This window comes from Oncorhynchus kisutch, linkage group LG6 (genome assembly GCF_002021735.2).
Source record: "Oncorhynchus kisutch isolate 150728-3 linkage group LG6, Okis_V2, whole genome shotgun sequence".
Lineage (NCBI taxonomy): Eukaryota > Metazoa > Chordata > Actinopteri > Salmoniformes > Salmonidae > Oncorhynchus > Oncorhynchus kisutch.
This window is the reverse complement of record NC_034179.2, coordinates 51,487,904-51,606,832: the sequence shown is the minus strand read 5'-3', so window position 1 is coordinate 51,606,832 and position 118,929 is coordinate 51,487,904. Positions and strand designations below refer to the sequence as shown.

The window sequence follows — 118,929 nt, the reverse complement described above, 5'->3', positions numbered from 1 at the left end:
GGATACCAAAATTCTTAGATTAACTCAAATGATCTGGTGTAACAATCTGTAGCTAATAGAACAGGTGGTCCGCAGATGATTGAAGAGGTGGTCATGATGCAATTGCCATTCCAAAGAAACATACAGTCAGTTCAGGGAAAACTTGTAAAGCTGTGGGAGGAGTGTTGTCATGATCAAACTGCCATTCAGCTACTCACGAGTCTTCTGCTTGAAATCCAGCATAATGTCTAATCCCTCGAGATGGATACAGTTCACGGGATACAGATACTGCTACAATGACACATGCAGGAATAGAATCCACTCCAGGAAGAAGCCCAGGCATCACACGGTATTGTCAAACAAAAGTATACTATATTGTACAGTTTGGTCAACAGTTGAACCTTGCCAGCCTAACATCAACATTAGAGTAGACTAGTTGAACATGCATACATGTGCACAGGCACAGAGATTACATTTACAACAATATCTAGCGTAATATATATAAATGTGGCATAATCCTAAACTTTTGCACAGTGACCAGACCGTACAAATGAGCCTAGGTAGGTAGGCACAGTACATGTTTTCTAACAAGTTACAACTGCAAGGGGTGGCCTATAACAAGTTAGCAGGCGCCAGGTTAACTAGTTAGCTAACTCCAGTCAGGTGCTAACGTTTGCTGGTTAACCTAACTTTAGGTGGCTGGTTGTAATGTTGTAGCTTGCTGTTTAATAGCTAACCATATCTATGACTAAAAACAAAAGAGGTTTTATTTTTTGGCATAGATATTGCTATCGGTAGTTGATTAGATAGCTAATTTAGTTAGCTACCTAGCTAGTTACCTAGCTAGCTAAGTTAGCAAAACAGAAAAATCATTAGATTTTCCCCCACTGCAACACAGTAGAATTTTAGCCAGTAATACACAATATGAGTTTCAGTAGATAAACTAAAGCCAACTAGGTGGTTTGCAGGAAAAATAACTTACTTAGCTAGGCACCATATTTGTCATCTGCCCTTTTGGTGCTGGCATCGGCTGTAGCTGAGCTTCTAATGTTGGCTAAATCCAACTCTTGTTTAGAATCCTCTTCGCTATATTCCAGTTGAAACATGTATTGTTGAATGTGTCCAAGTAAACTCAGCATAAAAATAAATGTCCTCTCACTGTCAACTGCGTTTATTTTCAGCAAACTTAACATGTGTAAATATTTGTATGAAAATAACAACATTCAACAACTGAGTCATAAACTGAACAAGTTCCACAGACATGTGACTAACAGAAATGTAATAATGTGTTCCTGAACAAAGGGGGGAGGGGGTCAAAATCAAAGTAACAGTCAGTATCTGGTGTGGCCACCAGCTGCATTAAGTACTGCAGTGCATCTCCTCCTCATGGACTGCACCAGATTTGCCCGTTCTTGCTGTGAGATGTTACCCCACTCTTCCACCAAGGCACCTGTAAGTTCCCAGACATTTCTGGGGGGGAATGGCCCTAGCTCTCACCCTCCGATCCAACAGGTCCCAGACGCGATCAATGGGATTGAGATCCGTGCTCTTCGCTGGCCATGGCAGAACACTGACATTCCTATCTTGTAGGAAATCACGCAAAGAACGAGTAGTATGGCTGGTAGCATTGTCATGTTGGAGGGTCATGTCAGGATGAGCCTGCAGGAAGGGTACCACATGAGGGAGGAGGATGTCTTCCCTGTAACGCACAGCGTTGAGATTGCCTGCAATGACAACAAGCTCAGTCCGATGATGCTGTGACACACCGCCCAGACCATGACGGACCCTCCACCTCCAAATCGATCCCACTCCAGAGTACAGGCCTCGGTGTAACGCTCATTGCTTCGACGATAAATGTGAATCCGACCATCACCCCTGGTGAGACAAAACCACGACTCGTCAGTGAAGAGCACTTTTTGCCAGTCCTATCTGGTCCAGCGATTGTGGGTTTGTGACCATATGCGACGTTGTTGCCGGTGATGTCTGGTGAGGACCTGCCTTACAACAGGCCTACAAGCCCTCAGTCCAGCCTCTCTCAGCCTATTGCGGACAGTCTGACCACTGATGGAGGGATTGTGCATTCCTGGTGTAACTCGGGCAGTTGTCGTTGCCATCTTGTACCTGTCCCACATGTGTGATGTTCGGATGTACTGATCCTATACAGGTGTTGTTACACATGGTCTGCCACTGTGAGAACGATCAGTACAGACATTGCAATTTATTGCCCTGGCCACATCTGCAGTCCTCATGCCTCCTTGAAGCATGCCTAAGGCACGTTCACGCAGATGACCAGGGACCCTGGGTATCTTTCTTTTGGTGTTTTCAGAGTCAGTAGAAAGGCTTCTTAAGTGTCCTAAGATTTCATAACTGTAACCTTAATTGCCTACCGTCTGTAAACTGTTTGTGTCTTAACGACCGTTCCACAGGTGCACGTTCAATAATTGTTTATGGTTTATTTAACAAGCATGGGAAACAGTGTTTAAACCCTTTACAATGAAGATCTGTGAAGTTATTTGGTTTTTACGAATTATCTTTGAAAGACAGGGTCCTGAAAAAGGTTTGTTTCTTTTTTTGCTGAGTTTAGCTAATAGATGCTCCATCGTTTAATTTGTGTTGATGAGAGGAATCACTTGAAGCCATTGCATCTGGTCAGTTTTGTTTAGTTTTGCCCAAGGGATTGTTGTTAGTGTCCACCTTCTTTTCAAAAAAGCCCACATTGGGGGAGGGGCGGGGGCCAGAGCAGGTAACACCGAACATTACAATTGGTTGTCTTTCAGAGAATGGAAAAACTATGTCTGCTTGTATATTTAGCAATCAATCCGCCGATAGGAACATCGTTGAAAGACTTCCAATGGCTCTATCGAACAAGGACAACCATATCTACACCCACAAAAATGTATAGTGCGATCAGTATAACATGGAGCCTTCGCAAAATGCCACAAAGCAGGACTACATTTTTATTTATTTATCTCAGACCTCCCATCTACACACCAAAGACGTCATAGGGTGTATCATTCAGCGAGCAAAGTCCTGACCTGCCTTCCTCCTGGGCAATTATGTGTGAAACACATCTCACTGTCCTTTTTTGTACAATATATGTATTGGCATTTATTTTTTATTTTTTTTACAATTTAACAAACAGCAAAATATGACACAGATAATGCCCCGTTATTCCTTCCACCTACACAAAACACAATGCTACATGTGGGCACATTGTCCAAAACCCTTCCCTCCCCAACATAGGAACACCCCCCTCCCTCCGCTCTACCGGTATTAGCTTCTCTGACTAACAAAAAAAACTAAAAACAGAATTACCTTCACATTCCATGCTAGAAAATAAATTATTCAACACAAAAACAAATAATAATAATAATACATTAATGAGGAAAGTAGTAATGAGGCAGCTAAGGTAACGTCTCCAGAAACTGCTGAAAGTCCACCCATATAATAGCTGTGCATTTATTGGCTGCAATGACTGCCAATTTAATGAATCTGGTTTTGCTACAAATATTAACTGGTAAGAACACAATCATCTCTGAGAAGAATAAGGGAAGGGTCTAGTGGTACCGTCATATTAGTGACCTGTGATAAGATCTGAATAATGTCTTTCCAATAATTGCCTCGTTCGGGGCAGGACAAAAACATATGCATAAGTGTTCCCACCCCCGTTTTACACCTTGGGCAAAATGTTGAATATTTAGAATAGATCTTATACAGTCTCTCTGGTATAAAGTAGACCCTACGCAAAATATTGAATTGCATCAACTTGTGCCTTGTGTTAAATGAAAGACACTGAGCATCTAAAAATAGCTTTCCCCATTTCTCATCCTTAACAATGAGACCAAGGTCATCATGCCACTTCATGCATGATTTCAGAGGTTCATCGTTCCCCAACAGAGCTTGAAGACCAGAGTACATGTAGGAAATGAAACCTTTTACCCCTTTCCTTTCCAGCCACAGTTGATCAGTTATAGGTTTACTCATGGGCTGAATCCTACCTCCCTGCTGAGTGGCAATATAATGCCTAACCTGTAGGTACTTGAAGAAATGAGTTTGAGGTAACTGAAAATGAGATGCCAGTTGTTGAAAGGATAGTAGTTCAACTTCTCTATAGAGATTACCAAATGTTTGAATTCCTTTGTTGAACCAAGAAAATGCAAAACCATCTCTCAGTGCTTTGGGTAAGATTGGGTTATTAGAGAAAGGTGTTTGTTCATATATAGATCTAAGCCCTTCTGTTTGTTTACAGACTTCAATCCATAGATTTAAAGTGATTTTAATGAAAGGCTTGTTTATGAGACCTAGCAAAGCTTTAGGTGGGCTAATATAAGGTATAGGCAGGTAGCCTAGTGGTTAGAGTGTTGGACTAGTAACCAAAAGGTTGCAAGATCAAATCCCTGAGCTGACAAGGTCAATTTCTGTCCTTCTGCCCCTGAATAAGGCAGTTAACCCACTGTTCCTAGGCCATCAATGAAAATGATATTTTTTTCTTAACTGACTTGCCTAGTTAAATAAAGGTCAAATAAATGTAGCAGGGGTCAGATACTCCTCCTCTATCTGTCTCCAAGAGGGTGAACTTGTTGTTGTATCTTGCCTTACCCACACAGCCTTTAACTGAGATGCCCAGTTTTACAACTGGAAGTCAGTTAGAGTAAGTCCTCATTCTGAGTATGGTTTGCATAAAGTTGTGAGTTTCACTCTGGGGGGTTTCCCTTTCCACAGAAATGAAGAAACCTTCCTATTAAGTTGTTTGAAAAATACTTTGGGAATAGAAAAGGGCAAGGTTTGAAAAAGGTACAAGAATTTTGATGATATATTAATCTTTACACAATTGACCCGCCCAATAAGAGAAATTGGTCAATCCTGCTATCTATCCAATTCTTCCCCAACCTTTTTGAGAAGTGTAGTTCAGGTTGTTCTTCCCCAACCTTTTTGAGGAGTATAGTTCAGGTTGATATGTCTTAATCATTTCAGAAGGAATTTGCAATCCAAGATATGTCATTTTCTGTGGTTTCCAAGAAAACGGCTGGTCTAAGATCAGGTTCTGCATAGCTGCCCTGTTAAAAGGCATAATTATACTCTTCGATAGGTTTATTTTATATCCTGAAAAGGTCCCATATTCTTTCAGGATGTCAACTAATGCACGGAGTGACATTTCTGGTTTAGTGAGGTAAAGCAAAACATCATCGGATAGCGAGACCAGATGTTCACTCCCACCAATACGAACACTATGGATGGATGGATGGGATCATAAAGCTTCTGTCAGTGGCTCTACAGCCAATGAAAAAAGGAGAGGACTAGAGGGACAAACCTGTCTTGTGCCACTGTCTTGTGCCACAAGGTCCAATATTCATCCTCTGTAAAACTTCAAACAGGTAGTTCCATTCTATGCGGTCAAAAGCTTTTTCCGCATCTGATGAAGCCGCCACTACAGATTCTTGGTCATTCTCTACATAATGCATAATATTAAATCATCTTCTGATATTATCAGGAGATGAGCGGTTTCTTACAAAGCCTGTTTGGTCCATATCAACTAAGTCCGGAAGAACCTTATCCAGTCTAAGAGCTATGAGTTTCACAAGAATGTTATATGAAGTGTTCAATAGAGATATTGGTCTATACGACCCACAAAGCAGAGGATCTTTCCCAGGTTTGAACAAAACTGTGATCAGTGGCTGTTCAAGTGTGTCTTGGAACTTTTCTGTCTCTATGGCATAATTAAACATACTGCAAAGAGGCTCAATTAGTTTGGGTAAAAAGGATCAATAGAATTCAATAGGGAATCCGTTTAACCCTGGTGATTTTCCCCCAGCAGTGTTTGAAAATGGATTCTCTAATTTCCTCTGATGTAATCTATTTTTCCAAGTGCTCTCTATCCTCATCAGTTAAAGTTTGTAAATTGAGTTTGTTCAAAAACTCATGCATTGTGGCTGGGGCATCCCCTTCAGACTTGTATAATGTTTCATAAAACTCCCTAAAGACTCGATTAATTTCCTCAGGACTGTGAAGACCTGTGTTATTGGGTATCTTAATAGAGCTAATCACTCTACTAACATCCTCTCGTCTAATCTGGCAAGCAAGCAACTTTCCTGCTTTATCTCCATGTTCATAGTAGTTTTGTTTTGTTCTCCTGAGAGCATTTTCTACTTTATGGGTCGTCAGGGTGTTGCATTCCAATCGCTTTGAGTCTAATTTTTGTAGTTGAGTTGTCAAATGTTACACTATGTTCATTTTCCAGATCTCTGATTTCATTATCCAACGAATCTACTTGAGCCTTATACATCTTACGAGCACTCGAACTAAAGGATATGATTTGCCCCCCCCCCCCCTCCATAAGTCCACAAGTCCAAAAATGTTTCATTTCTGCTTTTAACATGTTAGCTGCCTGTGTGAGGTTGATACTATTAGTTCAAATCCCCTGCCATTATTATCTCTGATGATGGGCATGTTAGCTTCAAAAAGATGTCTTGGTAAAATTTAGAATCATCATGGTTAGGCCCATACACATTCACAATGGTAATGGGCTCAGTGTTAATGAAACCTTGAATGATCACAAACCTACCCCCTTTGTCTTTAATCTGAGATTGTATCTGAAAGGGGTAATGCTTATTAATGGGTATGGCCACCCCTTTTGCCCGAGAGGTGTTAGATGAATAGTACAGTTGACCCACCCACTCTCTCTTCAGTTTATCATGCTCAGAGTCAGTCAGGTGTGTCTCCTGAAGAAGAGCTATATCAACCTTATGCTGCTTAAGATAATTCAGAATGTGCTTGACTGGGCATTTAGTACCCCTCATGTTAAGTGTCATAATGTACAGTTATTAGGTGCCGACATCTTTGAAGAAAATAAGAAATAGGGAAAAGGAAAGAAACAAAATTGCGTTGAGTGTATACAACTTGTAAAAAATGAAATGATAAAAGTAACAAGTAGTAAACATCTTGCGAGCTAATACCCTGACTCTACCACAAACCCACCCAACCCCCTCCCCAACTGAGGGAGTTAAAGAACCCATACCCTTAGATGCTAGTCTTTAAGCTAGATGTACCTGCTATGCATAGCATCGCTCAAATTAGGTTCATTCTAAATTATATGTATATGGAATTAGAAGTACATTGACTGTTCCTTGTAGCATGAAAATATTATTAGTCAAGTAACAAAATACAATTTGATTACAACAATAATGACCGGGAAACCTTTAAGTCTCAAATTTGAGCGTCTTTGAAAATGTTCGTAATCTAATTTCTCCTCGAGTTTAGAGATGGCGTCTTCCAACTTCTTGTATTTTTGGTCCACTTCCTCGCGGACGGCCAGGATGGCAGCCTGGTGGTCAGCATGGTCTTTTTCTAACTTTGTCACTCGTCCATTTGGGACTTTCTGGTCTTCGTGGAATTTATCGACCAGTACATCAATTTTGCTTAGGTATTGAGAAAGTATTTCTTGGATTTTTGTTATACCCTTGTCCATCTCCATTCTGAACCATGCTGGTGCTCCTTCCGAGCTTGCATCACCCGAGGCCGAAGAAGGGCTGTCAGAGAGGGGCATTTTTCCATGCCTCGTCTGAGGCTTTGATGTATTGGGAATCTTCTGCTTCGGCGATACAATAGATGTTTTAACTTCCAACTCACTATTAATGAACAAGTAAACTGTGTCAAAATGCCTTCAAATTGTTCAAAGGTTTGAGGATGCTACGCAGATGGGTCTTGTTAGAGCTTCGCCATTGCATGAAGTCTAACCTTAAACATTTTGAGTTCATGACTAAACTTAACCTTACACACTTTGAAATTTGATGTTCAACTTCTAATTATGATATGAGACTGTAAGAGTTAGTTGGAACAAACAGTTGACCTGTGCATCACTAGAGTCACTTTTAACTTTAGCACTACGATTTCCTGAAATCAGCTACTTTCCTTAAATCTATCTATAGTACTTAAACCACGAATTCCCTGTAAAATATTCACATCAAGCACTTCCTTTTGGTTTGTAGCCTGTATAATGTATAATCTGTAGTGCTCCTGAACACCTGTTTCTGTACTGTGACTTGTCAAAGATAATGTTGTTTGGTCTTTAGGAGTCCATTTTGTGTCTGGCAGTTTGAAAGGACTTGTTCGAGATGAATTGTCTGGTTACTGTCCTTCCTTTAGAGCTTTCCCCTACACTGTCACAGTCAAACTAAAATATGTATGTCATTTGTTTGTTGCTTTACATACAATACTTGATAAAAGTTCACACCATATTTTAAAGACCCACTGCAGTCAAAAACGTGATTTCCCTGTGTTTTATAGTTTATTGGGTACACCCAGTTTATTAGGTACACTCAACTAGTACTTGGTCCGACCCCCTTTGCCTCCAGAACAGCCTGAATTTTTCAGGGCATGGAAACGTTGCTCAATTGGTATCAAGGGACCTAACGTGTGCCAGGAAAACATTCCCCACAGCATTACATCATGGCCACCAGACTGTATCGTTGACACCAGGCAGGATGGGGCTATGAACTTATGCTGCTTACACCAAATCCTGACTCTGCCATCAGCATAACGCAACAGGAACCGACATTCATCGGACCAGGCAATGTTTTTCCACTCCTCGATTGTCCAGTGTTGGTGATTATGTGCCCACTGGAGCTGCTTCTTCTTCTGTGACAAGTACCAACGAGTTGTACATTCCGAGATGCCTTTCTGCCCACCACTGTTGTACTGCACCATTATTTGTGTGTTTGTGGCCCGCTTGCACGATTCTTGACATTCTCCTTTGACCTCTCATCAACAAGCTGTTTTTGCCCACAGGACTGCCGCTGACTGGATGTTTTTTGTTTGATGCACCATTCTCGGTAAACCCTAGACACTGTTGTGTGTGAAAAGCCCAGGTTCTGAGATACTGGAACCAGCGCACCTGGCACTAATGATCATATCACATTTAAAGTCGCTTATGTCACTCGTTTTGCCCATTCTAACGTCCAATCAAACAGTAACTGAATGCCTCGATGCCTGTCTGTCTACTTTACATAGCAAGCCATGGCCACGTGACTCACTCTCTGTAGGAGCGAAACATTTTTGTGAACGGGGGGGTGCACCTAATAATCTGTGTATTTCCACATTATGAGGTTGGAATAATACTGTAAAATTGTGAAGATTATGATAATGTTTTATTTTTTTTACTGCTGCTCTTTAATTACTTGTTACTTTTATCTCTTATTCTTATCCGTATTTTTTTAAACTGCACTGTTGGTTAGGGGCTCATAAGTAAGCATTTCACTGTAAGGTCTACACGTGTTGGATTCGGCACATGTGACTAATACAATTTGATTTGATTTAGTATAAGAGCTGTTTGAATAGACCGCCTGAAATTTCACCATGTTTTGGTGGGATGGAATTTTAGCCTGCCTGGTGACATCACATCATTAGTTAATAGACCAATAAGAAAGAGAGTTCCAAAATTCTCTGCATATAACAGCAAGTTTCCTGTTTTCACCTCCCCACTCAGACCACTCCCAGACAGTACTAGAAAAGTTATTGCTTGAGAAATTGCTTTTGGCTAACAAATTATTTTAGTTCATTTTAATTTAAAACAATCCCAGTAAGGTACTTAACTGTTACCCAGAAATGGTTTGATATTGATATAAAAACAGCTGCATTGGGCCTTTAAGCTATGCCTTATTAATTTTTAACCACTGATTGTTAATGCTTATTATGAGATTTAGAAAGTTTACTGTACTTAATCCCACTGCCTGCTAATTGGTGTAATTGTAAAATGCTTTGTTGGTTTACAGTAATGTTACTTAGGCCTACTCCTAATTTTCCATTTGGTGCAGTTTATCATGTATTTGTAATGTCAAGTTCACTGGATTAAACAAGTGTTACCTAACAAGCTTTGTGTACACGTAATGGAAGCTAAATCAGCATACATACTGTGTCTGTTTGTTTATGAAAACTACTGTTTGACCTACCTCTAAAATTGACCTGATTAGCAAAGATAATAATGACATAATTTCCTCTCCTGTCCTCACCCCTCTATCTGAGTTGTCAGTGGACATTATAAAAGTCCCAATCCAATGAATGACCTACTGTGGTGTTTGTTAATCAAATGATTAACCACAGCTCTTTGACCACCAGCTGCTACACAATTTGTTTGGATTACTCATCCAAGATGGCCACCCTTGACGAGCGAGGCTGAGAGCTGGCATCAGTGGCACTCAGTTGTATGGTTTTGAGGGAAAAACAAAGCAGCGAGAATCCAACACCGGGGGTGGTATATGTATGCGTGCGTGCATGTGTGCGTGTGTTAGCCAGAACCTGCATCATAGCCAAGTCTTGTCTCGTCTATATGGTTCTCCCTCCATCACTAACAAGGGTTTATTTGAAACATCCACAAGCGGGAGGTAATGAGAAGGCTTGGTGTCATTAAACATTTATATGGTGACCCGGGAGAGATGCAGCTGAAGCCAAGACAGAGGTTATCAGAGCACAAGGGTTCAAATGAACTCTTTAGTATCCTATTAAAGTAGTGTATCTTACTATGCATGTATAACTAGTTTGTGTATAACTAGTGTGTGTGCGTGTGTAGTGTTTACAGTGATGCCTGATCCTCGGGTTAAAACAAACACATTGACGCATTACCTTGCTCTTACTTCCATTTGATTAAATCAAACGTTAATGTGCATGCTCAGAGATCCACTCACACCTGTTTATTGTTCCGGGAACCTTAACTAAGCGCCACGTTAAACATTCAACTGGAACACCTGGTGTGTGTATGGGTGACTGAAAAACACAACTGTTTGATTATCCATAATCCATAATGTTTCACATTTGTGGTTTTTTTCTCAAAAATGATTGCTTATGGGTACCTTCACGTGTGTGTAAAATATATATATATATATATATATATATATATATATATATATTCTTTAGCTGGAATGGAATGTTATGCTGTATATTTGACAGGTACAGTGTAGTATTCAGCCCCTTGACTTTTTCCAAATTTTGTAACGTTACAACTTTATTCAAAAATTTGATTGAAATATTTTTTAACCTCATCAATCTACACATAATTGCCCATAATGACAAAGTAAAAACAGTTTTTTAGAATTTTTTTTAGAAAATGTATTTAAATAAAAAAACGGAAATACTACATTTACATGAGTATTCAGACCCTTTACTCAGTACTTTGTTGAAGCACCTATGGCAGCGATTACAGCCTTGAGTCTTCTTAGATAAGACGCTACAAGCTTGGCACACCTGTATTTGGGGAGTTTCTCTCATTCTTCTCTGCAGATGCTCTCAAGCTCTGTCAGGTTGGATGGGAAGTGTCGCTGCACAGCTATTTTCAGGTATCTCCAGAGATGTTAAATCGGGATCTAGTCCAAACTCTAGTTGGTCCACTAAAGGACATTCAGAGACTTTTCCCGAAACCACTCCTGTGTTATCTTGGCTGTGTGCTTAGGGTCATTGTTCTGTTGGAAGGTGAAATTTCGTCCTAGTCTGAGGTCCTGAGCGCTCTGGAGCAGGTTTTCATCAAGGATCTCTCTGTACTTTGCTCCGTTCAGCTTTCCCTCGATTTTGACTAGTCTCTCAGTCATTGCTGCTGAAAAACATTGCCACCACATGATGCTGCCACCACCATGCTTCACCGTAGGGATGGTACCATGTTTCCTGCAGACGTGACGCTTGGCATTCAACCTTCATCACTCCAGTGAATCTTGTTTATCATCGCCTGAGAGTCTTTAGGTGCCTTTTGGCAAACTCCAAGTGGGCTGTCATGTGCCTTTTACTGAGGAGTGGCTTCCGCCTGGCCACTCTACAATAGATGCCTGATTGGTAGAGTGCTGCAGAGATGGTTGTACTTCTGGAATGTTCTCCCATCTCCACAGAGGAACTCTAAAGCTCTGTCAGAGTGACCATCAGGTTCTTGGTCACCTTCCTGACCAAGGCCCTTCTCCCCTGATTGCTCAGTTTGGCTGGGCAGCCAGCTCTAGGAAGAGTCTTGGTGGTTCCAGACATTTTCCAAATAAGAATGATGGAGGCCAATGTGTTTTTGGAGACCTTCAATGTTGTAGATGTCACGTTTTGACCTTAGTTCTGTTATTATATCTTTGTTTTAGTATGGTCAGGGCGTGAGTTGGGTGTGTTGTCTTTGTTCGTTTTTCTATAATTTGGGATTTCTGTGTTCGGCCTAGTATGGTTTTCAATCAGAGGCAGCTGTCAATCGTTGTCCCTGATTGAGAATCATACTTAGGTAGCCTGGGTTTCACTTTTGAGTTGTGGGTGTTTATTTTCTGGGTTTGTGCCACACGGGACTGGTTTGTTTGTTTCACGTTGTTTGTTTTTGTATTTTGTAGTGTTCAGTTTTTCTTATTAAAGCATTGACACTTACCACGCTGCAAATTGGTCCGATCTATCTTACTCCTCATCAGAGGAAGACGACGAACATTACAGTAGAAATGTTTTGGTACCATTCCCCACATCTAGGCCTCACCACAATACTGTCTCGGAGCTCTACGACAATTCCTTCGACCTCATGGCTTGGTTTTTGCGCTGACATGCACTGTCAACTGAGGGACCTTATATAGACAGGTATGTGCCATGCCAAATCATGTCTAATCAATTAAATTTACCACAGGTGGACTCCAATCAAGTTGTAGAAACATCTCAAGGATGATCAATGAAAACAGAATGCACCTGAGCTCAATCTTAAATCTCATAGCAAAGGGTCTGAACACTTATATAAATGAAGTATTTCTATATATAAATTAGCAACATTTTCTAAAAACCTGTTTTGGCTTTGTCATTATGGGGTATTGTGTTTAGATTGATGAGGGATAAAAATGATTTAATACTTTTTAGAACAAGGCTGTAACATAACAAAATGTGGAAAAGTTAAGGGGTCTGAATACTTTCCCGAATGCACTGTCTCACCTAGCTGTCTTAAGATAAATGCACTTACTGTAAGTCACTCTGGATAAGATCATCTGCTAAATGACTAAAATGTAAAATGTAAATATTTTACAAACAGTTTTCATATTATTGTAAAAAAATATATATATAATATTGATGTCTTAAATCATGTCCTTTATTATTTAGTTGAAATGATGTGGAAACAACATTGATTTAACCAGTGTGTTCCCAGTGGGAAGTGATAGGTTTGAAGCAAATACATGTCTGTCATTGATCAACCCCATGCCATGATTAGATAGTGAAAAAACACACACATCTTTCATAATGTCTTTAAACGATAAAAGCTAATTTACCAATATTTCTGAAAACTGATATATAGCATTTTGGAATGAAACTCTTCAAATACAGTGATGGATTGCAAAGTAAATTGACCATCGGCAGGCAGGGAAAAGCTGCAAATAGTTCATTTTCATCTTTACCATCATCACATTCCTATTCATTGTCACTATCACCATAACTCACTCTCCTGATGAGTCGTGGCTGATGGGCACATTGTATAGACCTACTCTATAAACTGAGGTTAACTAGACATAATTTGGCTCTGTGCTTGTCTAACCATTACATCTGCTTCTAATGTTCCACTCAGCATTTTCTAACCACATGAATTAAACTGCATCATTTCCATAAATGTTTTAATTTCCCTATGGGACCTTTAGACAGTGAATTTGCAGTGCCACCATTGTTCTCACTGTCTGTAGTACTGTCTCATACTGTACCACGAAGCATCCGCAACGCTGGCGACATACATCTCTCAAATAAGCTGAGACACAAAGACAAACCTTCGATTTTTTTTACTTTACCGAAAATGTTACCTATTGTACATCTGCAGGCCATAGACAAATCCTTAAACTGGGGGGTGTTGAGACATTTCAACTGTGTTTAAAAGGAAGAATGGGCATAATTTACATATATTGTTTAGAAACAGAAAGGCTGTTGACCAATAGTTTGTGCAACACTTGCATTGACACAGATTCTCCAGACACTGGCATTGCGATAGAGCTGAACAGCTCCAGGTTGCAACACAAATGACTCATCTCGGTCTCTTACAAGTGTACTATGGCTCCTTAGTATGTAGGACACTTCAAATATCACTGGTTGGATAGGCTCACATTGACAATCGCAATCCTTTTAATCAGTGTGTATACCTTTCAAACCCATTGAATCATATTTGATTGAGACAAGAGACAGAACAGCAAAATGCTGCCAACGGTTGTGATCACAGACTAGCTCACGCACGCAAGCATGCACACACGTACGTACACACACAGGCACACACACACCATTCAAAATGTTATCATTAGACATCAGTTACATCAGTCAGGCTACTCTGAGGCAGGTATAGATATGTTTCCCTCTGACTCACTCTGACTCAATAGTATTCACCAGTATACACTGAGACACATCTTCACTTCCCATGTCTGTTTTGTTCTGAGACAGGGCTAGCCTAGCCATGCTGGAATGTCTATGAGGTCATAGACTCACACACAGAAATCATACTCTGTGAGTCACTGTATAATTGCCTGAGGAAATGAGGGAAGAGACAAGAGGATCCCATAATAAATTGACATGGTGTGTTTTTGAATGTATCCACATTGTAATTTTTTAAAATCAATCTCAGCTGCTGACATGATCATTTTTAAGTTCTATCTATTGTTCAGTTGCTTTATCTGGATAGGTTATAGTCCACAATGGATTTTCTCTCCGTGGTCTGAGTAATGGTGATGGTGGTGTTTTGAACAAATAATGCTGTCCCACAATCACACACACACCTAACTGGACCCTGGGAACTGTTTTATAGTAGCCATCCCAAACATTTACTTTTCTTTAGTTAAAAAAATACAGTAGGTACTTCTAGACTAGAGTGTCTGTCATCCTCAACCCATAAAGAGTGGACTTGTTTCCATAGAGCCGCGTTTCCTGGCTACACAACCACATCACTCCGGTCAACTGACGTTTCTTTGTAACGATCGATGGAGCAGCGGAATTAAATTCAGGGTGAGTCGTCAGGCAAGCGTTTCGTTGCACTCACGTCCCTCCCATTCAGTCAACTCTGTACGAGGCGGGCAGTCAAGCGTCTTCATAGCGCAAATCCCCATCACACGTCAGAGACGACATCATTATTTAAGGTTGAATCAAGTAGGGAAGAAAGTTTTGCGACAGACAGTGTTGCCAAGCAGCTCCTAGGTAGTGGACCTAGTTATTTCGACCAGTTTATCGCCCAGTTCTTACGGATATTATTTTTATAGATCAGCAATGCCCCACACCGTGACATTGAATGGACCCTCACCTTGGGGTTTTCGACTGGTCGGTGGAAGGGACTTCAGTACACCGTTAACTATTTCGAGGGTATGTAAATGTATTCCCATGTATTTATTCTCATGTCGAAATAGGATTCCTTTACCCTCATAATGCGTTTGGGCTAATTTCTTTCATCTAGCCTAATTTGGCACCACCGCATAGGGTACTAGGGGGTAACTAGCCCCACCTAAGAACAATGTCTAATTGCTGACACAAAAAAAAGCAACGTTTGGAAAAGAAATTGGTATGTGGTTAGGCAAATAAACTATAAAGGGAAATAAATGGCTACAGTTTACACTTTCTTTGTTTTTTTCATGAAATGTTGTTTTAGAAAAGGGGCATTTAAAAAAAAAAAGAATTTCTAAGTAAAACTGATTAAATTGATTTTAACACACTTGTGTGAAACCCTATGCCATAATCTTCTACCGGGGTAAATCATTGGAATGGAATATAAATAATACCATTAAATGACATTGGAATATAACATTTAATAACAATAACTTAACTCAGTGTTACATTGATGTGGCAACTCTCTTGTGCTCTGCTTATTGCACGATTGTAATTTGTACCTGTAGGTCACAAGTAAAGCTATCCCTAGTAAAATTGGAGCACAACTCATGAGCCCACATCCTGCACTGCTCACACCTTATCCAGTCCCCACTTGTGACTGAAAACAGGGGGAGAGATGCCAATTGAAAAGCTCTCTCTTAAAAATGTAGGTAGCTATCTAGCTATATGACATAAAATACTTTGTAAAATAGCTAAAAGGCTATAAAGTTGCATTAACTGTAAAGTTATCCATCACTAATGGAAACATTTACAACTGAAATTAAGTTGTGTTATCTTTTGTAATGTATTTTACCTCAGACGATCTGGAAATAAGATTGCTAGCTAGTACTCCTAGCATATTATGCTAACTAGCTAGCTGGCTAGCATTTACTGCTAGTGAAGTTGCTAGCTAGCAAGTTAGCATAAACTAGCGCTAACTGGGCTAGTCATTTTCTAAATGACAGTTATAAACAGGGGCTAGTTGGTGTGTGTGTGTGTGTGTGTCTTAAAGCTTTGCTTCTTGTATATTAAAAACAAGTTATAAATCTAACCTCATTGGAATATACAGTGCCTTGCGAAAGTATTCGGCCCCCTTGAACTTTGCGACCTTTTGCCACATTTCAGGCTTCAAACATAAAGATATAAAACTGTATTTTTTTGTGAAGAATCAACAACAAGTGGGACACAATCATGAAGTGGAACGACATTTATTGGATATTTCAAACTTTTTTAACAAATCAAAAACTGAAAAATTGGGCGTGCAAAATTATTCAGCCCCTTTACTTTCAGTGCAGCAAACTCTCTCCAGAAGTTCAGTGAGGATCTCTGAATGATCCAATGTTGACCTAAATGACTAATGATGATAAATACAATCCACCTGTGTGTAATCAAGTCTCCGTATAAATGCACCTGCACTGTGATAGTCTCAGAGGTCCGTTAAAAGCGCAGAGAGCATCATGAAGAACAAGGAACACACCAGGCAGGTCCGAGATACTGTTGTGAAGAAGTTTAAAGCCGGATTTGGATACAAAAAGATTTCCCAAGCTTTAAACATCCCAAGGAGCACTGTGCAAGCGATAATATTGAAATGGAAGGAGTATCAGACCACTGCAAATCTACCAAGACCTGGCCGTCCCTCTAAACTTTCAGCTCATACAAGGAGAAGACTGATCAGAGATGCAGCCAAGAGGCCCATGATCACTCTGGATGAACTGCAGAGATGGGAGCTGAGGTGGGAGACTCTGTCCATAGGACAACAATCAGTCGTATATTGCACAAATCTGGCCTTTATGGAAGAGTGGCAAGAAGAATGCCATTTCTTAAAGATATCCATAAAAAGTGTTGTTTAAAGTTTGCCACAAGCCACCTGGGAGACACACCAAACATGTGAAAGAAGGTGCTCTGGTCAGATGAAACCAAAATTGAACTTTTTGGCAACAATGCAAAACGTTATGTTTGGCATAAAAGCAACACAGCTCATCACCCTGAACACACCATCCCCACTGTCAAACATGGTGGTGGCAGCATCATGGTTTGGGCCTGCTTTTCTTCAGCAGGGACAGGGAAGATGGTTAAAATTGATGGGAAGATGGATGGAGCCAAATACAGGACCATTCTGGAAGAAAACCTGATGGAGTCTGCAAAAGACCTGAGACTGGGACGGAGATTTGTCTTCCAACAAGACAATGATCCAAAACATAAAGCAAAATCTACAATGGAATGGTACAAAAATAAACATATCCAGGTGTTAGAATGGCCAAGTCAAAGTCCAGACCTGAATCCAATCAAGAATCTGTGGAAAGAACTGAAAACTGCTGTTCACAAATGGTCTCCATCCAACCTCACTGAGCTCGAGCTGTTTTGCAAGGAGGAATGGGAAAAAATGTCAGTCTCTCGATGTGCAAAACTGATAGAGACATACCCCAAGTGACTTACAGCTGTAATCGCAGTAAAAGGTGGCGCTACAAAGTATTAACTTAAGGGGGCTGAATAATTTTGCACGCCCAATTTTTCAGTTTTTGATTTGTTAAAAAAGTTTGAAATATCCAATAAATGTCGTTCCACTTCATGATTGTGTCCCACTTGTTGTTGATTCTTCACAAAAAAATACAGTTTTATATCTTTATGTTTGAAGCCTGAAATGTGGCAAAAGGTCGCAAAGTTCAAGGGGGCCGAATACTTTCGCAAGGCACTGTATCTAGTGAACAATGGATAAGCAACAATGGGCGTTACGGATCGAAGCAGTCACTACAGGTGTGATCAAGCCTTACATCAAAGTTTCCTGAAGCTGAATAGAAAGTGCTATGCCGTGACCAGTTATTCAGAAGAAAATCCTCTGTGACTGTCTAATTTAAATAAGTACACTAACCAGTGTGGACCCAAAACAAACACATTCTACACATTTACAAACTATCTATTTCAAGTGTTATTACAACCACGGTGTTCTTTTGTTACTGAAGCTTATACATCTAATAATCTGACAATGATCCACATCATATGGGTAGACACATAATGTAAGTGCAGCAAAACACAACTATCCTTTTTGTAGGATGCAAACCAGTAATATGAATCACAGTTGGTCCATCCTGTTCTGATCTAATGAGATGGATGTAGGATTTTCTACGGCCTTGAATCGAGGTGAAAGTAATACATTTTCCAGATTGACTGACCTTCATACCTTAACATAATGATGGACTGTAATTTCTCTTTGCTTATTTGAGCTGTTCTTGCCATAATATGGACTTGGTATTTTACCAAACAGGGCTATTTTTTCTTTCTTTATTTCACCTTTATTTAACTAGGTAGGCCAGTTGAGAACAAGTTCTTGTTTACAACTGCGACCTGGCCAAGATAAAGCAAAGCAGTGCGACACAAACAACAACACAGAGTTACACATGGAATAAAAAAAAACATACACTCAATTAAACAATAGAAAAAGTCTGTATACAGGGTGTGCAAATCAGGTAAGATAAGGGAGGTAAGGCAATAAATAGGCCATAGTGGCAAAATAATTACAATTTAGCAATTAAACACTGGAGTGATAGATGTGCAGAAGATGAATGTGCAAGTAGAGATACTGGGGAGCAAAAATAAATAAATGATTAACAGTATGGGGATGAGGTAGTTGGTTGGGCTATTTACAGATGAGCTATGTACAGGTGCAGTGATCTGTGAGCTGCTCTGACAGCTGGTGCTAAAAGCTAGTAAGGGAGGTAAGTGTTTTTGCAGTTAGTTCCAGTCATTGGTAGCAGAGAACTGCGGTGATCTGTGAACTGCTCTGACAGCTGATGCTTAAATTTAGTGAGGGAAATATGAGTCTCCCGCTTCAGTGATTTTTGCAATTCGTTCCAGTCATTGGCAGCAGAGAACTGGAAGAAAAAGTGGCCAAATGAAGAATTGGCTTTGAGGGTGACCAGTGACATATACCTGCTGGAGAGCGTTCTTACGGGTGGGTGCTGCTATGTTGACCAGTGAGCTGAGATAAGGTGGGGCTTTACCTAGCAAAGACTTATAGATGACCTGGAGCTAGTGGGTTTGGCGACGAATATGAAGCGAGGGCCAGACAACGAGAGCATACAGGTCGCAGTGGTGGGTAGTATATGGGGCTTTGGTGACAAAACGGATGGCACTGTGATGGACTGCATCTAATTTGCTGAGTAGAGTGTTGGAGGCTATTTTGTAAATGACATCACCGAAGTCAAGGATTGGTAGGATAGACAGTTTTACGAGGGTATGTTTGGCAGCATGAGTGAAGGATGCATTGTTGAAAAATAGGAAGCCGATTCTAGATTTAAGTTTGGATTGGAGATGCTTAATGTGAGTCTGGAAGGAGAGTTTACAGTCTAACCAGACACCTAGGTATTTATAGTTGTCCACATTTTCTAAGTCAGAACCATCCAGTGGAGCGATGCTAGGCGGGCGGGCAGGTGCAGGCAGCGATCGTTGAAGAGCATGCATTTAGTTTTACTTGCATTTAAAAGCAATTGGAGGCCACAGAAGGAGAGTTGTATGGCATTGAAGCTCATTTGGAAGTTTGTTAACACAGTGTCCAAAGAAAAGCCAGAAGTTTACAGAATGGTGTTGTCTGCGTAGAGGTGGATCAGAGAATCACCAGCAGCAAGAGCGACATCATTGATGTGTACAGAGAAAATAGTCGGCCCGAAAATTTTACCCTGTGGCACCCCCATAGAGACCGCCAGAGGTCCGGACAACAGGCCCTTCGATTTGATACATTGAACTCTGTCTGAGAAGCAGTTGGTGAACCAGGCAAGGCAGTCATTTGAGAAACCAAGGCTGCTGAGTTTGCAGATAAGAATGTGGTGGTTGACAGAGTCGAAAGTCTTGGCCAGGTCGATGAATACTGCTGCACAGTATTGTCTCTTATCGATGGGGGTTATGATATCATTTAGGACCTTGAGCGTGGCTGAGGTGCACCCATGACCAGATTGCATAGCGGAGAAGCATAGCGGAGAAGGTACGTTGGGATTCGTAATGGTCAGTGATCTGTTAACTTGGCTTTCGAAGACCTTAGAAAGGCAAGGTAGCATAGATATAAGTCTGTAGCCGTTTGAGCCTAGACTGTCTCCCCTTTGAAGAGGGGGATGACCGCGGCAGCTTTCCAATCTTTGGGGATCTCAGACGATATGAAAGAGAGGTTGAACAGTCCAGTAATAGGGGTTGCAACAATTTCGGCAGATAATTTTAGAAAGAGAGGGTCCAGATTGTCTAGCCCAGCTGATTTGTAGGGGTCCAGATTTTGCAGCTCTTTCAGAACAGCAGCTATCTGGATTTGGGTGAAGGAGAAATGGGGGAGGTTTGGGCTAGTTGCTGTGGAGGGTGCAGGGCTGTTGACTGGGGTAGGGGTAGCCAGGTGGAAAGCATGACCAGCCGTAGAAAAATGCTTATTGATATTCTCAATTATCGTGGATTTATCGGTGATGACAGTGTTTCCTAGCCTCCGTGCAGTGGGCTGATGGGAGGAGGTGCTCTCATTTTCCATGGACTTTACAGTGTCCCAGAGCTTTTTGTAGTTTGTGCTACAGGATACCAATTTCTGTTTGAAAAAGCTAGCCTTTGCTTTCATAACTGCCTGTGTATATTGGTTCCTAAATTCCCTTCTGTATACCACCCCTACCTTGTCACAACACAACTGATTGGCTCAAAAAGGAACTTTTAACAAGGCACACCTGTTAATTGAAATCATTCCAAGGTGTCTACCTCATGAAGCTGGTTGAGAGAATGCCAAGAGCATGCGAAGATGTCATCAAGGCAAAGGGTGGCTTCTTTGAACAATCTCAAATATTAAACACTTTTTTGGTCACTACATGATTCTATGTGGGTTATTTCATAGTTTTGATGTCTTCACTATTATGCTACATACAATGTAGAAAATAGTACAAATAAAGAAAAACCCTTGAATGAGTAGGTGTTCTAAAACATTTGACCTTAGTGTATCTGTTTTTTTTGTCCAATCTGGCAACCCTCATAAAACTCGACATAGCCTTGTATAAAATGCCTTATGAAAGAAATGGTGTAATGTACACTAAAAAGTGAGGACCTTATATTAAAAGCATTTAGAAGAAAATGGTGTAATGTAGGCTCCACGAAAAATTAAATGCTATAATATTATAATTATTTTGGTGACAACCTGGTTGATTAACAATATTGGGCTGTTAACCCATTTGTTTCTTTATATAAATACATGTGGGAGACAAAAAAGGGAGTGTAGAAGACCATTTCACATTGTGCATTGCTCTAATAACTTTCAAAAGATTGTTCCGAAGTTTTTCACCCCCAAAATAATTTTCCTATGAATGAAGTGGCACGAAAATGTGTCTTTTCACACCAATTAAGCCACACAAAAATGCACTAAATCTGTTGAAATACTTTTTGTACATATTTGCACGAATTGAGTGTGAGATTGCGTTGCAACTGTCCACCAGCTCATGCTTCACAATGTATTGAAGTGTGCCAGACTCACCACTTTGTGTCGTTATGGCTGCTGTTTGTTAGCCCAAACACCCACAAAGTCTGAATCTATTAGGTGTTCTGTTCACTTTCCATTTATTATACAATTTGAAGTGGTGAGGCCCTCTCGCATGGGAAAGTAGCCTAGTGTTGAATGAATGAAGTGTAGCGTGCTGCCATGCTTTCATTGTGAATTGTGACCGTTACCACATAGTTCTGCTCTGTCAAGAAGTCCCAAACAAACCTGCTACATTTTTGCTACATGACACAGGACAGACTGTCTATGTTGGCATATCTGTTGTACTTTTTTCAACACCCACATTATGATGAGGCTACTAACAAGACAATAGCTTACTGTGGGGGTCAAATTATATCAATATAATAAGCTTTAATACAGTATAATATCAATTTATAATACTATATAATATATATATATATATATACACATTTTCATAACTCACTAAAAGCTCATCAACAACCTTACTTATATGGGTCAATTTCTAAGGTTCTGAAAGAGTCGGGGGGCCAGGAGGGGACTTGGCAGTAGCCAATAGTCAGTCAGAGGTAAACAGTGCTGGCGTCCTGGAGTGTGCCGGGCGTTGACATTTGTTTTTCATCAGAGATTGTGGTGCTACTGAGGGATTCCAGGTGTTGTCTCAGCTGCAAGCCTCCAGACTCTTTAACTACCACTGCAACCATGGGTGTAATTTTTAGATTCACAAGGGGAGACTGACTCAAGTTCACTTGAAATAGCCTCTTTCATGTTCTAGGCCAGATATTCCCAAATTGGGAATATCTTCACATCAAACCATCCATTTATATTTTCCGACGGGGCTAGACATTTTGGTGAGGTTTTTTTCTCCCCTGAGTAACCTCGTTTCACTGGAAAAAATAAAATGAACCATCTAGTGTTCAGAAAAATAACACAATTGTCACATTCTGACCATAGTTCTTTTGTGTTTTCTTTGTTTTAGTGTTGGTCAGGACGTGAGCTGAGTGGGCATTCTATGTTGTGTGTCTAGTTTTCCCATTTCTATGTTTGGCCTGATATGGTTCTCAATCAGAGGCAGGTGTTAGTCATTGTCTCTGATTGGGAACCATATTTAGGTAGCCTGTTTTGTGTTGGGTTTTTATGGGTGGTTGTTTCCTGTGTCTGTGCCACACGGGACTGTTTTGTTGCCAGTTCATGTTGTTATTCTGTATTTGTGTTCATGTTCAGTTTTTCCCTATTAAAACATGGACACCTACCACGCTGCATATTGGTCCGATCCTTGTTTCACCTCTTCAGTGGAAGAGGAGGAAATCTGCCGTGACAACAATGTCAAATAGAGGTAGGCTCATCAAATAATTAACATCCAATCGCATTAACCGGTACTCGCTTGCTGGAATTCCACTAACGGTCCGTATGTAGCCAAACGTAGCTGCTGCTCATTCCGTTTGCTCCATAATGGATAAATGTAAAAAATTAAAATTAAAAATTAAAGTAAGGCCCACGTCCATAGAGACACATACCAGCTCTACTGGTAGTACTGCTACTACCAGCGATACTGCACCTGTCGATGACACAAGTTGTTCTGCTTCCACGAGCACATCCAATGCTAGCATCAGTAATTCTATGTTTGTTGTTAGCCTCAGCTAGCATGGACACTGACAGTTGTGAATCTGATGCAGCCGAAGAGCTACTGCCCACTTACCCGGGAAAGCACAGAACAACAGACAGGGATGTTGGACCAATGAAGAGGTGCAATTAGGATGAGAACTACATTGATTTGGGGTTTACATATGTTGAGAGTAGTGCCTTTCCACTGTGTTATATGTTCAAAAGTACTATCTCCCAACTCGATGAAACCTTCACTCTTGTGCAGACATTTAGAAACAAAACATGTCAATTTGAAAAATAAGCCACAAGTTTTTTGAGCAAGAATAAAACTTTTCGAGTAGTAAGACATGTATAAAAGCAACAGATACCATTAATAAGAAGGGGGTAGAAGCGTTTTATATGGTGAGCTACCATATAAGGAGCACTTAATTCTTCCTGCTGCTGCGGATATGGCTGGGACAATCCTGGGGGAAAAGGCCAAAAAACTATACTAAACAACACTGTTTCATGACGCATCAGTGACATGGCAGGAGATTTTGAAACAATTACTGCTTCAATACAAGCCAGTGAATTCTATGCGTTACAGCTGGATGACGGACAATGTCAATTGTGATATAGCGAACGCACCTGAGTGAGTTTGGTGTGCAATTACGCAGGTACTTTCCCGAAACGGATGACACAAACAACTGGATTCGTTATCCCTTTCATGTTCTGCCTTCAGTCTACTTACCGATATCTGAACAGGAGAGCCTCATCGATATTGCAAAAACGGTTCTATGAAAATTGAATGGCCACTGACATATTTCTGGATTGGGCTGCTCTCAGAGTATCCTGCCTTGGTAAATAGCTCTGTTAAGACACTGATGCCCTTTGCAACCACGCACTGTATCTGCCCTCACTTGCATGAAAACTCAATCCAGGCACAGACTGTGTGTGGAAAATGATTTAAGACTGAGACTCTCTCCAATACAACCCAACATTGCAGAGTTATGTGCATCCTTTCAAGCACACCCTTCTCATTAACCTGTGGTGAGTTATTCACTATTATCGATGAACAAAAAGTTGTATATGTAAGAAGATGGTAAAATAAAGAGCAAAATGATTGATTATTATTTATTTGTGCCCTGGTCCTATGAGCTCTTTGTCCCTTCCTACGAGATGAGTTGTGACAAAAAAACTCACACTATTCTTATGTTTAATAAATGTATCGTAAAGTGTGTGTGTGGCAGGCTTACAATGATGGCAACAAAACAACATTTGAGAGTGCACTGACCCTGTTGCTAGAGGGGGTACGCAGCTCGCGGTTGAACGTTTGAAGGGGTACGGGACTATAAAAATGTGGGGACTACTGTTCTAGGCCATTGACATCCTTGCTTAGCGTACATTAAAAAGAAATAGCTTTCATGACTTTGTGCAGTGCAAGTGCTGATCATCTGATATCATGCTTGTGGATTTTATTGTACCAAGACATTATTAGACAAGGCTTTCTCAGACAATCTCCCTTTGGCCAGTTAGACCCATACCAAAACCGCATCTCTGGCACTATAAAGTGTCACTGGTGGCATCCCAAATGACACCCTATTCCTTATGTGGTGTACTACTTTTGATCAGGGCCCATAGGGATCTGGTCAAAACTAGTGCACTATGGGAATAGGGTGTGATTTGGGACGTACCCACTGACGAATCACAGAGTGGCAGGTAGCCTAGCGATTAGGAGCATTAGGCCTGATTGGGACAGGATTGTGTCGAGGCACAGTTCGGGGGAATGGTACCAAAAAATGTATGCAGCATTGAAGGTCCCCAAGAACACAGTGGCCTCCATCATTCTTAAATGGAAGATGTTTGGAACCAGCAAGACTTCTCATAGAGATGGCCAACCCACAAAACTGAGCAATCGGGGGAGAAGGGCCTTGGTCAGGGAGGTGACCAAGAACCCGATGGTCACTCTGACAGAGCTCTAGAGTTCCTCTGTAGAGATGGGTGAACCTTCCAGAAGGACAACCATCTCTGTAGCACTCCAACAATCAGGCCTTTATTGTAGAGTTGCCAAACGGTAGTCACTCCTCAGTAAAAGGCACATGACAGCCCACTTGGAGTTTGCCAAAAGGCACCTAAATACTCTCAGACCATGAGAAACAAGATTCTCTGGTCTGATGAAACCAAGATTGAACTCTTTGTCCTGAATGCCAAGCGTCACGTCTGGAGGAAACCTGACACCATCACTACGCTGAAGGATGGTGGTGGCAGCATCATGCTGTGAGGATGTTTTTCAGCATCAGGGACTCGGAGACTAGTCAAGATCGAGGGAAAGATGAACAGAGCAAAGTACAGAGAGATCCTTGATGAAGACTTGCTCCAGAGCGCTCAGGTCTCCAGACTGGGGCGAAGGTTCACCTTCCAACAGGACAATGACCCTAAGCACACAGCCAAGACAACGCAGGAGTGGCTTCAGGACAAGTCTCTGAATATCCTTGAGTGGCCCAGCCAGAGCCCGGACATGAACCCAATCGAACAGCTCTGGAGAGACGTGAAAATTGCTTTGCAGCAATGCTCCCCAACCTGCTCCCCAACCTGACAGAGCTTGAGACGATCTGCAGAGAAGAATGGGAGAAACTCCCCAAATACAGCTGTGCCAAGCTTGTAGCGTCATACCCAAGAAGACTCGAGGCTGTAATCGCTGCCAAAAGTGCTTCAACAAAGTACTGAGTAAAGGGTATGAATACTTATGTAAATGTGATGTTTCAGTTTTTATTACATTTGAATAAAGAAAACAAGTGTTTTTTCTTTGTCATTGTGGAGTATTGTGTGTAGATTGATGGGGAAACAATTTTAGAATAAGGCTGTAACGTATCAATATGTGGAAAAATCAAACGATCTGAATAAATTCAGAAGGCACTGTATAAACCACAGTAGTTGCAGAGGGTCAAAGATCATATCCCCCAAGACATGCTGACCTCTAAACATTACAATAACAGGGGAGGTTAGCAGGTCTTGGGGGTATGATCTTTGACCCTCTGTAACTTTCTCACTCTACATTATTCACAATTTATTCTGGATTGTCCATAATTATGGTAGCATCCGCATGAATGTAGAAGTGTTTAGAAACATTCTGTTCTTATTTACAATAAAACTTACTCCAAAATGACACAATACATTTTTTTACCATTCATTTCTATTGGGCACAAAATAATCTGAAACACAACTAAAACCAACTGGAAGTGCACTCAAGTTTATAGAGTCACAGGCTTGTAGTCATTGCGTGTTAGGGATATGGGACCAAACCGACACTTATGACTACTTTAGTTATAAGAATCTTTAGGGGTTTCAATCATTTTGACCCTTACCCTTTTTTGATTAAAAAAGTATTACTTTATATATTTTTCTGAGCAATTTAATTAGTATAAAATAATATAATTTGTTTTTTTGGCATATAGCTCAGTATTTGAATAATTTATTTTATAGTCATTATTGCTCATCTTTATTAAGGTTGTAAATCATTTCAATCCAGGTCCTCAGCAGCCCTCTATTTTACACAGCCCTCTATTTCTCGTATGTCAGAGTTAATGATCTAGAACGCCTGCATTCTTAAACAATGAAATACTGGGTCCCAGTACACCATCCTGATTGCAATAGCTGGTTTGTAAGTGCTAATTAGGCTTGAGATGTGAGTGGGAAGTCCGTAGGACTCATGCATCTAAATTGCCAACCAAGGGAGCCAGCCAGATCTCTGATGTAATTGTCAAAGCATTTTGAAGGGATGTGCAGAAAATATCAGTTAGGGGATAAAATCTTGTTAAATCAATGTCAATTCAACTCCCATGCAAGAGGTGACATAAGTCAAGACCAGCTAATGGTCCTAATTCATAAACAGAATTCCTCTTGGACAGTAGTTCACAACGCCATGTCATGTAAAATAAAAAACTAAAATGTGTTTGTCGTTACAGATTTTTTTACGAGTTTCCTTTAAAACGCTCCAGTCCAAGCTGTATGTCCTGTTGTGTGGTCCTGAAAATTGATGATTTCCCTAAAGATTCTCCTTTGGACATTTGACAAATAAGTTTCCCAAAGTGTTCTGCGTACCAACATTAGCTAGGAAGGCTATACAGTAGTAGGTGTATACTCTTATGCCAAGGTCAGATCCTGTGCATACGGTTTATCAGACCTTTTCTATACATTTGACATTTCAATCGATGTTCTTATGTATTTTCTCTACCGAATGGGGTCACTGAGGTTTACTTTATCAGATAAATATTATCTGAGCAGTTAAGGTGGGAGTCTTCTGTATTTGGAGTCTTCTGTATTTGACTCCCAATGTCTGAGTTTCCTTCTTTCAAATGCAAGGAGAGATTTATTTCACCGACATTTGGACTCTGTTATATTTTCCTTTCTTCTGCAGTTATCTTTTATCAGAGAAAGGAATGTATCTGGGTCCTTCTATGAAATGAGTGCCTTTTGGTAGAATTTGTGCACAAATATGTTGTATTAAATCAGGAATGGGCAACTTCAGTCCTTGGGCCTGATTGGTGTCCCCCTTTTTTGCCCCAGCTAACACACCTGACTCCAATAATCAACTAATCATGATCTTCAGTTTAGGACGCAATTAGTTTAATCAGCTTTGTTTGCTAGGGATGGGGAAAAGTGACACCACTTCAGCCCCTGAGGACTGGAGTTACCCATCCCTGTATTAAATTAAGTGCCCTTTAAAATAGACCACATGGAAAATTCTATAAATCCGTTAAAAAAATATATTAAAAAATCAATAAAGACTTGCTGAAGTGCCAAAATTCTTCCCTTTGACGTGTCCCTCTAAGGATACTCTGTGAATTCTAGGAAGATTTTACCCACTTCACCACAACATTTCTCAGAGTTTTCACCATCATTGTAACTCTCTACTTATTTTGTTGTGTTGACAAAGTCATTTCTGACGATTATTGTTTATTTCATGTGATTAGTGATTCATTTTAAGGTTAAAAAACAACAACCCTGTCTCTCATTTTAAGGTCAACCCTGTTATGTGAAATAAACTCCCGTTTTAATAGATGGGTTGGTTGTTTAGCAACAAAACCAACGTGGGTGCAACTATGGGGAAAAACAGACAGGGTTGGCTTCGACTGTTGACAACATGTAAACTATATTTAGTCTCTAAATGTTTATTGAAAACAAATCAATTTGCACAATGAGCAATTGTCTCTCAGATACAAAGTTTCAGTTGTTGGTTAGCTAGCTAGCTAATTTGAGCCATATTAGCATAGACATTACATCAGTCAAAACACCTCAAAACAAGACCTGGTACTTGTGTGCATGGCCAAAGAGCTCTATTTTCATGTCATCCAACAAATGTAAATGCCTGGTATATGCTAAACGGCATTGGCACTTGGATTGGAACCGGTGCTTTGGTCACATGACATGAAAATCTAGCTCTTTGACCTTGCACACCAGTTGTGAGTTTGGGAAAATAACTCCTTAACTACTGTAAAATATTGTGGTGGATATTTCATGTTTTAGGGCTATTTGGTTTCCACTGGTCCTGGTGCCCTTTTTAATGTCAATGGCATCATGAACTTTACCCAGTACCAGGACATTTTGGCCAAAAACATGGTTACCTCTGCCAGGAGGCTGAAACTTGGCCACAAGTGGATCTCCCCTCAAGACAATAACCCAATTAACACTTCAAAATCCACAAAGAAATGGTTAATTGGCCACAAAACATTTTGCGATGGCCATCTTAATCTCTAGACTTGAAAACCCATTGAAAACCCGTGGTTTGAATTGAAGAGGGCAGTTCATATGTGCAGAAAATGGATATCAAGAATCTAGCAGGATTTTGTATGGAAGAATGGTCTAAGATCCCTCCCAATGTGTTTTCCAAATCATTAAACATTTTTGAAAAAGGCTCAGTGCCATTATCCTCGCAATTAAAGTATTTAAAGGTATTGAAAACAGGGGTGTCAATCATTTTGATCCCTACCTTTTTGAGAATGTTTTTTATTGTTTATACTTGTTAAACAAAATCTAGAAGAAAAAAAAAATTCTCTGAGCAATTTCCCCATTATTTGAACATTCAATATATACTGAACAAAAATATAGAAGCAACTAAAGTTACAGTTCATAATAAGGAAATCAGTCAATTGAAATAAATGCAATAGGCCCTAATCTATGGATTTCACATGACTGGGCAGGGGCACAGCCATGGGTGGGCCTGGGAGGGCATAGGTCCACCCACTTGGGAGCCATGCCCGCCCACTGGGGAGCCAGACCCAGCCAATCAGAATGAGTTTTTCTACACAAAAGGGCTTTATTACAGACAGAACTACTCCTCAGTTTCATCAGCTGTCCGGGTGGCTGGTCCCACAGTTGAAGAAGCCGCATGTGGAGATCCTGGGCTGATGGAGCATGCAACTGGCATACTGACATCGTTTTAGAGAATTTGGCCGTACGTCCAACCGGCCTCACAACCACAGACCACTTTAACCATGCCAGCCCAGGATCTCCACATGCGGCTTCTTCAACTGTGGGACCAGCCACCCGGACAGCTGATGAAACTGAGGAGTAGTGCTGTCTGTAATAAAGCCCTTTTGTGTAGAAAAACTCATTCTGAGACATATTGTGTTGGGTTAAAAAGCTGCACATTTTAGAGTGTACTTTTATTCTCCCCAGCACAAGTTGCACCTGTGTAATGATCATGCTGTTTAATCAGGTTCTTGATATGCCACACCTATCAGGTGGATGGATTATCTTGGCAAAGGAGAAATGCTCATTAACAGACATGTAAACACATTTCTGCACGACATTTGAAAGAAATAAGCTTTTTATGCCAATGGAAAATGTATGGAATATTTTATTTCAGCTCATGGACCAACACTTTATATTTTTGTTCAGTATACAGTAATTCAGTATTTGAAATATATATTTTATACAGTCATTTTTGCTCATCTTTAATAAGGGTGTCAATAATTCCGGCCCCTACTTTACAGTAGATTATTCCTTTTTCTTTCTAGTTCCTCCTAAAATTAGATTTACATGCCTTTCTCGTTCCCTTGCTGTTTTATGATCTGTGTTTCCCTAATACCATAGTGCTGAACACATTGTCTCTGTGCCACAAAGTTTTCTGTCTGTCACTGTGCCACATATCTAACAAGAGCCATGTGACATACAGCCAAATCAGATTTACTTACATATTGTCGGCCAAGGCGTTCCTGCCGCCACTTCCTCCAGGTTTGAAAGACGTGACATGAGCACCTCTAGAATGAGGCACAAATAACTGCCACTTCTATCAGCACTTAACGCGTTCAAAATGGTTTCAATTACCTTCATACAAATGGCAAATGAATGTATACAATTCAGGCACGTACTACCGTATTACTCAGTGAAGTGTCACAAAGAAAGGAGATGGATATTGGTCAATGGAGCGTAGAGGAGTGGACTTTCACTTGCAGAGGAAGGAACAGACATTCAGCTACACAAATTAGATTCAGAACATTACACACAATGACTAACGCCGCGGTCATACACGCAGCATAATGGGCGACGGCATTCTTCCTCGGCTGCATTGAAGATCAAGCAGGCTCTCCCTGGCCTTGCCTTCTCATTAAAGAAAGAGCCAATGCATTTACTCGACAGCTGCTCCATTGTTTATGGCACTGGCACATTTGAACCTCTTGAACCTCTTTTGTTAGAGTGCAACAATCAAACGGCGTTGGGAATTTTGTAACCTAAAAAGTAATGATTTTCCCCAAATGTCCTCAAGGCCAAGGCAATAACCTTAGTTTCCATCATCCAACAAGCAAGCAAACAAAAGTGGTTGTTTGTCCGGTTGCCAGCATTATTCCTCTATTGCACCATGTGAGCCTGTATACAGCAAAGTATGTAGCCTTGCCTAACAGCCAATCGGGACCACAGAGTTAACGGTTCAGATGAATTTCGCCTGTATTTTGGCACACGATGATGACATGACACAATACTATGACCCTGCCCCTTTTCGCATCCCACCAAAACTGTTAATCTTGCAGTATCCTAAAAAAAAAAAACATACTGTATTTTGGGGCGGAGCTCAGTCTTTGGCAGGCCCCATGGCTTATCTGTGTGACATTATAATGTCACATGCTAACCACCGACAGAATGTGTTACTGATTAACTGTGTCATTATGTAAAGGGACCACCTCATAGAGTGACTCAGATTGTTTAGATTGCTCCAGCAACGCACTGGATCATGATGCAATCAAAGTCAGTTAAATATGCCTAAGAAGGGGTCTGGACTCTGAAATGTTTTGTATTGCCGATAATTAAAGGCCTGTTGTAGAGATTTAGTGAGGGAACGTGAGTGAGTCACATCTGGATGGCCATTCATGGCCTGACCCTTAGGTGGTCTTTGTCTCTCTGCAATAACAACACAACCTCCTACACTGTGACACAGCAGCAAAGCCACATCATCTACAACATACAGTGCATTCGGAAAGTATTCAGACCCCTTTACTTTTTCCACATTTTGTTACGTTACAGTCTTATTCTAAAATGGATTAAATAAATAAAGTCCCCATCAATCGACACACATTACTCCATAGTGACAAAGTGAAACCTGTTTTTTAGAAATGATTGCAAATGTATTAATAATTAAAAACAGAAATACCTTATTTACATAAGCATTCAGACCCTTTGCTGTGAGACTCGAAATTGAGCTCCGGTGCATTCTGTTTCCATTGATCATCCTTGAGATGTTTCTACAACTTTATTGGAGTCCACCTTTGTTAAATTCAATTGATTTGACATGACTCGGGAAGGTAAACACCTCTCTATATAAGGTCCCACAGTTATCAGTGCATGGGAGAAGGGCCTTGGTCTGGGAGGTGACCAAGAACCCGATGGTCACTCTGACCGAGCTCCAGAGTTCCTCTGTGGAGATGGGAGAACCTTCCAGAAGGACAACCATCTCTCCAGACGGAAGCCACTATTTCAGTAAAAGGCACATGACAGCCCACTTGGAGTTTGCCAAAAGACACTTAAAGGACTCCGACCATGAGAAACAAGATTCTCTGGTATGATGAAACCAAGATTGAAGTCTTTGGCCTGCATGTCAAGCATCACGTCTGGAGGAAACCTGGCACACTACGGTGAAGCATGGTGGTGGCAGCATCATGCTGTGGGGATGTTTTTCAGCAGCAGGGACTGGGAGACTAGTCAGGATCGAGGGAAAAATGAATGGGCAAAGTATAGAGACATCCTTGATGAAAACCTGCTTCAGAGCGCTCAGGACCACGGACTTGGGTGAAGGTTCACCTTCCAACAGGACAACGACCCTAAGCACACAGTCAAGACAACGCAGATTTGGCTTCGGGACAAGTCTCTGAATGTCCTTGAGTGTCCCAGCCAGAGCCTGAACCCGATCGAACAACTCTGGACAGACCTGAAAATAGCTGTGCAGCAACGCTCCCCATACAATCTGACAGAGCTTGAGAGGATCTGCAGAGAAGAATGAGAGAAACTTACCAAATACAAGTGTGCCAAACTTGTAGCGTCATACCCAAGAAGACTCGAGGGTGTAATCGCTGCCAAAAGTGCTTCAACAAAGTATTGAGTAAATGGTCTGAATACTTGTGTAAATGTGCCAAAATGTCTAAGAATGTGTTTTTGCTTCGTCATTATTGGGTATTGTGTGTAGACTGATGAGGAAAAAAAACATTTTAATACATTTTAGAAGAAGGCTGTGATGTAAAAAATAATATAAAGAAATTGGAATGCTTTCCAAATGAACTTTAGCTCTGTTTACTCAGACCTAGTCAGATCCCACGCCAGTGACCCCTCAGTTTACCAAAACTGGGACTGCCTGTGACTGAGAAGGGAGTCAGAGACTGTACATTTTGTCATTTAACACTGAAACACATCTCAGCGATGAGTTTTTCATGGACAATGAATTTACATGCATTTGTTCATATTAAAGCAAAGCACTGCTCAGTGTGCCAGCCTGCTCCCCTGTAGCAGAAGCACTTTTTCTCTGTAGATAATGCGAGGTGATGTCGATAATCTTCAGGTCATTGTTCAAATGTAATTTAATTTGCATAAAGTGAGACATTAACATTGTTTTCACAGTTCATGTCGTTAAACAGTTGGCTGCCATTTATTTTATTTATTTTGTCAAAATGTTATTTTAACACAAAGTTGTGTTTCAACCATTGGTTCCAATGATAATACATCCTAATGCCACTTGCAGACAGCATCAGGGTAATAGGCCATATTTGTTATGAGATCGCGTTGTGATTGCTCTTCTATAAAGATGAATGGCTGTGAGACACTTGAAGACATTGACTACAGAATAGTGCGTCTGACATTTTAACAAACTGGAGCTCCATTAGTTGTATGACCGGTTATTAAACCTCTTCCTTCGGCCTGATGTATAGATTGGTTTGGGTTTGGTCCAACAGAAAGTTTACATGTCGCAGGGGAGGTAAAAGAATCCATTCAGACGGGCAGGTCATAGAGTAAGACTGGCCTGGTTGTAGTAGGGGATGGAACATTGTGATGCTCTTGGTGGTTTTGTTTAACTGCCAAATCCAGATGTCCGGTGATGCAGGCACAGAAAGAGATGGGAGGATGGCGGGAGGGAGGGGGATCGTTATGGAAAATTGCTGTCATGTGTAAACAATTGTTTCTGTAAAGGTAAAATGTACCCAGAGGAAGGAAGAGAAATCTCTCTCTCAACCCCCCCCCCCTCTCTCTTTCTCCCCCACCCCTCTTATGGGGCCCAAAAAGACATCCACAGGGGCTTTGTATATATCTGGAGTGAGAGATGACAGAAAGGAACCTGCAATGTATCTCCTAGTATTAGACAGAGGCTATGTGTGTGTTCTGATGGACAGCACTCATGGGCTTAGTGCATCTCAAATGGCACCCTATTTTGTATACATTGCACTAGTTTTGACCAGAGCCCTATGGGTCATAGTAGTACCCTATATTTAACTAGGCAAGTCGGTTAAAAATGCATTCTTATTTACAATGACTGCCTACCGAGGAACAGTGGGCCTTCTTCAGGGGAAGAACAACATATTTATTTTTTACCTTGTCAGCTCGGGGATTCGGTCCAGCGACCTTTTGGTTACTGGCCCAACGCTCTAACCACTAGGCTACCTGCCGCCCTGCTATCACTGTATTAACACTCACTTCAATGTTGTCAAAATTCTAAGAGTTCGAACTGCCAGGCTTACCAATAACGCTTTAAGTGTCTGCTTTCTAATTTTGCTGTGTCACTCACTGCAACTGGCAATAGAAAATGTAAACCTATAGTTCTGGGGTGGGTCGCATTACAGCCAGAATAGACTGGCTGTATTATTGTATTTTGGCTGGGTGTGGCACTTCCACCCTAATATTTTCTCTTTTGTTTGGTGGTAAGGTGACACCGGGCAGTAAGGCAGCACAAGGGGACCTGTGTCCTGGAGACACCATCCTGGTCATCAATGGGGACAACACAGAGACCATGACACACATGGAGGCCCAGAACAGGATCAAGGCCTGCATTGGGGAGCTCACACTGGCCATCTGCAGGTATGTCTATATGGGAGTGTGACTGTGGGCTCTATTTGAACAAACATAACGCCAGGGTAAATCTATCGGTGCACTTGCTGGTGTTGGTTCAAAAGGGCTGGGTGTCACGGTCGTCCTCCTCTTCATCAATCAGAGACAACTAATGACACCTGCCTCTGAGAATCATACTAGGCCGAAACATACAAATCCCCAAATCATAGAAAAACAAACAGACTGCCCACCCCAACTCACGCCCTGACCATACTAAATAAATACAAAACAAAGGAAATAAAGGTCAGAACTTGACACTGGGTTTTAATGAATAAACAAGTTGTGGGTGAATTAAGGCTTGGCCCCTCACTGGCCAATCAGAACATGCTCCATGGTGAAATATATATACTTTTTTTAACTAGGAAAATTAGTTAAGAACCAATTCTTATTTACAATGACTGCCTACACCGCCCAAACCCGGTCGACGCTGGGCCAGTTGTGCTCCGCCCTATGGGACTCAATCACTGCCAGTTGTGATAGAGCCTGGATTCAAACCAGGGTGTCTGTAGTGACACCTCTAGCACTGAGATGCAGTGCCTTAGACCGCTGCACCACTCGGGAGCCCAAATATGTGGCTGCTTCAGGTTGTGTATTTATGGTCTTTTATGTATGGTCTTGAAATCAACTCAATTTCCAATGTTAGTCCGCTATAGTTTGTTAAATGGCGTAAAGTAATGAAATAACAAAATCTAGACCTATCCCATTTTTGCTAAACAGGTTATTTTGAACCCATTTGCAGTCCACTTTGTTCTAAGTTTCAATAGCATTCGCACTGATATAGTGGCTATGCCTACTGTTAATTGCATTATGGCTGAGCATGGACATGCCAAACATTGTCAATAAGCAAGGTAAAATTAATTATTGATAAGGCCTAAAAAGAGAATTCTAATCAAATTCTATTCAAAACGAAATAACAACTTGTTTTAAATAGGCTATGTCACACTTATAGGCACCATCATTTCTCCCCATGGAGGAATGCATAGATAAAAAGGGAATGTCAGCTCACTGTTGTACTCCTCTCAAACTTGATATTTTAATAAAGCTTTGGTTATTTAGATTTATTTCCAAGTGTTTTCAGGAGCCAAACCCTTTATCGACAGTCTTGACTACTTTGCGATTGCATTGGGCAGACAAAAAAAATCCTTAATTGAGAGCCTTCATTTTAATCCTCTGTCCAGTGTCTGTGTTCTTTTGCCCATCTTAATCTTTTCTTTTTATTGGCCAGTCTGAGATATGGCTTTTTCTTTGCAACTCTGCCTAGAAGGCCAGTATCCCGGAGTCGCCTCTTCACTGTTGACGTTGAGACTGGTGTTTTGCGGGTACCATTTAATGAAGCTGCCAGTTGAGTACTTGTGAGGCGTCTGTTTCTCAAACTAGACACTCTAATATACTTGTCCTCTTGCTCAGATGTGCTCTGGGGCCTCCCGCTCCTCTTTCTATTCTGGTTAGAGACCGTTTGCACTGTTCTGTGAAGGGAGAAGTACACAGCGCTGTACGAGATCTTCAGTTTCTTGGCAATTTCTTACATGGAATAGCCTTCATTTCTCAGAAGAAGAATAGACTGATGAGTTTCAGAAGAAAGTTCTTTGTTTCTGGCTATTTTGAGCATGTAATCGAACCCACAAATGCTGATGCTCCAGCCACTCAACTAGTCTGAAGAAGGCCAGTTTTATTGCTTCTTTAATCAGTATGACATTTTTCAGTTGTGTTTAGCATATTTGCAAAAGGGTTTTCTAATGATCAATTAGCCTTTTAAAATTATAAACTTGGATTAGCTAACACAACGTGCCATTGGAACATAGGAGTGATGGTTGCCGATAATGGGCCTCTGTATGCCTATGTAGATATTCCATTAAAAATCTGCCGTTTCCAGCTACAGTAGTCATATACAACATTAACAATGTCTACACTGTATTTCTGATCAATTTTATGTTATTTTAATGGACAACAATGTGTTTTTTCTCTCTCTCTACACACACACACACACACACACACACACACATATATATATATATATATATATATATATATATATATACACTGCTCAAAAAAATAAAGGGAACACTTAAACAACACAATTAGTAAGACACCCCCGATAAAGGAGTGGTTCTGCAGGTGGGGACCACAGACCACTTCTCAGTTCCTATGCTTCCTGGCTGAAGTTTTGGTCACTTTTGAATGCTGGCGGTGCTTTCACTCTAGTGGTAGCATGAGACGGAGTCTACAACCCACACAAGTGGCTCAGGTAGTGCAGCTCATCCAGGATGGCACATCAATGCGAGCTGTGGCCAGAAGGTTTGCTGTGTCTGTCAGCGTAGTGTCCAGAGCATGGAGGCGCTACCAGGAGACAGCCAGTACATCAGGAGACGTGGAAGAGGCCGTAGGAGGGCAACAACCCAGCAGCAGGACCACTATCTCCGCCTTTGTGCAAGGAGGAGCAGGAGGAGCACTGCCAGAACCCTGCAAAATGACCTCCAGCAGGCCACAAATGTGCATGTGTCTGCTCAAACGGTCAGAAACAGACTCCATGAGGGTGGTATGAGGGCCCGACATCCACAGGTGGGGGTTGTGCTTACAGCCCAACAACGTGCAGGACGTTTTTCATTTGCCAGAAAACACCAAGATTGGCAAATTCGCCACTGGCGTCCTGTGCTCTTCACAGAGGAAAGCAGGTTCACACTGAGCACATGTGACAGACGTGACTGTCTGGAGACGCCGTGGAGAACGTTCTGCTGCCTGCAACATCCTCCAGCATGACCGGTTTGGCGGTGGGTCAGTCATGGTGTGGGGTGGCATTTCTTTGGGGGGCCGCACAGCCCTCCATGTGCTCGCCAGAGGTAACCTGACTGCCATTAGGCACCGAGATGAGATCCTCAGACCCCTTGTGAGACCATATGCTGGTGCGGTTGGCCCTGCGTTCCTCCTAATGCAAGACAATGCTAGACCTCATGTGGCTGGAGTGTATCAGCAGTTCCTGCAAGAGGAAGGCATTGATGCTATGGACAGGCCCGCCCGTTCCCCAGACCTGAATCCAATTGAGCACCTCTGGGACATCATGTCTCCTACCATCCACCAACGCCACGTTGCACCACAGACTGTCCAGGAGTTGGCGGATGCTTTAGTCCAAGTCTGGGAGGAGATCCCTCAGGAGACAATCCGCCACCTCATCAGGAGCATGCCCAGGCATTGTAGGGAGGTCATACAGTCACGTGGAGGCCACACACACTACTGAGCCTCATTTTTACATCAAAGTTGGATCAGCCTGTAGTGTGGTTTTCCACTTTAATTTTGAGTGTGACTCCAAATCCAGACCTCCATGGGTTGAGAAATTTGGTTTCCATTGATAATTTGTGTGTGATTTTGTTGTCAGCACATTCAACTATGTTGTGGCAGCGAGGCAGGTCGTTATTGCGTTGGACTAGTTAACTGTAAGGTTGCAAGATTGGATTCCCCGAGCTGACAAGGTGAAAATCTGTCTTTCTGCCCCTGAACGTGGCAGTTAACCCACCGTTCCTAGGCCATCATTGAAAATAAGAATGTGTTCTTAACTGACTTGCCTAGTTAAATAAAGATGAAATAAAGGTGTAAAAAAATTTTTTAAGGCAAATCGGCGCCCAAAAATACCGACTTCCAATTGTTATGAGAACTTGAAATCGGCCCTAATTAATCGGCCATTCCGATTAATCGCTCGGCCTCTAGTTGGAACATTACTGCCGGGCTTCCATTCAGCCACGAGCATTAAGGTCGGGCACTGATGTTGGGCGATTAGAGGTCTAAGGCACTGCATCACAGTGCTAGAGGTGTCACTAAAGACCCTGGTTCGATTCCAGGCTGTATCACAACCGGCCGTGATTGTGAATCCCATAGGGCAGCGCACAAATGGCCCAGCATTGTCTGGTTTAGGGTTTGGCCGGGGTAGGCCATCATTGTATTTAGGAATTTGATCTTCACTGACTAGCCTAGTTAAAAAAGGGTTAAATAGAATTTTAAAATAATAATCATTTGACCTGGCTCGCAGTCGGCTTTCCAATTAATCCCAAAGGTGTTCAACAGGGTTAAGGTCAGGACTCTGTGCTGGCCAGTCAAGTTCTTCCACACCGATCTCAACAAACCATTTCTGCATGGACCTTGCTTGGTTCACGTGGGAATTGTCATGCTGAAACAGGATTAGACCTTTCCCAAACTGTTGTCACAAAGTTGGAAGCACAGAGTCGTCTAGAATGTCAATGTATGCTGTAGCGTTAAGATTGATCTTCACTGGAACAAAGGGGCCTAGCCCGAACCATGAAAAGCAGACCCAGACCATTATTCCTTCTCCACCAAACTTTACAGTTGGCCCTATGCATTCGGGCACGCAGAGTTCTTTTGGCATCCGCCAAACTCAGATTTGTCTGTCGGACTGCCGCTGAGCTCTCCAGGAAGTCCATTATACTGCCAGTGTTTGTCTATGGAGATTGCATGGCTGTGTGCTCGGTTTTATACACCTGTCAGCAATGGGTGTGGCTGAAATAGCCAAATCCACTAATTTGAAGGGCTGTCCACATAGTTTTGTAAATATTGTGTATAATGCTCTTTTCAATCACTCGTGGAAGCCAGTCAAAGTGATCAATTCTCTACCCCAACAGAGCACCCTTGCATCACATTCAGCAAGGCATACACATTGTGGCAGAGCATGGACTCCTACATGGACAGTTAGATTGATATTGTATATTCAGCAGTTTATGATGGGTGAAATGGCTTTTTCCACTGCTTACAGCAATGCATAATTCTTAGTTCAGGAACATTGGGGATGAGTCTTTGGTATTGGAGAGGACAGGAGCATTATGATCTAATGCAACACAGCAAATTCTCTATTTCAATGGAAATCGTCAGTCTAAACAGCCAGTTGCCATTTAGAAGGGAGAACTCAGAAATGGGATTGAAACAGAGTGGAAGATTAGTATTTTTCTCAGCTTTCCAATAGACAGTTTGAAACTCCCAGATGAGAAGAGTAGCCTACTGCGGTTTGGAATAGGTTTGGGATGACAACAGATCCAGGATGAAAATGTCCTCTTTCCTTCTAGGGGTAGTGAAGTGAACATTAGACCCAGAATGGTACTAATCGTCAGCCTGGAGCAGACTTTGCACATGCAATGGAAAGGAAAGGAGAATCAGCCTGATTTCCACATCCATGGGTAATCTGATCCATCAGATGAGCAGGAGACATGGAGTTGTGTTTGAGCTCAATGTTTTATCCTGTCAGAAGAAACTTTCCGTTTTTGTGTAGAATCCAGAATGTTCTTTCCCTCTAAATGCTCCGGCCTCTCTGTGAAGTGGTCCGTAAATCAGAATGAGCGTTAAGTGGTACAGTATATCCACATAGGAATAGGACATTTATTTAAGGATACACGAGGTTGAGTTTAGTGCAATCTCGAGTGGGAACCGAAAGGTCCACTGCTGTAGAGAGCCACAACACAAGGTAAGCGATGTCGAGTTTACATAAAGGTACTTTCATGCTTTGAAACGGATCTTGACTGATCTTGAATCTTAACCTGCATCAATCAAAATGTATCTTTATTTTATCAGCCTCTACCTCATGAAATTCATGCACTTTTCAATCGGTCATGAGCAAATGATTAGGGAAACCATAACTGGAGATTAGAGATGGAATGCCAGCCAACCACTCCGGCAGGAGCAAAAAAGTTCATGCTTTTTCGCATTCTTTACTATTCTCCACGGCATAATGAGAACATTTGAAATTCAGGTCACATGACGGCATGGTGAACACAGCAGCAGCCCCGGTATTTACTGGTATGTGACCTTTTTCACTACACCATTGGGTAATTGCTGTTGGCCTGGGCTGCTGAATCCAGGGAGTGTGTGTTGCACAGATGAGTATGTACCCTTTGCTCCAACCCCAGATGCTAGCATACATGTGCATTTTTTTTCAGCGAGAGGTATGAGGGAGTGAGAGCAAGAGAATCCACTTGGGCATAAGAATGTTATTTTGCGGCCCAGATTTTACCTGTGTGTGTAGATGGAAATTCAATTACATAGATTGCATGCATCATGTAGCTTAGATTGGATTGGATTTCTCTCCGAAGCCTAGAGGATATAGGGCACTTCAAGTCCTTCACTTTATGTCATGTAAAAAAAAGATATATTTTAACTGCATGTAACCTCAGTCAGTTGGAAGACGGAAGGGAAATTCCATTCACACTTACAGTAAGCACAAGGGAGGGGAGATTTTGCGTGTCTCAATATGGATAAAGCTGACTTGATTGATTTCTTGACAACAGGAATGTTGTGCTATATGTATAATGACTTGGGTAATGTTTACTGGAGAGCATTGAACTAGTGCAACCAAAATGAAGTTCTATTTTTGTTTGGAATGACCAGAAGAGGCAGGGGCCAAGTTGACTTACCCAGAAAATAATATTTTTGAGAACAACAGACTGAGCCCTCATTAAAAGTCTCAGCTATGAAGGACTCAAACTGTCAGGCTGCTGAGGCCTGTAATTTTCTGGTGCTGCCATTGGATGAATACTGTATATAAGCCTACAGGTCTGCTTGTGAACCCAAATTACATTGGTTGCAGCGGAGCTTGAGGCACTTATGTACAAGAATGTCTTACTTACGCCACTGAATTCATTACTTTCATCCGTTTTTAAAGCAACTATGAGCCCTTGGTAGCTGACCAGAGAGCCTCATGAAAGCAAGAGTCAAATAAATACAGGTTCAAAAAACCTGGGCTTGGAAGAGCATCTGTTTTTTGAAATGACACTGCCTCTGAATCAAGAAATTGTGTTATTAATGCATTTGTCACACAGCAGTTGGAAGGAGAGAGGAGGAGGAGGAAGAGAGCAACAGGCCAGCTTTAGTAGAGCTTGACACTGAGTCACCACTTCAACCCATCCAACTTTGCTGCTCCATTTCCAGTCCCTGACAGGTTCCCTCGGGCCTGCACTGTGAGGTAAAATGGCTCTGCTAAGTTTGGCATTTCTAGCAGCCTGATCAAAAGGTTGTTTCTAAACAGGCCCTGCTCCAAGTTCACTGTGGTGTCAGTGCCCGGCGGACAGAAACCCAGCAGGCCAGGGTCTTATTGAAACATGTCATGTTTCCCTTAGATGGCCTGTATATCTTCGGCCTATTGAGTCTCAATGAAGACATGGACCGGCTGTGGCGAATCTCACCTCCCAACCCCTGAGTCTTCCCTCCTCACTCCCACACTCCTCTCCCCCTTTTCCTCTCTGATCCCTCCTCACGCCCACACTCCTCGCCTCCTTTTCCTCTTTCCCTTGAAGAAAGCAGTGGTGGTTTCAAAGAGCTGCGAGACAGACAACGGTTATTCGTTTCCACGAGTGGTCAGAGCCTGTGGAAAGAGCCCTGCTGGGCTGGCAGGTTCAACATAGAGCAGTAATGAGACCTGAGGAAGGAGAGAGACTGTAGGGAGATTGTTATTTAATGCTGCTCTTTAATTGTTTATTCTTATCTCTTACTTTCTTTGTGGTATTTTCTTTAAACTGCATTGTTAGTTAAGGACTTGTAAGTAAGCATTTCACTGTAAGGTTGTATTCAGTGCATGTGACAAATAAGATTTGATTTGATTTGAGAGAGAAACAAAGAGAGACAGAGAGACAGAGAGAGAGAAAGATAGCCTGGTGGAGGTGCCTCTGTTTCCCTGGTCTGACTGCCTGGACAGTGAGTCAGAGCTGAGGAATTATGAATGGGACAGGGATTGTAAATATAGTACTCCTACTAGGAAAGAGAAGAAAAAAAACAGCCAAAGATAGGGAAAATCCCTCCCCTGTCCTCTACTTCTGTTGTGGTCGCAAATGGCACATCAAGGGAGCCGGTGGAGTCGGGAGTGGAGACTACAGCTCTGCTGCAGTCATTGATCTTGTCATCTCACAGACCAACAATCTACTAAGTGACCGCCAGGTCTGGTGAGAAGACCTCATACATGTGTGGTTTTAAAAACCAGAGACGACATTTGATCTCGTCTCATATTACACCAATAACGAAGTAGCAGCTTGATGGTTTTGATTTATAACAGTGTATTATTAAAAAACTGGTTTCAGTTAGGGATCAAGAGGAGTTGAGATGCATTTGATAACAACAGGGAGGCCTCAATCTGGCAAGAGGTAATGCTGTTGATCAGCATCTTGGTCTGAGGGTAGTTTCTCCACTTTAGTCAATGCAGCATGAAATCCCTGCACAGCCAAAATAAACCATCCACATCCACCGCCTCAACCAAATCAGGAAATTAAAAACCAGCAGAGTCAGACAGCGGAAAATCTGACCGAAGGGAAGGTTTGTCGAAACTCATAATGATACCCTGACACTGGGCCATTTAATTTGAGAGACTTCTATCGTCTTTATTCGACAGTGATATACACGCACACTCTTATTTATGAGCAAGGGGAGTAGGAGAAGGATATTCAATTTGACGTAAAATAAAAGCGTGCTCATTGACCAGTTGTCTCTTGGCACTGGAGGCCAGCGAGGAGAGAGTAAAAGGCCGTTGGTCTGCACGGCTCTGATCACTCGCAGACCGTCTCCACTAATCCCTCACACACTGACTCAATATTGGAGGGACACGCTAAACTGGATCACGAAAAACAATATGCTCCATTGTGCCTGTCCTATTGGTGCATATCACAATGTCTGCTGCCTACTCCATCAGTCTCTCTGCCTCTCAAACGTTTCCACTCATAAATCTACACTAAATGACCAAAAGTATGTGGACACCTGCTCATCATTCATCACTCCAGAGAACGTGTTTCCACTGCTCCAGAGTCCAATAGTGATGAGCTTTACACCACTCCAGCAGACGCTTGGAATTGCGCATGGTGATCTTAGGCTTGTGCGCGGCTACTCATCCATGGAAACCCATTTCATGAATCTCCCGACGAACAGGTATTGTGTTGACCTTGCATCCAGAGGCAGTTTGGAACTCGGTACTGAGTGTTGCAAATGAGGACAGATGATTTTTACACGCTTCAGCACTCGGTGGTCCTGTTCTGTGAGCATGTGTTACCTACCACTTCGTAGCTGAGCCGTTGTTTCTCCTAGATGTTTCCACTTCACAATAACAGCAGTTGTCTATGGAGATTGCATGGCTGTGTGCTCAATTATATACAACTGTCAGCAATGGGTGTGGCTGAAATAGCCGGGTAAACTTATTTGAAGGGGTGTCCACATACTTTTGTATATATAGTGTATGTCCTCCTTGACATGTTCTATGGTTCCTTGTATTAAAGCAAATGTAATGTGCCACCAATTGACTTGCTCAATAGAGCATTCATAATATGAATTCATATGTATCCAAGGAAACAAACATCCTGGGATATAAAGTGTTGTATCCTTGGAAAAGAGGGAGGGTTGGATGGATGGCCTAGGCATAGATCGTCCCACTCTGTCTGCAGCTCATCCATCAAACACTTACCCATAAAGCAGCCTTGATACGAACACCTCTGTGATAATTTCTGAGGCATTGCCTCACCCGCCACAGCCATGCCAGCTGAATCCGGAGTGACCTCATCCTTCAGTTGTGAAATTTCCACTAGTAGAGAACTCAGAGGCCTCATTGTTGCCTCCTGCTCCAGAGGCCTGCCTGCATTCACGTACGTAGGTGAGACTACTGACCGGCTGACCAGGTGAAGGAGTGGAGGGAAACACGTCTTTGTTCCTCTACACACGCACATTGCACTCTGCTGCCTCGCTGGGGCCATTGTGATGTCATGGCATTGCCCTTTTGAAAGCTGAGCGGTTGGCCCATATACTGTAACAGCAAATGGTCTAGCAACGAGACCCCCCCCCCCCCCCCCCCCCCCGACATGATTCAGGAATTCCAAAAAGCATTACAAACGACTCCCTCAGAAGTCTGTTTTTCTATGTGGAGGCGATAGTCATTTACTTCCCCCTTCCCAACGGTGTGTCATTAAACAAGCTATATAATGCCATTTCATTTGTATTGCACGTTTTTACTCCCCTATGGAACCAGGAAGTTCTAAATCTTGCTGAAGCAATTTTCTCTCCATGTCTGGGGTGTGGAGCGCAGGCCATAAATTAAGACTAGTCTATTGTATTAACACAGGAAAAAAGTACAATACAGTATAAGAATTGCAAAATATTTTGTATTTACAGTACATGGATTGGCCCAGCCATGATAGGCAAAATACTTTGTGATAAATGAAAGACAATGGGGTTTATTGTACAAAGTCACCTGACACAGAGCACACAATAATTTTTGACCCCTTTACCATCCTGTTGTTCACTCGGATGGCTGTCTCAGCATGGTGAACTAAACTAATAACAAGGATAACTGTGGGATTACGCTACAAATATCTGTGCCTGTATTCGTGTTAGACACAGTACAGGAGATTGGGACTAAGATTCTCTCTGCATTTTTGTCAAAATTGAGTTATTGTCATAGTCTTGTTCTGTTCAATGTTATCTACCTTCAGTGCCTTCAGAAAGTATTCACACCCCTTGCCTTATTCCAGATTTTGTCACTGGCCTACACACAATACCCCATAAGGTGAAAGTGGAATTATGTTTTTAGAAATGTTCAAAAATTATTTGTCTTGAGTCAATAAGTATTCAACCCCTTTGTTATTGCAAGCCTAAATAAGTACACGAGTAAAAATGTGCTTAACAAGTCACATTATTGTAAGGTTCTGTATTTATTTTCTTAGTCAACCTTGTGTTCTGTTTCTTTGTGTTCTTGAACGTAGCCTGTTACTTTGTGTTCTTGAACGTAGCCCTGTCTTTAATTTTTGTTCATTGATTTCACCTGTGTTAGTTACTCACCTGGTCTCATCAGCTGCTATTTAGTTCAATTCATTCTGTTTGTGCCTTTGAGGTATTGTTTGTTTTGACTCTACTAAGCATTTTCTTAGCTTGTTTGTGAGAACCAGTTATAGCCTTCAGTCCTAGTTTTGATTCCCTGCCTATTTGCCTACCTGTGTATGACCATTGCCTGCCTGTGACCACGATTCCTGCCTCCTGCGAAGGCAAAATAAACACCTGCCGCACTGTGCGTGAATCTACAAATTTTTCTCCCTGAGTATTCATTACAGAATAACTCTTCTAAAAATGGAATGGATTCAGCAGAGCTACAGTTGTGCCTAACCCAGCAAGAGGAGCGTATGGTGGAAATCTGCCTTCTTCTCTGCCAGCCTATCCCTACTCCTCCGATGCCAGTTATCGTAACCCATAGCCCTCCTCCATTCATATCCATGCCTGGAAAATATGACGGTTCACCTGGGAAATGTCAGTGATTTCTGATACAATGCAGCAAATATATTGAGCACAACCCCACTAACTTCGCCACTGACAAGAGCAGGTTGGATTTTGTCTCTAATCACAGGCAAAGCCCTAGATTGGGCCACCGCCATATGGACTGCCAACAGCACAGAACTCGGATCCGAGACCCATTTCCACCCATTTCCACCCATTTCCACACACTCGTCAAAGAGAGCTCAACAGGGAACTTCAGGCGGAGCTGGCCTGTGGAGTCGTTCTTCAGGATTTAAATCAATACATTCCTATGTCCATCTCCATCAACCACTTCATCGCCAACGAACTCTGCCACCCAGGAACCCGAAACCTTCTCTTTCCATGATTTCTCCTGTCCGAGTCTTCCAGAGCCCATGCAGTTGGGCCATGCTCCTCTCCGTGTATCGAACGTCAAAGGCGGATCCAAGAAGGGCTCTGCCTATACTGTGGAGGAAAAGATCATCTACTCAGCCGTTGCTCTGTCCCCCTCCCCCCCCCCCCCCCCCCCCCCCCCACAGAGAGATGAGAAGGGTCCCTCTGCTGCCATGCAGGTAGGCGTGTCCTTACTTCCAAATATCTCCCAGAAGCAATTCTCCACCCCAGTATTGATAACCATGAACGGGGTTACTAAGTACATAGATGGTTGATAGATTCGGGAGCAGCAGGTAATTTTATCGATTACCAGCTAGTACAAGAGCTTGACATTGATCTAACACTGTCACCCCTCCTTTAAGGATTAACACCCTGGACAGGCAGCCATTGGGCACGGGCTTCATTATACCATTATACACCTGACAGTGTGTCACCCTCCATACCATCTGAATCCACCCAGTACAGCAAAATGAAGGCCTCCACTCTGCCACCACATCACCCAAGGGGACTGTGCTATTGATTTACTTCCTGGAGTGTCCTCATCGAATTGCCGTGTTTACCCCCTATCCTGGAAAAGGAGGCAAAGGAGAACTACATTGACACACTCAAACGGTTTCATTCGTCCTCCTTCCCCGACTGCGTCCAGCTTCCTCTTCGTTTGGAAAAAAGGTCAGTGGTCTCCGTCCATGTATTGATTACCTTTCCCTGAATGACTTCATGATCAAGAACCGATTCCCTCTTCCTCTGATCCCAGCGACACTTGAACAAGTGGGCCGCGCCAACATCTATACACAACTCAACCTGCGAAGGGCATATAACCTTGTCCGTATACGTGAAGGCGACAAATGGAAGATGGCATTCATCACCGCACAAGGGAACTACGAATACCTGGTCAAGCCCTACGGCCTTACTAATGCCCTCGCTGTCTTCCAATCCTTTATGAACAAGGTTTTCCAGGATATGATCAACCACTCCTTGAAGGAACACTTGCGGCATGTGCAAAAGGTTCTTCAACGGCTCCTTGACCATAACCTTTGAATACTGAAAAGAGCACCTTCCATGTAACCTCGGTAAACTTCCTCGGTTTCGTACTGACACCTGGAGGGGTCAGCATGGATGAGCACAAAGTCACCGCCATCAGTAACTGGCCGACACCCTCCACCGTTAACCTCTCTAGGGTATGTGGGATGCTAGCGTCCCAGCTGGCTAACATCCAGTGAGGTTGCAGAGAGCCAAATTCAATTACCGAAATGCTCATTATAAAAATTCAGAAAACAAAACATTATTTACATAGGTTTAAAGATTAACTTCTTGTTAAACCAACCACAGTGTCATATTTCTAAAATGCTTCACAGCGAAGCATCACCTAGCCCAGTTGACAAATTATTACAAACCGTAACCAGCCAAGCAGAAGCATTACAAAACTCAGAAATGGAGATAAAATTTATTCCTTACCTTTGATGATCTTCATATGGTGGCAATCAGAAGACATTAATTTACTCAATAAATGTTCCTTTTGTTTGATGAAGTCTCTGTATATCCAAAAACCTCAGTTAGCGTGTTTTCTTCAGTAATCCACAGGCTCAAACTCAGTCAAAACAATCAGACAACAAATCCTAATTGTATCCGTAAAGTTCATAGAAACATGTCAAATGATGTTTATATTCAAGCCTCAGGGTGTTTTTAGCCTAGTAATATTTCAACCGGACAATACCGTCGTCAATATAAAAGATACAAAAGAAATGCACATGCGCCTGAAAAGACTCTGCGTCACGTTAGGGTCCACTCGTTCAGACTGGTCTTACTCCCTCATTTATAAGAATACAAGCCTGAAACGATTTATAAAGACTGTTGACATCTAGTGGAAGGCATAAGAACTGCAAATGGAGTCCTAAGTCAATGGATACTGTAATGGCATACAAAAACAAAACTACTTCCTGAATGGATTTTTCTCAGGTTTTCGCCTGCTAAATCAGTTATGTTATACTCACAGACACTATTTTAACAGTTTTGGAAACTTTAGTGTTTTCTATCCAAATCTACCAGTTATATGCATATCATATCTTCTGGGCCCGAGTAGTAGGCCATTTAATTTGGGCATGCTTTTCATCCAAAATTCCGAATGCTGCCCACTACCCTTGAGAGGTTAAGGAACTCCAATGTTTCATTGGGTTATCCAACTACTATCGCTGGTTCATTCAGAACTTCAGTTCTACTGCCACTCCCCTCACCTACCTTAGCAGACCCCGGACCCTTCAATGGACTGATACCACCCTGACTGCTTTCAACAACTTGAAACACCTCTTCACCTCAGCTCTTGTCCTTCGCCAACCTGGTCCAACCCTTCCTTTCACACTGAAGGTGGATGCCTCTGGAGTAGGAGCCATAATCTCTCAGCGGGTGGGAACACTTCAAATCACATCCCTGTGCCTTCTTCTCCGGGAAGTTATCCTCCGCTGAGAGGAATTACGATGTGGGGAACAAAACTCCTCACCATCAAGCTGTTCCTCATGGAGTGGCATCGCTGGAGGGCACACAACATCCCTTCCTCATCCTAACAGGTTGTACTCTAGATTATATCAGAGGGGCCAAGAGTTTAAACTCCAGACAAGCTCGCTGGGCTCTTCACACGCTTCCATGTTCATGTTACTTACATCCCTGGAAAGAGAAAGGTAAAAGCTGATGCGCTCTCCCGCCAGTTTGACCTTCCGACCAGTAACTCAGACCCTACATCCATTCTTCCTTCCTCTTGCATTATGGGACCGGGACAGTGGGAGATTCACTCTGCCATACAAGAAGCCCTAACCTCAGACCTGGCTTCTCCTGAGACACCAGCTAGGACGAGCTACGTACCAGCAGCTGTTAGAGCCCCAACTGATGCAATGGTGGCACACGTCCTTGGGGTCAGGACTTCCAGGCATTACACGAACCACCGAACTTCTAGCTAGTAACTTCTGGTGGTCCTCACTGGCATTTTGAAGTAAGGGATTACGTACTCCTGTCCAGTCTGCTCCCAAACCAAATCCCTTGTCATCTCCCTTCTGGTAAACTTCAACCTTTGCCAATCCCTCACAGACCCTGGTCCCACATAGCTGTTGACTTCATCACAGACCTTCCTGAATCCTCTGGTAACAGCACTATCCTTGTCATAGTAGACCGTTTTTCAAAAATGTGTCTGGTTCCTCCGATGCACTGAGGTAAAACTACAAAAAATGTAGCAAATTCACTGTCCTGAATACAAAGCGTTATATTTGGAGCACATCACGGAGTACCACTCTTCACATTTTCATGTTATGGGTATGTTTGTCATCAGCAAGGACTATGGAGATTTTTAAGATAAATGTAATAGAGCTAAGCACAAGCAAAATCATAGAGGAAAACCTGGTTGTCTGCTTTCCAGCAGACACTGGGAGATGAATTCACTTAAAACACAAGGCCAAATATACACTGGCGTTGGTTACCAAGATGACATTAAATGTTCCTAAGTGACCTATTTACAGTTTTGACTTAAATCAGCTGAATCTATGGCAAGACTTGAATGGCTGTCTAGCAATAATCAACTAACTTGACAAAGCTTGAATATTTTATAAATATTGCAAATATTATACAATCCTGGTGTGGAACTCTCTGAAACTTAACCAGAAAGACTCACTGCTGTAATCACTGCCAAAGATGACTCGGGTGTGAATAATTATGTAAATGAGATTCTTCATTTTCAATAAATTAGCAAAAATGTCAAATATATTTTAACTTTGTCATTATGGGGTATTGTGTGTAGATGGATGTGAAACATATATTGAATCACTTTTGAATCACTTTTGAAATCAGGCTGTAACACAACATTTGGAATAAGGGGGGTATGAATACTTTTTGAAGGCACTGTAGTACTATAAATCCCCCAATTTATGTTAAAAAGAATGGAACATAAAAAAAAATAGCTGACACCATTCAAACCAATGAGGGTTTTGGAACTTTAAAGACAATTATCTCAAGATGGAAACTTATAGTCCCAAGCTCTCGCAAGTTTCATGCTTGACGAAAGACCGGCATACAGCCATCACTGTCTGAATTTTTTATTTATTTTAATTTCACCTTTATTTAACCGGCTAGTTGAGAACAAGTTCTCATTTACAACTGCGACCTGGCCAAGATAAAGCAAAGCAGTGTGACACAAACAACAACACAGAGTTACATATGGAATAAATAAACATACAGTCAATAATACAATAGAGAAAGTCTTTATACAGTGTGTGAAATGAGGAAGGATGAAGGGGGTGAGGCAATAAATAGGCCATAGTGGCGAAATTATTACAGTATGGAAAATTAAACACTGGGGTGATAGATGTGCAGAAGATGTGTGCAAGTAGCTGTACTGGGGTGTAAAGGAGCTAAATAAATAATATGGTGATGAGGTAGTTGGATGGACTATTTATGCTCTGACAGCTGGTGCTTAAAGCTAGTGAGGGAGATACAGTGGGGCAAAAAAGTATTTAGTCAGCCACCAATTGTGCAAGTTCTCCCACTTAAAAAGATGAGAGAGAGGCCTGTAATTTTCATCAAAGGTACACTTCAACTATGACAGACAAAATGAGAAAACAAATCCAGAAAATCACATTGTAGGATTTTTTATGAATTTATTTGCAAATTATGGTGGAAAATAAGTATTTGGTCAATAACAAAAGTTTATCTCAATACTTTGTTAAATACCCTTTGTTGGCAATGACTGAGGTCAAACGTTTTCTGTAAGTCTTCACAAGGTTTTCACACACTGTTGCTGGTATTTAAAGGGATATCAACCATATTCCTTTTCCTATGGCTTCCCCATGGTGTGAACAGTCTTTAGACATAGTTTCAGGCTTTATTTTGAAAAATGAGAGATCACATCGCGTCATTGTATGGCTGGGTGCCAGCAGCGTTTTGCATGCGCAACAGCTTGGAGCAGACATTCTCTCTCTCCTATTGAAGAAGCTACAGTCCCGGTTGAAATATTGTCGATTTATATATTGTAAAAACAACTTGAGGATTGATTATAAAAAACTTTTCTACGGTCTAAGGTTTCTACGACCTTTACGGATACTATTTGGAATTTCGTCTGCCCGGTCATGACCGCTCGAACCTATGGACTTCTGAACATAACACGCCAACCAAATGGAGGTATTTTGGCTATAAAAATTATCTTTATGGAACAAAAGGAACATTTATTGTGTAACTGGGAGTCTCGTGAGTGCAAACATCTGAAGATCATCAAAGGGAAGCAATTAATTTGATTTACTTTTCTGACTTTTGGGACCAATCTACTTGGCTGCTAGCTGTTTGTAATGTTTTGTCTACTGAGAGAGATGTCCTTACATAAACGCTTGGTATGCTTTTGCCAAAACGTTTTTTTGAAATCTGACACTCCAGGTGGATTAACAACAAGCTAAGCTGTGTTTTGCTATATTGCACTTGTGATTTCATGAAAATTTAATCTTTTTAGTAATTGAATTTGAATTTGGCGCTTTGCTATTCAGCAGATGTTGACGAAAATGATCCCGCTAATGGGATGGGTGCATCAAGAAGTTAATGTGAGTCTAGAAGGAGAGTTTACAGTCTAATCAGACACCTAGATATTTGTAGTTGTCGACATATTCTAAGTCAGAACCGTCCAGAGGAGTGATGCTGGACGGGTGGGTAGGTGTGGGTAGCAATCGGTTGAGGAGCATGCATTTAGTTTTGCTTGCATTTAAGAGCAGTTGGAGGCCATGGAAGGAGAGTTGTATGGCATTGAAGCTCGTCTGGAGGTTAGTTTAACATTGTCCAAAGAAGGGCCAGAAGTATACAGAATGGTGTTGTCTGCGTAGAGGTGGATCAGAGACTCACCAGCAGCAAGAGCGACATCATTGATGTATACAGAGAAAAGAGTCAGCCCGAGGATTGAACCCTGTGGCACCCCCATAGACTGCCAGACGTCTGGACAACTGGCCCTCTGATTTGACACACTGAACTCTATCTGAGAAGTAGTTGGTGAACCAGGCGAGGCAGTCATTTGAGGAACCAAGGCTTTTGAGTCTGCCATTAAGAATGTGATGATTGACAGAGTCGAAAGCCTTGGCCAGGTCGATGAATACAGCTGCACAGTATTGTCTCTTATCGATGGCGGTTATCATATCGTTTAGGACCTTGAGCGTGGCTGAGGTGCACCCATGACCAGCTCGGAAGACAGATTGAATAGCAGAGAAGGTACGGTGGGATTCGAAATGGTCGGTGATCTGTTTGTTAACTTGGCATTCGAAGACCTTAGAATGGCAGGGTAGGATAGATATAGGTCTGTAGCAGTTTGGGTCTAGTGTCTCCCCCTTTGAAGAGGGGGATGACCGCGGCAGCTTTCCAATCTTTGGGGATCTCAGACGATACGAAAGAGAGGTTGATCATGCTAGTAATAGGGGTTGCAACAATTTCTGCAGTTAATTTTAGAAAGAGAGGGTCCAGATTGTGGCCTGGCTGATTTGTAGGGGTCCAGATTTTTCAGCACTATCAGAACATCCGCTATCTGGATTTGGGTGAAGGAGCAATGGGGAGGCTTGGGCAAGTTGCAGTGAGGGGTGCAGGGCGGTTGACCAGGGTAGGGGTAGCCAGGTGGAAAGCATGGCCAGCCGTAGAAAAATTATTATCGAAATTCTCAATTATCGCAGATTTATCGGTGGTGACGGTGTTTCCTAGCCTAGAGGTGTTCTTATTCTCCATGGACTTTACAGTGTCCCAGAACTTTTTGGAGTTAGTGCTACAGGATGCACATTTCCGTTTGAAAAGGGTAGCCTTTGCTTTCCTAACTGCCTGTGTATATTGGTTCCTATCTTCCCTGAAAAGATGCATATCGCGGGGACCATTCGATGCTAATGCAGTACGCCACAGGATATTTTGCAAGGCAAAGATTGGTGTGCACAGATAATATTTTAGACTGTCTAGGCTTGGTTCAGTCCTAAAGTATGTAATCACAGACTGTTATATTGAGTGGTACTGAAGTGAATAAAAAAGGAATCATGAGAAATTTTTGCCAAGGGTCGTGAGTTCATGCCATAGTTTTCCTGTTGATGTGCAGTAGAGATGACTTTATCACTAAAGTGTATTGGAATGTGGTCACACTCAGCTGCCAGTGTTACGCCTGCTAAACAAAAACACATGCTGAGAAGAAACCTGACCCTTGATACTGTGTAAAATGAAGAAGTGAAGCTTATTTTGGAGCACAGTCAAATATTTCATCCCCGGATCATATCCCGGTAATATTTAGCAGTGGTTAGTGATATTTAATACGAAAGTTCAAGTCATCATCTTTTTTCGCTTACTTAACTGTATTATGGTGTATGTGTCATGAGTTTAGTCCATTTTCATTCCACTCTAGCATAATCATATCCAGTAATAACAGAATTTAATAGCATCTTCTTAGTGACTGCTGTGAGCAAATAACCTGTGAACACAAGTTGATAGGAGCAGATATGACGGCTTTAAAAGCCCCTTAGTATTTTATAGATACAGAGTCCTTGTTTATCTAACCCTAGCCTCTCTTTCCTGGGTATTGTCTTTCAGGTCAGGAGACAAAGTCTGGTCTCCAAATGTTATTGAAGATGGCAAGACAAGTCCATACATGGCCACATTGGAGTCTGAGTCACCACAGGTATGAGCTGCACTTGTTTACATGCAAATAAGAGCCATAGATACGATTATATACACTGAACCAAAATATAAATGTAACAATTTCAAAGATTTTACTGAGTACAGTTCACATAGGGAATTCATTAGGCCCTAATCTATGGATTTCACATGACTGGGAATACAGATATTGATCTGTTGGTCATCGATACCTTTAAAAAAGGTAGATGGATGGATCACAAGTCAGTATCTGGTGTTACCACTATTTGCCTCCTGTAGCGCGACACATCTCCTTCGCATAGAGTTGATCAGGCTGTTGATTGTGGAATGTTGTCCCACTCCTCTTCAATGGCTATGCAAAGTTGCTGGATATTGGCGGAAACTGGAACACGCTGTCGTACACGTCAATCCAGAGCATCCCAAACATGCTCAATGGGTGACATGTCTGGTGAGTATGGAATTATGTACAGATCCTGGCAACATGGGGTTAAAACATTAGGGTATGGCACGGATGAATGGCACGACAATGGGCCTCAGGATCTCATCACAGTATCTTTGCATTCAAATTGTGATCGATAAAATGCAATTGTGTTCGTTGTCTGTAGTTTATGCCTGTCCATACCATAACCCCACCGCCACCATGGGGTACTCTGTTCACAACGTTGACATCAGCAAACCGCATGCCCACAGAACACCTGTTTAGTTGTTTACAACACCGTACTGCAGTCAGGTCAAGACCCCAATGAGCACGCAGATGAGCTTCCCTGAGACGGTTTCTGACAGTTTGTGCAGAAATTCTTTGGTTGTGCGAACCCATAGTTTTATCATCTGTCTGGGTGGCTGATCTCAGACAACAGCTCTGGTGGACATTCCTGCAGTCAGCATGCCAATTGCACGCTCCATCAAAACTTAAGACATCTATGGCAGCGTGTTGTGTGACAAAACTGCACATTTTAGAGTGGCCTTTTCTTTTTCCTAGCACAAGGTGCACCTGTGTAATGATGCTGTTTAATCAGCTTCTTGATATGCCACACCTCTAAGGTGGATGGATTATCTTGGGAAAGGATAAATGCTCATTAACAGGTATGTAAACACATTTTTGCATGAAACTTGTTTTTTTGCGCATGCAACATTTCTGGAACTTATATTTCAGCTCATAAAACATGTGACCAACACTTTACATGTTGTGTTTATATTTTTGTTCAGCGTAGATTATCTTCTGATATACTGCTGCCTCGATGGTTCCCAAAATAAATTATCCAGAAGCCGAGGCGTGCCCGGTGAACTTTGCAGCGTTTTCCGATACTGAACAGAGGGTGAAGCAAAGTGTAACCAAAACAAGCAGACAATGAGCGTATTGTGACTGGGACTTCTGAGAAGTGACCATTCATCTCTTATTGTTGCCGTTGGTTGTCATGTTGGGGCGCTTTCCCATGTCCCAGTCTCTTCAGTGTAGCGTTCCCTGTAAACTGGGCTGACTGGGTCACACAGAGGCCTGGAATTATTCCATCACTTCATCGTTTGAATGTTGACGCGATACACAGCAGACAGATGTATTGAGTTCCGCTTCAGTAGGCAGGCTGGTGGACATGTTGAATGAAAGAGCTATACGAATGGTGGAACGTTCAATACAGAACAAGGTAACTCTTATCCCTGAGGTGAATATGGTGAATGTTTTTTTTTTCCCCATGTAGCTGCGCCTAAGTTTACATCGTCTTTTTTTTTGTCTTCAGAAAGCAGCATAGACATTTTATTGCTTTAACACACGTGACATCTATTAAGTCAAAGCCACTGATCCTTATCCTAAGTATTCCTAATGTTCTTGGGTTACATGGTTGATATACTGCTCTTGTAAGCGTGGTAGTCATAACATATACATCTTCCTAGTGATAAAGGAGGTGAAAGACCAACCCATTACAGCCTTCGGGCAATCCAGTGAGACAGGCAGATTCCCTGAGAGGGGTCCTGGGGATTGGGAACGTTGTATTTCACCGTCTCGACACAAGCTGAAGTCTGAGCGAAGGGGGAACGATCAACTCAAACTCTGTATATAAACGGAGACAGGCATGCTAGCAGTGCCTCCTGTGTGCGTATAATCGGAGACTGCTGCTCTACCTCCTGGATAAGTTACAGAGGGAGGTTTGGAAACCTTGTATCCACTCTCTGCTCTCTACTGAAAGACTGGCTACTTTTTAATAGACTTAAAGTTGAGAGCTAGAAACGGCAGAGTGAGTAAGTATCATTAGCTGCATTTGCTTAAGATGGAGGCGTGTTAACATGAAAGGGAAACAGTTGGTTGGTCGGTCCCTTGAGTTAGGCTAAATGAGGACCTGAAATGGTCTCACCACACCAAGACCGTGGTGACGGAGGCGCAACAGCGCCTATACAACCTCAGGCGGTGGAAGAAATACGGCATTGCCCCTAAAGAGCCTCGCAAATTTCTACAGATGCACAATTGAGAGCATACTGTTGGGCTGCATCACCACCTGGTACGGCAACTGCACCAACCTTAACTGCATGGCTATCCAGAGAATGGTGCGGCCAACGCAGCTCCGGGGGCCCGCTGCCTGCACTCCAGCACTCGTGTCAAAGGAAGGGCAAGAAGATCATTAAGGACCTCAGCCACGAACTGTTCACTCAGCTACCGTCTGGCAGATGGAGACAATACAGGTGCATCAGAGCTAAGACAGCGAGACTAAGAAACAGCTATCTCCAGGCCATCAAACTGTTGAACAGCCATCACTTGTTGATGCACACTCATTCACACAAAACACACACACACAAACTAGCACACATACACCTCATACTCACAAACACATGCACATACACTCACACACATCACTCGCACAGTCACACACAGTCAACGCTGCTGTCCCGTATTGTAGAGACATTAAACCACTGGACACTTCCCGTTTCACACTCTGTGTTTATATACTGTATTCTTTAAATGGCTCTAATATATCTACCTCTGTACATATCATTCTTGTGTAAATGAATCTGGTGTATATACATAGATTACATTTGGATTACTGTTACAGTGCTCTTTGGGGTTTTAATTGGGGTCGTTACGACACAATTTATTTGGATTATTTGTGTACTTGTTTCAAATTTTACCGCATTTAGGAGCTAGTAACATAAGCATTTCACTGCACCTGCTATAACATTTGCTAAACTGTGTACCCAACCAATAAACATTGATTTGATTTTGATTCGATTTTGAAATAAATGACCCTGGTTGTTTCCTCCTCCAGGCTTGTATACTGTAATTTACCTTGAAAGAGATTACCGGCATCTAACAATGCTGATGGTGCTCCAGACACATTAGACACCACATGTGAACTCCCTACCAGCATATGGGAGTTCTAGCTAGCAGGAAGTGACACAAGGAAGTGGTGAGATGTTGCCTTGAACAATGGGAACATGGGAGATTCTCATACAGTTGAATGATACATTTTTGGATCTAAACCTGAACAGTTACGAAAGTAAAGCTATTTGTGGCGTCCTCGTACTGGAAAGAGGTGAAAAACAGGAGGAAGATATTGATTGTTTCCATGAATTTATCTTACTCATCAACAGACAAGAATATTGTAAGATTACCAGAGAGGATAATGACTAATTTTGAAATTATTATAAGAATAAATAAGGGAAAATAGGCCTGTGGTCTATAGTATGTTGAAGTAGGTCTACAGGTGGCTACAGCTAGCCACTGTATGCTATTCTGCATATTTCCTCAGGCTAAATAAAATCACCATTGTGTCTTTAGCAGGGGCCTTGGAAAGTATGGCGCTTTAGAATGCGGAAATGCTGGAACTCACGTCACTAAGGTTCCATTCTCAAGCCGCACTGCCAAGCTGGCAAGAGGGAGAGGATTATCCTTCCTGGAATTTATGAGAGCTGACAGCGAGGGTCCACACATGACTTAAGACTGTCATTTTTTCGCTTTTTTTCTTGGAATTAGTTTCACTTCATAGAATCCGTTTGATACAGAATCTGTTTTATGAATGGAACAAGTCCGCTGGTTTTCCCAGTATACCTGTCAGATTAAGATCGTCTGCCTCATAGACAATAGAGTCTAATTGTGACGTGCTTATAGGTTCTTTTTCTATAGTGATTGTATGCTCCGTTCCATAGAGGTCATACTCTACCCTCTGTCAAATATGCCGGGTGCGGCAGGGTAGCCTAGTGGTTAGAGCATTGGACTAGTAACCGAAAGGTTGCAAGTTCAAATCCCCGAGCTGACAAGGTACAAAATCTGTCGTTCTGCCCCTGAACAGGCAGTTAACCCACTGTTCCTAGGCCGTCATTGAAAATAAGAATTTGTTCTTAACTGACTTGCCTAGTTAAATAAAGGTAAAAAAAAAAAAAAAAAAACATTGTTCTCTGTAAAAAATTTAATATATATATATCCAATTAACACAGTGCCATTGAGGGTTCACCTTCACTGCACCACATTCATCCAGGACTTCGGATCATAAGCATGTGACCCAACTTATTTTGTTGTTTGTTTCCAGTCCTGGGTGAAGTGGTACTAATCAGACGGTAATCCCAGAAATGTCCATCTATATTTGGGTTGGCCCAGAGAGGTCTCTCTCTCCCTCTGTCAGCACGCTGTGGAGCGGATGGGGCCATGGAGAGCAGCCCCTTGTCTGTCTGCTTGCTTCCAGCCAGCCCTGGACCCACCGTCCCCGGGCTTCTCTTAGCCCTGCACTCTGGGATAGGAACAGGGACAATAACGAGCTGGTTTGTTTGGTTAGCGGTGCAGAGCGCCATGTGAAAAGTTTAATTGCCCAGGTCTGGGGATTACTGTGAGAGGGGGAGGGGGAGTTGAATCGGAGAGAGAGAGAGAGGGGAGCTTTAGGGCCCAGTCAGAAGCAAGCATATGGTTTCAATTAGGCTCCTCTTCCTCCTCCTCCTGCTTTTCCTCCTCCTGCTCCTGCTCTCCTCCACCTCTCCCCCTCCTCCTTCTCCTCCTCCTGCTCTCCTCCACCTCTCCCCCTCCTCCTTCTCCTCCTCCTGCTCTCCTCTACCTCTCCCTGACCAAATTCTGCAGTCTGTCGACTGAGGTAGCAGCAGTAAATCTCCTTCCCCCTCCCCCTCCTTTCTCAGCGCTTATTATTAGGAGTAGCTTTAAGTCAGGCTGATTTCCCCAGGAGTCCTGTGGTTCTGTCTAAACGGGCCCCAGTCTAAAGGCATAACTCCAACACAGCTCCTCCCCCCTGGCTAGGCACACAGGCTCAGCATCCAGTCACCCAGAACCAAGGGCCATGCTTGGCCACCATTGTAAAACAGGTCAGTGAAATCTAATGACGGTCTAAATTTACGAGCAGACAGAACTGCTTCTCATAAATAATGCTTTTTTTTTTTTTTTTTGTCGTAGTCAAGACTCAAAGAATGTGAGAGTATTTCATAGATTATCTTCTGACAAATGTTTTTTTCTTCAGCAGTCTTTCCCGTTTTGGAACTCTATGTGAGAGACTCAACGAGTGACTGGTCATAATATAGCAACATTAGGTTTGATTGCGTTAGTATGAAAAACAAGATAAGGTTACTAAGTGATTTATCTGGTGATTAGATATGATTTAACAAAGCACACACTCTATGTGGAAGGAACTCTTTGTGGAAGGAGTGTCACCAGTCGCTACAGTTTCCATTAAATATATTTTATGTGTGCTGTTTTAAAAACACCACTTCAGACCGGCATAGGTACGATAAATCAGTTTAATGGGACAGTCTGCTTACTGTGATTTATTTAATGAAAATAATGGTAGCCTCCATACATACCTAAGAGCAACTTGAAAGCACTTACAGGTCCTGAATGTTACCAAACTGGCACTTTTAAAAGCTATTCACCAGATGTACTGCCTTGTAAATCTGCCATTCACTGAAAGCAAATACTGTATCTATTTGCTGCAGACACAAGGCCAACAGTGCACATTATGGGAAAGTGTGCCATCTAAAGTAGTCTCAGCGCTCAACTGAGACAGAAACACGCAACAAATGCGTGCCAAGCAGGGCTGGCTTTATGGGGGAACCTTAGGGGGCCCATCCTTCCAAATAAAATTTTGAAATATGGATCAGAAATATGGACAGAATGACACATCAATCTCAGATCAAGCATCTGAGCAAATTGAACAGCGCCCCTCCATCTCAGAATGTGTAGACCATGTATGTGATGATGTTTGGACAAAAATAGTATGGCATGTCGTACTCTTTAGCCAGACAGCATCAGATACATGGGCTACATGTACAGTAGTAAAACAGAGGGGCGATGTTTTGCTCACTTGGATGCTTTCTTCAGTGAGATCATTTCAGCAGAGAGGAAGCGGGAGGGCTCGCTCTCACCCAAATCTACTTTACATGCAGACCTAAGCTTGCCCGCCTGCCTTCCCACCTTTGGGACAACGACTCCCATTGTTAGGGCAGAGACATGAGAAACTCGTCATTATATATAGATCTCTGGTTTCAGGGCAGCCACTTGCGTATTGGAAAGGAAAGTTGACATGTGCACCCAGCACTGTTCAGATCATGGCTTACCCTACAGTGAATTCATATTTTGACAAAAATGATATAATTACTACTGTTTAATTAAAATCATCAAAAATACTTGGCCAGACAACATGACATAGCCACAGAGAATCATTAGCTTCTTTAAAACAAATAGCTGTGGATAGTTCCACAAACGCATAGGCCCATGAAGCCAGCGTGGCAAAAGTCCTAGCTGATTATTTGCGACTGTCAGTGAAAAGCATCTAAAATATGTGTGAAGATAATGTGTCTTGAGTATAATTTTGGCGAAGATATGCCGCAGCTCTCCAGATTTCATGCACTCAGCTCTCAAGAATGCGCTCAGTTGTCTCCCACCAATTCGTGCCCCTTCATTGTTTTGTTGTGTGAATTGTTTGCCCTTTGAGTGTTTAGTAGGCCTATGAAGTGTACTTAATCCCGTCATTTGGTGGCTTACAATTCTGTTAATTAGGCTACAGTCAATTACCGTTCTCATTCTTGGAATGGAAACGTTGTTTGCGGAGTTCACAACCTGCTACACTTGTGAGAAACACGTTTTGGTTTATTTCATAAACGTAATTTACGAGTTTTGTCAATTTTTTCATTGTCTTTTGTTTGGAGTGCTCCATGTGAGCAATGAGCTTGTCTCTGGTTTCTCTGTCCTGATAATATTGAGGGAGCGCTCGCCTGAGCACACATAGAAGTAGCCTACCTGCCCTGCGCACAAATGTAGGAAGGTGCCCATTTGGGGACATCAGCAGCTACTCTTCATGGAGTCCAGCAAAATTAAGGCAGTTGTACATTTTTAAAAACATTACCATAAATTCACAACAGATTTCACAACATGTTAAGTGTGTGCCCTCAGGCCCCTACTCTACTACCACATATCCATGTGTATGCGTGTGTCTGTGCCTATGTTTTGTCTTGCTTCACAGTCCTGCTTTCAATCAAATTTCTGCAGAATTAGTAAAGATGTGATCAATACATGTTGATGATTTCATTGCGGTGCTGTTTATAACTACCCTGGTAGGTTGATTGAAAACCTGAAACAGGTTGCAGGCACTAGTTAAAGTTTGAAGCTTTCTCTTGAGTGGGCAGCCTAATGAAAGCCAGTCAATATTTAAATCACCCAGAAAATATACCTCTCTATTGATATCACATACAAGCCTTTCACACATGTTATCCAGATACTGAGTGTCAGCACTTGGGGGTCTATAGCAGCTTCCCACCAGAATGGGCTTTAGGTGAGGCAGGTGAACCTGTAGCCATTTTCCTTCAACGGTATTTAACATTAGATCCTCTCTAAGCTTTACAGGAATACGGTTCTGAATATAAACAGCCTTTAGCATTTCTGTATTTTCTGTAGATCTCATAACCATGTATTGCTACCACTGTATCATCAAAGGTATTATCTAAGTGAGTTTCAGATATTGTCAGAATATGAATGTCATCTGTTACTAGCAAATGATTGATTTCATGAACTTGTTTCTTAAGCTACATATGTTAACATGGGCAATTTGTAATATTTTTCTGGGTTTCTTAATCACTTTTCTTGCTTTACTGGGAGGCTTAGCAGAGGTAGACATGCACAGGCTATTTATGTTAGTGCAGGGGGAGCTGCACACAGTGGACTTCCTGCTATGGCACACCACCTCCATGTTACATTATAACTCTGGTTCATAGGCATATGATTATGAGCTGCTCCTCATAATGTAATTCGACCCCACATGAACCATGACAGCATCAGCCCCCAGTGACTGACGCATAGCCTCAGGAAGCAACCTGTTGATATCATTAACTTTTGTCCCAGGAAAACACAAAGGTACAGGTATATGCCTCACTATCGAACTCCCTATCACAATAGCCAGAATGATCTGGCCTCTCCCGTGTCTCGAAGCTGATTACGAGGCCAGAGCCACAGAACTCACCTGAGAAGAAGGCTGCTGAGATGCTGGCTGCATGCAGGCCACAACAGCCAAAGGGACAGAGCTCTGAACCAGAGAGCACGGCCCAGCGGAGGGGGGCCACGGTGGTCCAGGCTGTGCCCAGGCAGTTGATTGACTAGGATAGGGAGAGGTAGCTGAAGGGATATCCACAGCCATGGAGGGAACACCCAAGTCCCTGGCAGAAGACAGCTGTTACAGGGGCTCAAAGCGATTTGAATGATTCTTCTTCTTCTTCGTTCTGGTTCCAACACGCATCAATTTACGCTCACCTGGAGTCGAACAATGAGCAGCCATTTTCTGGTTCAAGCTAATGGAGGAGTGCAGTAGCGGACAAGATGCCGATATTCTCATGGAATCCTTATTACCTTCCAGGTGCTTGGTCAAATGTTTATTTTTTCTTCATGAAGAGTAATAATTATTTATTTAGCTGCATCAAGATCAATACATTTTTCACAAATGAAGGTATCCATCGGACCTTTCCCCCGTGACGACAGGTCGCTTGCTGTTCCTTGCTACACACCGGCCGGCTGCGTGTTAGCATTTGGTGTAGCCTCTCAGAGCTGTGTCGGGAGTGTATGTAGTCTTGGGGGATACAAAACATACAGTTACACTATGTACTGGCCAACGATTGGAGTCACACTCACACGCTGGAAGTAAGGACTTAGTTCTATAGTAGTTCTATAGAGACCGTTGTATGAGTTGAGCTCTTGGTAGCCTGGCTCGGTTGTTGGTATCCAGGTACTAAAGCGTCCGGGGTGAAAAAGTTGAATGGAAAAAGTTGAGCGTGGAAAAAACTAAGACGTTGGTAAATGTGTTAAATGAAGAGTTTTTATTGGACCGTTAACAGTAACAAACTAAGTTTGGCAGATAGCCAAGTCACAACAAACAGCACAGCAGCATGATAACGCGGAGGTGTGACCTTTTCCCACGTGAGACAGTAAGCTCTATACCATGCTTCGTCATTCCAACAGAAACACGTGCAACAACAGATAGTAATTTCTGGGGCTTGTGGGCGCCCTAGATCAAAACAGAGAATGACATCGTGTTCGTAAGAGTCTCAACTTTCAATAGAATGGTCATAATACTTTGTAGCCCAAACCATTCGGACACTACAGGCAGAAGTTAGCAGAAGAGGCTGTACCGACTTTAGACAAGTCTTGTGAGGCTTGTAGGGATCCTAGAACAAAACGGAGAACGCCATCGTGTTCATAAGAGTCTCATATTTCAATAGTGTCCATAAAACTTTGTAGACTGTTTGAACGCTACAGGTGTTTTTGTGAGAAGATAGATTTTCAGGAAGTCTCATGGTCTGACAAACACTACTCTAGCTCTGCCACCTTTCATCGCGGATGCGGAAGGGCAATATCGCCGGATGCGGAGGATTGAAATGCAGCCATTTGCAGAAAAGTCATTAAATACCTGAACATGTTTCCCTTGCACAAAAACAGCTGTCTGTCCAGAGCTTACTGGCGAGAGAACTAGAATACAGGGCCCAGAATACAGTTCCATTTCCTTAGCCGCCAATGGGATCACGGTTTATCAATGTGTCTATATGGCAGAGGTTGGTGCTCTCACATTAGTTTAAGTTTAACTTTTAGATTTGTATCATTTTAATTCAGATTCTTATGACTAACCACATGACGGGGACTTTGAAAAATGAAAAAGTTGTTATTGAAACGAAAATGCACATGTGAAAACCATAATTGGCACGCAGATTGGTAGAAATTGTAGTATACGTTGTAAGCTTTCCCAAACTTGAAACTCCGCCTATGGTATTTAAAAAATGTGTGCACAAGCAAGCGCATGCACACATGGTAAGTCCAGTGAAGAAAACATGCCCCCTATGGAAATCAAATAGCCGTCCAACTGATTCGTTCTGGCGCCGGCCCTTGTGCCAAGGATTTGAAGCCGGCTTTTCTCTCTACCTCTCCCTAGCTCCATCTGTTTATGTGAAAACGACCACTCTACTGTAAATAGGCAACATCAAAACGTTTGTGTTCATTTTTCCGTGCTTGACACAGCAAATCATCACTGATGTTATCTGCACTCACTCTCATTAGGGTATGGTATAGCCAAGGTGTTTGCCTTTCAGCAGTCCTGTCACTCTTCCCCTTGGTGATCTCAGGGCTCTGTGGCTTCTATTGTAACTGTTTGAAGGAGGCGCTGGAATCCATCCACCCGTCGTAAAAAGGCCAAGTTTACTGTCGCTGCAGGAACACTTGGTAATACAATACACTCAAATGTTTGCTCTGTCTCTCTTTTACTGTTGTTGCCGAGAGGGGACACGGCTTGGAGTTATGGACCAAGCCCAGGGTTGGCGAAGTAGCTTGGGGTAGGGCTGTGGGGTGTGGGATCAAGGGCTCAGCAGAGTGGTGATTAGCGATGGCCCAGGCATGGGTGGTCTGGGCCAGGGAACAAAGACCAGGCCATCTGCTGCCTGCCTGCCTGGAGAGTCTGTGAACCTCCGCTTCCTGGGGCCAACCACTCAAACTAACCCACCACTCAATGTGCACACACAGGTTAATCAACAGGCTAGCTGTGAGGGATGACAACTTTGTCTACAGTACTCTTACTGCACAACCGTTAAACAAGTCACTCCAGTTTAGATTACATATTTACAGAGGAGCTAAGATTGTGTGCAGCCCACAACAGCCTTTAAGTCACTATATTTTGGATGACAGTCATACCACTAAAACCAGCCATTAGAAAAGTGATGACGTAAACAAAATGTTGCAACCCATCCTTATCTGTGGCTTGGCTGGAGAGATGACCACGCATGTCACACGCAATATCAGTGTAGTTCATGGAAGTCTGCAGTTCATATTTGGTTACGTCATTGGATAGCTGACGCAGGTCCATGCAAAATGTTTTTGCCTCTGTGCCAACAGTCACCTTAATGTTGCCATGAATAGACTATGACAACGACATAGAAGTGCATTGGGAATAACCATACTTTTCTTAATGACTCCTCTGCTCTTTCCTTCTCTAGAATTTCCGACCCATTAGCACTGGACCAATGACCAGTGGTTACAGCAGCAGCTACAGCAGGGGGAGCAACAGCAGCGGTTACAGCCGAAAACCCTCCTACACTCCCGAGCTGCCGCACCTCAACAACGGCACCTCCAAGCAGTCCAACCATGCGCAGTACAACAACCCAGCCAGCCTGTACGCACACAACAACGGCAGCAACGGAGACAGAGACAGGGTCTTGCCAAAACAAATGAGCGGCCTGAGCCTAGGGTCTCCTCACAGGTAAGGCATGTGTAGTGGAAAATCCATTTGTTATCGCGTGGTCTCTCGGATGTGTGATAAATGTGTGTGTTCTCCTAGGCTACAACCTACAGCGCCCAGAGATGTCCTCTGGGCCCTGCTGTTTGTGCTGACTGCACACGTTTCCCCCTCCCAAGGCCTCCCAGGGCCTCACAGTGAAGTTTACCTTGTAGGGTCCCTCCAGAGTGGAGGAAGACCAAGTGAACTGTATCTTGACAGGATCAGAAAATATAGATCAGCCGTGCTGATATTCACAGAGCAGTGCTTAATGTTATGCACTATTGGCATAATGGAGCTTGAGGATTCTTTCTGGTGGGTTTTGTGGAAAGACTGTGAACAGCAAATGGGGTCTATCTCCTGTTTTGGACTAGGAATACCAAGGTGGAATGGATGAACCTGCAGCATAGTTTACTTCAATGGAAAAAAAGGACCTGAGACTACAGTCATTTCAAGATATTCTGGTAGATGCACCATGTCAATGTGAATATGTCAGTGTGAGGACCACATTGGAAATAAGTGTTGTATCATGTTTTCATGTGTTGTACTCTAGATCTCAGTACTACTGACTAGGCATCCCCTTTTCCCTTTCCCTTCTTTAAACTGCATTTGTTTTACCCCCAAATCAAGTCACAGCATTCACAAATTAAATCAATGAACAGCGCAGCTGTTGGTCACACTGAATTCAAACTGAAAACAACTTTATTTGTTTGTCTTCGTCTCTTTCAGCCCTGAGCCTCCGATGCGTTCTCCTATGGGCCGTAATGGAAACGGTCATAGTTTTGAAGTCACCACAGAGTCAGATGTGTACAAGATGCTGCAAGACACAGAGGAGCCAGTCTCTGCACCCAAACAATCCGGCTCCTTCAAATACCTACAAGGCATATTGGAGGCAGAGGATGGAGGTACCCTTATTTGTTTCTCTATACGAGTCTCCATTCACCCAACAGTTTACCTAAACAACATGCTTGTTTATGTATGCTAAATATATGTTTGTAAATTTGAGCTAAATAGTTTTCTTCTGCAAGTGGAGCGTGTGATGTTTTCCAGCCACATGACTGTGTGTGCACTGTAGCACGTGTTGTCCCTGAGAGGAGAGGGAGCGTTGGCATAGTTTTCCTTTTATAGGCCGAGAGAGGTGAAAATCAAATGATAAAGGGGGGGGGGGGGGAGAAAGTTTACCGCAACACAGCCTTATGAAAGACAATAAAACCGAGAAATATGACTTCCTGGTGTTTCTTTCAAACTTTTTTCACCGTTTTCCTTAGAAGTAATGAGTAATGTGTTGTGTTTTCGTCAGTGTCGTGGCCAGATCTCACCTCTTCAAGGAGAACCCAAACAGACAGGCTTATCCCCAGGAACAAGTCATGCTGTCTGTTGGGGATCATTGAGATGGTTTTGTATCAACACCAGTACCCTGTTATTCTTTGAATTTGGTGCTAGTCACTTGCAGGTGTGAAAAGGGATTAAGGAAGAGCAAAAACTAAACGGTTTTAACAGAATTAGATTCATCGGCACCGATTCCCTCCTGCACAGTTGTAATTTTTTTCACGGCCAGCAAAAGGCATCATGGACACTGGGTTTAAGCTTCTGGTGCGATGCTTACACACCTTGGGGCTTATACAAGACTCGCCCTAAAGCTCTGTCTGCCTGTTTCTGGTTGTTGCTCTCCGTCTGTGGGAATGCTTGCATTATCTTCTGCTGAAGGAGTTTTTTTCTCTTTCTCAGCTCAGCTTTGACATTTAGACGGAGAGGGGCATTTCACTGCATGCGATATTGTCAATCCTCATCCTTTAAAAGGAAGACGCTCTTGTTTTGAAAATGTCGGCATCCCTGGGATTTCAATGGAGCGCAAACATGAGGCACTGTTATGATATAGCCCCACAGGCACTGATTTGACCATCTGTGGTGTCAGACAGTGCGAAGGTGAAAACAAGAGGAGAGGAGACGTTTGCATGATGAGATTCCCAGCTTATTATTACACTGAACTCCCCAGCTATACCAATCACTGAAGAATCCACCACTTATAGTGGTCAAAGATACTGTCGAAGACAGAAATCGGAGGGAAGCGATCATGTATTTACAATGTGCTTTACTTTTGAGGATGAGCAGATGTGATGAGCACATTGTACTGCCTGTAGTTGAACCCCCTGTAAGAAAATAAGAAATAAAGACAAGGTTACAGCATGTTTATTTTGTTTGTTTGTTTATCCAATAATGTGACCCCCAATAGCCATTGTGGGTAGCTATCTGTTTTATAAAAAGCTGCTCTAATAACTAAGATAAATGGGTGGAAACTCCCTTTTTAGTACAGATTAGGGGGATCACATGCTATGAACTTTATTAATATAGACTTGTCAGTAGTCTTTGTGAATGAAGCTCGTTTAGCCTACTCAAATACCCGGCTCAAAAAGAGAAGGATGCTATGTTTAGCTAGCTGGCTATGGCTATCCAACACGGGAACTCTTCCACGTTAAGGTAAGCTTTTGGTTTTATTAATTTATTGCCACCGGGCCCCTCCGGTGTAACTGCTATATTGTTTGCTGCTAACTGTACACTGTACAGCATGATTGTAACGTGTTTACTAACGCATTAGTTCTAATAGGTATGTTGACAACGATGTAAGCTGTGTGTAGTATTTACCGATTACGATATGAAGGTTTGGCTTGGAAAGGTTTTCTCACCTGGTCACAGACAGCTGATGTGTTGTGCACAAATCAATTGGTATTTGTCACACGTGCCGAATACAACAGGTGTAGATCGTAGCGTGAAATGCATACTTACAAGCCCTTAACGAACAACAAAATAAGAGATAAGGAAATATTTAGTAAATGAACGAAAATAAATAAACGTACACAATAAAAATAACAATGACAATGCTATATACTGTGGGTACCGGTACCGAGTCAGTGTGCGGGGATATAGGTTAGTCAAGGTAATTTAAGTTATATGTATAGGTAGGTAGAGGTAAACTGACTATGTGTCCATAATAAACAGTGAGTAGCAGCAGTGTACAAATAAAAGGGGGGGGGGGCGTCAATACAAATATTCCGGTTGGCCATTTGATTAATTGTTCAGCAGTCTTACGTCTTGGGAGTAGAAGCTGTTAAGGAGCCTTTTGGACCTAGACTTGGTGTTCTGTTACAACTTGCCGTATGGTAGCAGAGAGAACCGTCTATGACTTGGGTGGCGGGAGTCATTGACAATCTTTTAGGCCTTCCCCTGACACTGCCTAGTATAGAGGTCCTGGGTGGCAGGAAGCTTGGCCCCAGTGATGTACTGGGCCATATGCACTACCCTCTGTAGTGCCTTATAGTTTGATGTCAAGCATTTGCCATATCAGGCGGTGAAGCAACTCGATGGTGCAGCTGTAAAACTTTTTGGGGATCTGGGAACCTCAGATCTTTTCAGTCTTCTGAGGGGTAATAGGCCTTGTTGTGCCCTCTTCATGACTGTCTTGGTGTGTTGGGACCATGACAGTTTGTTGGTGATGTGAACACAAAGGAACTTAAAGCTCCTGACCCGCTCCACTACAGCGTCATTGATGTGAATGGGGGTGTGTTTGGCCGTCCTCTTCCTGTAGTCCATTATCGTCTCTTTTGTCTTGCTCACATTTATGGAAAGGTTGTTGTCCTGGCACCACACTGTGATCTCCTCCCTATACACTGTCTCATCGTTGTCGTTGATCAGGCCTACCACTGTTGTGCCTTCAGCAAACTTAAGGATGGTGCTAGAGTTGTGCTCGGAGAGTACAGGGGGGGAATAAGCACACACCCCTGAGGGGCCCACGTGTTGAGGAACAGCATGGCAGATGTGTTGTTGCCTACCCTTACCACCTGGGGGCGGCCAGTCAGGAAATCCAGGATGCAGTTGCAGAGCGGGGCGTTTAGTACCAGGGTCTTTAGCTCAGTGATGAGCTTTGTGGGCACTATGGTGTTGAACGCTGGGCTGTAGTCACTGAACAGCATTCTCTCATAGGTATTCCTTTTGTCCAGGTGGGAAAGGGCAGTGTGGAGTGCAATAGAGATTGCATCATCTGTGGATCTATTGGGGTGGTATGTGAATTGGATCTAGTGTTTCCAGGATAATGGTGTTGATGTGAGCCATGACCAGCCTTTCAAAGCACTTCATGGCTATAGACGTGAGTACTATGTGGCGGTAGTCATATAGGCAGGTCACCTTGGTATTCTTGGGCACAGGCACTTAGTGGTCTGCTTTAAACATGTAGCTATTACATTGTCAGTCAGGGAGAGGTTGAAAATGTCAGTGAAGACACTTGCCTGTTGGTCCACGGATGCTCTGAGTACGCGTCCTGGTAATCTATCTTGCCCCGCGGCCTTGTGAATGTTGACCTGTTTAAAGGTCTTACTCACAACTGCTACGGACAGCATGATCACACAGTCGTCTGGAACAGATGGTGCTCTCATGCATGCATCAGTGTTGCTTGCCTCAAAGCGAGCATAAAAAGCAATTAACCCGTCTGGTAGGCTAGCGTCACTGGGCAGCTCGCAGCTGGGATTCCCTTTGTAGGCTGTAATAGTTTGCAAGCCCTGCCACACCCGACGAGGGTCAGAGACAGTTTAGTAAGATTCAATCTTAGTCTTGTATACAGTTGAAGTTTTGGCAAGTTGGTTAGGATATCTACTTCGTGCATGACACAAGTAATTTTTCCAATAATTGTTTACAGACAGATTAAGTCACTTATAATTCACTGTTTCACAATTCCAGTGGGTCAGAAGTTTTCATACACTAAGTTGACTGTGTCTTTAAACAGCTTGGAAAATTCCAGAAAATGATGTCATGGCTTTAGAAGCTTCTGATTGACTCAAATGATTTTAATTAGCCTATTTGAGGTATACCTGTGGATGTATTTCAAGGCCTACTTTCAAACTCAGTGCCTCTTTGCTTGACATCATAGAAACATCAAAAGAAATAAAATTGTAGACCTCCACAAGTCTGGTTCATCCTTGGGAGCAATTTACAAATGCCTGAAGGTACCACATTCATCTGTACAAACAATAGTGCGCAAGTATAAACACCATGGGACCACGCAGCCGTCATACCTCTCAGGAAGGAGATGCGTTCTGTCTCCTAGAGATGAACATACTTTGGTGCGAAAAGTGCAAATCAATCCCAGAACAACAGCAAAGGACCTTGTGAAGATGCTGGAGGAAACAGGTCCAAAAGTACTGTATCTCTATCCATAGTAAAACAAGTCCTATATCGACATAACCTGTAAGGCCAATCAGCAAGGAAGAAGCCACTGCTCCATAACCGCCATAAAAAAGCCTGACTATGATTTGCAACTGCACATGGGTACAAAGATTGTACTTTTTGTAGAAATGTCCTCTGGTCTGATGAAACAAAAATAGAACTGTTTGGCCATAATGACCATCGTTATGTTTGGAGGAAAAAGGGAGAGGCTTGCAATCCGAAGAACACCTTCCCAACCATGAAGCACGGGGGTTGGCAGCAGCATGTTGTGGGGGTGCTTTGCTGCAGGAGGGACTGGTGCACTTCACAAAATAGATGGCATCATGAGAGTGGAAAATTATGTGGATATATTGAAGCAACATCTCAAGACATCAGTCAGGAAGTTTGGTCGCAAATGGGTCTTCAGGAAGCTTGGTCACAAATGGGTCTTACAAATGGACCAGTGACACCAAGCATACTTCCAAAGTTGTGGCAAAATGGCTTAAGGACAACAAGGTATTGGAGTGGTCATCACAAAGCCCTGACCTCAATCCTATAACAAATTTGTGGGCAGAACTGAAAAAGTGTGTGCGAGCAAGTAGGCCTACAAACTTGACTCAGTTACACCAGCTCTGTCTGGAGGAATGGGACAAAATTCACTCAATTTATTGTGGGAAGCTTGTGGAAAACTACCCGAAACGTTTGACCCAAGTTAAACAATTTGAAGGTAATGCAGTAACCTGGACTCAACCTGAACGTAGTAAATGTAAATCCGGGACACTCCAGTTAGTATGATCCGCTAAGTTTCGTATGGTATGTATTCATTTGTGGCTGTCCATTAACCATTACCTATGATATTATAAAAATTGCAATTATTGCAATATTTTATGAATTTCAAATCGTAAATATGTTACGAATTTGCAAAAAGTATGATATGTTATTATATTCCATTTTTTTGTCGCTAACATTTAGCTAACATTAGCTAGGCTAGGGGTTAGGGTTAATGGTTAAGGTTAGGGTTAAATTTAGGGCTAGGAGTTCGGTAAAGGGTTAAGGTTAGGGGAAGGGTTAGTGTTAGTTGAGAATGATCTGTTAATTGAATGATTAGAATATTCCGCCCTGAAACATATAATTGTATGGAATTGATTATAATGTATAAAATCATAATCAATAAATGTGTAGTCCTAGTCAGAATTAGGGTAAAACAATATGTCTTTATGGTATTGTATACATAGACTGTCTGAGCTTGGTGCCGACCTGACTAGAGGTTTGGGAGAGAACGGGGAGTACGTCTCAAGGACAAGGTCACTAATCTCTGTCGGCTGGGTAGTGAGGCAGTGTGTGCGTAGCAGGACATTGTGTGCGTCTGTTTGTGTGTGCGTATGTTTGTGTGTATGGTTGTGTGGGTGTGAGAAGTCAGTATAAAATGAATTGTTTTGTATTCTTGACTTTAGAACGTTCCCATGAATAAACCTTTTTGACTATTTTAGCTGGGCCTCCGTCTGTTTCATTCGACCAGGATCTTACAAATTCTGGTTTTCGGACTGAGTAATACAATTAAATTGGGTTTATGTACCTTGAGAACAAAATTCTCTTATCAGTTAGCTAACATGCTACAGTGGTTCCTCCTTTAAAAAGTTGCTTCACACTGCGGCACACTCATTCTGTGGCACGTCATTTAATTGTCAGACATTTTTTTCTGTTACTGCAAGTTAATCCTAGTTTGACCACCAGAGGGCATCTTTCAGAAGCGTTTGATAGTATTCCGTATTGGCATTACCAGAGAATGCAAAACTTTTTTTGTAATAACATAGTAGAAGGGATTTTTTTCTTTAAATGGCTTAATTAATTTGATTAATATCACGGTATTTCTCTTCAGAGGAAAAACAAAATGGAATAGGATGGAATAGAAAATATGGCACTGTACAACGTGACAGTCGGGAGTAGGCTACAGGATTGTAAATTGTTTGCATTCATTAGACAACTTTGTTCCAATATTTCTGTAAATCAGTGATATTTATTTTCATAGTAATTCGTTATGGATCCATAACTAAATCAACATCTGCATTTTGAAAAAATATTTTTTATCATTATTTTATTAACGAAATGTAGTTGCAAAGTTACTAAAAGTACTAAGTAGTTGTAAAGTTGCTAATGCTAAAGTTGTCCATGATGAGATTCAAACATGCAACCTTTGGGTTGCTAGACATTGCGTTATACGTCTACCCATCCCCCCCCGACCAACCACCCTACTTCCATTCTTGCCTTAAGTAAGCATCTGTCTTATGTAACCACACCAAATATAACATATACTAATTTCAGTGTCCCGGAATTACATTTACTATGTTACGTCTAGGCTTTGAGACCAGGCTGAATACAGCGATTATTACAGTAAAAATAGACCCCGTTATTACTCCAACCTTTTAAACGGTCAAAGCATTAGTGTTTAAGTGTTGGAGAGATGTAAACTTCTTTGTGCCAGATAGTTCACCAGTGTGATGGGTAGGCCATGCCAGAGCCAGAGGCAGTGGCGTGCTGGGTCAATGGAGCCTGCTGGCACCTCATCACTCCGTGGTTCAGGGAGAGTGTGATTGTGGCACTCTGGTGTGATGATGATCTGCTCCTTAATGTGAAATATTTGCTCTGCCAGGCAGCTGCCTCTCTCTCCTCTCCTAATTGATGTGTTCCTGCTGTGTGCCAGGATCTCACATCAGCCCTGGCATCCCTGAAATGTGAATGGAGGGAGATAGATAGAGAGGTAGAGCTATGGAAAGGAAGATAGAGGTATGGGGAGGGGGAGCGATACTGTAGGTAATACAGTACAGAGAGAGAGAGGGGAGGGGAGGGTATGGTAGTGAGAGAAAGAGGTAGAGAGGCTGACAGCATGTGAGCACCACCCTTGCCCTCTGCCTGTACCCCTGCCATGCCCTCTGAGGTTAACACACACCAGTGAAGGGAGTGCTTACTGAGGGGTGATGTCTCTGTTGTGGACAGTAGCTGACCTTGGTGCCTCCTTGAGCCAAGTGTGAACACCATTCATTCTTCATGCTTTCACCCATGGCTGACTGCTGCCTTTCTAGCTTTCATATACTGGTATAGGGTGAAGTTGCCCCTAAATCTTGGGTCAGTTTTGCATTTTATCCAACTAATATTGTAGATTAGGATTGGGGGGCAGGAAGCTGTACCCAGAGGAAACATCTCCCCGGGGGAACTAAGTTGATTTACAATATCTAAACGTGTCTTAACTGCGCTATATAAGTTTAATAAATAATAATGCTAATGATTATTTTTTTTATTTTTTTTAACTGAGGTGTTGTGTTATTTTGTGTGTCTGTGTCCACAGGTGTGTCCCCTACTGACATGTCTGGAGTGAGAGGCCTTAGGTCCCCGGACCGATCCCCAGTCCCTAAACTGGGCAGCCCCACCCCCGGCCACATGGGCCCCATGCCCGGCCTACAGAAACTCCCCCAGTGCACGCGCTGTGGCAACGGCATAGTGTAAGTCATAAAAAACAGAGATGACGCTGCACACAAGGAGTGTGTCACAAATAGCAACGCAGTCCCTATACAATGCACTACTTTTGACCATAGACCACAGGTGATACAGGGTGCCATTTGGGATGCTATCTAGTCCTGCTCCAACAGGCCCAAGCTAATAACAGAGAGGGAAATTATCTCCATATATCACTTTGAATGAATACACCTCTGTGCCACGCCCTCCTCCTCAGGAACCCAGAGATGCCGGTAATCCTCACACCGTTAAAGCACCATGGGTAAACAGCAATGTCATTTGAACAAGAGACTGTTGTGGAGGCTTAGTACCATGGATCTGTTATATAGACTGTTTACACAGTTTTTTTAGGCAGGGCACTAAAGCATTTACCTACTGTTATAGGCAGTAGTGGTTAGGATAAAGGCCCGGATACAGGGGATATTCAAATCAACCAATGAGTTCTGGCTGTTGTGAAGCTATGTAATCCTTATTGGTAATGCAAATACCCACATCCATGAATAGAATACTGGTCACTTGAATGCACAGTGACATAGTTAAATAAGAAAATGAATGCTAATCAAATAGCTCTTTATTTACATAACCTTGAAAACCACTTATCTTTGACATGACACTAACAACCTGGTTGTTCTGTCCATATAGGGGAACCATCGTGAAGGCCAGAGACAAACTGTACCACACAGAGTGCTTCATGTGTGATGACTGCGGCATGAACCTCAAGCAGAGGGGCTACTTCTTCATCGAGGAGAACTTGTACTGTGAGACCCACGCCATGGCCCGCGTACAGCCTCCTGAGGGATATGACGTGGTCGCCGTCTACCCCAACTCCAAGGTTGAACTGGTCTGAAGTTGTCTGACTCTCACACAGTCCCCCCCAGACATGTGCCTGCAGTCTTATCCACAGCTCCCAGCCCGTATCGATGTGTTCCATTTCCAATGCACTACATGTCCAAGCTGTTGCCAGGAAGTATCAGTTTAGAGTTGGATACTAGAGAGTGGGAAAATGTAGTTTCCAGAGGTTTTAAGTCTCTCTTTAATTCTTTCACACTTACAGCATACTCTTCCTATTTCGGACGGATTAACATTTTTACACCTGCTGAGTAAAAAAAAAGTATGTTTTAATCAACCAATTAACTAAAATTGAGGGCTATTCTTTGTGTTAAACAGCACTTTTAGATTATGTTGAAACATAAGCAATATTCAACCGAATGACCTCTCACATCCTGGGATGGTTTTCTATTTTTTTTTTTTACTGCCAACTACAATGCAGTTAGCGGAATGGAATAGGGTCAAGCACCTGACTGAGAATGGAATTCATCTTTCACTGCTTCTCATACTGTTACTGCTACAATTAAAGAACCCCAGCTTTATTACATCTGTTGAAGTGCAATCCAGTGCCACATGAGAAAGCCTTTTGTCTCTCCACTGTAGCAGCTTTTGAAAAGCTGTGGGGAGCAAAGACGCAGGACAAGGCCATGGAAAATATCGAAATCCAGCCGGTGAATCTAGAAACATATGGGAATAATATACATTTGTTTAGTGTGTTTTTTTTGGCACATTTTGTTGAAATAGACAGTTGTTGGCTAAGGGAACGTATTTGAACGAGTTTGTCGCTTTTTTTTCTTGTTTGATTTTAACATATATCTAGTCACAGCCAGGTCCACTGAATGAATCACACTTCTACATAGGGAGGGAGGGAGGGAGGGAGGGAGGGAGGGAGGGAGGGTTTACAGTACCAGTAAAACGTTTGGACACACCTACTAATTCCAGGGATTTCTTTATTTTTACTATTTTCTACAATGAAATAACACATTATTTTGATCTAAAATATCCCAATGCCCCAGGGCAGTGATTGGAGACATTGTTCTATGTACTGTAGGGTGCCGTCTTTCGGATGGGATGTTAAACAGGTGTCCTGACTCTCTGTGGTTACTAAAGATCCCATGGCACTTATCGTAAGATTAAGGGTGTTAACTCTGGTGTCCTGGGTAAATTCCCAATCTGGCCTTCATACCATCATGGCCACCTAATCATCCCCAGCTTACAATTGGCTCATTCATCTCCTCTCCCCTGTGACTATTCCCCCAGGTTGTTGCTGTAAATGAGAATGTGTTCTCAGTCAACTTACCTGGTAAAATAAGGATTAAATAAATGTAATAGCCAAAAAAGTGTTAAACCAATCAAAATATATTTTATATAATAGATTCTTCAAAGTAGCCACCCTTTGCATTGATGACAGCTTTGCACACTCTTGGCATTCTCTCAACCAGCTTCATGAGGCAGTCACCTGGAATGCATTTCAATTAACAGGTGTGCCTTGTTAAAAGTTAATTTGTGTAATTCCTTTCCTTTTTAATGTGTTTGAGCCAATCAGTTATGTAGTGACAAGGTAGGGGTGGTATACAGAAGATAGCCCTATTTGGTAAAAGACCAAGTCCATATTCTGGAAAGAACAGCTCCAATAAGCAAAGAGAAATAATAGTCCATCATTAATTTAAGAGATGAAGGTTAATTTCAAAAAAAATTTACGTTTCTTCAAGTGCAGTCACAAAAACCATCAAGCGCTATGATGAAACTGGCTCTCATGAGGACTGCCACAGGAAAGGAGTTACCTATGCTGCAGAGGATAAGTTCATTAGAGTTACCTGCCTCAGAAATTAAATGCTTCATAGAGTTCAAGTAACAGACAAATCTCAACATCAACTGTTCAGAGGAGACTGTGTGAATCAGGCCTTCATGGTCGAATTGCTGCAAAGAAACCCTTACTAAAGGACACCAATAAGAAGAAGAGACTTGCTTGGGCCAAGAAACACGAGCAATGGGCATTAGACTGGTGGAAATCTGTCCTTTGTTCTGATTAAAGATTTCCATGACTTTGTGACACGCAGGGTAGGTGAATGGATAATCTCAGCATGTGTGGTTCCCACCGTGAAGCATGCAGGAGGAGGTGTGATGGTGTGGGGGTGCTTTGCTAGTAACACTGTCTGTGATCTATTTCTAATTCAAGGCACACTTAACCAGCGTGGCTACCACAGCATTTTGCAGCGATACGCCATCCCATCTGGTTTGCACTTAGTGGGACTATCATTTGTTTTTCAACAGGACAATGACCCAAAACACACCTCCAGGCTGTGTAAGGGCTATTTGACCAAGGAGAGTGATGGAGTGCTGCATCAAATGACCTGGCCTCTACAAACACCCAACTTCAACCCAATTGAGATGGTTTGGGATGAGTCGGACCGCAAAGTGAAGGAAAAGCAATCAACAAGTGCTCAGCATATGTGGGAGCTCCTTCAAGACTGTTGGAAAAGCATTCCAGGTAAAGCTGGTTGAGAGAATGCCAAAAGTGTGCAATACTGCCATCAAGACAAAGTTATTCTACAATGTAAAAAAAAATATATATATATATATATATATATATAAAGAAATAAAGAAAAACCCTTGAATAAGAAGGTGTGTCCAAACTTTTGACTGGTACTGTATGTGCTTTAGGAAGTGACAAACATATTTGTGTTAGGAGCAAAAAGTCTCTACCCCTGAAAGTGTTGGATGAATTATGATCACTTACATGTGTCATGCAGCCTTAGGGACAGCAAACAGTGAACTGACATAGTTGCATGAAAAGTGCTTTTTTTAATTTGAATGAAAAACTCAATCTCAAAGTGCTTGTTATTTCGATATCCTAATGTTTAGCTACTGCAATGCCAACTAGGACAGTAGTTCTTTGTAAATTATGTGAAATGATGTTGTCATGATGTTGGTGTTTTAGTTCTAATTGTACATATTTGTTTTGTCTTGGCTGTTTAACAAACATAACTTGTCACTCTGCCTTCACACGTCTGTGTCATTTAACTGCTTACCGTGTTTAGTCACAGAATCCTCTCATTTTTAACTTATTGTTTTGTTGACACATTTTGTTCTGGTTTCTTCTATTTCTTTTTTAGGATATAATAAAGTGAAAAAAGTATTAAAATCATACCCATGATTGAACATTTATTTTACAGGCATGCTGTATTTATTGTGAAATATTTGGAGAGTAGTACTTTAGCTTGCCTGTGGCCGCACTACATAGATATAGAGTTCCATTTTGTGGATTTGTATATCCTGGCTATGACAAGGCACTCTACCCACAGTATGTACTCAGACCTACAGCTTGGAGTCAATGCCCTGCGTTCCAAATGGCACACTATTTCTTACATAGTGCCCTGCTTTCCCACTGGTCACCGACGTCGAATAAACTTCTATTTCACGTTGGTGCAACGTAATTTCATTGACATGACGTGAAAACAACGTTGATTCAAACAGTGTGTGCCCAGTGGGTTGGTGCCATTTTGGATGAACACAAATTGACTGATCAAAACACAGAGACATCCACTTCCTAGGGCCTGTGACAACAAGTACTCCATGTTTCAATTTGTTACAAGCAGGCATTGAACACAAAACTGCCTTTTTGGATTATGTTCAAACTGTGTCATCCATTTCTTCACATTTTACCCCCACAAAATGTTTTTTGAGAAAATTGTGTGGCACTTGATGTAATATGAGAAGTTTGTGGTTTGTTTAAGATTGAATGTCAAGTTTACCATACAGTTGTGATGTATGGCTGAGATTCAATGGTTAACTATAATCAGAAACAGAAGGCAGGAGCCCTTCATACCCCATTAAATATGTCTTAACACCTTGAGAGAGAGAGCAAAAGGGGGGGAGAGAGAGAGTGCAAAAGGGGGGGAGAGAGAGTGCAAAAGGGGAGAGAAGGAGAGAGCAAAAGGGGAGAGGGCGCAAGAGAGAGAGAGAGAGAGAGCGCAAGAGAGAGAGAGAGCAAAAGGGGAGAGAATGAGAGAGAGAGAGCGCAAGAGAGAGAGAGGGCAAAAGGGGAGAGAAGGAGAGAGCGAAAAACGAGTGGAGAGAAGGAGAGAGTGAAAAATAGGGGAAGAGAGATACAGGGGGAGGGAGAGAGAAGGAAGAGAATTTGGTCTGTTTTGGAGTCCCAGTCATTAATTTAAATGATTCAGTAAATATAAGAGTGATGTGGTTTAGCAACGTGGCCAACAGTGAGTGACTAATCAAAGGCTTTGAACACTCATCTTAACAGGCATAGGGTAACATTTTCCACATTGGTGACACATATGTTATGCTGCTGGTCACAAGTCAATCCCCAAACAGCTGCAGCAAGGAACATGGTGTTTAGGAAGTCGTCTCATACTTTAATCAAGTATGGAGAACATGATTAAGACTTACAACTTTGTATAAAAGAAAGCTTTCGCAGAAGCTTAACATTTTTCACCATTACAGTTCAAATGCATTACTCTTTACATTCATATATTTGCAATGCACAGTAGCATGTACAATTAAGTGGAATCTATTTTAATGATAGAGATACTGGTTGATACTTATTTCTAAAACCCTCCCCCCTAGCTGAGATACATACTGCAGCCCTCATCCTCCACATACAACACCCGTTCTCCCAGTCACATTCTGTTCAAAGTCTCTAAAGCACACATATCCCTGGGTCGCTCCTCTTTCAGTTCACTGCAGCTAGCAACTGGAACGAGCTGCAAAAATCACTCAAACTAGACAGTTTTATCGCAATCTCTTCATTCAAAGACTCAATCATGGACACTCTTTCTGACAGCTATGGCTGCTTCACATGATGTATTGTTGTCTCTACATTCTTGCCCTTTCTGCTGTTGTTTGTGCCCAATAATGTTTGTACCATCTTTTGTGCTGCTCCCATGTTGTGCTGCTCCCATGTTGTGCTGCTCCCATGTTGTGCTGCTGCCATGTTGTGTTGCTACCATGCGGTTTGTTGTCATGTGTTTCCGCCATGCGGTGTTGTTGTCTTAGGTCTCTCTTGATGTAGTTTTCAACTCAAATTTGATTTCTTTCATGCGCCGAATACAACAGGTAGACCTTACCGTGAAATGCTTACTTACAAGCCTTTAACCAACAATGCAGTTCAATAAATAGAGTTAAGAAAATATTTACTAAATAAACTAGGGTAAAAAAATAAATACAAATAAACACAAAATTAATAACAATAACGAGGCTGTATACAGGGTGTACCGGTACCGAGTCAGTGTGCGGGAGTACAGGTTAGTCAAGGTCATTTGTACAAATAGGTAGTGGTGTCTCTTGTCGTGATGTGTGTTTTGTCCTATATTTTATTTTTAGTTCCAGCCCATGTCCCCGGAGGAGGCCTTTTGTCTTTTTGTAGAGGGTCATTGTAAATAAGAATGTGTTCTTTACTGACTTGCCTAGTGAAATACAGGTTGAATTAAACAAATATTTAAAAAATACCAGAGGCACATAAACACTAACTTTGGAAACTATTCAGGCCCCTTGACTTTTTACACAATTTTTTAAGGTACAGAATTATTCTAAAATGCATTAAATAGTTGACCCCCCTCATCAATCTACAGTACACACAATACCCCATAATGACAAATCAAAAACAGGTTTTTAGAAATGTTTAATAATATATTCCAATAAAAAACTCAGAAAACATTTACATAAGTATTCAGACCCTTTACTCAGTACTTTGTTGAAGCACCTTTGGCAGCGATTACAGCCTCGAGTCTTCTTGGGTATAATGCTACAACCTTGGCACACCTGTATTTGGGGAGTTTCGCACATTATTCTCTGCAGATCCTCTCAAGCTCTGTCAGTTTGGATGGGGATTGTTGCTGCACAGCTATTTTCACATCTCCCAAAGCCACTCCTGCATTGTCTTGGCTATGTGCTTAGGGTTGTTGTTCTGTTGGAAGGTGAATCTTCGCCCCAGTCTGAAGTCCTGAGTGCTCTGGAGCAGGTTTTCCTCAAGGATCTCTTTGTACTTTGCTCCATTCATCTTTGCCTCAATCCTGACTAGTATCACAGTCTCTGCCACTGAAAAACATCCCCACGACATGATGCTGCCACCATCATGCTTCAACATAGGGATGGTTCCAGGTTTCCTGCAGACGTGACGCTTGGCGTTCAGGAAAAGAGTTCAATCTTGGTTTAATCAGTCCAGAGAATATTGTTTCTCATGGTCTGAGAGTCTTTAGGTGCCTTTTGGCAAACTCCAAGTGGGCTATTTACTTTTACTGACCAATATACCATAAAGGCCTGATTGGTAGAGTGCCCCAGAGATAGTTGTCCTTCTGGAAGCTTCTCCCATCTCCATAGTTGAACTCTAGAGCTCTGTCAGAGTGACCATCGGGTTCTTGGTCACCTCCCTGACCAAGGCCCTTCTCCCCCGATTGCTCAGTTTGGCCGGGTGGCCAGCTCTAGGAAGAGTCTTGATGGTTCCAAACTTCTTCCGTTTAAAAATGATGGAGGCCACTGTGTTCTTGGGGACTTTCAATTCTGCAGAAATGTTTTAGTACCCTTCCCAGAACTGTGCTTCCACATAAACCTGTCTCGGGGTGCTATGGACAATTCCTTCGACCTCATGGCTTGGTTTTTGCTCTGACATGCATTGTCAACTGTGGGACCTTATATATGTTTTTTTATTTCACCTTTATTTAACCAGGTAGTCCAGTTGAGAACAAGTTCTCATTGACAACTGCGACCTGGCCAAGATAAAGCAAAGCAGTGCGACACAAGAAACAACACAGAGTTACACATAGAATAAACAAACGTACAGTCAATACCACAATATAAAAAATCTATATACAGTGCGTGCAAATGATGTAAGATTAGGGAGGTAAGGCAATAAATAGGCTGCAGTGGCGAAGCAATTACAATTTAGCAATTAAACACTGGAGTGATAGATGTGCAGAAGATGAATGTGCAAGTAGAGATACTGGGGTGCAAAGGAGCAAAAAAAAACAACAACATGGGGATAAAGTAGTTGGATGGGCTATTTACAGATGGTCTATCTACAGGTGCAATGATCTGTGAGCTGCTCTGACAGCTGATGCTTAAAGTTAATGAGGGAGATATGAGTCTCCAGCTTCAGTGATTTTTGCAATTAGTTCCAGTCATTGGCAGCAGAGAACTGGAAGGAAAGGCGGCCAAAGAGGAATTGGCTTTGGGGTGACCAGTGAAATATGTCTGCTGGAGCACGTGCTACGGGTGGTGGCTGCTATGGTGACCAGTGAGCTGAGATAAGGCGGGGTTTTACCTAGCAAAGACTTATAGATGACCTGGAGCCAGTGGGTTTGGCGACGAATATGAAGCGAGGGCCAGCCAACGAGAGCATACAGGTCACAGTGGTGGGTAGTATATGGGGCTTTGGTGACAAAACGGATGGCACTGTGATAGACTACAGTGCCTTGCGAAAGTATTCGGCCCCCTTGAACTTTGCGACCTTTTGCCACATTTCAGGCTTCAAACATAAAGATATAAAACTGTATTTTGTTGTGAAGAATCAACAATAAGTGGGACACAATCATGAAGTGGAACGACATTTATTGGATATTTCAAACTTTTTTAACAAATAAAAAAATGAAAAATTGGGCGTGCAAAATTATTCAGCCCCTTTACTTTCAGTGCAGCAAACTCTCTCCAGAAGTTCAGTGAGGATCTCTGAATGATCCAATGTTGACCTAAATGACTAATGATGATAAATACAATCCACCTGTGTGTAATCAAGTCTCCGTATAAATGCACCTGCACTGTGATAGTCTCAGAGGTCCGTTAAAAGCGCAGAGAGCATCATGAAGAACAAGGAACACACCAGGCAGGTCCGAGATACTGTTGTGAAGAAGTTTAAAGCCGGATTTGGATACCAAAAGATTTCCCAAGCTTTAAACATCCCAAGGAGCACTGTGCAAGCGATAATATTGAAATGGAAGGAGTATCAGACCACTGCAAATCTACCAAGACCTGGCCGTCCCTCTAAACTTTCAGCTCATACAAGGAGAAGACTGATCAGAGATGCAGCCAAGAGGCCCATGATCACTCTGGATGAACTGCAGAGATCTACAGCTGAGGTGGGAGACTCTGTCCATAGGACAACAATCAGTCATATATTGCACAAATCTGGCCTTTATGGAAGAGTGGCAAGAAGAAAGCCATTTCTTAAAGAGATCCATAAAAAGTGTCGTTTAAAGTTTGCCACAAGCCACCTGGGAGACACACCAAACATGTGGAAGAAGGTGCTCTGGTCAGATGAAACCAAAATTGAACTTTTTGGCAACAATGCAAAACCTTATGTTTGGCGTAAAAGCAACACAGCTCATCACCCTGAACACACCATCCCCACTGTCAAACATGGTGGTGGCAGCATCATGGTTTGGGCCTGCTTTTCTTCAGCAGGGTCAGGGAAGATGGTTAAAATTGATGGGAAGATGGATGGAGGCAAATACAGGACCATTCTGGAAGAAAACCTGATGGAGTCTGCAAAAGACCTGAGACTGGGACGGAGATTTGTCTTCCAACAAGACAATGATCCAAAACATAAAGCAAAATCTACAATGGAATGGTTCAAAAATAAACATATCCAGGTGTTAGAATGGCCAAGTCAAAGTCCACACCTGAATCCAATCCAGAATCTGTGGAAAGAACTGAAAACTGCTGTTCACAAATGCTCTCCATCCAACCTCACTGAGCTCGAGCTGTTTTGCAAGGAGGAATGGGAAAAAATGTCAGTCTCTCGATGTGCAAAACTGATAGAGACATACCCCAAGCGACTTACAGCTGTAATCACAGCAAAAGGTGGCGCTACAAAGTATTAACTTAAGGGGGCTGAATAATTTTGCACGCCCAATTTTTCAGTTTTGGATTTGTTAAAAAAGTTTGAAATATCCAATAAATGTCGTTCCACTTCATGATTGTGTCCCACTTGTTGTTGATTCTTCACAAAAAAAATACAGTTTTATATCTTTATGTTTGAAGCCTGAAATGTGGCAAAAGGTCGCAAAGTTCAAGGGGGCCGAATACTTTCGCAAGGCACTGTATATCCAATTTGCTGAGTAGAGTGTTGGAGGCTATTTTGTAAATGGCATCGCCGAAGTCAAGATCGGTAGGATAGTCTGTTTTACGAGGGTATGTTTGGCAGCATGAGTGAAGGATGCTTTGTTGCGAAATAGGAAGCTAATTCTAGATTTAATTTTGGATTGGAGATGCTTAATGGGAGTCTGCATGGAGAGTTTACAGTCTAACCAGACACCTAGGTATTTGTAATCGTCCACATATTCTAAGTCAGAACCGTCCAGAGTAGTGATGCTGGACTGCCGGGCAGGTGCGGGCAGCGATCGGTTGAAGAGCATGCATTTAGTTATACTTGCACTTAAGAGCAGTTGGAGGCCACGGAAGGAGAGTTGAATAGCATTGAAGCTGGTCTCGGGGTTAGTTAACACATTGTCCAAAGAAGGGCCAGAAATATACAGAATGGTGTCATCACCAGTAGCAAGAGTGACATCATTGATGTATACAGAGAAAATAGTCAGCCCGAGAATTGAACCCTGTGGCACCCCCATAGAGACTGCCAGAGGTCCGGACAACAGGCCATCTGATTTGACACAGTGAACCAGGCGTTCGTGAACCAGGCGAGGCAGTCATTTGAGAAACCAAGGCTGTTGAGTCTGCCGATAAGAATGTGATGATTGACAGAGTCGAAAGCCTTGGCCAGGTCGATGAATACGGCTGCACAGTACTGTCTTTTATCAATGGTAGTTATGATATTGTTTAGGACCTTGAGCGTGGCTGAGGTGCACCCATGACCAGCTTGGAAACCAGATTGCATAGTGGAGAAGGTACGGTTGGATTCGAAATGGTCATGAATCTGTTTGTTAACTTGGCTTTCGAAGACGTTAGAAAGGCAGGGTAGGATAGAAATAGGTCTGTAACAGTTTGGGTCTAGAGTGTCTCCCCATTTGAAGAGAGGGATGACCGCGGCAGCTTTCCAATCTTTGGGGATCTCAGACGAAATGAAAAAGAGGTTGAACAGGCTAGTAATTAGAGGTTGCAACAATTGCAGTGGATCATTTTAGAATGAGAGGGTCCAGATTGTCTAGCCCAGCTGATTTGTAGGAGTCCAGATTTTGGAGCTCTTTCAGAAAATCAGCTGTCTGGATTTGGGTGAAGGAGAAATGGGGGAGGTTTGGGCAAGTTGCTGTGGGGAGTGCAGGGCTGTTGACCAGGTTAGGGGTAGCCAGGTGGAAAGCATGGCCAGCCGTAGAGAAATGCTTATTAAAATTCTCAATTATCGTGGATTTATCGGTGGTGACAGTGTTTCCTAGCCTCAGTGCAGTGGGCAGCTGGGAGTAGGTGCTCTTATTCTCCATGGAACTTAGTGTCCCAGAAATTGTTGGTGTTTGTGCTACAGGACGCAAATTTCTGTTTGAAAAAGGTAGCCTTTGCTTTCCTAACTGCCTGTGATAATTGGTTCCTAACGTCCCTGAAAATGTGCATATCGCGGTGGCTATTCGATGCTAATGCAGTATGCCACAGGATTCTTTTGTGCTGGTCAAGGGCAGTCAGGTCCGGAGTGAACCAAGAGCTTTATCTGTTCCTGGTTCTATTTTTTAGGGAATGGGGCATGCTTATTTAAGATGGTGAGGAAAGCACTTTTAAAGAATAACCAGGCATCCTCTAATGACGGAATGAAGTCAATATCCTTCCAGGATACCCGGGCCAGGTCGATTAGAAAGGCCTGATGGCTGAAGTCTTTTAGGGAGTGTTTGACAGTGATGAGGGGTGGTCGTTTGACCGCAGACCCATTACAGATGCAGGCAATGAGGCAGTGATCGCTGAGATCTTGGTTGAAGACAGCATAAGTGTATTCATAGGGCAGGTTGGTCAGGATGATATCTATGAGGGTGCCCGTGTTTACGGATTTGGCGTTGTACCTGATAGGTTCCATGATATCTGTGAGATTGAGGGCATCACGCTTAGATTGTTGGACGGCCGGGATGTTAAGCATGTCCCAGTTTAGGTCAGCTAATAGTACGAGCTCTGAAGATAAATGGGGGCAGTCAATTCACATATGGTGTCCAGGGCACAGCTGGGGGCAGAAGGTGGTTTATAACAAGCGGCAACGGTGAGAGACTAGTTTTGGAAAGGTGGATTTTTAGAAGTGGAAGCTCAAATTGTTTGGGCACAGACCTTGATAGTATGACAGAACTCTGCAGGCTCTCTCTCTCTCTGCAGTAGATTGCAACTCTGCTCCCTTTGGCAGTTCTATCTTGTCGTAAAGTGTTATTGTTAGGGATGGACATTTCAGGATTTTTGGTGGCCTTCCTAAGCCAGGATTCAGACACGGCTATGACATCCGGGTTGGCAGAGTGTACTAAAGCAGTGAATAAAACAAACTTAGGGAGGAGGCTTCTAATGTTAACATGCATGAAACCAAGGCTTTTACGGTTACAGAAGTCAACAAATGAGAGTGCCTGGGGAATGGGAGTGAAGGTAGACACTGCAAGGCCTGGATTAACCTCTACATCACCAGAAGAACAGAGGAGGAGTAGGATAAGGGTACGGCTAAAGGCTATAAGAACTGGTCGTCTAGTATGTTCGGAACAGAGAGTAAAAGGAGCAGGTTTCTGGGCACGGAAGAATAGATTCAAGGCATAATGTACAGACAAGGGTATGGTAGGATGTGAATACTGTTGAGGTAAACCTAGGCATTGGGTGATGATGAGAGAGGTTTTGTCTCTAGAGACATCATTTAGACTAGGTGAGGTCACCTCATGTGTGGGAGGTGAAACAAAAGGGCTAGCTAAGGCATTTGAGCAGGGCTGGAGGCTCTACAGTGAAATAAGATAATAATCCCTAAACAAAACATTAATGGACAAAGGCATATTGACATTAGGGAGAGGCATGCATAGCCGAGTGATCATAGGGACCAGTGGGTAGCTAGGCGAGCTGGAGACACGGCGATTCAGACAGCTAGCGGGCCGGGGCTAGCAGGCTAGCAGAAGGGCCTCAGGGGGACGTCGTGACGGAAGAAGTCTGTTGTAGCCCCTTCGGAAGGTTACGTCAGCAGACCAGTCGTGTTGGATCGGCAGGGCTCCGTGTAGGTAGTTCAAGGGTCCAGGCCAATTGACAAAATAGTTATTGTAGCCCAAGAAATTGGCTCTTCAGCTAACAGTCCGATATGATCTAGACTTCTAGCGGGCCGTGACTAACAGGCTAGCAGATGGGACTTTAGGGGACGTCTCGACGGAGGAGCCTGTTGAAACCTCTCAGGCGGATTACTTCGGTAGACCAGTCATGATGGATCAGCAGGGCTCCGTGTCGGCAGTAAAAAGGGTCCAGGCCAATTGGCAGAATATGTATTGTAGCCCAAGGAGTGGCTGATGGACCTCTTCAGCTAGCCTCCCGGCTGATCTAGCACAAGGCTAGTTCCAGGCTCACTGGTGCTTGTTTCGGGACAGAGATGTTAGCCAGGGGGTAGCTACTCAGACAGCAGCTAGCTAGCTGGAATAATCCAGGTGAAAAGGTTTAGAGCTTGCGGTAGGAAACCGGAGATGTGGAGAAAAAGCAGTCCGGTATGATTCTAGGTTGATTCGCACTGTGCAGACTGGCAGGACTTGACCGGGCTAAGGTTAGCTGATGACCGCTAGCAGTGGCTAACTGACTACTAGCTAGTAGCTAGTTAGCTGGCTAGCTGCTGTTGTGGGTTCCAGTTCTAAAGTATAGAAAGTAGCAGATCCATACCACATTGGGTGAAGCAGGTTGCAGGAGAGTATGTTGAAACTGGGGTTAAAAATATAAAAAATATATACGAAATATACAAAGAGGAAAAAAATATATAAACACGAGACACGACAAGATAAAGACATCTGAACTGCTACGCCATCTTGGAAATTGACAGGTGTGTGCATTTCCAAATCATGTAGAACCAATTGAATTTACCACAGGTATCTAGTTGTAGAAACACGTCAAGGATGATAAATGGAAACAGGATGCACCTGAGCTCAGTTTCGAGTCTCATAGCAAAGGGTCTGAATACTTAAGTAAATAAGGTATTTATATTTATAGTTTTTTTTTTTTATACATTTGCAAAAATGTCTAAACCTATTTTTGCTTTATTATTGTGGTGTCTTGTGTGTAGATTGCTAAGGATTTTAATCCATTTTAGAATAAGGCTGTAAAGTAACAAAATGTGGAAAAAGTTGAGGGGTCTGAATACTTTCCGAAGGCACTGTATGTAGTAATGAAGTTACTTTACGTGACAGAGAGAGAGGGAGAGACATAGAGTGAGAGACATTTACTCCATGGAAATAATTCTGAGCTCCAGTGTTTCAACTCATCTCAGTTCTACTTTAAACACTGAAAATAAACACTTCATGTCTCTCAGTAACCGTCTGTGTTGTGTATTGTGGCCAAAATCACTACTTCAGCATCAGCTAGCTGACTGTCCATCAGAATAAACTTGATGTGAGGAGTGTGTTCTGAGAGCTTCAAACTTAGCGACAAAATGTCGGGCTTGGCACATGGCGCCAACAAAACGCCTGAAAATGGCACCAACAGACAGGGTAGCCGTGCGTCTAGCTCCTAGGCAACATTGCAGTGTTTCGTTTTTTATGTGTTATTTCTTACATTATTGTCCCAAAAATCTTGTGTTATTACATACAGCCGAGAAGAAAGCTAATGTTCAGTCTTTGGATAATAAAGTTGACGAGCTCAGGGCAACGATTTCCTTCCAGACAGACATCAGGGATTGTAACATACTCTGTTTCACGGAAACATGGCTCTTTTGGGATATACCGTCTGAATCTGTACAGCCAGGTGGGTTCTCAGTTCATCACACAAGCATGAATAAATATCTCTACGGGAAGAAGATGGGCGGGGGTGTGTGTTTCATGATTAACTACTCATGGTGTGATTGTGATAACATACAGGAACTCAAGTCCTTTTGTTCACCCGACCTAGAATACCTCACAATCAACCGTATTATCTCCCAAGAGAATTCTCTCCGGTTATAGTCACAGCCATGTATATTGCTCCTCAAGCCGTTACCATGACAGCCCTCAAAGAACTTCACTGGACTTTATGCAAACTGGAAACCACATATCCTGTGGCCGCATTTATTGTAGCTGGTCATTTAAACAAAGCAAGTTTGTATAAAATGCTACAGAAGTTCTATCAACACATTGACTGTATTACTCGCGCTGCTAAAACACTCGACCACTGCTACTCCAACTTTCAGGATGCCTTCAAGGTCCTCCCCTGCACTCCCTTCTGCAAATCTGATCACAACTACATTTTGATCCTCCCTTCCTATAGGCAGAAACTCAAACAAAGACGGTTCAATGCTGGTCTGACCAATCAGAATCCACACTTCACCGGGGGCAAACTACCAGCCCTCTAGACTCCTACTGAACCCGATGTCACAGGAACGCCAAAAAGATCATCAATGACGACAACCACCCGAGCCCCTGCCTGTTCACCCCGCTATCATCCAGAAGGTCAGTACAGGTGCATCAAAGCTGGGACCGAGAGACTGAAAAACAGCTTCTATCTCAAGGCCATCAGACTGTTAAATAGCCATCAGTAGTACCTTAGACGCTGCTGCCTACATACATAGACTTGAAATCACTGGCCACTTTAATAATGGAACACTAGTCACTTTAAAATGTTTTACATATTTTGCATTACTCATCTCATATGTACAGTATATCACAAAAGTGAGTACACTCCTCACATTTCTGTAAATATTTGAGTGTATTTTTTCATGTGACAATGCTACAATGTAAAGTAGTGAGTGTACAGCTCAGTGTAAATTTGCTGTCCCCTCATAATAACTCAAAACACAGCCATTAATGTCTAAACCGCTGGCAACAAAAGTGAGTACACCCCAAATGTCCAAATTGGGCCCAATTAGCCATTTTTCCTCCCCGGTGTCATGTGACTCGTTAGTGTTACAAAGTCTCAGGTGTGAATGGGGAGCAGGTGTGTTAAATTTGGTGTCATCGCTCTCACACTCCCTCATACTGACTGGTCACTGGAAGTTCAACATGGTACCTCATGGCAAAGAACTCTCTGAGGATCTGAAAAAAAGAATTGTTGCTCTACATAAAGATGGCCTGGGCTATAAGAAGATTGCCAAGACCCTGAAACTGAGCTGTAGCACGGTGGCCAAGACCATACAGCGGTTTAACTGGACAGGTTCCACTCAGAACAGGCCTCGCTATGGTTGACCAAAGAAGTTGAGTGCACGTGCTCAGCGTCATATCCAGAGGTTGTCTTTGGGAAATAGATGTATGAGTGCTGCCAGCATTGCTGCAGAGGTTGAAGGGGTGGGGGGTCAGCCTGTCAGTGCTCAGACCATACGCTGTACACTGCATCAAATTGGTCTGCATGGCTGTCGTCCCAGAAGGAAGCCTCTTCTAAAGATGATGCACAAGAAAGCCCGCAAACTGTTTGCTGAAGACAAGCAGACTAAGGACATGGATTACTGGAACCATGTCCTGTGGTCTGATGAGACCAAGATAAACGTATTTGGTTCAGATGGTGTCAAGCGTGTGTGGCGGCAACCAGGTGAGGAGTACAAATACAAGTGTGTCTTGCCTACAGTCAAGCATGGTGGTGGGAGTTTCATGGTCTGGGGCTGCATGGGTGCTGCCGGCACTGGGGAGCTACAGTTCATTGAGGGAACCATGAATGCCAACATGTACTGTGACATACTGAAGCAGAGCATGATCCCCCCTCCCTTCGGAAACTGGGTCGCAGGGCAGTATTCCAACATGATAACAACCCCAAAAACACCTCCAAGACGACCACTGCCTTGCTAAAAAAGTTGAGGGTGAAGGACTGGCCAAGCATGTCTCCAGACCTAAACCCTATTGAGCATCTGTAGGGCATCCTTAAACGGAAGGTGGAGGAGTGCAAGGTCTCTAACATCCACCAGCTCTGTGATGTCGTCATGGAGGAGTGGAAGAGGACTCCAGTGGCAACCTGTGAAGCTCTGGTGAACTCCATGCCCAAGAGGGTTAAGGCAGTGCTGGAAAATTATGGTGGCCACACAAAATATTGACACTTTGGGCCCAATTTGGACATTTTCACTTAGGGGTGTACTCACTTTTGTTGCCAGCAGTTTAGACATTAATGGCTGTGTGTTGAGTTATTTTGAGGGGACAGCACATTTACACTGTTATACAAGCTGTACACGCACTACTTTACATTGTAGCAAAGTGTCATTTCTTCAGTGTTGTCACATGAAAAGATATCCTCAAATATTTTCTAAAATGTGAGGGGTGTACTCACTTTTGTGATATACTGTATTATATTATATTCTACTGTGTCTTAGTCTTTGCTGCTCCAACATTGCTTGTCCAAATATTTTTATATTCTTAATTCCATTCCTTTACTTTAGATGTGTGTATTGTTGTGTATTGTTGGATATCACTTGTTAGATATTACTGCACTGCTGGATCTGGAAACACAAACATTTCACTACACCCACAATAACATCTGCTAAACATGTGTATGTGACCAATAACATTTTGATTTGATGCATATACAGCATCTAAGCTAATTATCTTCCATTGAATCAAGTGATATTGTCTTTGATTGATTCAGCTGGAGGGTTCTAACTTCTAACACCTAAACAAATAAATATATTCTTCCAAGGCTCAGAGGGAGATTAAAGTGCTGTATCTGGAAAGCATTAGGTGTGTGGTTCCCTGTCCTCTCCCTCCACATTCCTCTGGTGTAATTGATGAACAGGATCAAATGGGAACGCAGCTCCTTCACTTGATGTGCAGGATCCCTTTCAGTCCATTGTGCTTATGGAGCCCACTGTTGGGCTTTGTTCCATTTAGTGTCTGAAACCAGGCCTCAATCATTCACTCAGTCACTCCATCTCTCCTTTTCTTCAGTCCATTCCTCTCCTCTCCTCCCCATCCATATGGTACCAACCTGTTTTTTTTTAACAGTTGTGATTTGTAGTGAGTTATTGGATGGGTGCCTGTGAACAGCCTGGCCTCAGAGCCATACAAAATATACTTGACCTATTTCTGACGTATGATACTGTACCTACCAATGGTGTAGTCACTTGAGACAGAAACAAAAATAAGGAGGTTGGTTTCAAGAGGATGGGTGGGCGTAATCCGTGACAGTCGAGCAATCCAAAGGTTGCATGTTCGAGTTGCAATTGGCTCAACTGTAGCATTTTATCCAACCCTTCCCCGGACCCTTATTCTAAATGTAACCCAATTCAACTAACCTGTTGCGTAAATTCACCTAACTTTTGTTGTGTATCGTATCGTTACGTGTCTATGTGTAGATTAGTAATTATCCTTTGTAGCTACAGCGCAACAAGCAACCTGGTCTCAGATAAAGACACGCATTACTATACATCCTCCAAGAGGTATGATGAATTACATCATTCAATTCGTATGATATTCTACGACCGGGTCAGACGTATGATAATATACGTCCTCTAATTTGTATGATTTTGTTTGACCGCTATTCCTTTCATAAGGTAACCTAACGTAAACTATTATATTTGTCACAGATTTACATACATAATAATACGAATTGCCCTGAGGTCACATTGCTGTGAAACCTGGGGTTAAGAGCTCTAGATACAAGGGTATTAAAGAGTGGTATGTTTGTTATTCCCAATCCACCATCAGAACAATGCAGCTTGAAAGAGTTTCTAATGAGGTGGAATTATCTTAATCTGTGATCATTCTTTGAAATAGTTCAATTTCCAAAATGTTTGAAGTGAATACGTACAGTAATGTAATGGTGTGTAAACATAGTTTGGTTGACAAAGAGAGAGGTTGTAGATATGAACTATTTCTCTCTCTCTCTCTCTCTCTCTCTCTTCAGTATCAGAGGACATTTCTGAGATGCAACCAAATTCCATTCCAATACGCCTGTCACACAACATAAGAGAGCGCTTGCTTATTTGATACATACACACGCCTTGCAAATAACACTTCGGTTTAGATTGCATTATTGTGCAATGCAAGAACGCTATAATAACAAGGCTGGAGGAGCATCATTCCCCATCTTGTGCATTTGGCTCGGTTTTTGTAACCATGTTTATTCCACCCACTGCTTTATGAGGATTTATAAAGGACCCCTTGAACCTCCAAATGTTTGGCTAGTTCTTATTGGCGGGGAGCTGTGCTCTTAGACTCATCAAAATGGGATTGAGAATAAAGAATGTCCCGTGTTTGAAAATGTTCACAGGCCGGGGGATCTTGACCTCCCTTAACGCTTGGGAAAATAATCTACATTACCAGAGAAGATGAAAAGAACGGAATGCTGTCCATCAGTGGAACAAACATGGAATGCATACGGTATTTTGGCATTGTTAAGGACACGTTGATCATGCGTTGCCCCGTAGTTAATATGACACAGAGGGAATCTATCCTTGGGAGTTTGTTTACGTCCAGCGCGAGCAGCCAAGATCTGAGAGTGGCTGAGATCCATCTATGAGATGAGCTATGTGTTGATAAACACATGCAATACAGTAAATATCCACCTTCTTATAGTTATGTATATAAAACTGGATATAAAAACTAAACAGATGGCTTTAGGTTTGAGAAACATGTCAGCTCCACCAAACTTGGCTAAAATACGAGGAAATTTGTCAAATGGGATGACACCGAACACATCCTCTCCTGTGGAGTACCTTTCACCAAAACATCCCATTCTCATAAATCATCCCGCTTGTTGTTTCTCCTTTTCCAATCTATGACAACACTGCTTAGATAGAGTAAACCATCATCCAAGTGCTATCAAGTACAATATATCCCAAAAATTCACATTTAAATTCACTTAGAGAATAATTTAATATTTTGGTATCGAAGTTGTACATTTATCAGTGACAATGTGCAGTCTGATTCCAACATACACATTAGAGAGCATAGATACTTTCATTAACCTTTGAAACAACTACCAGGGCAGACTTTCCTTCTGTCTTTTTTGGTCATTATTGTTAGAGTATGAGTCAGTATTTTCCTCAAATTCCTACAGATTGTCTGAGGGGGTGGCCAGTGAGATGGACTGATGGAAACAGGAAAGACCAGCTCAGCTGTCCCAAACATTAGGCCAGAAAAGACTGTATGGCCGGAGGTCCCCTCTCAGGAACAATACTGGCAGGAGCTTCTCTCTCTCTATAATTCTCTCTCTCTGTACGTCTTTCTCTCTCTGACTCTTTCCTGTACCAGCTCGCCCTCTCTTTCAATCTCTCTCTCTCTCTGACTATCTCTCTCTCTCTCTCTCTCTCTCTCTCTCTCTCTCTCTCTCTCTCCTCTCTCTCTCTCTCTTTGCTTGCGCCCCCCTCTTTCAGTTTTTTCTTTCACGCTCAAACACTGCCTCTACCCCTCCACTCTCTCCTCCTCTCCCTTTCTCTCTCTCAGAGCAGCGGGTGAAGTGTTTTAGTGGTGTCCATAGCAACTCCATGAAAAGTGCAAGACAAGCGGGCACTGAGATTAACAGGCCAACCGTGGGACTGCCACCTTGGCCTCTCTGCCACTGTGAGAAAAGAGACAAGGCTTCCCTTTCCATCAACAACTTGGCATCAACTTCATGAAAGAAGATAGCTGTGATACAATTGCCTGAGCGGTCATGTCTGGACTAAGTATGTCTGGGTTTTTGAGTGGCGTAGCAGTCTAAGGCACTGCATCTCAGTGCAAGAGGCGTCACTACAGTCCCTGGTTTGAATCCAGGCTGTATCACATCCGGCCGTGAATGGGAGTCCCATAGGGCGGCGCACAATTGGCCCAGCGTCATTGTAAATAATGATTTGTTCTTAACTGACTTGCCTAGTTAAATAAATAAATAAAAGTACAGCAGGGAGTGTCTTCGATCTTAAAGACAGAGGAAAGAGAAAGAATGATTATGTAATGCCTTTGTCATTTAGCCCCTGTTGACACTGTTGCTCCGAGCATCACACAATTGGACAAGTTCCGACTTCGCGTACTTGAAGAGTAAGGGCTCGATTCAGTCAGTAGGGCAATTTACAGTTGAAGGTCATTTCTGATTAAGCCGACATTTGCAGCGTTTGCTATGAATGCAGTCTCCGCGAATACGGAAACAATGTTTTTACATTTCAATCCCTCTGTACTGTGGATCTTTGGCACTAGGTATAGTCTAATTTAGCCTCGCTTTTTATTCATGAGATTTCCAAGCTGCACACCACTGATAAGAATGAGCATAGTCTTTTTACGTGGAATGTATGCAGCTTCCATAAGATTTTGCAAGCATCATTATTCGTTCTTGGTACGACTACTACGTTATTCTCTCTCTTCCTGATTTTTGCAGCAACTGAAACACTGACCATGAAGTTCATGAAAAGAAAAACTCTTGGACGTACATCCAGAACACAAAAATCCCCAACATTTCTCATCCAGAGTGCTATTCTTCGAAATGACATGAGTGGTGTAATTATAGACGAGTTAATATGACATAATGGCCGAGCCCTCCGCAGATGTGCTGGGTTTCCTAAAGACAGCCTGAGTAAAACCAAGTCAGTATATTATGTTGTTAGAAAGCATGAAGTCATTACCAGCCAATGGCAAAATGAGAATCGCAGCCCTGGGAGGCTGAAAATGTGAACATTGAGCAAGAGGGAGATGGAGAGTTTGCTGAAACAATGAGCCGTTATTGTGAGAATGCACAAATCATGGCATGCCAGTAGAGAGGATGCTGCAATACCCTGCAGGGTAAATATGAGGTGGCTGGATTAATAGAACCAGAACCAGAGCATGAAGGCAGGGATCCAGACATGCTGCTTGGGCACAGAGGAGCTCTGCTGATTGATGTCCTTGAGGTGCTTTCACTTACCGCTCAAAACTCCTGGCATGGGACCCTGTACTGAGCCCTGATGAGCACCCAGCCAGGCTCCACCTGTTACTGCAGGTGTTCCACACACTGGTTCAAATTTCCCTGGATCTACTTCTTTAATATGTCGACATATCCTGGTGCCACATTGTTCATATCTGCTACGAATCAGCATCCTGCCCAGGAAGGGCATCGCTGAGAGACATGTAACTTATACCATCACCCCCTCTAACTCCATCTCCCCCCAGTGCTGCTTGTGTAGCCTTGCTGCTTACAATGGTAAAGACATTCCGCTATGCTACTATTTAAAGAGTAGAATTAATACTTGGTCCATGGCTTTCTTTCCCAGAAGGGGACAGAATGTATTTTTGTGTTGGCCGACATTATTTTACCAATTAACTTATTCACCAAAATTTTAAAAACAGGACGGGTCTATATGGTCAAGCATTGTGTTAGCAAGTCTACACCAGATGGTTGTAAATAAAATCAGCTAGTAGACTAGTGCTGTCTACACTACTAATAGTTTCTACTAAGCTCTGTACCAGGGGTGGGCAATTCCAGACCTCGAGGGCCTGATTACTGTCAGTTTTGCCCCAGCCCCAGCCCCCTGCTCTATACACAAGAATTTAGATGAATTCAGAATACATTTATCTTCTCTTTTATGGACCACATGAAAAGCCCCCACTTCCACTGTGCTAAGTCAGGTATCTCTGGCAGCAGAGATCACGGTACACAACTTTTTTATTGTGGAGAGAGAGTGAGTGAGGGAGAGAGATGTTTGGTTTTGATTAAGGACAGTTCTGAAAGAATGTCAAAAAATATTGCGTGTGTTGTGTATAAAAAAGACAGGTGAAGCTCTATCTATCATTAATCTACCCACAGCCATGACGGTTGGTCATGGATCACATCAACACCATCACCCTAGACACCCTGGACCCACTCCAAATCACATAACGACTTAACAGATCCACAGAGGATGCAATCAATATTGAGCTTCACATTTCCCTCTCCCACCTGGGCAAGTGGAACACCTATGTGAGGATGCTGTTCATTGACTACAGCTCAGCGTTTAACACCATAGTGCCCTCCAAGCTCATCACTAAGCTAATGAGCCTGGGACTGAACACCTCCCTCTGCAACTGGATCCTGGACTTCCTGACGGGCCGTCCCCAGGTGTTGAGGGTAGGCAACAACACATCCGCCACGCTAGTCTTCAACACGGGGGCCCCTCAGGGGTGCATGCTTAGTCCCCTCCTGTACTCTCTACTCATCTGGCCACACACAACTCCAACACCATCATTAAGTTTGCTGTCGACACAATTGTGGTAGGCCTGATCACCGACGGCGATGAGACAGCCTATAAGAAGAAGGTCAGAGACGTGGCAGTGTGGTGCCAGGACAACAAACGCTCCATTAATGTCAGCAAGACAAAGGAGCTGATCGTGGATTACAGGAAATGGTTTGCTCTAACGAAATGGTTTGCTCTAACGAAACAGTTTAAAGTTACTGTGGTGTTTTCATCATGAACACTGACACAGCAGCAGATCTTAGAGGCTGATGTCAGAGAGAAGAAGGCTGCGAATGTGGGCACGACTTGTTTTCCAGTCAGCTCCATGGTTTCAGAGAAGAGAGGCAAATCAACGAAGTTGCTCCTGCTCTCTGCCGATTGGCCATTGCCCCATATCCATTGTACCACAAGACCATTTGGACGTTGATTCAGTCAGAGGCCTTTCCTACAAAGTCTTAGCCTGTGTCCCAAACGGCACCCTATTCCCTACATAATCCCAGCAAACTATTCTAGGAAGAGAGAATATTTTTGTAATGTTACCAGTAATGTTCCCCAGATGTTTGAGTGTCCAGTTTTCCGTTTGTTATGGGAACATTCTATGTATGTTAGCAAAAACCTCCAGAGAACCTATTTAGCATGTTTGGTATTAGAATCATGTTCTCAGAATATACAATATCAATGTTCCAGATACTTTTCAGGGGACGTTGCAAGAACATTTATTTGAACATTTAGTTTTCTGAGGGTTCTGAGAATATTCCATCAACGTTGCACCAAACATACAAAGTACATGATTGCCATGTTCTCAGAATATAAGATATTTCTGTTCTAGACATGTATCATGGGATGTGTCCAGTTTACTGAGGGTTAGGAGATTCGCCATGAACGTCACACCAAATATACACAGAACATGGTTGCCATGTTCTCGGAATATAAGACATTCATGTTCTACACACATGGGAATGTTGTAACGTCACACCAAATATATTTTAAAATAAAGGTGCAAGTTGGAACCAAACAAGGTTCTCGATTGCAATGTCATAGGGAACGGGTGTCAAACTCATTCCCATGGAGGGCTTAGCGTCTGCAGGTTTTTGGTTTTTCCTTTCAATTAAGCCCTAGACAACCAGGTGTGGGGAGTTCCTACCTAATTAGTGACCTTAATTCATCAATCAAGTGCAAAGGAGGAGCAAAAACCCGCAGACACTCAGCCCTCCCATGGAATGAGTTTGACACCAGTGTCATATGGGAACCATTTTAGTGCCTCTGAAGAACCCTAAATGGGATTGTTCTTTGAAGAAGGCCAGCACACTGTTTATGCTCCCAATTCACTGCTTTATTTGTCAAGTCAAGGTTTGGCGGATGCCAGGAGAACGCTGCTTGCCAAATGCATAGAGCAACTAAAATTTGGTGGAGGAGAAATAATGGTCTGGGCTGTTTTTCATGGTTCGGGCTAGGCCTCTTAGTTCCAGTGAATGGAAATCTTAACGCTACAGCATACAATGACATTCTAGATGATTCTGTGCTTCCAACTTTATGGCAACAGTTTGGGGAAGGCCCTTTCCTTTTTCAGCATGACAATACCCCCGTGCACAAAGCGAGGTCCATACAGAAAGGATTTGTCGAGATGGGTGTGGAATAACTTGATTGGCCTGCACAGAGACCTGACCTCAACCCCATCAAACACCTTTGGGATGAATTGTAACGACCATTTGAGCCAGGCCTAATCGCCCAACATCAGTGCCGACCTCACTAATGCACTTGTGGCTGAATGGAAGCAAGTCCCCACAGCAATGCTCCAACATCTTGTGGAAAGCCTTCCCAGCAGCAAAGGGGGGAGCAAATCCATATTAATGCCCATGATTCTGGAATGAGATGTTCGACGAGCAGATGTCCACATACTTTTGGCCATGTAGTGTACATACAATTTGGTCCAAGTTAAGACCTAGGCAACAGTAAAAAAATATATAATGCTTTAGAAACTGTTGGAATACCGACGCATATAACCATTATGCGCAGAACACGTGGTGGCTGTAGATATAATTATAGTGACCTGTTTCAAAAACAACTAACACATGTAGTATTTACAGAAAGTCTAATATACACATGTATACAAACTGACCCAGTGGATACTAGGATTGCAGAACAAATCTACATATTCATGTAACAAATGCTCTGATATTAAACCTTTGGTTTAGACCTTTAGGAGACATAGCAGTGAATCCAATACAATTCTCATCTCAGTATAGATTCTTTGAAGAACCATACAAAAATCCCAAACCAGAAACGTTTCCGCACTCCAGGAACTGAAATGAATAGCCCTGCTGTAGTGTTTTAAGAAGGCCTCTGATAACTCAGTATATTGTCCATCCTGGTTCATTCTAAATGCTTAACTAGTACTTTAGGAGGACGTTGTTGAGACATCGTGATGTATTGATGAGATAACCGCTTCGTTTCACAGTAAGGGTGCAATGATATCTTTATTTGTAATTTGGCAAGTCATTCCAAATGTGATCTCAAAAGAAAAATAAACAGTTACCAGAGGATGACATAAGAAGTGTGCAGGCGTTGGATCTGATTTGATTCCATTCTTACATTACATTGTGATTGTCATCATTGCTCATTGTCTCATCATTCTCTTGTGCTATTGACTACTACTCCCCTCCCAACTCACTTCTTGGATCACGATCGCCATCTAGTGGAGAGTGTGTGCTGTTACAAATGTCACCTGACTCACCAGCATCTCTAAGAAGCATCGTCTTGTTATCTATGGTTGTGGTTCAGCTGTTAAACATACCAACAAGGACATCATGTCACCATGCATTGATTTTCTCTCTAGAATCACTTGGCGATTAGAGACATTTGTGGCGTTTTCGCTTGGCCATGAATTCACCCTGGGCACAGGTGTGTTGTGTTGGTGGAAACAGGTTCCTAGATTTATATGCAGGCCTACAAGTTGAACTGTTCCCTTTCACACATTCCAGATGAATAGTGCACGTGAATAACCATATGGAGATACTGTGTGCTTTGAAGTTGCGAGAAGGAGAAGAAATATGTACAGCATTTGCCAAGGCAGCAGCTACTCTTCCAGGGGTCCAAACACATTAAGGCACTTACATTACATATATAAAACACAAGACAAAACAGTACATCATATAATATTATTACATCACTACATATCTACAATCGAAAATGTATAATACCACCATACAACAATATTAGAGCGTATGAGTGTGGAGTTTTTGTGCTAGGGCTTGTGTGCGTATGCGTGTGTCTGTACCTTTGCGCGTGTCTCTTCACAGCCCCCGCTGTTCCATGAGGTATATCTTTATCTGCATTTTAAATCTGATTCTACTGCTTGTTATCAGTTACATGATGTGGAATAGAGGTCTGTGCAGTTACGGGGTGGCAGGTAGCCTAGTGGTTGGATCGTTTGACTAGAAACCGAAAGGTTGGAAGATCGAATCCCTGAGCTGACAAGGTAAAAATCTGTCATTTTGCCCCTGAACAAGGCAGTTAACCCACTGTTCCTAGGCTGTCATTGTATATAAGATTTTTTCTTAACTGACTTTCCTAGCTAAGTAAAGGTAAAAAAAAAAGGATCAATGTAGTACTGTGCACCTCCCATAGTCTGTTCTGGACTTTGGGATAATTCTTTCTTTGATTTATTTCACCTTTATTTAACCAGGCAGGCAAGTTGAGAACAAGTTCTCATTTACAATTGCGACCTGGCCAAGATAAAGTAAAGCAGTTCAACACTTCCAACGACACAGAGTTACACATGGAGTAAAACAAACATACAGTCAATAATACAGTAGAAACAAGTCTACATACGATGTGAGCAAATGAGGTGAGATAAGGGAGGTAAAGCCCATGGTGGCAAAGTAAATACAATATAGCAAGTAAAACACTGGAATTGCAGTGGAAGAATGTGCAAAGTAGAAATAAAAATAATGGGGTGCAAAGGAGCAAAATAAATAAATAAAATAAAATAAATACCGTAGGGGAAGAGGTAGTTGTTTGGGCTAAATTATAGGTGGGCTATGTACAGTTGCAGTAATCTGTGAGCTGCTCTGACAGCTGGTGCTTAAAGCTAGTGAGGGAGATAAGTGTTTCCAGTTTCAGAGATTTGCAGCAGGGAACTGGAAGGAGAGGCGGCCAAAGAAATAATTGGTTTTGGGGATGACCAGAGAGATATACCTGCTGGAGCGCGTGCTACAGGCGGGTGATGCTATGGTGACCAGCGAGCTGAGATAAGGGGTGACTTTACCTAGCAGGGTCTTGTAGATGACATGGAGCCAGTAGGTTTGGCGACGAGTATGAAGCGAGGGCCAGCCAACGATAGCGTACAGGTCGCAATTGTCTGTCATAGTTGAAGTGTACCTATGATGAAAATTACAGGCCTCTCTCATCTTTTTAAGTGGGAGAACTTGCACAATTGGTGGCTGACTAAATACTTTTTTGCCCCACTGTATATGGGACTTTGGTGACAAAACGGATGGCACTGTGATGTTGAGTAGGGTATTGGAGGCTATTTTTTGTATGACATCGCTGAAGTCGAGGATTGGTGGGATGGTCAGTTTTACAAGGGTATGTTTGGCAGCATGAGTGAAGGACGCTTTGTTGCGAAATAGGAAGCCAATTCTAGATTTAACTTTGGATTGGAGATGTTTGATGTGGGTCTGGAAGGAGAGTTTACAGTCTAACCAGACACCTATGTATTTGTAGTTGTCCACGTATTCTAAGTCAGAACCGTCCAGAGTAGTGATGTTGGACAGGCGGGCAGGTGCAGGCAGCGATCGGGATGAACAGCATGCATTTAGTTTTACTTGTATTTAAGAGCAATTGGAGGCCACTGAAGGAGAGTTGTATGGCATTGAAGCTTGCCTGGAGGGTTGTTAACACAGTGTCCAAAGAAGGGCCAGAAGTATACAGAATGGTGTCGTATGCGTAGAGGTGGATCAGAGACTCACCAGCAGCAAGAGCGACATCATAGATGTATACAGAGAAGAGAGTCGGTCCAAGAATTGAACCCTGTGGCACCCCCATAGAGACTGCCAGAGGTCAGGGCAACAGACCCTCCGATTTGACACACTGAACTCTATCAGAGAAGTAGTTGGTGAACCAGGCGAGGCAATCATTTGAGAAACCAAGGCTGTCGAGTCTGCCGATGAGGATGTGGTGATTGACAGAGTCGAAAGCCTTGGCCAGATCAATGAATACGGCTGCACAGTAATGTTTCTTATCGATGGCGGTTAAGATATCGTTTAGGACTTTGAGCGTGGCTGAGGTGCACCCATGACCAGCTCTGAAACCAGATTGCATAGCAGAGAGGGTATGGTGAGATTCGAAATGGTCGGTAATCTGTTTGTTGACTTGGCTTTCGAAGACCTTAGAAAGGAAGGGTAGGATAGATATAGGTCTGTAGCAGTTTGGGTCAAGAGTGTCCCCCCCTTTGAAGAGGGGGATGACTGCAGCTGCTTTCCAATCTTTGGGAATCTCACACGACACGAAAGAGAGGTTGAACAGACAAGTAATAGGGGTGGCAACATTTTCGGCAGATAATTTTAGAAAGAAAGGGTCCAGATTGTCTAGCTCGGCTGATTTGTAGGGTTCCAGATTTTGCAGCTCTTTCAGAACATCAGCTGAATGGATTTGGGAGAAGGAGAAATGGGGAAGGCTTGGGCGAGTTGCTGTGGGGGGTGGGGGGGGCCGTAGAAAAATTATAGTGGATTTATCAGTGGTGACAGTGTTTCCTATCTTCAGTGCAGTGGGCAGCTGGGAGAAGGTGTTCTTATTCTCCATGGACTTAACAGGGTCCCAGAACTTTTTTGAGTTAGTGTTGCAGGAAGCAAATTTCTGCTTGAAAAAGCTAGCCTTGGCTTTTCTAACTGCCTGTGTATAATGGTTTCTAGCTTCCCTGAAAAGCTGCATATCACGGGGGCTGTCCGATGCTAATGCAGAACGCCATAGGATGTTTTTGTGTTGGTTAAGGGCAGTCAGGTCTGGGGAGAACCAAGGCATCCTCTACTGACGGGATGAGATCAATATCCTTCGGGGATACCCTGGCCAGGTCGATTAGAAAGGCCTGCTCGCTGAAGTGTTTCAGGGAGAGTTTGACAGTGATGAGAGGAGGTTGTTTGACCGCTGACACATTACGGATGCAGGCAATGAGGCAGTGATCGCTGAGATCTTGGTTGAAGACAGTAGAGGTGTATTTAGAGGGCAAGTTGGTTAGAATGTTATCTATGAGGGTGCCCATGTTTACGGCTTTGGGGAGGTACCTGGTAGGTTCATTGATAATTTGTGTGAGATTGAGGGCCTCATGCTTAGATTGTAGGATGGCTGGGGTGTTAAGCATGTTCTAGTTTAGGTCACCTAGCTGCACGAGCTCTGAAGATAGATGGGGAGAAATCAGTTCACATATGGTGTCCAGAGCACAGCTGGGGACAGAGGGTGGTCTATAGCAGGCGGCAACGGTGAGAGACTTGTTTTTAGAGAGGTAGATTTTTAAAAGTAGAAGTTCAAATTGTTTGGGTACAGACCTGGATAGTAGGACAGAACTCTGCAGGCTATCTTTGCAGTAGATTGCAACACCGCCCCCTTTGGCAGTTCTATCTTGTCTGAAAATGTTGTAGTTAGGGATGAACATTTCCAAATTTTTGGTGGTCTTCCTAAGCCGGGATTCAGACACAGCTAGAACATCCAGGTTGGCAGAGTGTGCTAAAGCAGTGAATAAAACAAACTTAGGGAGGAGGCTTCTAATGTTAACATGCTTGAAACCAAGGCTATTATGGTTACAGAAGTCATCAAAAGAGAGTGCCTGGGGAACAGGAGTGGAGCTAGGCACTGCAGGGCCTGGATTCACCTCTACATCACCAGAGGAAAAGAGGAGGAGTAGGATAAGGGTACAGCTTAAAGCAATGAGAATTGGTCGTCTAGAACGTCTGGAACAGAGAGTAAAAGGAGTTTTCTGGGGGTGATAAAATAGCTTCAAGGTATAATGTACAGACAAAGGTATGGTAGGATGTGAATACAGTGGAGGTAAATCTAGGTATTGAGTGATGATTAGAGAGATATTGTCTCTAGAAACATCATTGAAACCAGGAGATGTCATCGCATGTGTGGGTGGTGGAACTAATAGGTTGGATAAGGTATAGTGAGCAGGACTAGAGGCTCTACAGTTAAATAAGCCAATAAACACTAACCAGAACAGCAATGGACAAGGCATATTGACATTAAGGAGAGGCATGCTTAGTTGAGTGATCAAAAGGGTCCAGTGAGTAGTGAGGTTGGTTGGGGTCACGGTGATTCAGACAGCTAGCCGGGCCATCGGTAGCAAGCTAGCATAGGATGGAGGTCTGTTTTTAGCCACCTCGTGCATTTCCGTCGGTAGGATTAGTGGGGTTCCGTGTGGTAGAGGGGATCAATCCAATTCGCAAAACAAATAGATATAGTTAGAGGCCCATATTCAGATAGCAGCCGATAAGACAGCTAACAATTAGCGGGCCGCAGCTGGGCGTTCAGGTAACGTCGCGACGGAGGAGCCAGCTGGATAACTCCCTCGGGCAGATAACGTCGGTAGTCCAGTTGTGAAGGCCCGGTGGGGCTCCGCGTTGGCAGTAAAACGGGTCCGGATAGGTGATTGTAGCCCAGGAGTGGCTGATGGAACTCTTCAGATGGCTATCTCCGGAATAATTGATGTTTGCTCTGGGATCGACGTAAGCCGATAGTCACACGGATAGCAGATAGCTAGCTGCGAGATCCAGGTATAAATGTCCAGAGCTTGCGGTTGAAATCCTGGAGAGAATGGAGAGAAAAATAGGTCCGGTATGTTCCGGTCTGAGCCGCGCCGTACAAAACTGGCGATAGATTTTCGAGCTAAAGGATAGCTGATTACCACAAACCGTGGTTAGCTGAATACTATATATATATACGGGACACGACAAGACGAGGACAAAAGACATCTGACTGCTATGCCATCTTGGTGACAAATAATGAAGAGATGTCTGGTGGCATGTCTTGAGGGGTATGCATGGGTGTCTGAGTAGTTTAAACAGACAGCTTGGTGCATTCAGCTTGTCAACACTTCTTACAAAAACAAGTTGTGATGAAGACAATCCCTCCTCCACTTTGAGCCATGGGAGATTGGCATGCATATTATTAATGTTAGCTCCCCATGTACTTTTAAGGGCCAGCCGTCCTGCCCTGTTCTGAGCCAATTGTAATTTTCCTTAGGCCCTCTTTGTGACCCCTGACCACACGACTGAACAGAAGTCCAGGTGCGACAAAACTAGGGCCTTGTTGGTAGTGTTGTTAATTAAGAAGGCAGAGTAGCGCTTTACTATGGACAGACTTCTCCCAATGTTTTGACCATGACAGTTTTACAATGCAGGGTTACTCCAAGCAGTTTAGTCACCTCAACTTGCTCAATATCCACATTATTCATTACAAGATTTAGTTGAGGTTAAGGGTTAAGTGAATGATTTGTCCCAAATATTTGAAATATATTAAGTGTTAAGTGTTGCAGTCATTTCAGTCGCTGTAGTAGCTGACATGTATAGTGTTGAGTCATCCGCATACACACAGTTGAAGTCGGAAGTTTATATACACTTAGGTTGGAGTCATTAAAACTCGTTTTTCAACCACTCCATAAATGTCTTGTTCACAAACTATAGTCTTGGCAAGTCAGTTAGGATATCTACTTTGTGTATGACACATGTAATTCTTCCAACAATTGTTTACGGACAGATTATTTCACTTATAATTCACTGTATCACAATTCCAGTGGGTCAGAAGTGTACATACACTAAGTTGACTGTGCCTTTAAACAGCTTGGAAAATTCCAGAAAAGGATGTCATGGCTAAAGAAGCTTCTGATAGGCTAATTGACATAATTTGAGTCAATTGGAGGTGTACCTGTGGATGTATTTCAAGGCCTACCTTCACACTCAGTGCCTCTTTGCTTGACATCATGGGAAAATCAAAAGAAATCAGCCAAGACCTCAGAAATAAAATTGTAGATCTCCACAAGTCTGGTTCATCCCATGTGAGTAATTTCCAAATGCCTGAAGACACCATGTTCATCTGTACAAACAATAGTACGCAAATATAAACACTATGGGACCATGCACCCGTCATACCACTCAGGAAGGAGACGTGTTCTGTCTCCTAGAGATGGACGTACTTTGGTGCAAAAAGTTCAAATCAATCCCAGAAGAACAGCAAAGGACCTTGTGAAGATGCTGGAGGAAACAGGTACAAAAGTATCTATATCCACAGTAAAATGAGTCCTATATCGACATAACCTGAAAGGCCGCTCATCAAGGAAGAAGCCACTGCTCCAAAACTGCCATAAAAAAGCCAGACTATGGTTTGCAACTGCAGATGGGGACAAAGAGTGTACTTTTTGGAGAAATGTCCTCTGGTCTGATGAAACAAAAATAGAACTGTTTGGCCATAATGACCTTCGTTATGTTTTGGAGGATAAAGGGGGAAGCTTGCAAGCCGAAGAACACCATCCCAACCGTGAAGCACGGGGGTGGCAGCATCATGTTGTGGGGGTGCTTCGCTGCAAGAGGGACTGGTGCACTTCACAAAACAGATGGCATCATGAGGCAAGACAATTATGTGGATATATTGAAGCAACATCTCAAGACATCAGTCAGGAAGTTAAAGCTTGGACACAAATGGGTCTTCCAAATGGACAATGACCCCAAGAATACTGCCAAAGTTGTGGCAAAATCCTTAAGGACAACAAAGTCAAGTTATTGGAGTGGCCATCACAAAGTGCTGACCTTATTCCTGTAGAACATGTGTGGGCAGAACTGAAAAAAATGTGTGCGAGCAAGGCGGCCTACGAACCTGACTCAGTTACACCAGCTCTGTCAGGAGGAATGGGCTAAAATTCACCCAACTTATTGTGGGAAGCTTGTGGAAGGCTACCTGAAACGTTTGACCCAAGTTAAACAATTTAAAGGCAATGCTACCAAATACTAATTGGGTGTATGTAAACTTCTGACCCACTGGGAATGTGATGAAAGAAATAAAAGCTTAAATAAATCACTCTCTCTACTATTATTCTGACATTTCACATTCTTTAAATAAAGTGGTGATGCTAACTGACCTAAGACAGGGAAAATCTACCAGGATTAAATGTCAGGAATTGTGAAAAACTGAGTTGAATTGTATTTGGCTAAGGTGTATTTGAACTTCTGACTTCAACTGTTTCTGATATTGGCAGAAAGCTTAAATTGTTGTTAATCTAACTGCACTGTCCAATTTACAGTAGCTTTCACAGTGAAATAATACCATGCTATGGTTTGAGAGAACACAATTTTGAACATGAAAAGTTATTAGTAAACAAATGAGGCACATTTGGGCAGTCTTGATTTTTTTTAAATTAACAGAAATGCTATGGCTCATTGGATCAGTCTAAAACTTTTTTTTACATACACTGCTGCCATCTAGTGGCCAAAATCTAAATTGCACCAGGGCACAAATAACACATTAGGACCTTTCTCATGCATTTCAAAGATGATGGTTAAAAAAATACAAAAGAACGGTTGGTTTTTTCTTTGTATTATCTTTTACCAGATCTATTGTGCTATATTCTCCTACATTCCTTTCACAGTTCCACAAACTTTGAAGTGTTTCCTTTCAAATGGTACCAATAATATGCATATTCTTGCTTCACAGCCTGAGCTACAGACAGTTAGATTTGGGTATGTCATTTTAGGCAAAATATATTTTTTAAAGGGGCTAAATTAACCAGCCGTTGATTCCCTACCACCTCCACTTGTGTGGTGGTGACCCCATCTCTTGCTGTTAGTTTGACTCTACAGCGTTCTTCACTGGTGATAGGCTTAAGGCCACAAAGGCACTCAGTGTTACCCCTGACGAATGGTTTGCTAGGTCAAAGGTAGTGGACGTCTTTGGTTGGAGTACACATTAAAACCTCTTTGGGATAGGGGGCAGCATTTTCAATTTTGGATAAATAGCGTGCCCAATTTCAACTTCCTGCTACTCATGCCAAGAATATAAGATATTATTAGTAGATTTGGATAGAAAACACTCTGAAGTTTTGAAAACTGTTTGAATCATGTCTGTGAGTATAACAGAACTTATGTAGCAGGCAAACCCCAAGGACTAACCATTCAGAATAAAACATTTTTTAGGTCTCTGTCTGTTCAGTGGGGTTCTCATTGGGAAACAATATTTCTTAGGCACTTGTTTGCAGTTCCTACCGCTTCCACTGGATGTCACCAGTCTTTGGAATTTGGTTGAGGTTATTCCTTTGTGCAATGAAGAAGTATGGCCATCTTGGAATTGGGTAACGTTTATGTGTACGGTTGAGAGTTGCGCAGGACTTGAAAAGTAGCGTTGGTTTGTGATACTCCTGTATTGAAAACAGATAGACCCGTCTTCAATTTGATCGATTATTAACGTTTAAAAATACCTAAAGTTGTATTACAAAAGTAGTTTGAAATGTTTTGGCAAAGTTTACAGGTAACTTTTGAGATATTTTGTAGTGCCGTTGCGCAAATTGGAAGCTGTTTTTTTCTAGATCAAACGCGCCAAATAAATTGACATTTTGGATATATATCGACGGAATAAATCGAACAAAAGGACCATTTGTGATGTTTATGGGACATATTGGAGTGCCAACAAAAGAAGCTCGTCAAAGGTAAGGCATTATTTATATTTTATTTCTGCGTTTTGTGTGGTGCCTGCAGGGTTGAAATATGCTATTGTCTCTTTGTTTACTGTTGTGCTATCATCAGATAATAGCTTCTTATGCTTTCGACTAAAAGCCTTTTTGAAATCTGACATGTTGGCTGGATTCACAACGAGTGTAGCTTTAATTTGGTATTGTACATGTGTAATTTTAATGAAAGTTTGAATTTTATAGCTTTTTTATTTTATTTGGTGCTCTGCATATTTCCTGGCAATTGACCAGGTGAGACATTTGGGTCCCGCCTATCCCAGAGAGGTTTTAACAGGCTAGGGGTGAGATAGCTTATCAGGAAAACAATCCAGATTTCTATGACTGGTGGTGTGGGGATTTTCACGTTGGTGTTGTCGCGCCAAAATCCTACATTTAGAACCCTTTCAACCTATAGATGTTCTCTAGTTCAACAATCGGCAGCATCAGTAAAAATCCCACTTCCTTACGATTAACATCAACGTGTATTGGAATTGCAGACCCCAGACTATAGACCAGGTGTGACTGTAATGGCTTCATTGCGGTTGTGGTAGCTGATGTCAATATATTGTGCACCATTGAAAAGGGGCACTAGATATGAGGGAATTCTATTCATTGCCATGTGATCCATAGAAGAGCTAACTTCACAGAGAAAATCCTCCAACAACAAGCGAACCAATTAGACATGGGCATAGTCATGGTTCATGACCTCTTCTAGCTTTCCTACCGACAGGACGGTTTTGTTCATGAGAGTAACATGCGTATTTACCACCAGAATAGTGTCCTGGAGAGACCTTCCCACATGCTTGAACACAATCTCGTGTGGTCCAGTGGGGCAGGAACATTTTGGCAATGCCCACAAGTTTAGTGTATATGTAGTACCAGCCCTTATCCTCGACCCTCGAACTCCTGGTGTGAGGCCTTTTTGTCATAATGGGTCTTGTCACCTTTTGCACCTCTTTCCTTGAGCAAACACGAAGGTAGTCTGGAGATGGGTTTGCAAGTCAGCCACGTATTGATGAGCCGTGTATGCGGTGGCTGCGGCAACATCTCCCGGTTGGTACAGGAGATGCATTGGAAGCGTCTTCTCGAATGATGTTATTCCTGTAGACCTATTGTGTGTGGCTCTGATTGCCATCAATACCAGTGGGAGTTTGAGGTCCCAATCTTTGTTGTTGGCTGCCACATATTTCCTCAGGAATCTGATGATTGTCTGATTGCTCCTTTCTACTCTGCTGGAGCCCCTAGGGTGGTACGCGATGTGGAGTTTGGATGTGACTACCAGAAGCCTTCCATATTTCAGTCATTGCAGCAGCCGAAAAAATTGCTTCCTCAGTCGCTGTCCACGGTTTCTCCTGGCAGGATGAAACGACTGAAAACATGGTTCAGCAAGAGAATGGCCATGGTTTACGCTGTGTCATTGGTTGCTGGCAGGGACTCCACCCACTTTGTGAATGTGCAAGTCACAGTGAAGAGATACTTGTTGCCTCCTGCCAACCTGGCAACTGGCCGAACCAGTCGATCTGGATCAAGCTTCAAGGGTAAGACACACCCTTGTACTGCAAGGGTGCTCTGTGAAGTGGCTTGGAAGGTTGAAACTGTCAGCAAACTGGACACTCTCACACATTGTACCACGTCTTGCGCCATGTGAGGCCAGTGGGCCACCTTTCGCAATGCTTCGCATTTAGCCTTGACCTCCCTATGGCCTCTGTATGACTTGTCGTGGGCATGAGCTTTCATTATCCACCTGTGTGTTTTGGGAACCTCCCACCTTTGTGTGGCATTGGTTTCCGAAACATATACCAGTAGGTAATCTACAAGTGTGAGGTGCTGTTAAGTGGTGTACAGCCAACGCAAGTTGTGTGAGCCTGCCAAAGCCAGCTCGGTCACTGGGTGATTGACAGGATCAGACAAGAAAGCCATCAAAGTGGCAAGGGTCTCATCTTGGGGTTGCATTGGGGAAGCAGGTCACCATTCTGGAATGAATGACTTAGCAACGCGTTATGTTTGTTTGAAGATGTTTCCCGCAGTGCTACAGTACATAGCTACGCGTGACACCATGGGGGCACCAGTGATCAATGTGTCCTGAGCATCAAACACCCAAGGAGTGCCGTGAATTGCACCAGATTTCGGTATGGTCGTTGCCAAGTTTGTCACAACCTGGTGATTTGGAGTGTCACTTGACTTTCTTCTAATGCACCTGTAGGTCGTGTTTGGTTATTAGGTCGTCACAAGCTAGAATGAGCTCTATGTTCTTTACTCTTTTGCCACTTCAAGTAGTCATGTGCTTTTGTTTCCAAAACAGCAAGTGGCATAATAAGGTGAGTCTGGCATAGTTTGAGTCAGTGCAGATTGCAAGTTCTGACAAGTCGTGTTCCAAAGTAGTTTGCAGGGTGATAAGTACACCAGTAACTTCTGCATATTGGCTGGTCTTTTTGCCTAGCTGAAATTGAAATGGTTTGCATGGAGCAAGTCTCCCAAGCCAGTCTCTTCTTATTATTGGTGTCTTTAGAAGTGGTTTCTTTGCAGCAATTCAACCTTGAATGCCTGATTCACGCAGTCTCCTCTCAACAGGTGATGTTGAGATGAGTCTGTAACTTGAACTGTGAGCCCACCCAATCTACCTACCTCATCTCCATATTGTTTTTATTTACTTTTCTGCTCTCCTGCACACCAGTATTTCTACTTGCACATCATCATCTGCTCATCTATCACTCCAGTGTTCATTTGCTAAACTGTAATTACTTCGCTACTATGGCCTATTTATTGCGTTACCTCCTCACGCCATTTGCACACACTGTATATAGACTTTCTTTTTTTCTATTGTGTTATTGACTGTACGCTTGTTTATTCCATATGTAACTCTGTGTTGTTGTGTGTGTCGCACTGCTTTGCTTTATCTAGGCCAGGTCGCTGTTGTAAATGAGAACTTGTTCTCAACTAGCTTACCTGGTTAAATAAAGGTGAAATAAATCAATTAAATTAAAAGGTGCAATCTGAGGTGCAGTTAATTGCCGATTTTTGAAGCTGGTAACTCCAATGAACTTATCCTCTGCAGCAGAGGTAATTCTGGGTTTTCCTTTCCTGTGGCGGTCCTCATCAGATCCAGTTTCATCATAGTGCTTGATGTTTTTTGCCACTGCCACTCACTTTTGATGCCTCAAAAGCTGTGCTACATAGCTCTCTAAGTTCTGAGATTGGCAAACCTATATGGGCTGTAGGGCCCAAGTTGGAATACATGTTTTGCATGTGTTGCTGTTGTAGACGGATGAACCTTGTCACGTATCTATTTGGCGTTTGCTTCATCAGGTTAAGCCTGTCAGGATCCATAGCTTTTGGGTAGCCATCAAAGGCATCTTCTATATCTGCTAAGAACGTCTCAGTGTCATTTAGCTTCCCTGGAATGGGGCCAAAGGTGCGGAGGTTTTCGATGATTTTGTCAAGGCGTTCTGCACAAAGAGCGTGGAGAGGGTTGGTTTTATCCTATGGGGAATCTTGGGCCGAAAGGCCAAGAGGAGAAGCCAAGCTTAGGTTTTTTTGGTGAGGAGGCGTCATATTACTCTGTCGAATGGCCAAGAGGAGAAGACTAAGGGACACCTGAGAGAGGTCTGAAACATTCTGTAGTCTTCAATCCTTTGTGTAGGGTAATCACGCTATAGCGCGTGACTGTTCTGGAGTTCCTCGCACTTGCTCCGTTCGGCTTCATATTTATCTGTCATGGTTTGCATGGTAAGGTATTGAGTGCAGAGCGAGAGATTCAGTGATGAAATTTCCTCTGCTTGCTTAGAGATCATTTTCCCACCTTCCTCACCTGGGTTCTCTCATCATTCATTTGAACAGCGACTTCAATGAGTTCCTCTGTTTTGTCATCCAATTTGGTCATTATCTTCATTAACTGCTAATCTTTGGTCTCAACCTGCTCCACTACAGCCCCATTGATGAGAATGGGGGCTTGATCGGTCCTCCTTTTCCCATAGTCCACAATCATCTCCTTTGTCTTGACCATGTTGAGGGAGAGGTTGTTGTCCTGGCACCACATAGCCAGGTCTCTGACCTCCTCCCTATAGGCTGTCTCGTCGTTGTCGGTGATCAGGCCTAACGCTGTTGTGTCATTGGCAAACTTAATGATGGTGTTGAAGTGGTGCCTGGCCATGCAGTCATGAGTGAACAGGGAGTACAGGAGGGGACTGAGCATGCACCCCTGAGGGGGCCCAGTGTTGAGGATCAGCGTGGCAGATGTGGTGTTATCTACCCTTACCACCTTGGGGTGGCCCGTCAGGAAGTCCAGCATCCAGTTGGAGAGGGAGGTGTTTAGTCCCAGGGTTCTTAGCTTAGTGGTGAGCTTTGAGGGCACTATGATGTTGAACACTGAACTATAGTTAATGAATAGCATTCTCACAGGTGTTCATTTTGTCCAGGTGTGAAAGGGCAGTGTGAAGTGCAATGGAGATTTAAACATCTGTGGATTTGTTGGGGCGGTATGCAAATTGGAGTGGGTCTATGGTTTCTGGGATAATGGTGTTGAAGTGAGCCGTGACCAGCCCTTCATTGCTACAGATGTGTGGGGTATGGGTCGGTAGTCATTTAGACATGTTGGTATTACAGACTCAGAAAAGGAGAGGTTGAAAATGTCAGTTAAGACACTTGCCAGTTGGTCAGGGCATGCTCAGAGTACACGTCCTGATAATCCGTCTGGCCCTGCAGCCTTGTGAATGTTGACCTGTTTAAAGGTCTTACTCACATAGGCTACGGAGAGCATGATCACACAGTCATCCAGAACAGCTGATGCTCTCATGCATGTTTCAGATTTACTTGCCTTGAAGCGAGCAAGTAATTTAGCTTGTCTGGTAGGCTCGCATCACTGGGCAGCTCGTGGCTGTGCTTCTCTTTGTAGTCTGTAATAGTTTGCAAGCCCTGCCACATCCGACGAGCATCGGAGCCGGTGTAGTGCAATTTGATCTTAGTCCTGTATTAACGCTTTGCCTGTTTGATGGTTCGTCGCAGGGCATAGCGGAATTTCTTATGAGCTTCCGGGTTAGAGTCCCACTCCTTGAAAGCAGTAGCTCTACCCTTTAGCTCAGGGAGGATGTTGCCTGTAATCCATGGCTTTTGGTTGGTGTGTGTACGTACAGTCACTGTGGGGACTTATTGAAGCCAGTGACTGATGTGGTGTACTCCTCAATGCCATTAGAAGAATCCCGGAACATATTCCAGTCTGTGCTAGCAAAACAGTCCTGTAGCTTAGCATGTGCTTCATCTGACCACTTTATTATGGCCCGAGTCACTGGTGCTTCCTGCTTTAGTTTTTGCTTGTAAGCAGGAATCGGGAGGATAGAATTATGGTCAGATTTGCCAAAGGGAGGGCGAGTGAGAGCTTTGTATGCGTCTCTGTGTGTGTAGTAAAGGTGGTTTATAGTTTTTTTCACTCTAGTTGCACATTTAACATGCTGATAGAAATTTGGTAAGACCGATTTAAGTTTCCCTGCATTAAAGTCCCCGGCTTCTTAATGTTTTGTATACTCAGTGTCCTGTACTGTACTATACAGTACAGAATAGAGTGGAGTGGAGTAGAGTTCAGTACACAGTACGGCACACTATGCTTTACTGTACTGTACTAAACTCTACTGTGCTGTCCTAAATTAAACTCCACTTGACTGTACTCTACTGTCCTGTACTCTTCTGTGGTGTATTGTACTGTACTCTCTGTACTGTACTGTACTTAAAATTAGATGTCTTTGATTGGTTCAGATTTGATCCGTTCCAAAGGAGGATATTGCATATTTCTACCTTTGTGCACCTATTTAGGATACATCACCATGAAGGGAATGACATTCATATCCGTACTTATAGATTTCTGTGTAAAGCTTTCCATTGCCGTGGATTTGCCCTTAGTAGACCTTCACGTCATAGGAATTTCACCTCTCTGCTTTTAATGCCGTCCTTAATCTCCCCGGACTGTCATCGATAGGACCACTCCACCATTAGTTCTCCACTCTTGCAGTTACTAGAGACAGAGACACCATGGAACTGGACTGCCACTTGTCAGGAGGCCATTCAACAGCCAAAATGCCATCTGGAAAGAGCTGGCCTACATTACCCTCATACATGTACGTACCCATGACGCTACCACCCATAGTGTAGCTCTGGGCTTCCCAAACTCCCAAACTTCCCAAAATAAAGGTTAAAAAAAAAACTTGGTCCTGGGGCCACCCCTGGACTCTAGCACTACACAGCTGATTCAAATAATCAAAGCTTGATAATGAGATGGTTATTTGAATTATCTGTGTATTGCTAGGGTTAAGCCAAAACGTGCACCCAGGGTGGGCCCCAGGGACAAGTTTGGAAACCCCTGCTGTAGCTGTTGGAAACGGATCACCCCACGGCCCAAAAATCCAGTCAAACAGGAAGGATACTGATACTTTGCCCAGAATTACCAGTTACAGCCCCTTTGCTGCACTCTTCTGGAAAGGTTTTCGTCCAGAAAGATGTTTTATTTAACAAATCTATAAATGATAGGGGTCAAAAATATTGCCACCCTTTTTTTCAGGACTCCAGCACCCTCCCCTTGCGAGGATAACGACACTGAGCACAAAAATGTTTTATGAGATTGGAGAACACATTGGAAGGCATCTTAGACCATTCCTCCATGCAAGACTTTTTCAGTTATTAACAATTTCTTTGACGATTTTGATGTGTGCTTGGGGTTATTGCCTTGCTGGAAGAGCCACTTGCAGCCAAGTGTCAGCCTCCTAGCAGAGGCAACCAGGTTTGTGGCTAAAGTGTCCTAGTACTTGATATAGTTCATGATGCCGTTGACCTTAACAAGTACCACAAGACCATTGGAATCAAAATAGCCAATGCACCCCCATCTTTTACCATAGGTACAGTATGAGGTACTTTTCTGCTTATGCTTCTGTTTTTCAACGCCAAATCGACCACTGGTGTGCGTGGCCAAGAGCTCTATTTTCATGTCATCTGACCATAGCCTATTAGTAGGTATAATACGTCTTGGAGGTGCTCAGATACATACAGTAGGCTATGTTTTGTATGGCTCTGAGGCAGGCTGACCATTGCTATGTTGAACAATATGTCACATGATCATTCATCTTCTTGTTATAAATTGCAAAGGAGAGTTCAAGACACTTTTTTTTATAAAAAAAACTAGCTAGCTATATATAAAATTATGTGCACCCACCTTTATCTCCTCCTTCAGTAGTTTGACTACTCGATATGTCCCTAGTAATATGAAAATGCTGCAGGATTTGTGCTGGAATTTTCTTGGTTGTGCAGCAATTGTCAGGTCCTGCAGGAATTCTCATATCCTGCAGGAATTGCCAAATCATGCAGGAAATATCAAAATCCTGCAGGTTTCGGTCCTGCATGATTCCAGCAGGGATTGCCATGGTTGTACAAGATTTTCAAAAATTCTGCAGGACAAGTCATACTAATGCAGGAGTCCTGCAGGAGCATCAGGGACTTTTCCTGCAGGATTTTGTCAATCCTGCAAGATTCCTGTGGGACTTTTTTGTACGGGTACGAACAGGAACATCACTTCCCAGAATTCTCAACCTCTCATGAGAATGTCATCTCCCCTGTGATAAATGCAAGTATCAGTAATTCTATATTCGTACATTCCCTTTGATGCTTGACAAGATTGAGGTGTGTATTTAAAGACCATGAAAGCAAAGTGTGCCAAATCGGTTCGGGACTCTATGAAAACTGACCGGGACAACTGGCAGCAGAGCTTGGAAAAGGGGGCAGTTTTGGCAGCACATACAACAGTCCACTGGAAAAACCCGGACTGGAACAGAGGGAAGTGAAACGTTGTTAATGCTATTGGACTGTGGAAGGTCCAATCTAGCATGGAATAGCCTTCATTTCTCAGAACAAGAATAACCTGACGAGTTTCGGAAGAAAGTTATTTGTTTCTGGCCATTTTGAGCCTGTAATCGAACCCATAAATGCTGATGCTCCAGATACTCAACTAGTCTAAGGAAGGCCAGTTTTATTTCTTCTTTAATCAGTGCGACAGTTTTCAGCTGTGCTAACATAATTGCAAAAGGGATCAATTAGCCGTTTAAAATTATAAACTTGGATTAGCTAACACAACGTGCCATTGGAACACAGGAGTGATGGTTGTTGATAATTGACCTCTGTACGGCTATAGTCCATTAAAAATCAGCCTTTTCCAGCTACAATAGTCATTTACAGCATGAGCAATGTCTACACTGTATTTCTGATCAATTTGATGCTATTTTAACAGACAAAAAAATTGCTTTTCTTTCAAAAACAAGGACATTTCTAAGTGACCCCAAACTTTTAAAAGGTAGTGTGAATACAAAATGTTTTATATATCATATATATACTCGGAAACCATGATGGCATGTTATTAAAGATGATTACTTTAATTTATGACACAAAAATAAATGCACATCATTTCTAAAGCATTCTATGGGAATTTAGTCACCCTCTGAAGTCACGATAAAAACACTTGATCCAAGACAAATGTATTATGTATGGCCAAATATTTACATTTTTATATTGTGTGTCGATATAGGAAACAAACATTTGGATATGGTTTGGTCAATTTTCACAAAATATATCAGTCTTTTTTATCTCAGGTTTATATTTTATTGTGTGCATAGTAGTAATGCCACGACATAAAAAAAATAACAATGAGTAAAGTATTAAGTTAGTAGCATTTCCGAGTACAAGTAGCTAGATTGATACCGTAACAAAGGAATATGTAGTCTGTCCTGCTGCTCGCATACACTAAAAGCTTGATTGCATTCATTTCACAACGTAATTGCAATGGAATATATGTTCCATACCTTCCACATACCCACACAACCTCCAAACTGCTTAGCACAGGTATTTGATTTTGTAAGTACTACAATACTCCAGTTCTTTTAAATTGGTGGTATTTGTTGATAATCACAGATAAAAATGTGTATCTCTGACTCACAGGTGAGATGTGGGAAGGTAGGCCACTAAATGGTGCCTGAGGAAGACTCTAGTAGTACAGGGCATTCAGAAAGTATTCAGACCCCTTGACTTTTTCCACATTTTGTTAAGTTACAGCCTTATTCTGAAATTGATTTGTTTTTTTCCCCCAAATCTACACACAATACCATATAACGACAATGCAAAAATGTAAGCAAATGTGTATATATATATATATATAAGTATATATATATATATATATATATATATATTACATTTACATAAGTATTTAGACACTTTACTCAGTACATTCAGGTCTCTCCAGAGATGTTCGATCAGGTTCTGGGCTCTGGCTGGGCCACTCAAGGACATTCAGAGACTTGTCCCTAAGCCACTCCTGTGTTGTCTTGGCTATGTGCGTAGGGTTGTTGTCTTGTTGGAAAGTGAACCTTCACCCTAGTCTGAGGTCCTGAGCGCTCTGGAGCAGGTTTTCGTCAAGGATCTCTCTGTACTTTGCTCCGTTCATCTTTCCCTCGATACTAACTTGTCTCCTAGTCCCTGCCACTGAAAAATATCCCCACAGCATGATGCTGCCACCACCATGCTTCACTGTAGGGATGGTGCCAAGTTTCCTCCAGACGTGACGTTTGGCATTCAGGCCGAAGAGTTCAATCTTGGTTTCATCAGACCAGAGAATCTTGTTTTCTCATGGTCTGAGAGTCCTTTAGGTGCCTTTTGG

The 118,929-nt window shown here is 42.6% G+C and overlaps 1 protein-coding gene across 1 annotated transcript; it reads left to right on the top strand.

The window, feature by feature from the left end:
• The first annotated feature begins 14,973 nt into the window (after positions 1 to 14,973).
• LOC109892960 (PDZ and LIM domain protein 4-like) lies at positions 14,974 to 76,272 on the top strand. The gene is made up of 7 exons (XM_020485886.2): positions 14,974 to 15,273; positions 34,722 to 34,873; positions 54,101 to 54,188; positions 65,603 to 65,865; positions 66,610 to 66,785; positions 74,417 to 74,570; positions 75,226 to 76,272. The coding sequence occupies exons 1-7, from the start codon at positions 15,181 to 15,183 to the stop codon at positions 75,428 to 75,430; spliced, it is 1,131 nt and encodes a 376-aa protein (XP_020341475.1). The 5' UTR covers positions 14,974 to 15,180; the 3' UTR covers positions 75,431 to 76,272.
• The last annotated feature ends 42,657 nt before the right edge of the window (positions 76,273 to 118,929 follow it).

What these genes read in the sequence shown, in the direction of transcription:
- LOC109892960 (XM_020485886.2), top strand. Translation starts at nt 15,181, where the DNA reads ATGCCCCACACCGTGACATTGAATGGACCCTCACCTTGGGGTTTTCGA. An exon ending in CTCACACTGGCCATCTGCAG is followed by an intron (nt 34,874 to 54,100) that starts GTATGTCTATAT and finishes ATTGTCTTTCAG; the next exon opens with GTCAGGAGACAAAGTCTGGT. An exon ending in AGCCTAGGGTCTCCTCACAG is followed by an intron (nt 65,866 to 66,609) that starts GTAAGGCATGTG and finishes CGTCTCTTTCAG; the next exon opens with CCCTGAGCCTCCGATGCGTT.